The sequence below is a fragment of the Alnus glutinosa genome, chromosome 12, assembly GCF_958979055.1.
Source record: "Alnus glutinosa chromosome 12, dhAlnGlut1.1, whole genome shotgun sequence".
Lineage (NCBI taxonomy): Eukaryota > Viridiplantae > Streptophyta > Magnoliopsida > Fagales > Betulaceae > Alnus > Alnus glutinosa.
Window position 1 is genome coordinate 8,536,099 of NC_084897.1, and position 144,179 is coordinate 8,680,277.

At 36.2% G+C, this 144,179-nt stretch overlaps 3 protein-coding genes across 3 annotated transcripts; 2 read left to right on the forward strand and 1 right to left on the reverse strand.

Annotated features, from left to right (window-relative positions):
- Window positions 1-23,737: 23,737 nt before the first annotated feature.
- On the forward strand, window positions 23,738-32,710 carry LOC133883138 (protein NETWORKED 1D). Its single transcript, XM_062322359.1, has 5 exons — window positions 23,738-23,924; window positions 24,347-24,416; window positions 24,541-24,815; window positions 25,521-29,779; window positions 31,283-32,710. The coding sequence occupies exons 3-5, from the start codon at window positions 24,713-24,715 to the stop codon at window positions 32,492-32,494; spliced, it is 5,574 nt and encodes a 1,857-aa protein (XP_062178343.1). The 5' UTR covers window positions 23,738-23,924; window positions 24,347-24,416; window positions 24,541-24,712; the 3' UTR covers window positions 32,495-32,710.
- A 3,126-nt stretch (window positions 32,711-35,836) lies between these two features.
- Window positions 35,837-36,889, forward strand: LOC133852545 (LRR receptor-like serine/threonine-protein kinase FLS2). Its single transcript, XM_062289309.1, has 3 exons — window positions 35,837-35,980; window positions 36,142-36,508; window positions 36,639-36,889. The coding sequence occupies exons 1-3, from the start codon at window positions 35,837-35,839 to the stop codon at window positions 36,887-36,889; spliced, it is 762 nt and encodes a 253-aa protein (XP_062145293.1).
- Window positions 36,890-61,062: 24,173 nt separating this feature from the next.
- Window positions 61,063-67,712, reverse strand: LOC133852346 (sulfate transporter 3.1-like). The gene is made up of 12 exons (XM_062289089.1): window positions 67,263-67,712; window positions 66,956-67,163; window positions 66,303-66,474; window positions 65,855-65,920; window positions 64,941-65,054; window positions 63,796-63,912; window positions 62,962-63,088; window positions 62,560-62,846; window positions 62,289-62,479; window positions 61,975-62,060; window positions 61,789-61,865; window positions 61,063-61,680 (listed from the first exon to the last, which is right to left on the reverse strand). Exons 1-12 carry the CDS (start codon window positions 67,594-67,596, stop codon window positions 61,495-61,497), a joined length of 1,965 nt encoding a protein of 654 aa, XP_062145073.1. The 5' UTR covers window positions 67,597-67,712; the 3' UTR covers window positions 61,063-61,494.
- Between the last annotated feature and the right edge of the window lie 76,467 nt (window positions 67,713-144,179).

Below are 144,179 nucleotides of genomic sequence, written 5' to 3' on the forward strand. Positions count from 1 at the left end.
GAAGGCTCAACCCGACCATGCAGGAAGTCGTCATAGGAGAAGTAATCAAGTTGTTGGATGCAGGAGTCATCTACCCAATCTCTGACAGCAAATGGGTGAGCCCCATTCATGTCGTGCCCAAGCAAGCTGGAGTAACGGTCGTGCAGAACAAGGAAGGCGAGTTGGTCCCAACTCGAGTACAGTCTGGATGGAGAGTCTGCATCGACTACCGCAAGCTAATCACCGCCACCAGGAAAGATCACTTTCCTCTTCCGTTCATTGATCAAATGGTGGAGCGGTTGGCCGAGCATGAGTAATACTGTTTTTTGGATGGTTATTCTGGATATAACCAGGTCCCTGTGGACCCTGAAGACCAAGAGAAGACGACCTTCACTTGTCCGTTCGGGACGTTGGCCTACCGACGCATGCCCTTTGGCTTATGCAATGCACCCGCTACTTTTCAGTGGTGCATGATCAGCATCTTTTCTGACATGGTGGAGCGTTTCCTGGAGGTATTTATGGACGACTTCTCAATTTTTGGGTCATCTTTTGAGGAGTGTTTGCACCACCTCACATTAGTCTTGGTGAGGTGTAAAGAGAAGAACCTGGTACTCAATTGGGAGAAGTGCCACTTTATGGTACAGCAAGGAATTGTGCTCGGGCACATCATCTCTCGTCGGGGGATAGAGGTAGACAAGGCGAAGGTAGACCTGATATCCAACCTTCCGCCCCCACGGACGGTGAAAGAGGTTCGTTCTTTTCTGGGCCATGCAGGATTTTATCGGCGATTCATCCAGGACTTCAGCAAGATCGCCTGACCCTTGTGCAAACTGTTGGTGAAGGAGGCCCCTTTGATTTTTGACGAGGACTGCAAGAAGGCATTTGGGGCCTTGAAGGCAATTCTAACGTCCACACCCATCATTCGACCCCCGAGTTGGGGTACACCTTTCGAGATCATGTGTGACGCGTCCGATTATGCCGTTGGAGCTGTGTTGGGGCAGCGCATTGACAAACTTCCCCACGTCATTTATTATGCAAGTCGAACTCTAAACGACGCCCAGCTAAATTATTCAACCACTGAGAAGGAGCTGCTGGCAGTCGTATTTGCTCTGGATAAGTTTCTATCCTACCTACTAGGATCGAAAGTCATCATCTACTCGGATCATGCGGCATTGAAGTATCTTTTCTCCAAAAAGGATGCTAAATCTCGCCTCATCCGGTGGATTTTGCTCTTACAAGAGTTCGACATTGAGATTCGGGACAAGAAGGGTTCTGAAAACGTGGTGGCTGATCATCTCTCGAGGATTACCGTGGACTTCACGGAAGAAGCCGTCCCCATTTCTGAGACCTTCCCCGATGAGCAGTTGATGCATATTGCTCATGCTCACTCACCATGGTTTGCTGACATAGTGAACTATCTTGTCACCGGTCAAATGCCTTTGCATTGGGGGTGGCAAGATAAGTCCAAATTCATGTCCGTGGTGAAGAATTTTTTCTGGGACGATCCTTACTTGTTCAAGTATTGTCCCAATCAGATCATTAGGAGATGCATTCCCGAGCCTGACCAATCCAGTGTCATCTCCTTTTGTCATGATCATGCCTGTGGAGGCCACTTCAATGCAAAGAAGACTGCTGCAAAGATGTTGCAGTGCGGTTTTTATTGGCCTACCATCTTTCAAGACGCTCACACTTATTGTGTTTCATGCGAGCGCTGTCAGAAGCTAGGGAGTATTTCACACCGAAATATGATGCCCCTCAACCCCATTCTTGTTGTTGAGATCTTTGATGTATGGGGCATCGATTTCATGGGACCTTTCCCACTCTCCTTCGGCTATCTGTACATTCTGGTTGCAGTGGACTACGTGTCCAAATGGGTGGAGGCGGTTGCCTGCAAGACCAATGACCACAGAGTTGTGGTTCAGTTTTTAAAAGACACTATATTTGCTCGTTTTGGTACTCCTCGAGCAATTATTAGTGATGGTGGAAAGCATTTCTGCAACCGGGTCTTCGAGCAGTTGATGAAGAAATATTGCATCACGCACAAGGTTGCCACTCCCTATCACCCTCAGACGAGTGGACAAGTGGAGGTTTCAAACAGAGAGATCAAGAGGATTTTAGAGAAGACGGTGAACCCGTCAAGGAAAGATTGGTCTCTCTGGTTGAACAATGCATTATGGGCGTACCGGACAGCTTTCAAGACACCGATTGGCATGTCACCTTACCGTATCGTGTACGGGAAAGCATGCCACATGCCTGTGGAGTTGGAGCACAGAGCCTACTGGGCCATTAAGCAGCTGAATTTCGATCTCACAAAGGCTGGCTCACAGAGGAAGCTCCAACTCAATGAATTGGAAGAGCTGAGGAACGATGCTTATGATTGTGCTAGGATGTACAAAGCACGGATGAAGAAGGTTCACGACCAGAACATATTGAGGCGATTCTTTGAGCCCGATCAGAAAGTCCTTCTTTACAATTCACGTCTGCATCTGTTTCCAGGGAAGATCTGATCTCGATGGACAGGCCCTTTCATAGTTCGATCAGTGTTTTCTTATGGGGCTATTGAGATTGAGGATCAAAAAAATGGCAGCACTTTCAAGGTGAACGGGCAACGACTGAAGCCATTTTTGGAGTTACAGAGCTCGGAGGTTGAGACGACCCTTTTAGAGGATCCGAGTTACTCGGAGTGATTGTCGTCAGGATGGAAAGTCTGACTGAAGACTGAAAACTTAGCGCTTGTGGGAGGCAACCCTCATCATTTTTCCTTATCATTTTATTTTATTTCTTGTGTTTTAGTTGTGCTTTACAGGACAGTGTCTGCCGTTCAAGTTTGGGGGAGCGCCTCTCTTGCAGTGTGCCCAGCTTGCATCACCATTTCGATATTGTATCTCTAGCCACATTGGGGACAATGTGTCATTCTAGTTTGGGGGTGGGGTAGACATTTCTGTCTGTTTTCATTTTATGTTTGCTTTGTTAATACTTGTTAATATATATACCTTATTGTTAGTTGAGCATGGTTACATCTTACTATGGTTTGCATCTCATTGGTTTGTTTAACATGTTGAATTTTGCATATCATTAAAATCTGAGATCTTTTGACTCATCTTTGGATTAGAGAGACTTGACATGTTTAAATTGTTTATCACAAGCACATTAGCATTGTTTCTATGGGGTATGAGATTTGAATTAAAAATAATGTATCTTGAGATTTGTAGGATGACTTGTTGATGAAACCTAGGCTTATTGTTAAAAAAAAAAAAAAAAAAAAAAAAAAAAAAAAAAAAAAAAAATTTGCTTAGAATAATATCACCAATTTGACTTCTCATTGAGTAACCGGACCCCTTGCCTCATTAAGCATTGAGTGTTCGCGTAAAAAGATGAGAATTTCAGCTTGGATGTTTGTTTGGCTAGTTTGACTTCGTAACCTTTTTTACTTGAGTAATTAAGCCCTTAGGGATATTTTTACATCTAGTGCCCTAAAACCATCTGGTTTGGGAGTCACTGGCCCAACACTCGTTACATGGTTCAATTAGAAAGCTTAATGGAGTCAAGCATTGCACAGCCGACATAAAAATAATAAATAAAAAACGTAAGATAAGCCTTGGTTATTTAATGGAAGTCCTGCGAATTTTTGGATATATGTGCTTTGAGGAAAATCGAAACCCCATGACTCTATGTTATTCACACCTTACACTTTTGAACATGTGTTGTCTCAATTTTCCATCTATGAGTTGATCGATTTTTGATAACATGATAATATGATATTCATTTTTGTTAAATATACTCATGATGTGTGAACCATGTGTTTGAATGATGATTTTTGCTCAATTGATAATTCAGTACTTCAATGTTTGTGGGTATCATTTCTGGCAAACCCTCACAAGACTTCACTTGTCCACTAGGGAGTCCTAGGGGTTTAAAAGGCTTGTTGCATATGCTAAATGCAATCGTTTCTCCCACGAAAGAGGATTTATGTTTCATGCTTTGATTTTGTTTTCCATTTTGTTTTTGCTAAGGGACTAGCAAAATGTAAGTTTGGGGGTATTTGATGAGTGCCAAATATTGTGTATTTGGACCCCTTGATTTACATTAGTTAGACCTTTAGCCTTGTTATTTTTTGATGCTTTGGTTAGTTTTTGTGTTTTTATGTTTTGTAGGTCAACAAGTGAGGAATGGCAAAATTCATGTGGAATTGCTTGGAAAATTCGGAAGTTCTGAAGAACTCGATCGATCGAACTTAAATTCGATCGATCGAATTTTGCCCGAAGTCGATCGATCGAAATTTCCCAGAACTTACTTTTGCAGAAGCGCGCCAGAACACCCAATCAGGAGCTTCTCCATGACAAAAAGCAATTCTCCCTCTGATTTTCGCAGCAAAACACGCTGGTTTCGTGACCTTGGTTGTCTCTAGCAAGAGAGGAACCCTAGAGGGGGTTAGAGGAGTCATTTTACATGGGTTTCTAGCCCTAATTTCCTTCTATAAAAGCCATAGCCATGCCTCCTTGTTAGGGAGTTCAGAGAACAGTAGCTAGGTTTAATTTCGTTCATTTCATAGTGTATTTCAGTAGCTTTTGTTCTTAGACACTTTCTCTTTGTAAAGCTTTTCCTTTACTTCCATGTTTGTTCTTCATTTTCTTGTGGTGTCCATAGTCATGGAAGGCTAGTAACCTCAACTAAGGTTGAGGATAAAACTTTTCCATTGATGACACTCACACTCTTTTTATACTACTTGCACATTTAATGATATATCATATTTGTTGTTCAAGTTCCATTCATTTAAATGCTTTATCTTTTGCAATGAATGTGGTTGTTAGTAGATATAGGACATTTAATGTGTTTCAACCGATGGATACATTGTTTTATCGATTTGAATGATGATATTCATTGTGATTTGTTCATTGAATGGATACATTGGATGATTTGATTTCAAATGGGTACTCTTTGTGATTTATCTTTGAGTTGGATTCATTTAATGGTTCTAGAGTTTGTGGTTAAGACACTTGAATGACATCCAAAGCTTAATGTTCTTTGGGTGTTCAAGTGGAAACCAAGAGTGTGAGTTGTTGGATTTGGTTTGGTAGATTCCTTAGCCTTAGTTCCTTTTAATTTGCATATTTCATTTCATCTCTTTTGTTTAGTCTTTTGTTCTGAATCAATCCCCAAACCTTTGGAAGTAGGTTAAAATGAGGTTGATTAAACAAGACACCAATATTTGACCATTTCCCTGTGGATTTGACCTCGCACTTGCACACACTATATTGCAAACGATTCGTGCGCTTGCGAGTACTCATTAAAACACACATCATAACCCAATACGAACACATTCCAACCAAGTCACCTACTTGAAGGGGTCTTCAATGGAATCATTTACCTTAAGGCCAACCCCTAAGATAGACTTCAATTTTAGCACAGCAACAACACACAATGGCAACGGTTTGAGAGTAAGCAGATCAGCACAACAACTCCTAAAATATACTCTCTATGCTCTACGAAATTCAATATCGAATTCTTGCAAATTACATGCCTATGGGCTTCTATTTATAGGCTACAGAAAACCAAAACCGAGTCTGATACGATTTTCTTAGGCGGCATCCGGACAGACAACTATGCAACCAACTTTCCAAATTAGCTGAATATTCCTTCCTAAATAGGACCGCATCCGGACGGTGTTGCCCTAGCATCCAGACAGTTGCACTTCTGCTGCACGTAATTTTCATATTAAGGCCTAAGCGTCCGGACGGCTGAACATCTTCTGCACGACTTGCCTTATCAAGGATAGCGTCCAGACAGGAACACTACATCGTCTGGACGGTTGCAGCTGTCTTCCCATATCCGAGTTTTGGAAAGAAATCCTTTTACTTGTTGAACACTAAAAGGCGTCCGGACGTGTTGCTAAGACGTCTGAACGGATACAACCTTGAACAGTTCGAAGCTTCTGGACACAAATTGGAGTCCAAACGAAAAGTTCTCATCATCTGGATAGATGATGCTTGACAGATGAGTGTCCGGACGAAATACCACATCGTCCGAACGGATGCAAGGGAACTAAACTAACTGTTTTTGTTAGTATTTTGGCCTTATTCTATGTTTGGACAAAATCACTTATGTGTAATGATGCGGTAAACAAGGATTCCACTTTCAGAGTGATGTCAGAAGATTCTGCCTGCGAGTCAGAAGAATTTCAAGTTCCCTGTCAGCCGTCCGGACGATGTGTCATCCCGTCTAGACGCCCATCTGTCTACTGTTCCATCCGTTCGGACGACGTGTCATTCCGTCCGGACATCAGACAGACAAGCATCATATGTCCGGACGACGTGCTTCTTCCGTCCTGACACCTACATCGTATCGAGAAGCTTTTGTGCCAGCTTTCTCCGTCCGGACGTTTCAGCAGCACGTTCGGACGCCTATCAGTTCTCGAACGGTTCACTGATTCTTTCCAAGTTTCAAGAAAGGGAAGATCAATCAACCGTCCGGACGATGTAGTATCCCGTCAGGATGCGTATCTCCGTAAGGCAAGAATCGTAGTTTAAAATGGACCGTCCGGACGTCTGACAGCTGTGGTCCGGACGTTGGTGCATCGTATATGGTAACTGCCGATTCGACTTCAACCGTCCGGACGTCTCCCCCTCATGGTCCGGACGCACGCGCATCAGATATGGAAATTGCGTGTTGAAGTTTAGCCGTCCAGATGCTCCTGCCCCATGGTCCGGACAGGCGAAGCCTGTTATGGAAATTACTTACAGCGGACGTGCGTCGGTCCGGACGATTGAGCCATCCCATCCGGACGATGTTCTTATACAGGAAAGATTTCTTCGCAAAAATTTCGGAAAATCCTATCGCACAGTTGTCCGTCCGAACGGCCATGGTTCACCGTCCGGACGGCCCCCAGGCATATTTTGCCTGACGCCCATTCTGACCCCCAGCCTATAAATAAGGGCCCCTGGGCACTTAGAGCTGCAAGAATTCGGTGTGAATTCCATTAGAGCTCAGAGACGTGATATTTCCTTTGAAGCCGTTTTACAAGTGTGTTCTACTATAAATCGAAGTCTATCTTAGAGGTCGGCTCTAAGGTAAGGAGTTTCATTGAAGACCCCTTCAGATAGTTGAACCTGGTTGGGAAGCGTTCGTGTTGGGTTACACGTCAGAGATCAAGGTACGACCACTGCATCGGTACATGTGAGTGTTACTGTCTTGTATCTAGCTTTGTCTTCTGAATAGTGGAATTCCTGGGTTTGGCTGCCCCGGAGTGGTTTTTCTCTTAACTGAGTTTCCACTTCGTCAACAAAAATTTCTGTGTCATTTACTTTCCGCTGTGTTTTAATTTTTGTTGACACTTGTTGCACACACTTTACTTTTAGAAGTCATTTCGATTTTTCAGTTTTGAAATCCGCACAGAATCTTCTTGAAGTACAAAACAGAAGTGTATAATAGCATCCCTGTATAATAAGCATCATTACATAGAAGTGATTTTGTCTAACAAAAAGCAGCCAATCACAAACTAACATTTGGTACACAAAATAATCTTGATATGCAGGAAAAATAATAATAAGTATCCATGTAAGTTTTATGCACTTGCTGTTAGGGATCATGAGCTGATCCAATTAGACGCAACGGAATACCGATCCCAGAAAATTTTTCTTCAAGATAAACAAGGCTAGATAATTTAAACAAACATGTTTATAGTACTTACTTGAACATGTTTAATAATAAACTGTCACTCCTTGGCTGTATGGGCCAATTGACTTTGAAGCTTTCATGTTGAATGATGAAGAACTTATTCTTCGTGTTCTTGACTCAATCTCTAGATCTTCTCATCAATGACTGATGATAACCAAGAGAGTGGGCTCTCAACTTGCTCTTCAAAATTTTAAACTTTATTCTCGAGAGTTAGCTCAAGAATATTAGTTCTTAGTAAAAACTAAAGAACTGTAGCAAAATCGCTTACCTTTGAAGAGCTACATGCATATCTATTTATAGGCTCGGAATACTAGGAGACTGGGAGACGCAAGCAATGTGGGACAAGCTATAAAATGAAGTTCTAGATAGACTAGAACTCCAAGTGGTAGACAAATAGGACTAGGATTCATTCTAGCCTTCCATCACTTCAATGTGATGCATGGGTTAGGGATAAGCTCCCTGGCCCATGCGTCCCATACATGCTACTGGGCTTGGGCTTTATCCCAAAGCCCAATCTCCCTTTGCATCAAATGCACAATTTCTCTCTAGGCCATGTTTTTAATTAAATAAAAACAATCGCCCCATTAAATAAAAAGTCTGATCTGGTTAATTTAAATCAGCTTGATGAGAAACCTAAAGGGAAAAATACAATTAGCTTTAAATAGGTATGCAAGTATTTCACACGACCCTATTTAATCACAATTGATTCCAATAAACAAATGTGACTGCACTCTAATATGTATTTTCAAATTAATAAATGAATCCCCGTGACATACTTATGTGTTATATATTACCCCTCCATGGAATCATTCAGTAGTCGAACCATAATTAATACATTGTTACTTATTTCACTACCTCTTTTCATTGATACTCCTGATTTAATTACATGATATATCCTTTTTGTACGTTGTGAGTTTTTCATCTCACCTTGCACAAATTAAGTTTCAGTAAATTCCACTGAAACACTCGGGCCCGAGCTTTAGGATAATCAACCTCATTAAATCTACATCAAGGGAAATATTCATTATCGCTTTGTTCTTTCTGACAAAGGATTTGAATTCCTTCTTGAAGAAGATGTTCCCACAATGCTACATGCAATCACCCGACAAACAGAAGTGTTGACCACTGATTTGATCGCATTCTTGTACATCAAAGTGACCTACACTTCACATCTGAGTTCACAATCATCTCAAGATTTAGAGTAACTATTATTAGTTGTCGTGCATGTACATCATTCTTAATCACAGTGTAGAAAGAATGATGACTTATGTGGTCACCGTTCGGTGCATGGCAATACCTTGCACTTACACAAACATATGAACCCGAAGCCCTACCTGCTTCTCCTAATCAAGATAGATCGTTAAGGTTGACATGTTATAGTCTAGATGGATTTCCCAGTTCCATTTACAACTACAAACAATATTTTATAAATAACAAGGACCTTTGGCTATGATCTTCTGTGTGATAATCTCATTACTGACACCGTAGTCAAATACAATGTAACTTAGGGTCCTTACATCATATGAAATACTTAAAATATATGTACATGTAAAGCAATAATATATATATATATATATATATATATATGTGTGTGTGTGTGTGTGTGTGTGTGTGTGTGTGTGTGTGTGTGTGTGTGTGTGTGTGTGTGTGTGTGTGTGTGTGTGTGTGTGTGTGTGTGTGTGTGTCTAATGTTCAATATTATACAATTTTAGCAAAAGCAACTTAATGCAATTGAAGTTTTGGACACCAGTTCTAACACTTGCATCATAAGGCTCCTCCACAAAAACTTCTAGAGATTCCTCAACCTCGAAATCTAAGAAAAGACCTACAATTAGTTCTAAACTCAAATAAAGCAAGCTATAAACCTTAAATAAGTTCAAACATAGGTTCACTGCCCAATTGTCAAACGTTTGAACATAAGAGTTGAACATTCGATCTCAACATTGAACGTTCGTCCAGTGAAAGATCGAACGTTCGGTGCTAGACAGAATCCTATTTTCGAACCAAAAAGCCACAAAACACCATCTAGGCAAGTACTAATGTATTTAATATGATCTCTAATAGAATCCTAAGCCACAATAACACCTTTATGCAGAACTTGGTAGATCAAACCTCATCAAGCTATTAATCCATTGTTAAGCTAGTATTAAAGCCAAACCAACTAAAGATGTAAAACTAGGTGGAACTATTAACAAAATAGCAAGTAAGCAACATAATAACTCTACTAAAACAAACTAAGCCAATAAAGTTACCTCATTGGTATGAAGAGAGCTCATTCCTCCTTCAAATCATTGTCACACACTCACAAGGAACCAACTGAACAAAAGAGGGCCAAAACAGGCCCAAAGGTTTGGGGATAATGATGAGTTGCTTTTACATAGTTCTGCCAAGCATCGAATGTTCAATCTACTTTTGTCGAACGTTTGGTGTAATGTTTATCCAATAGTCTTAGGGTTTTGTCAAATGTTCGATTTATTGATCGAACCTTCAGTGTACTTCTTAACACAAAGCTTGATCGCCTAAACAATGTTATACGTCATAAGATTGAACGTTCGATACCTTCGGTCTCCCTAGTCGAACGTTTTGTACTGAATGTCCGGCTGAAACACAAAAACAGATTTTTCCTTTCTTAACAAACCCTAACATTAGCATTACCTTACTTAAGGCTTACTTAACCTAATTAATTAGTTGGGGTATTACAATAGCAAAGTATGTCACACACGATTCTCCATCTCTCCATGTCAAATATTTACTTGACCACGCTAGGAAATCCCCCCCGATATCCTAGGGGGAGAATCAGCCACATCATCAACAATTTGAGCAAGCCTAAAGCCCTGCCAAGGAGAGGCAGGAACAATGAACCTATATACGGAGAGGATGACCCTTCACTAGGGACGCATCTCTATTCCCTTACTTAGACTCTATCTTTTTACTTCATCTTCTATCCTCACTGACTTAAGCATCAAAACTGGTTATGTCAAGTCTCCAACGGACCTCTCTAAAAAATAGAAGCTAAGTTAAAATTAAAGATTTAAATTGATTGCAGTTTTGTTTGAAAACCTTGAAACGGTTTACCTAGAATTATTTCGGGAAATTAGATACATGGGGTTTAAGAAATAAAAGATAAGTTTAAATTATTTATTCAATTAAAAGCTATTGGGAATGAAAATTAGAGTGTCAACGGTCAAAAGTAAGGCTACGTTTGTTTCGTCGTAAAAAAATTTTAGCGTTTGGTACGTATGAAAATCACAAATATTTTTTATATTTTCATTCAACCATATTAACCTATAAAAATCAATTTTTATTCATAACATAAAAATATTAATATATATATATATATATATATATATATATATATATATATATATATATATATATATATCCCTAATAATTTGAGTTATGACAATGGTCTAGTGGAGGCCTATCGGTAGTCCGATAATGGTCCGATGGTAGTTCGGTGCTGGTCTAGCGGTGGCTTGGTATTGGCTTGGTGCTGGTTTGGTGGTGGTCCGACAGTACAGTAGCTTGGTGGTGGCTTAGTGGTGGTCCAACGGTTTAAGAATTAAAAAGTCAAACTCGAAAAATGATTTAAAAAATTTAGAAATGACAATCATTTTTTGAAACTAAAGAAGTATTTTTGGTCAAATTGAAAATATTTTCGGTTTAACTATTTTTTTTTTTTTGTTGCATCAAACATTGAAAAATACAAAAAAAAAAAAAAAAAAAAAAAAAAAAAAAAAAAAAACATTTTTCAGAAAATAAATTATGCCTAAGTTATGCCTAAAAGAGTTAGTTAAAAAATAAAGATCTAATCAGAGAGAGAACCATAATTCTTCAAATAAGGAAAGTTTAATTGGATATATAAAAAGGGGTAAAAGAAAAAGAAAAAAGAAGAAGAGAGATGCTGGTAGTTGGCAGCGCATAGTTCTATTCCTTTTTTTTAAAAAAAAAAAAATATATATATATATATATATATATATATATATATATATATATATATATATATATATATATATATATATATATATATATATATATATATACTTTTAATTGATTAGTGACTAATTTTTAAAAATTAGTTACTAATCAATTAAAAGGATATGTAAAGAACGGATTTTTTTTTTTCAAAAAAAGAAAGAATAGATGCGCTGCCCCAGTCCCAAGTAGAAGAGAGAAGATATATGCAACGTGTTTGTTTGGCTTGGGCCATCGGTAGGTTGGCTTTGATGAGGCCCATTCAGTTCTGTTTGTTTTTGTTTTGATTGGTGGGTCCAAGTAAATTTGAGAGCTCTTGAGGCCTGAGGCTTGAGGCTTGGGCTTTTTCAAGAAATCTTGAAAGTAGCACCCCATCTGCTGAGCAAAACCAGCCTAATTCTTTGCTCTTGGGGGCCAAAATCAGCAGAACTTGGCATTGTGGTTGTGGCCACCCTAAACATGACCAAAAAAACTATATCCACCACCCAAAAAGTAACAAGTAATTTGCACTGTTTATTTGACAGCCTCTATCCTCTACAGGTTCTTAGCATTAAAAGAAGTGAAAAAGATCAATTGTCCAAGAAAATAGTGAGTGATCATAATCATGAGCATTCTGCAGTTTGCTTGCAGGTTCTAGTTAAACCCGTTGAAACACAAGGGTAGACTTTTAGTTTAGGGTTCTTTAGCTTCTTTTTCTAGAAACTATCACCATCTAGGCATCTATATATTATTGAAAGAATTATTAAAATCTACCATTTAATAATTATGTCTTATTCAAGAGATGTATGAAAATGTTCATTAAAAACTAAGATAAAATGTTAAAAATCCATCCATATTCATCTTGTATAAAATAAGACTTACAAGACAATGAGCCTTGACAATATATATAGGTTGTAATTAATTATCAACCTGATCTAAGTAACTAATTAACCAAAGCTTTTCCTAAAACTAGGTAAGGTTTTGGAGTCAATATTCGCAGTCTTATTTTAATTTTTTGTTGAGAGAAATAAATTTTTCATTTTTTTTTTAATAAAAATCATATTATCAATATCTGCATTAACATGTTACATATAAATAATCTGTCTTGTGGGGCAATTATATGGGCATTTACATCTGTTAACTTCTAAAAAACAATGCATATATACGATGGGATAAGGATCCATAGCAATTACTTATTTAAATTGTTAGTAATTTGAACAGATAATATGAAAGACTATATGTGAGACTTATCTGTCCACATAAATTTTGGACCGTTCAGCTAATTATCCGAACTGATGAGTTCTATATAGAATTTTTCGTATTATCTATCCGTTACTAGCAATTCGGATGGACAATTAGTTTGATAAGATGGAGTGTTGAAGAAATGCACATGGGTTTGGATGTGTTAACTGGGGCGGTTGGGAGTGGGCCATTTCACACTTGCTCAAACTTTAACCTAACATCATCATGGCATGGTGGGATGTGAGGGTTTTGGAGCCTTTAATCCACATATATGAACAAAGGAACAATTAGATTTGTATCTCCCATCTTTGAGGGCCCACTGGCCAATGGCATTCTTGTGTCTTTTTATATTTGTAAGAGAAGAAAAGGATGAAGAGAATGAGATCCAAAGTAATGGGGGGGGTGGTGGGTGGGTAGCTTCTGAGGACAACTTTGTCTTTTGAGTCTCATTGAAGCTCCCTGGAAGCACATAATGCTTCTTCCTTTGCTTTTCTCCTTCATTTCATCACTGTTTTTCCATTTCTGGTTTCTTCTTTTTGCAGTTTTGCAGAGAAAACATGATGGTTTGTTAAAAAGGAATATCTCCATCTCACTATTGCTTTTATATATATATATATATATATATATATATATATATATATATATATATATATAAATATTTGGTACAACACAAAATCGTGATCAAACCGAAAATAGTTTGATTTACCAAAAAATCTTCTTTAATTTTTGTAAAATAATTTTTTTTAAAAAAAAAAAAATTTTAACCATTTTTCGAGTTTGAACTTCTACTTATGATTTTTTTTTTGTATGCATCAAACATTAAAAATAAATAAAATAAAAATATTTCAGCAAAAAGTATTTTTTTCATATGGACGTTACTTGGTTAGTGGTAACTTTGAAAAAAGCGGCCTGCATTTGAAGATAACATAATCATGATGGCCTCCTACGCATACATGCTTCTAATCCTTGTGTCCATAAAGTATCGAGCAACACCAATTATTGTGCTCATTCTTTTACAAATTATATACATATAAACAAATACTTCTTTATCATTTCCGAAGACAATAATAATCGAGAAATGTTACACTTCACACCTATTTATCACACAATTCATATTATATCAGTTGGTACGGCATGTTTTAAATGGTTTTCACTTTTATTTCTTAAGACACAACATGTCAGTTCAGTGTGATATGAGTGTGAAGAATAACATTATTCATAATAGTAAGCATTTCTTCAAATTTGATTAAAAAAAAAAAAAAAAAACCCAGTCTATTAAATTAATATATGTTTTTAGAGCATGTGAGATGCATGTAAGAATCATATGCTCGATTAAAAATGCATGTGAGAACTATATGCTAACTTCGAGCACATTTAATAGATTAAATTAAAGTAATTTTTCTCAAAATTAGAGGAAAAAAATTGTCAAAAATTCAATGGGCTCCTCTTGAGCTGAGTTGAAGCTTGGCCATATGCAGGATGTAGGTACTTTTGTAAAGTCACTCTCTCAAGCTTTTGTGCTCTATTATATGAATTGATGCCCCTGCCCCAGGTGGTCAGTGAAAATCATCCCTCACGTGAAGAACCTCTCTTTTGCTGCCTCTCCTGCTTGCCCTTGTAATGATGTCATCTTGTGAAAAATAAACAATTAAATGCAATTAAAAATATTATAATTAGGCTGACATTTCTATGGCATACAACCAATTGAGTTGTAGTACTATGCGTTGGTTTGGTTTAATCATACAATTTATTCCTCACGTGGTTTGGTAAATTGGAGGAGCTGGCTCATTTTCTAAAAACTCTCTATTATAGATTATGCCCAAAATAAAAAAAAAAAAAAAAAAAAAAAAAAAAAAATACAATATGAAATTTTCATATATGGGTGAACAGTACTGACAATTTTTATGAATGCATAATTATTTTATTATTTTTTCTCTTTCTTTCTTTAAGGGACAAAGATTTCACTCCTTCCTTTTTTCGTTTATCTTTTGCTCTCCAACGAAGAACCCACATTTTTTTAGTTTATCTTTCTCTCCATATCTTACCCTTAGAAAAATGGTCATTTAAAAAATAAGATAATTAAAAAAAATGACCATTTGAAAAAAAAAAAACATATATAAACATATTTTGAAATGTCTATATATTTATTAATACATTACCTACAAGTATATATTTTTAAAATATATTTATATATTCATCATTACATTAACTTAAAAGAACAATCCAAATATAAAATTTAGAAAGATAATTTGATTAGTTAAGAGTAAATTGAAAAAATAAATCCATGTGAAAGTTTGAAAAATTCCAAAAGCTCTATGTGTGCTTGATTTCTCTAAAAAATTATTACATTTTTCAAATTTTTATCATAGTTTTTGACATTTTGTTCCCAATTATTAAAATTCGCGTATAGAGAAATTAAAATCGTAAAAAACAAATGTGTGTGGTGTACTTGGTATTGCAGACATAACTTTTTTTTAAAATCAAATAGGAAAAAGTTAAATACCTTTTTTAACGGCATTGTCCAAATCACCAAACCACTTTGAATTTTTTTTTTTTTTTTTTTCTTTTCTTTTCTTTTCTTTTCTTTTTGAGGGTGGTGCATTACTATAAATTGGGAGAGGAAGGAGGACTAATTTGATCTGCGTAAAGTAATAATTTTAAGAAAAATGATTTAAATACAGTTTTTATACATTTTATTTTTAAATTTATTATTAGATTTATATAATTTATATTGGATCCCACAAATTCAATGGTAAATTTAAAATTTGGTTGTATAAAAATGTGTAGGGGATGTATTTGTATTATTTTTCTAATTTTAATATGTTTGTTTTGAAAATGAGACAACTAAAAAAAAAAAAAAGTAAACTAAAGGCGATAAATATTACTTTAAATTAAAGGGACAATAAATTTTTATTTATATAAAATAATCTGAATGGGATATACATAACAGTAGCTGACCTGGCACAGCTCCTACCGTGCAGCAATTCCATCTTGCAAGGAAAATGTTAAAGGTATTTACAAACTTTTACAAAGAGAACTTTACAAACGGACCTAGCATGTGAGGTGGCACTTTATTAATAAAAAAATTCATTTACACTCATTAAAAAAATAAAAAAATAAAGTATGTTTCTCTCCATTTCCCCTCTCCTCCTCTCTCCGGCACTCTCTCTCTCTCTCTCCCCCCCCCCCTCACCGGCCAACCGGAAACCCATGCTCGGCCGACGTGGGTTTGAGAAATCCGGCCAGATCCGAGCGTGGGTCTCGGCCAAATTTGAGATCCGGCCGGATCTACTGTCGGATACTCAAGCTCTGCCGGCGTGGGTTTGAGAGATCCAATCGGATTTGAAACCCACGCACCTTAAGATTTCCGACCAAGTGCCCATAACGCCGAAACCCAATATGCGTTGTTTCAATCTCGCCGGATATCGTATCGACCATGATGGAGATCGCCGATAGCGCCTCCGTCCCGGTGGTCTTCTTCGACGGGGTGGTCAAAGATCTGGCCGTATCTGTGGGTTTCGGACCATCTCTCTTCGTCACCGATGGTTGGGTTTCCCTTTGCCACATCACATTCTACGTCAGTTTGTAAATTTTTTTGTAAGCTTCCCTTTGTACCTGTAACAGCTCTTATCTTACAACTGTCCCATGGTTCTGTCCCTCAAATTTCTCCTCCACCCATCAAAATTAAAATTTGAATAATTTGAATGAAACGTGTCCTATTATGACTCCTATTGTACAACTATATATTAATGTAAAGTCATGAAAAAATGTGAAAGGGAAATAACATCAGATTCATTATTTTACTTCCTAAAAAAAAAAAAAAAAAAAAAAAAATCATTAATTTACACTATTATTTATGCTCATCAACTTTTTATCATTATGTTATTGATGGGTTAAGGGATTAGCTATCATTGCAACATTCAACGCTCGACTCCTATATAAGCTACACGATGCCCTGGAACACAAGATCTTTTGATCTCTTTTCCTACTACGGAACAACAAGAGCACTCTAAACTCAGTAACCGTCTACTTTTAAGGTTTGATAACTGACTTAAAGCATTGAAATTGTTTTCTGTCGGCCCATTCCACCAATGCAACTCTCAGGCCTCTTTGCTGAAGTTTTAATATCTGATAGCAATGATAATTTTTATTTTTATTTTTTTAAAAAAAAAGAAAAAGAAAAAGAAAAAAAAGAGGATTGTTTGTGGAGTATTTGGTCATGGGGCTAGGTGTCAAGTTGGGTGCCTGCTTAAACCCAAAAACTCTATGTTATATGAGAGTGATAGGAAAACTTCGGCCTTCAGTCTACTGGCTGGCATTTGTTTAGCTTGTAAGGAAGAAAGTCAGAGTGACTCTAAGCATCGCCATGTGACCCTATCTATCAAAACTTACAACTCACCTCAACTTCTGCTGTTTCAGCTGTTTCAGCTAATGGAGTTCAATCTGAGCTTATTTTTTTAAGATTTTCCACATTACAAAAGTTATTTTGATCGATAAACAAGTCTTTCATTTAGTTATCTAATAAAATAATAAATAGGTTTTGAAACATCTCTATTAATTCCAAAACGTTACAACAGATGGAGTACGTAAACAAAGTTTTCTTTGTTTTGACATATATATTTATATATCTCGGGCAGCCACAAGCACAGTTGATTGTTACATCATTTGTCATTTCCAGCAACACAAAAAGCACCAAACCTTTGTTTTTTCTTTCAACTAACCAATCAATGCTTCCACGCTTGCTGCCTAACCTGGAGGCTGCTGCTGATAAGACTAAACTACTCGTACTGATCGATTTATGTCATTTTTTCTGAAGATTCTTCAATAATTTAATTTCAAAATTAATGCTTAATTTCCTCCAGAAGAATCCAAATAATAACACTTGACACACATATTTATATATACATTATGAGTTGAAAAGATTGATGGTGTGCTTGCTCCCAGTTGTCGAACTTGGACATTTGTATAAAGTTGAACATGCATGATATAGATTCCGTGGTGGATATGATATGCATACATATATATATATATATATATATATATATATATATATATATATATATATATATATATATATATATATATATATATATATATATATATATATATATATATATATATATAAGGGTTTCTTTTTTATATTTTTTTAAATAGGATGAGTTCATATGGCATTCCTTCGTATAAATCATAAATTTATATAAGTTCAAAAAAAAAAAAATTATATTATGAATTTGAGAGTTTTATATAATTTATTTTTTTTGGTTATATGTAGTTTATTTTTTTAGTTGCACTAGCAAGTAGCAACCCATTATTGAGGCATATGCATCAATTATAACATTTTGCTTGGTGGGCACTTGCAATTTTGCATCCGCCCAACAAATGCTATCATTCAAGCATGTTGCTGCTCAATCTCTCTCTCTCTCTCTCTTTTTTTTTTTTTAAAGGAAGAACCTTCATTATAATTTGATATTTAAATGGTCAAACGCTGTAATTAGGAGTACAAAAACTTTTAAAAACAAAATACAGGACTAATTTCTAACTTAGAGAACAACTGTCATAGCAGATTGACACATAATAACATCTCTCTTTACAATGAATTTCACTATGAGGAGATAAGAGAGCAAGATCTAATCTAAAAACAACTATTACAGTTTAGATCTAAGATCTACCATAACAGGCTACAAGGGTTAACAACAAAACATAATTTAAAAAACTAAAAACACAAATTAAAACAAAACTGGCCGACAAAGAGTACTGAGAGTCGTTGTTAACAGCGCTTGTATACCACGTGCTCTCACCAAAGAACCCATCACCATCAGATGAACCACCAAATCTCCCAGGATCCACCGACTGCAAATTGGAGGAGATGAAGAGCCAACATACATCGGCGAGGGAGGAGCACTTGCTAGTGCGTGCACACCACGCTCCGGTGTACGAATAATCGGGAAAAACACTCCTGGTTGCAGCAGAGGCGGAGGACGACGATGAACACCTAGGAGGGGCGTGCAAGATGCATAGAATGACGGGAAATCATAGATCTAGCTTCAAAAAACAGCCTGAAAACCAAGCCTGACACCTTATCTAGATCAACCCAATAGTAGATTGAAGCTCACAAACTCCAAACTCAGACAGATTAGAGAAAATTACCTTCACCTCTTAGTTTCATAGAGAGCCTCTAAGAGGGAAGAAAACTAGTAGCCTACAGCTCAATGTCAAGCCGAAACAAAACAATGAATAGAAGTGAAGAACAAAACCAAAAAAGTAAAGCAGGGGATCGGGGGTAAGCCCCCTCCCCCTTCAACCAAAAACTTAAGAAAAATCCGACTGCTAAGGTTTTTTTTTTCAGAGAGACGCACAAGATGCTGATTAAGAATGTTGCTCAATCTCTTTTAATACAGGATGGAGTCAGGACTTTTTTCATACGACTGAAGCATGAATAAAGACACATATTCTTTGAAAGTTTTTATTAGGCTCCGTTTGTTTCAGCGTAAAATATTGTATGAATTTTTTTTCGTATTTTCCGGTGTTTCGTGTGTCGAAAAATAATAGTCAAAGCAAAAATATTTTCAATTTGACAAAAAAAAAAAATTCTTTAGTTTTGAAAAATGATTTCTATTTTTAAATTTTGTAAATCATTTTTCGAGTTTGACCTTCTCATACTTAAATCGTCGAACCACTGGTAGACCATCATTGGAGCATTCACTGGAACCCCATCGGGCCTTTGCCGAGACCTGGTCAAAACGTCGCTGTGACCCGGTCCAGACTTCGACGAGAACCAATCAGGACGTCATCGGGACCCATTCAGGATTTCACCAGGCCACCGTTGGGACCCAACCAGGACTTAATCGAGCCATCGTTGGGACCTGACCGGGACTTCACCAAGCCACCGCTGGGACTTCACTGGGCCACTGCCAGAAATTCACTAGGCCACTGCCAAGACCTGACCAATACTTCGCGAACCCACCAAGAATTCACCAAGCCACCGCTGAGACCCGGTCGGGACGTTGTTAAGACCTGGTTGGGACTTCACCAGAACGTCGTCGGGCCACTACCAAGAATTCACCTAGCCATCGCAAGGACCCGACTCGGGACTTCTCGAGGGCATTGTCGGGACTCGCCAGGAATTCACTAGGTCACCATCGAGACCTGATCGAGACACCAACAATACTTCTATGTTGTGAATAAAAATTTATTTTTATACGTTCATATGATTGTATGAAAAAATATTTGTGATTTTTCATATTTTTTCATACGTGTAAAATTCAAAAAAATGTTTTCAAGTTTTTCAGTGAAATAAAAACTTGAAAATATTTTTCGATGAAAAACATTTTACGTCGAAATAAATGAAGAAGAGTTAATATGTTTACCTTTTCATTACATATATGCATTGGATCATGATTCGCTAGATTTAGGATTAAGATCTTCTAAATTTCTTAAGTAACTATATTATGAAGATTTTAAAATATTAATTATTATATTTAAATAAATAATTTAAATTTTATCATCTCAACATTTACTCTTAGTATTGGAGACATGTTATTTAGTATATTTGAGTCATTCTTTCATCTTCCAATTTTAAAAATTAACTATTAAATATGTAAGATACACGCAAACCCACGTATGAATACTACATAGCCGATAGTTAATTTTTAAAATAAGTGGATAATCTTTTAGCTCTCGAATCACATCCCTCCTTGCTTTAAGTTGCAAAATTCCCTCTATAAAGGAAAATTATATCAATTTCACTATCCTCTTGGATGAAATCTTGAACTTTCCTCCATTTAAAAAAGAAGGGTTAAATAACCTATTGGTATCTGAGTTTTAAGCTTTTTTAAATTTATTACTTGAGTTTTCATTTGTTTCATAGGTGGACCTTAGTTTAGGGGTAAGAACCACTTTGGTACATTTGTTACATTTTCTGTTCAAATATTAACGGTTTGCCACGTGGCACTATATAAAAAAAATTAAAAATCTTTAAAAATCTCAGCCACCCCTCTTCTTCTTCCTTTTTTTAATTTTTTTTAATTTTATATATATATATATTTCTTTTAAAATTTTTATTACTTTATTATTTTTAATTTTTTTTTTATATAGTGCCACGTATCAACTTTAACGGTTGACACATGACGGACCGTTAATATTTGAACGAAAAATGTAACAGAAGTACCAAAGTAGTTTTTATCCCTAAACTCAGGTCCACTTATGAAATAAATGAAAATTCAAGTACTAAATTTAAAAAAGCTTAAAACTCAAGCACCAATAGGGTATTTAACCCAAAGAAGAAAGTAGTAATAACTGTAAAAATAACTATCATATCTCATGTTTATACTTATAAAAAAGATATAGTAGATGTTTTATTTGTTGAGTGCAAAATATTAGGGCTATCTCTTATCTTTATTTCTAAAAGCTCCATTTTAGACTACAATAGATCCCATATGATCATACAAAGGTATGTAAAATCAATCTGAGCAATGAGGAGAATTTTATTTCGATGAGCTCTTCAAAGCATAGCCGACTTTGTTATGAATCAAATTCAAGCATCTTTCAAAATCCAAATTACCCAAAGACCAATTTGATTTGCACATAAAAATCATTTACATCGAATCTTGTCAATTCGTCAGTTATGATTTACAATAGATCTTCACTATCAAAAGTATTATTTTCAAACTAATAATTAGTAGTTGATATTCAATTATGTGTCAAAATCTTCCTTTATTTTCTTTCTTTGGGTGGGGAGGAGTTAGTTTTACAGATTCAATAATATATTTTCAAAAAAATATCGATAGAGATGGATGAGAGATAATAGGAGATGTAATATTTTTTTTTGTTATTTTTTCCATCTAGTTGTGTAGTTAATATCCAAAATAAAATAAAAAAACAATAAAGAAAAGTTCAATAATGCCGTCAAGAAAACAAAGGGTATATATAGAAAAAGAGATCATGATCTCTTGCAATTCTTAATTTTATGATTTTTTATTTTAAATGAGAGGTCAAAATTTTGTCATATCATTCATTTTGAAAAAAAAAAAAAATAAAAAAATTATAAAATAGATTCAACAAACTAATTTTGGGGTGGTCGGTCGCCCCCTGTAAGACTTGAAGGATGTAGCCGATTACCCCTCGAGGCTTAAAAGGGGTGGTTGACACTCTCAAAGGCTTTTAAGGTGGTTCGGCTACCATTAAAAAGCCTTTAGAACTGATCGGTCACCTTTAAAAAATGTTAGGCTTTGTCATTATCCTTCAAAATTTATGGGAGGTAATAGACTATCAGTTTAAAAGTTTTAAGAATAGTTGAGCCAATCTTAAATACTTTAACGGAATGGTTGGTTACTACAAAAAAAAATTATTGAGAAGGTGATTGGCTACTCACATAAACCTCAAAGGGATGGTTAAGTCATTCCTCAGGGTTTATTAGAAAAGTGTAAATATCATTTCTCATTTGAAAAAAAAACCGACCACTCAAAAATAAATATCGAAGAAATGGTCTAATAACCTCCCAAAAATTTGTTAATTGAAATAAGTACTTTTCTTATTAAAGTATAACGGGAAGGATGATCCCCATTCAAAAAGAAATACACGTGGTCCTATTTGGAAAGAGAAATTTCTTTATCGCGTGAAGAATGATGGCCGCCCTTGTCCACCGCCCCTGACGACGCACCTACCTTTATCTAAAATTGACAACGACACCGTGTCATATCACTCAAGCACTAAGGATTCCAACCAACCCTTATTACTTAAATACCCCTACAATTTCATGGATTCATCGTCATGGTGGTGTACTGGTGTTATAAATAGACCTGGGAGGTCGATGATGAAATAAAAAATTATGATTAATATTTTAAATATATATATATATTTTTTACGATAAAATTAGTAAAAAATATTAAAATTTTTAATCTTACTCGGACGTATAAACATATTAATTCAAAGAAAATAAAAAACTAGTTAGAAGATTTCAGAAGCTAAATTTAATATGTGATATGAGACGTTACATGTTGAATTTGTTTTCAAAACAACAATTATATTTGAGTTTGATATGATGTCAAGCAATTGACAATTTTGTTCTAATCAGGAGTCAGGACCTCTAATAAAAAAAGAAAAGAGAGTCAAATCAAGGAATATATATATATAATATTGGTTAAATCCGACTTATCAGGATCAACAGGGGTATAAAAGGTCTAAATAAAAATATGATCACCTATTCACAAATACATTATTATGTTGATATAAGACACATTTAGTTTTAGCAAAAAAAAAAAAAATCTTATTTAGTTAATTCTTATAATCTGTCCATGTAAAATTATCAAAACTAAAATTGACCGGAAAGAAGTCAAGGGATTGGGATTGGTTAAGGGCAGTCCACAGTTTTGTTTATTATTACCCAACCATGCCTCTGTTTTTTAATAAACAGATGGACAATTAAGGATTGGTTTGGGTGAGTAATTTTTTTTTTTTTTAAAAAAAAGTTAAAATTATGAATATCGAAAGAATTTTTTTTTTTTTGAAATTATGTTTAGATGAGTTAAAAAGTTTCATACAAAATTAGAAAAAATTGAATAAAATTTAAGTAAAATTAAATTTTTTAAAATAATATTTAAAAAATAATTGTCAGCCAAACATGTCCAAAAGAAGCATAGTTTAGTCAAACATGGAGAAACAGATGATAAAACATTTTTGAAATCCTAGTAATTACGCTGCATTGTTGCACAATCAAGCGTTTTGTGAAATAATTAACAAAACCAAATTAAGGAAATAATTACTCCTATTAAAGAAAAAGCATTAATTACAAAATTAATTACTTTCCTTTGTGGGTGTTGTCTGCGCCCACTTTTTATTATATTTTGTTTTTTTTTTCCTTCTTTGACAGCCTCAAAGCCCCACAACTGTACCAAAGCACAAGGTAAAAGCAAAGCAAAACCAGAGAGAGAGAGGAGATTTGAGGCAGAGACAGAGACGGAGACAGAAAGATCCAACTAACATGGGTTGAGAGTGAAAAAAGAAAAGCAGCTGAAGGTGCTGTTGGGACAGCTGCTAATCCAAGCCAAACCCAGAATCAGATTATTACTGGTAACTTGGTAAGCCTTCTGATCTCTAAGTTATCAGTTTTACTTGGAAAATCCATGCCCATGTCGACCATTTTCATGTAACCATGTTTTTTTTTTTTTTTTGGCTCTTCTATGGTTGAATCTCTTGCCCGTTACTATATTTTTGAGTTTTGGCCACTGGTTTTTCGAAAGTTTCTAGTTTTCTTTTGCATTCATGGAAATGATGGAGTTGTATGATTCACGTTGTTGTTGTTTTTTTAATTGGTTTGTAATTTATCAAGTTGTTCTGAACAAAGTGCTGCCTTATGCATGGTCCTGTCCTTGGTTAATTGAACATATGTCTGAACTTGTAATTCTCTTAAGCATGTAAATATTTATTTTTTGTGATCATGTATTCATGATCTGATCCTTTTGTTTTCTTGGTTTGATGTATGGTGTGTCTCTTTGATCAGGTAGTTTGACGAATTCTAAAAGATAGCAGTTACTTGTATATGGTTTTTGGACTCGTGTCCAATTGATCAGGTACTTTTCATGCTGATTCTGATCTTTTCATCAAAGTTCTTGAGAACATGAACTCTTGTAGCAATTATTCTGATTCATCTGAAGCTGAATTTGTTGTATTTTATTTATTTATTTTGTTGCATAGGTACAAGGAGCAGCAAATACATAGCTATATCCTGCTAATAAGCATTGGTTGGGAACTTTAAATCCAAATATTTCTGGTCCTGGGTTCAGTTCCATTATTTGGTAGTTATTATCAGATTTACAATTGGACTTGAGAGCAGATTACGAAAGTGGTGGTCTTCTTGGCTGGAGTCATGGCAACACTGTCAAATGCTGATTCAAAACGCAAGTATTCTTGGTGGTGGGACAGCCATATAAGCCCAAAAAATTCAAAATGGCTTCAGGAGAATTTTACAGGTATTGCTTTCTTTGTCACAGGTTTTGTTTGGTTTTTTTTTTTTTTTTTTTTTTTTTTTTTTTTTTTTTTTTTTTTTTTCTCGGAGATATGAAAATTAAGTACTAGAACTCCTAAAATGCAGTTCCTATAGATCAGTTTCTAATATTTAATATTTTTGTCTTTATTGGTTCCCAGAAGTTGAAGAAAAGGAAAACCCTTAAATAATGTATATCAAGCATGTTACTTACTACCAAACCCTAAACAGATCTGCTATAATGTTTGCTTCCCTACATAAATGATCTGCTTTACGGTGTATAAAATCAATGTTAATTTCTTTGTTTCCTATAATGATGCTCTTCTTGCTCTGAAGTAAAGGTTTGCATCCTTAACTAGAAAAAATTCAATCAACTTTGTGTTCTGAGTCCTTGCAATTATTAGCTTCACCCTGTGATTTTCCTTTGGAAAGATAAATCCCAAGCCTGATGGCTGCCATATTGTACTGCTGAACCAAAGATTTAATTGACTAACTGACATTTCCAGGCCACATGTAATTGATGGAGCTGATGAAATAACTGTCATTGTGATCATACAAGAATTATGCAAACTAAACATCCTGATTTTGTTAAAAAGATATGGTCATGATCTTTTCGCATCACTGCTCTCTCTCTCTCTCTCTCTCTCTCTCTCTCTCTACTTGACCAAAGATTTCTTTTCTGCTTGAACAGACATGGATGCCAAAGTCAAACAAATGATCAAACTTATAGAAGAAGATGCAGACTCCTTTGCAAGGAGGGCAGAGATGTATTATAAGAAACGACCGGAGCTTATGAAATTGGTTGAGGAGTTTTACCGAGCATACCGTGCATTAGCTGAAAGATATGATCATGCAACTGGAGCGCTACGCCAAGCTCAGAGGACTATGGCAGAAGCGTTTCCAAACCAAGTTCCAATCATGCTGGTTGACGATTCACCTGCAGGTTCTTCTGCTAATGAGGCTGATCCCCAAACGCCTGAGATGCCTGCCCCCGTACGTGCAATTTTTGACCCTGACGATTTGCAAAAGGATGCTTTGGGACGGTCTTCATCACAGTTAAATGCTTTCAAGAGGAATGGAGGATTTACTGAAGAATCTGATACTGTAACAATTAGAAAGGGTTTAAAACAGCTTAATGACTTGTTTGGCTCTGGAGAAGCAGTGAGCCATACAAAGTTTGCTGAAGGAAAGGCAAGAAAAGGCCTCAATTTTCAAGATGCAGAGGAGAAAGAACAAAGCACGCAAAACAATGGGAGCCATGACATCAAGGCACGAGTACTTTCTGAGTCCGAGCGAGTGGGTAAAGCTGAAACAGAAATTTTAAACTTAAAGAAAACCCTTAATAACTTAGAAGCTGAAAAGGAAGCTGGCCTACTTCAGTATCAACAGAGTTTAGAGAGATTATCTAATCTTGAATCAGAAGTCTCTCGTGCACTAGAAGATTCCAAGGAACTTACTGAACGAGCCAGTAAAGCCGAAGCAGAAGTTCAAACTCTGAAGGAAGCCCTTGCCAAATTAGAGTTGGAAAGAGAAGCTAGTATTCTTCAATACCAGCAGTGTTTAGACAGAATATCTAATTTAGAGGACGGAATCTCTTGTGCCAAAAAGGATGCTGGAGAACTTAATGGGCGAGCTAGTAAAGCTGAAGTTGAAGCTGAAGCCATAAAGCAAGACCTTGTTAGAGTAGAAGCAGAAAAAGAAGCTGCACTTGCTCAGTACAAACAGTGTTTGGAGATGATATCGAACTTGCGGGACAAGCTACTGCATGCAGAGGAGAATGCCAGAATGATTTATGAAAGAGCTCATAAAGCTGAAAGTGAAGTTGAGACCCTGAAGCAAGCACTTGCCAAACTAATTGAAGAGAAGGAAGCTGCTGTCCTCCAGTACCAGCAATGTTTGGAGACGATCTCTAGTCTGGAGCATACAATCTCTTGTGCCCAGGAGGAGGTCCAAAGGTTAAATTGTGAGGTAGATGATGAGGTTACGAAGTTAAAGGGTGCTGAAGAAAGGTGTCTTCTGTTGGAAAAATCAAATCAGACTCTGCAGTCTGAGTTGGAGTCCTTGGTGAAGAAGATGGGGTCTCAAAGTGAAGAACTTACAGAGAAGCAGAAGGAATTGGGTAGACTTTGGACTTGCATTCAGGAAGAGCGGTTGCGATTCATGGAGGCTGAAACTGCCTTCCAAACTCTGCAGCATTTGCATTCTCAATCTCAGGAAGAACTGAGATCTCTGGCTGCAGATCTTCACAATAGGGCCCAAATTCTAAATGACATGGAAACTCATAATCAGGGTTTAGAGGTTGAAGTCCAGAGGGTCAAAGAGGAGAACAAGAGCCTGAATGAGCTCAATTTGTCTTCAGCTGTTTCAATAAAAAATTTTCAAGGTGAGATCTTAAGCTTGAGGGAGACCATTGGGAAACTTGAAGAGGAAGTTGAACTTCGAGTAGACCAAAGAAATGCTCTTCAGCAAGAAATATATTGCCTGAAAGAGGAACTTAATGAACTGAGCAAGAAACACTGGGCTATGCTGGAGCAGGTGGAGTCAGTAGGCTATGATCCTGAGAGCTTGGGGTCATCTGTGAAGGAATTGCAGGATGAGAACTCAAAATTAAAAGAGACTGGTGAGGTGGAGAGAAGTGAAAAAGTTGCTCTGCTGGAAAAGTTGGAAATCATGGAGAAACTTCTAGAGAAAAATGCTGTTTTGGAGAATTCCCTCTCAGATTTGAATGTTGAGTTAGAAGGGGCTAGAGGGAAAGTAAAAGCATTAGAAGAATCCTGTCAATCTCTTTTGGGAGAGAAATCCACTCTTGTTGCTGAGAAGGCTACCCTGATTTCTCAGTTACAGATTACAACCGAGAATTTGGAAAACTTCTCAGAGAGAAACAACTTTCTGGAGAATTCCCTTTTTGATGCAAATGCTGAACTTGAAGTATTGAGGGTGAAATTGAAGAGCTTAGAGGATTCATGCCGGTTGCTTGATAATGAGAAATCTTGCCTGATCACTGATCAAGAAAGCTTAGTTTCTCAGTTGGAAACTACCAAGCAAAAACTGGAAGCTATGGAGAAAAGATACACAGAATTAGAGTACAAGCACTCTGGTCTTGAGAACGAGAGAGAATCTGCACTTTGTAAGGTAGAAGAACTGCTGTCTTCCTTGGATGCTGCGAAGCAAGAACATGCCAGCTTTTCAAGGTTGAGTGAAACCCGGTTGGCTGACATGGGATTGCATATCCGTGTTCTAGAAGAAGAAGGGCAGTGCAGTAAGAAAGGATATGAAGAGGAGCTAGACAAAGCTGTCAGTGCTCAGATTGAGATCTTCATCTTGCAGAAATGTGTAAATGACCTAGAAGAAAAGATTATTTCTCACTTGATCGAGTTCCAAAATCTCTGGGAGGCATCCAAATTATCAGAGAAACTGATTTCTGAACTAGAGCGTGATAATCTTGAACAGCAGGTGGAAGTGAAATCCTTGTTTGAGCAAATGAAAAAACTGAGAATGGGGCTGTATCAGGTGTTGAAGACTCTTGAAATTGATGCACACCAAGGGTTTGAAGATAAGATCGACCAAGATGAAGCACTTTTAAACCACATACTGGGAAAACTTCAAGAGACGCTCAATTGTCTCTCTAGAAGTTGTGACGAAAATCAGCAGCTGCTAATTGAGAAATCAGTTCTTGTTACACTACTAGGGCAACTGAAAGCAGATGCGGTGAGTCTTGTGACAGAAAGGAACACCCTTGCTGGGGAGTTTAGGATTCAGTCTGAGCAGTTCTTAGTGTTGCAGACTGAGATTCAAAAGCTTTTGGAGATGAATGAAGAATTGAGGTCGAAAGTAATGGCGGGAAATCAGAGAGAGGAGTTGTTGACTACTGAAACAGAGAATCTGCGTGGGCAGTTGTTGGACTTGCAAAGAGCAAACCAGAACTTACAGGAAGAGAAATTCAAGGTGCTTGAAGAGAAAAGGTCCTCAGTTAAGGAAGCATTTGACTTGGTGGAAGAAAAACGTAAGCTAGAAGAAGCAAACTGGGTCTTGTTTGGTGAGACAATATCTCAGAATACCCTTTCTCTGATTTTTAACAATGTCGCCTTCGAAAAATTTGTGGAGTTGAAAGAACTCACTGAAGGTCTAAATAATCTTCATTATGTCAATAGCGACCTAGAAGAGAAGGTAAGATTAATGGAGGGGAGATTAGAAGATGAAAAAATTGAAAATTTAAATCTTATGGAGTCGTTGAATAAGTCAGAGAATGAGCTTGTATCAGTTAAGTCTATTAGTGATCAATTAAGATGTGAAATTGCAAATGGGAAGGATCTGTTGTCTCGGAAGGAAAATAAGCTTTTGGAAGCAGAACAGATGTTAAGTGCAATTATGAACGAGAAAATAGAGTTGCTTAAATTAGTGGAGGATCTGAAGAATAAGTATGATGAGGCTAAGGTGATACTCAAAGATCAAGAGAAGCAGATTCTGAAAATATCTGGAGATAATTATCATATGAGTAAGGAGACTGGATGCCTATCTGAAGTGAATCAGAAATTGGAGTCTGACCTGTGCAGATTACACAAAGAACTTGGGGAAGCGAAAACTAGGCAGGAAAGCTTGAGCTCTGAACTGCAAAAGGGAATAGGTGAGATTGAACTGTGGGAGACTCAGGCTGCCACATCTTTTGCTGAACTGCAAATCTCCACTGTCTTTGAGGTTCTGTTTGAAGGAAGGATTCATGAGTTAACTGAAGCATGTGAGAACCTTGAAGATAGAAGCAATTCCAAAGAGATGGAGATTGAATTTCTGAAAGAAAGAGTTAGCACCTTGGAAGGCGAGAAAGGAGGACTACAAGCTCAGTTGGCTGCATATACCCCAGCTGTTATCTCTGTTAAAAATTGTATTTCTTCTCTGGAGAAGCATACTCTTTTTCATTGTGGGCCTCTCACTATTGAAGATGAAAAAGCAAAGGTAATTTCCATCTATTCTGCACGACTGAAATTTCAGCTGTTCCGAAACCAAGATGACACGAATTGTTTCTTAAATGCTTCATTCCATTATTACCTTATCCTTGTGCTTACTGCATGCATTAATTCTTAAAGCTTCAATTGGACATGCTACTAGAGTCTCTCCATAGAAGTGTGACATATGTCCTTTGTGGTAGCTCATTCCATCTGTGGATCTTGATTTTCTCACCAGCATGATCTTTTATCTTCACATCTTTATTCAATGAGTTCCTTCAGATATTGGTAGAATTAACGTTTGAGCTGGTTGTTTATCACTAATATTCTTGAGTTTTTTTGGTGTTAGGCATCTGCTACTTTGTGCTCATTTTAACTCCCTAGCTTCTTTACAGCTCACTTTCTATGCAACTGAAATACACTCTTTTATGGCTTTTCCGTTCTCCGCACCACCCCCCCCCCCCCCCCCCCCCCAAAAAAAAACACTTCCTTGTGGTTTTGAGCCCCATCTAATGTTCATGACTTATTTTCAGTGGTCAAGCCATATTATGCTGACTGGGGGTAATTGCCCCCACTAAAATTTGTAAAGTTTTTGGGAGCATATATATATATATCAAGTATTTGAGAGATTTGAAATTGTTTTACTATTGCATCCACTGGAAAAAAAATTATTGGATCAATTATAAGACGTGTCTTTCTATTTAAAATAAATTTAGGGATTTTAACACTTTTTAGATTCTCATGGACAGATCAAGTAGTAAAGAGAGAGAGAAAAAAAAAAAGCTTTTAAAATGGTGGCCTTTATTTGTCTGGTTTTAAAACAAAACAGTACTCTTGTTGTCCCAAATCTCCCTCACATGCAGCCGCTGGAACAAGAGAAAGGAAGGTGGAGAGAGAGAACAAGAGGAGAGAAAAAGAAGAAGGAAAAAGCATAAAGAAAAGATAATGAAGGACAGAATGAGGAAGAGTGAAAAAGTGATATAGGAAACTTTAATTTTTATTTCTAAAATTATGGAGGCAAGTAAAAAAATTATTTAAATTGTGTTTAATTTATTGGATTGTTTGGGATTGCATGTATATGGCATTATTGATTTGCTTATTTATATAGATATTATAGTAGTCGTTAGGGTTTTCCTTTCATGACTTATTAAGTTTAATTACAATGAATTGTTTATTCTTAAGTAATTGAAATTGATTCTTTTAGGGCTTTTGATATTTAGTTTTCGAATAGTGAATTCTTAATATTTGGTTTTTGAATAAGTAATGATGTCTCATCACTTATATATAAAGAGATGTTTTTCATGGCATTGGTAATGGGCCGATCATGCAACATTTTCAAAATATGAACACTCATAGAGCGTAATAGTAATGAGCGCTATTGATTTGGTATGTATATTTTTTTGGAAAACAATATCAACCGTTGTATTTATTTATTTTCTTATTTATTTGAAGTTCGCATCCACTAAGGGGAAAATCTTAACTCCGCCAATGCTTATTTTTCACTTGTTTGCAGGATGCTAATGTGGTTACTCGCTTGCATGCTGAAAGCAATCAACAAACGGATGAAGATCAAATTGCGATGGGGCCGGATGGACTTTCAGACTTGCAGTATTTGCAAGGAAGAGTGAAAGCTATTGAAAAGGCAGCGGTGGAGATGGAAAGGCTCGTAATACTGGAACGCCTAAATGCTAATGCCAAACTAGACGCTGCAGTGAGAGAGATCGAAGAGTTGAAATCTCAAGGCAGCAGCTTGTGCCAAGAAAGTGTTAAAACAAACAAGAATGTTTCTCCACATCAGGTTGAAGAGGAACATGGGGATGGGCACAGTAATGATCTCAAGCTGGGGAAGCAGTCACGTGAAATCTCTGAAGCAAGGAATGAAGTCCTGACCAAGGACATCTTGCTTGATCAGATATCTGAGTGTTCGTCATATGGTATTAGCAGGAGAGAAACTGTGGAGGCTGATCAGATGCTTGAGTTATGGGAAACTGCTGACCGGGATGGCAGCATTGACCTGATGGTTGGCAAGGCTCAAAAAGTGGCTGCCACACAACCTGCCCACAATCAGATTGAACCAGTCAAGAAACACAATCGTTCATACCCCTCTATAGAATCATTGGTTGAGAAGGAGCTGAGTGTTGATAAATTAGAAATTTCTGAGAGATTTGCTGAGCCCCGCCAAGAAGGGAACAAGAGGAAGATTTTAGAAAGACTCGATTCTGATGCGCAAAAGTTGACAAACCTTCAAATCACCGTGGAAGATTTGAAGAGGAAGGTGGGGAATACTGAGAAGAGCAGAAAGGGCAAAGGTATGGAATGTGATACTGTCAAGGGGCAGCTGGATGAAGCTGGGGAGTCCATCGTGAAGTTGTTTGATGTAAATCGCAAATTGATGAAGACCATTGATAATGGTTCCCTTTCCTTTGATGGAGTTTCTGCAATAGACCCAGATGAGAGTGTGAATGCAAGAAGGAGGAGAATTTCTGAACAGGCACGAAGGGGATCTGAAAAAATTGGGCGGTTGCAATTGGAGGTGCAGAAAATACAGTTTCTGTTACTGAAACTTGACGATGAGAAAGAAATTCGTGGGAAGACAAGGATCACCGACCGAAAACCTAGAGTTCTCTTACGAGATTATCTCTATGGTGGTGGGTTAAGAACCAGCCAGAAGCGAAAGAAAGCGCCTTTTTGTGCATGTGTCCGACCTCCAACTAAGGGAGATTGAGGCAGTTACACATTTATTCGGCATATAATCAGGATAAAGTTATGAGACATTAGTTTCATTGTCTATAGGGTTCCTTTCATAGAGATGTTCTACACCTACATGTTTTATTTTTGTCTTATAGAGAAGATCTGGTCTTCTTTAGCTTAGAGATCCTGCTGTAAATTTCAGGCTATCTAATTTTACAGATACTGTGGTAATGGAGCATGATTTGCCTCACCTCCTATTTTTCTATCTTGCATACATAATTTGGGTGATAATGGAAGAAGTATTTTCTTGAAGGTATGATGAATGAGATCAGATCTTCAAATCTGAAAATATTCTTCTACACTCGGTCATGCCCTCAACATTTCCCCCAAAAGAGGGGCAAATAAAAATATACCTTGATGGTTTACATTTTATACTCTACTTTTCAATAGCAAAACGAACCATTACATGAAACCTGTTTATGGAGGTCGAACTTAAATCTAGGAGACAACGCAGAAGCAAGTATTACTGTATTAGTGTCGGATGTAAAGAATAGAGACCGGTTATTTTGATGGAGCTTTTTCTTTGCCATGATGGAGGTATTTGGCTAAGTTTCCTCCCCCACTGGATCAACTTGCGTAAAGGCTACGGCACAGTTCTCCATATCCCGGGTCATGATGACCAGACAAAGCAAAAAGACCACAGTCGATCATAATATTGTGTAGTAAACAACATACCGAGATTTCTGCTTATCACATATCCTTGTTAAGGATTCCCCAAATATCTTCCTAAGATTCCAACTATAAATTCTCTAATCTCCTCTCCTCTAGGTAAACTTCTAACATTTCCATTCAAACGCTCTCCAGCCTCACAGAGTTTGAAAAATCCAGTGCGCTTCAATTGCCTGGAAACCGTCATGCCCCCAGGCAACCCTGTAACAATATCAAGAAATCTCATTTCATGGTCAACAATTCCATGCAAAAGCATGCAGTAAACTTTCTGGGTCAGGCCACTCATATGAGGTCCATACAAACGGCAGGGTCATGATGATGTGTGTTGCATCTGTTGAAAGAATATAATTTTAAGGATCTCCAATGAAACAGAAAATAACAGAATAGAAAATAACACAATCACACGACCAGTGGCGGAGCTAGGAATCTGTCTTAGTAGGGGCGGAATTAAAATAATAAAATATAATGATAAATAATTTTTTTTATTCTTTCTATATACTATATTTTTATAATATATAAAAGTATGGTAATTACAATTCAAAATATAAATTATAAATAATATATATATCACAAAAAATGTATATCAAACTTCATAAATATATGTCAAATTGATATATCAGTTAACATGTAGACACTAATACAAAAAATAAAAATAAAAAACAAAATACAAAATTAACTTTAAAAAAAAAAGGAAAAATACATGTGGTTGTGGCCACGTTGACAAGTCACGTTGCAACTTGCAATGACTAAAATTCTGAAAAGTATCTATAAAAAAAAGAAAAAAAAAAGTAGAAGGCTTACGGTGCAAGAGATTGTCCAGAAAGAAGCGGAGATGCTGGAGGCCAAATAACAAGATTTGTGTTCTTAGCTTCCGATGGTTGGTTTTTCTATGTAGGAGTTCTAAAGTTTTTTCAAGATTGAGAGATAAATGTAATTTTTGTTTTTTGTTTTTTGTTTTTTGTTTTTTTTTTTTTTTTGTGTTTTTTTACAAAATTGTTCCGTTCCTCTTTTTGAGCATTTAGTGGTTGTTTTTTTTTTTTTTTTTGATAAATTCTTTTTTGACGGTTGGTTTTTCCATGTAATTTTTTTTTTCTTCTATTATGAGCAGGGGGTGGGCATCAGCATCAGCATTTTTTTTTTCTTCTTTTTAATGTAATTTTTTTTTTCTTTTAAAATATAAAAAAAAAAAAAAAAAAAAAAAAAAAAAAAAACCTTTAGACATTTAGGGGGGGCGAGAGCCCCTGCTCGCCCCCCTTTGTCTCCGCCGTTGCACACGACACACAAGATATCAAGATTTGAGTGGTTAGGCTTAACAAGCTTACATCCACTAGTAGAGATGATCCGGAGAAAATTCACTATCAAAAGAATGGAGTAAAAAGAGTAGTACAGAAAAAACCATTCAAACCCAAAGTTCCAAGACACCCAAATCTCACTCTCAAGCAAAAAAGAATTAATGACAATAGAGAAATTTCTCTAAATTTCCTTAGTGCCGTGCGGCACTCCTACACCGTGAAAATACAAGTGAGACTCGTTTTATCTTTGTTGTGAGTAAAGTCTCTCAATTTTTTCTGTCCCATGAAGTTGCTGCCTCTGTTTCTCCTAAAATGATCGAGTTGGCCAAGTCTTCTAATAAGTGATGGTCAAAATACTTCACCATGAAGCAAAGTGTCAAATACTTCTCCAATAAGTAAAGAAGAGGCAAAACGTGGCTAAAGAATGACCCACAAAACAACAACCAATAAAAGTGGGCCCACAGTAAGACTTCTGAAATACTAGTCATCCACGACAAATCTCCACCTTGACTTGAATTTCATCAAGTTGTATATGCAAATCTCTTCATGACGTCTCTTCCAACACCCCTAAGGGTAATTACAAGCTACAAACATCAATCAAGTCCAATCAATTCATAAACTTGAGAGCCAGAATTGGCTTAGTCAACATATTCGCTGGATTTTCCGTTGTACCAATTTTCTTCAATATGATATCACCTTGTACCAATGTGCTTGGTCCTCTCCTAATAAATTTGATTTTTGGTCAAATGTATTGCGCTCTGGCTATCATAAAGCACAATAGTCTCGTCCTGTTGCAAACCCAGATCACTGAATAAACCTCTCAGCCAAATTGCTTCTTTCACTGCTGCTGCCATATACTCTGCCTCTGTGGTGGACAAAACAATTGTTGACTGTAATGTTGCCTTCCAACTAATGGCACATTCGGAGAGAGTGAAAACAAAACCTGTCAGAGATCTTCTCTTATCTAGATCACCAGAATAATCTGAACTAACATACCCAATGGCACTGGAATTGATACCACAACCTCTGTCATATACTCAACCAACATTCATAGTTCCCCGTAAATACCAGAGTATCCATTTCATTGTCTGCCAGTGAAGCTTGCCTGGATTTGCCTTGTAGCGACTAGCAACATTGATTGCGTGTGAAATATTCGGACGAGTGAACACCATAGCATACATGATGCTCCCAAATGCACTAGAGTAAGGAACACGTGACATGAACTGCTCCTCCCCCTCATTCTGCGGTGCTAATGTTGTTGAAAGTCTGAAATGAGCGGCAAACGGAGTAGTCACTGGTTTAGAATTCTGCATACCAAAGCATTCAAGTACTTCATCAATGTACCTCCGGCTACAATGGGAAGACTGAACAAGCTTCAAGCTCTTTATCTTGAAAATAATAGACTAGAAGGTTCCATCCCATCTGATCTTTGTCAATTAAAGAGCTTGTCTGAGTTGTATTTAACAGATAATACGCTTTTTGGACCTATTCTTGCATGTGTAAATAACTTGACTTTTTTAAGAGCTCTTTTTACTTAGACTTCAATGAATTAAATTCTATGATTCCTTTGAGTTTGTGGAGCCTAACACATATCTTAAAGATCGACTTATCATCAAATTCTCTAAATGGCTCTCTCTCATTATTGATTGGAAATTTGAAGGTCTTGAGAGTATTAGATTTATCAAGAAATCTACTATCGGGTGATATCGCAACAACAATATTATGTGGCCTCAAAGATATGGCTAATCTATCCTTGGCAGGCAATCAATTAGAAGGTCCAATTCTTGAATCTTTTGGTGAATTGGTAAGCTTGGAATTTTTGAATCTTTCAAGTAACAGTTTATCTGGAGAGATTCCCAACTCCTTAAAAGCACTTTTGTACCTCAAATGTCTAAATGTCTCTTTCAATAGACTACGAGGAAAAATTACTGTAGGACGACCATTTGTACACTTATTTGCTGCATCATTTATGTCAAATGATGGAATTTGTGGTGCTCTCCAATTGCAAGTTACCCCATGTAAAGAAGGTGTTTCTGGACCAAAAAAGACCGCAACAACACATACTAAAGTATGTATTACCAATGATTGGGTTAAAAATGCTTGTAGTTATTCTTGTATTATGGATAAGACGTTGAAAAAGGAATGTGAAACTTCTAGTGGAGGCTAAATCACTACCACTAGCAACATGGAGAAGAATTTTCCAACAAGAACTTTTACAAGCAACAGAAGGGTTCAATGCAAACAACTTATTAGGTAAAGGGAGTTTTGAATCAGTATATCGAGGGACACTTTCAGATGGAATGATTGTTGCAATAAAAGTTTTCAACTTGGAAGTGGTAGGGGCTTTCAAGAGTTTTGATACAGAGTGTGGGGTACTATGCAATATTCATCATCGAAATCTTCTCTAAATCATCAACGCATGTAGTAACATGGACTTCAAAGCTTTTGTATTGGAATACATGCCGAATGGGAACCTTGAGAAGTGGTTGTATTCTCAAGATCGTTGTTTGAGCATCTTACAAAGACTAAATATGATGATTGATATCGTGTCAACACTGGAATACCTTCATTATACTTATTCTTCACCTATTGTTCATTGTGATTTGAACCCCATCAATATCTTATTAGATGAAGATATGGTCACACATGTTGCTGATTTTGGCATTGCCAAACTGTTAGGTGATGGGGATTCTATGATGCAAACAATAACTCTCACCACAATTGGGTATATGGAACCAGGTGATGTTTTTAGCCGACAACTAGAACTTGCATTTCTATCATTCTACTCATGCACACACAGATAACTCTAGCTTTTTGGTAGAATATCGATTTTAGCACTTTTATATCTTTAGATTTTATAATTATGTTCTCATTGTTATTTGTGATGTTACAAATAAAGTATGGATCGAAAGGAATTGTTTCTACAAGAGGCGATGTGTATAGTTATGGTATTTTATTGATGGAAACTTTCACGAGAAAGAAACCTACATATGACACGTTTGGTGGAGAAATTAACTTGAAGCGTTGGGTAGAGGAATCATTACCACTTTCAGTAACTAAAGTTATAGATGCCTTTTTGTTGAGAACCGAGAGAGATTATGCTTCTATGGAGAATTGTATGTCATCCATAATGGAATTGGCTTTGCAGTGTTGTGCTGAGTTACATGAACAGAGGATTAATGCAATGTAACGCCCACCTTTTACAAAAAGGTGGAAGTGAAAATTTCTAATTTTCACGTGACACTACGACATCATCAGAGTTGAGATTTGTCAGTGGAATATATTTTTTTTTTCTCAAAGACTTGAGAATATAATACAACAGAGTTGACTGAATTACCTTAATATATAAATAATATGATTTGGCGTTCTCACATAATAAATACACACAAAACATTAACATATGTGCCACATGCGGCACTAATAATACGTAACCATTGTTTTAACCTAGTAGAAACCAACATACAAAATATTACATATTTACAGAAATATTTAAAGGGCTCATTCATAAATAACAAGGTCGAAAGATCCTAATAGTCCTGACCTTCTTCCTGTCTTGCATAATCATATATGTGATTGTGGTTATCACTACAATCTCATACTGTAATCAAGTGAGTCAACTGCCTTCAATAATAAAATGAAATACTGATTTATTTAACAATACAGAATGCAATAATATGATGTAATGACAGATTCATATGCACAATCTTATTCATTTTCTTTATTATATTGGCATGGGCAGCGACGACTTTCCCATACTGTTGGTAGTGACAACTTTCCAACTTTTATTGTTTGGTGGCATAGGCAGCGACGACTTTTCCATGCTATTGGTAGCGACGACTTTCCCATACTGTTGGTAGTGACGACTTTCCAACTTATTATTAATCCGTTTATTAGTCATAACAGTAAAATATGCAAAGTTTCAAACAAATTGCATATAATTAAATAAAACAGAAATCATAATATTATGGAAACTAGTATCACTCTCAGTAAGTATTTTAGAAATACTTACAGTACTTGAGTACAGTTATCAGTTCATCATCTGCATTAAATACATAAATACCAGATATGATATATTTATCAGTTTCTTTTTCTAAACACAAAACACTTCATAAATATAAGTTTTAAGGAACTTATATTCATTACTTTAACCACATAAATTAAAAGTTAACTAGTCAACCCAATCATCATAAAAGCATATTCCTAAAACATAGGACATAGCTAAAACATTAAACAGGCAATATTATGGTAGGTAATGACTAAAATAGTGAACTTATTATTCACGGTTATTTTGAACTGGAACAGTGAGATACCAAAATAGTTTTAATTCAACATATGGTTTATTTTACCAAGAGTCAGTCAAGGATTACACAACTTCAACCATTAATAAAATAGTGGTTATAACACTTTTAAAAATATGCGGACGGCATAACGGCGTATAAATAATTATTAATAATTCATTTTATGTAACTTTATAAAATCTGGCAGAATCAAAGCATTAGCGTAACTAATGCTTAGAAATATTTTCTGAAAACTTTGGGCAGCGTAACAGCGCTTTCATAAAATATTTGATTTTCATTTGGGCATTATAACAACGCTTTTTTAAAAATATTCCTTTTTACTCGGGCATTATAATGACGTGTTTTATAAATTAAATACGCCACTTTGAAAATCCTGTTTAAAACAACATTAAACATTAGATAACTTATTAACTTAAAATAGTAAAAGCTATAAAATCATGAAATCAAAGCTTATCAAAAATACCTCAAGGTGGGATATTTTGTAAAAATACCCTTTCAACAAATCCGGCTGAGAGAGAAAGAATTTTCCTTTTGTTTTATCTTTTATTTATCCTTTTTCATCAGGCTAACCCGATAGAGAGAAGAAGAAGTTCTTCTTCTCTGTTTTGCTGAAACCAAACCGAGAGAGAGTTGAGAAGAAAATTCCTTCCTCTGTTGCAACCCATGGTTTGAGCTGAACAGAAGAGTGAATTAGGGAGGGAAAGAGAACTATTTTTTGGTCTGGATTTGAGAAAGAAGAAAGAAGAGCTGTTGTACATTCTTTTCTTTTCTAGCTACTACAAACTGAGAAAGAAGATAGAGCAAGAGATTTCTTCTTCTTTCTGCTGTAATTCCTCTAAGAATAGCATTAGCTTTCCATTCAGAGAAACACACAGAAGGAGAAGAGAGAGTTGCATAGGGATTCCTCAGAGAAGAAGAGAGGATGTGCGTAGAAACCGAACAAAGGACCCTTCTATTTATAGACTTCACGAACGGTTGAGATTTCTAAGAACTAAATTCAATCCAACGGCTAGGGATTAAATTTGGTTAGCCAGTAGATGAGTGTTGCGCTGGAACGGGTGAGTCATCAAATTAATGATGACATATAAAATTTCTCGAACAGAAGGTGCATGAATTTGCTGTTTGCTGAAGAATGGCGCTTGAGTGGCTGATGATGGCGATCGAGCGCTGGTTTCGGCAATTGAGTGCCCTCGCGTGAGATTCTTTCTCTATTGCATTCTACTGCTTATGGTTTATTAAACACATATAGTGAAATAGATCTATAAATATATCTCAAATGAATATTCATATAAAATACCAATGAATATTTATTCCATAAATATTTATATTATTTATTGAGACTCCTTTATAGAGAAATTTTTTTTTTTTTTTTTTAATTTATTTTTTAGCCATTGCTTTGTTATGGAAGATGATATAGTAGGATTTATACGTATTATAGTTAGTGATTGTAGTGACCTATAATTAGCCGCAAATCAGTATTCTACTCAGTTAAATTTGTAACACCCCGATCTCATATGGGGAAGATATGGAATCACCCACATAAAGTAATTGGTTTATAAAGATAATTATGAGTACTAAGTCTCACATTGCCTAGTTTACTAAGTGAAGTTGTAGGTACTAGTCATTTTGAGGTGATAGGAAACATGTGGTTAGCGTTTTGCTAGCCCAAAACTCCGAGCATCCCAAACGCGACTACAGGCGTGGAATCCAAGCCGCCAAAAGGAGAAACACCTCGTTAAGGTAACTAATACATGTGGATTGAGGAATCACTCCTTAAAGGGCACCACCCAAGGAAGGAAGATCCATGCCCTCTAAGGAAACAAATCACACGAACATGGGGCAGGAAATTCAATGCCGAAATCTGCAAAGAACAAACATGGGAATCAAGGGAATGGCATCGATTGAAGGAAAGAGTTCTGCCAAAGGAAGACCCTGTTAGTTTGTGATTGGCTGCATTCTGTTTGACAAAATCACTTTTATGTAATGTTGCTACATTATTAGGGATACTGTTTATTTCAGAGTCTTCATTTCAGAAATATGCTTCAAGAAATTCAAAGAAGATTCTGTGCAGATTCCAAGTCAGAAAAGTTGGATCCCAAGCTTTCGTCTGGACGACCTAGTCATGCGTCCGGACACCCATCAGTGTTTAGAAGATTCGAACTGTTCAAGTATGCATCCGTCCAGACGTTGCAGCAATGCGTCCGGACGCTCTTCGGATTACCATCTCAACATTTTCTAACATGCCTAACTTCTCTCAACTCTTCAAACTAGAAGGCCCTAACTACCTAGCATGGGTTGCTCAATTTCAACCCATACTCCATGGAAATGACCTCCAGGGCCTGATCAAAGGCACTGATCTCTATCCTCCTCAGTTTATCTCCAGTGAAGATAACACCCAAATCTTGAATCCTGCCTATGTTACATGGCAGAAGAGAGACCAACTTCTTCTAAGCTAGATCATCTACTCACTAAGTCCATCTCTAGTGTCTTCGATGTATGGTTTGAACACATCACACCTATCTTGGACCTCTCTTGCTACCAGGTATGCCTCTCAATCGAAGTCATGTATCTCCCACCTCAAGCGATAATTACAAAGCTTGCAATAGGGAGACAAAACATGCACTGTGTACATGAGTATAGCAAAACAATGGTTTGAACACATCGCACCTTGCTTGGACCTCTCTTGCTACTAGGTATGCCTCTCAATTGAAGTCACGTATCTCCCACCTCAAGCGACAGTTACAAAGCTTGCAACAGAGAGACAAAACGTGCACTGAGTACTTGAGTATAGCAAAACAATGGGTAGATCAACTATCTGCTGTTGGTAAGCTGGTTGAAGATGATGATCTTATCTCTTTTGTTGTAAGTGGTCTAAATCCACTATTCAACACCTTTGTTACATCCACTCGTTTCCTGCTCATGATTATGAAATGACATTTGTTGACTTTGAATCTGAGCAGCTCAATCATGAGATTTTGCTGCAGAATCAACAACACCCTGCACTCACACTTGAAACTGGCACCTTTGCCTTATACTCCAAGCAAGGCCAGTCTAACTTCAATTACTAGAACTCTACCAGAAACAGGTTCAATCCATGATTCTCTCTTGAACCCAACTCACATAATCAACATTTTGCTCACCGGAACAGCTTTGCCTACCCTGCCAGGAACAACTCTACACCACATCAGCCAGGTGCCTTGATGAATCCCAACCAAAACAACACAAACCAACAGGAAAACCCCAACCTGAATCCTGATCAAACTCCATGTCCTCCTTGCCAAATCTATGGCAAACACAACCATAGTGCCCTTGATTGCTACCACAGAATGGACTATGGCTATCAAGGTAGGCACCCTCCAAAACAGCTGGCAGCCATGGTAGCACAGATGAATGTAGACTTTAAAGCCAAAGAGTGGCTAGCTAATTCGAGAGCCAATGCTGATATCATAGCTGATCCTACCAACATCAGTGATCCTCAACCTTTTGAGGGTACTGACACTGTGGGAGTAGGCAATGGAACATGTTTGAATATCCAAAGCATTGGTTCCTCTCATGTCCATTCCACATTATTTAACAAACCACAATTTCTGCTCAATGATATTTTGCACTATGCTAATGCATCTGCTAACCTTCTCTCCATTAACAAATTCTGCCTTGATAAAAGGGTGCCCTGTAAAGTCAAGCAACCAAAATAGTTTCCTTCAAAACTTTTAGCTTAGAGCTTGCCATGTAAAGTTGCACGAAAGACCACTCCATCCATGTATTGGAAAAAAAAAATGTTGATTCATTTAATTAGAGATGAATCTAAACAGAAAGCATCCCAGATACGAAACACACACACACACACACACACACATATATATATAAGGGTTAAATACAATTCACCCCCCCAAAGTTGTCACCCGTTTTCAATTTGGCTACCAAGTTTTAAAAATTTGCAATGTGACCCCACAAAGTTTCTAGAATTTTCAATGTCGCCATTCAGTCTGCCTTATCCATCAAAATAGACGGAATTGTCACGTGACTTTTTTTTATGCAAATTTGTCTGTTTTACCTTCACTCCAAAACGTCGTCGTTTTCCATGTCTTCCTCGCCGGATCTTCATGCATAACCCATCTTCTTGTTTTCAACTGTGAATTTTGCACACTCAAAGCTTTTCCTGCAATACCCAGTTCATAGAATAGGGATCGCTCGTGGGGTTTTTCACTTTAGGTGAAGTCGGTGATTTGAAAATGAGATTAGGACTGAGCATGATCTAGCAAACCCTAACACTGGAGGCTCGAACGTACTAAACCACTTGATTGCCAAGGTGGGTCAATGCAACCACGGCCAGACGCCGTCACTCCACGTGGCGGCTAGATCAGACCCATCGTAGCCAATCTCAACCGACGAGGTTTTGAAACAAGTGGTTGAGGTTTTGGATTTGGTGCTTAGCAAAGTCGAAGACCTTGAAGCAACCGGCGTGGTTTGGTTTGTCGGCGTTGTCGTCAGCGTGATCTGGTTGACTCCGGCGTGGTCTTTGTTAGGGTCAGGGTTTAATTTCAGTTTCTTACACTTTATTTTTTTTTTTTCGTTTATTATTATTATTATTATTTGTTTTGTTTGTGAAGAAGATGGATCTGCTCGATCCGGGTTATGTGTATGTTGGAAATGAAATGGAATATTTTTTTGTTGAATATTTGTGTTTTGAGCAATTTTAATTTGACTCGTTGGCTTGAATTGGGTTTTCCCCAATTGATAATTTCTAATTTCTTACCTTGTATCCCCAAGGTGTTTGAAAGAATGTCGCTTTGATGGTGTTGCAGTGTTCTGGTTAAAAAAGAAATTGTGTTGGTCAAATATTTTCTTTATGAACTGGGTTTTTGTTGCGGAGTTGAATTCGTGGATAGGAATTGAAGTAGTGGTGGTGGAAAGCTTAATTATTCTAAGTGTTGTGGTCTCAGAGATGGAATGAAATTCTGGTTGTGATGTTGACGGTTCTGGTTTCAGAGTTTCCATAACCTTGAGGGTTTTGCTGAGGGTTGGGGTTCTTACCCAATTGATAATTTCTATCTTAAATCCCTCAAGTTTGGTGGTGTTCGGTGTTGTCAAAAAGAAATTGAGATGATAAAAGCCATTTTAGACCTGCGAGAGATTAGAGGATTTACTGCGATACCTGACTTGAACCCGGCTGAAGGTAGGGGATGATGGCTTTAAGGTCAATTCCGTAATTGACCAAGCCTAAATAAGGGTAAAATGGACAAATTTGCATAAAAAAAGTCATGTGCCACGCACATGATGCACATTCCACCTGGTTTGACGGAAAAGGCTAACGGAATGACGACATTGAAAATTTTGGAAACTTTGTGGGGGGACATTGCAAATTTTTAAACTTTGGTAGCCAAATTAAAAATGGGTGACAACTTTGGGGGGGTGAATTGTATTTAACCCTATATATTACTTCCTTCCTTCAAGATTGAATCTGGTACATTTCCACTTGGCAAGTTGCCAGTTAAAAAAGCTAACAGAAGCAACATCAAATGTTTAGTACTATGCATTAAAAATACTAGAATACAAAAGCAATTCAACAAATCCTGTTAGAAAAAAGGTTTTTGGGCACATATTTATGTTACCAGATTATAAAAAAGGTTTTCTAGTATTCTGTTACCAACCAGAATTGAAAAATGATGGCAGCAAGGAATTTGGGCACATAATTGTGTTAATCGGTTATTTAACATATGTCACAACTTGATTCCATCTTATAGGCTGGTGTGCACACAAGTGGACATCCATATGTTGTGTAATCATAATAAGTATGTGCATAAGTGCATGTGTCTACACATTAAATTTGTTCTCAATGATGTCTTCAGTTTCTGTAATTTGGCTTCTTAAGAAAAGTGGAATATTCATAGTTTGTAAAGCCACCTTGTTTCTTATTATATCGATTTTTGTAATAGATTTAGAACTTATTTCTACATCATCATTCAGACTATTTTTCTACACCTTTACTTTTATTTGAGGTCTTTCACACAAAATTGTAATATTGATATATTGCTTTTCTTCCTTCTATGAACTTTTACTATGTTTTGGCCAGTCTAATTGTTTAGTTGATGAAATCATTACCATTTTAAGCACCAATTTTTAGACTGCATAAGCGTTAATAAACATTTTGGGCTATTTGGTTCGTGTTTTAACTACATTTTTGCCAGTCTAATGTATCTTGAAACTCTTTTATTTCATATTATCAGTTTAGGAAAAATAACATCGTTGGAAACATCTTGTTGTCAATTTTCTTTTGTTCTTTGAAACCAATTTTCTAAAAGTACTCTGTGAAAACACAACCAAATAGGCTTTATTCAAGTAATGTAAATTAAATCTTGCTTGACTTTCATCATCTTTCCAAGATTTATCATTGAATGGACGCAACATATATGTGGCGTTAACAACACTCTTACATATCGAACAAGGATAACATTTTATAATTGAAAATAACATCAAAGTAATCTACCCTTATTGTTAGAAAAAATAATAGAATCCAAAAAATTGAAATGTTCTTAAGGTGCGTTACAACACCAATTTCTTTAAGAAATTATTTGCCCCCACTAGAAATGGTATGCAGAGGGTTTATAACAAATATTTATCTAGGATACAATGAAACCCATAAATTTTCTGTTCTTAGTTGCATTTTGTGCAAATGAAACTAAACCTAAATACTTTCAGATTTTCTATTCTAGCAAGAGACAAAGACTCAAATTTAAAGTACAAAAAGTGTTTGAGAGAAACAAAAGAATAGAGAATTTTTTTGTGTTTTTAAAAACTAGACTGCAGTAGACTATGTATAGTGTTAAAAATAGTAGTTATTTATATATCTTCACTAACAGTACTTAGTTTCAAAATTGGTATTATAAACTGCAAATCTCAAACACTTAATTGTGATCGTTAGATTAAATTATTATCAATGATAATTTAATTATAACTGTTATAATTTGATCTTACAGTTGACATTACTAATGGTCTAGTATATCTAACCACTCGATCTACCTTAGAAGAATTCTATAGTCCAAATCAAATCACCAGATCGAATGATCATGACCATAAAAAATGAACGGTCATGATTTGAATGACCATCCAAGTGCGTCATCAAGGTGCACCACTAGCGCTCTACAACCCACTGCCAAGCACACGTATGCAGTACTTCACACCGTACTAAAGTATACACACAAGTATTACTTTAAAGCAAATGCATGAAGTGAATTGGACCTTTTAAAGAATAATAATGCTAGAAGTCCCCCTCGTGTCCCTCTAAAAATGATGTCTTTTAAACTCACCATTTTATTTGTAACAGATCACTATTGAATTTTGATAAAATAATGATTTTAAAAACCACATCGTTTTTTGAGGGATACGAAGAGACTTCTAGAATTATTCCATTTTAAATGTCAATTTGACTTCCACTTTTAAAGAAAATGCTTCAAATAAGTTGGAACGTTTAAATGCCAATTTGGTGAGAGTATTATCGATGGAATTTAAAAATATGAATGCATAGTTTTTTGTGCGAATAAAATTTGATATTTAGCTGTCTTTTCTTTATGTTCTCCATTTTGATAGAGTATCATGCATGCTATGTAAGTATTGGGTTTATGCGCGATGAGTGAGTTTCTTTCTTTTGTACAGTTTGTGCAAGTTCTAAATGAGTTTCTTGGATTTTAAATGTCATTTTTTATATTCTTTTCAAACAATTTCCGGGGATCATATGAGTTGTTCCTTTGAGAGTTATTTCCTTCCGAAAATTTGACTATGTTTTTCATCTGTGTTGAATAAAGTGAGCTTGCAATGTCCCATAATACTTTGCATCGGGAAATTCCAATGATTCGACTATTTGGACGTGTCCCACAATATTCCAAATGAAGGTTCTTTCAAATACTTGACAGGTCAATCTTTCATAAGCCGATAACGATGCATTGTGTGCTGCAGCACGCGGTGCTTCAAATCCTTCCATGCAACAACTTAAAGTAAGTAACTGAAAAAATAGATTGACTTCTAATTTACCCCGTGTGTGTGCACAATGTGTAACAAATATTGTAAATGCGAAATTTAAATGGCACAAAATTTTGTTAATGAAGTGAAACTCAATGAAGAGAAAAACCACTCCGGGGCAGCCAAACCCAGGAAATCCACTGTCAGAAGACAAAGCTAGTACATACATAGTAACACTCACATACCTATATGCAGCGATCGTATCTAGCACTATGACATGTAAGTCAACGTGAACGCCTCCCAACCAAGTCTCTTACTTGAAAGGGTCTTCTATGGATTCCTTTACTTTAGGGCTTATCCCTAAGATAGACTTCAATGATGAGCACAACAACAATACAACGACAACCCTTAGAGAGCTAGTAGATCTTCACAATATCTACCTAAACACCTTCTCTAAGTACAGAAGAATTCAATACAGAATTCATACAAATTACATGCCTAGAGGCCTTTATTTATAGGTTAAGAAGATCTAAATCGAGTCTGTCTCTGATTTCTCTAGGGGGCGTTCGGGCGCAAGCTGAGGCCTTCATGAGGGAGAACTGTGCAACCGGCTTTCCATAAAGCATTGAAAATCTTTCCAGAATAAGGCCACGATCGGACGGAGTTGCTCTAGCGTTCGGACTGTTGCACCTCTGCTGTACGCAATTACCAAAATAAGGACTAGCGTCCAGACGGTGTTGCCTTGACGTCCGGACTGTTGCAATTCTTCTCCACGTCTTGCCTTATCAAGGACAGCGTCGAGATGGTGTTGCCATGTCATCCGGACGGATGCAGCTGTCTTCCCATATTTGTGTCTATGAAGGAAAACCTAATTCTCCTCAAACTCTAACTGACGGCTGGACAGTATTGCCATGTAGTCCGAACGGATGCACTGGAACGCTGGAAACTTCTCAAACTCTGAAGAGCGTACGGACGTGTTGCCATGATGTTCGGATGGATGGAACCTTGTACTATTCGAAGCTTCTCGACACTGATGGGAGTCCGGACGGTATTGCCAAGTTGTTCGGATGGATGTTGCTGACTGATGAGCGTCCGGACTCTAGATAGGGTCGTCCGGACAGAATCTTGGGATCCGACTTCTCTAAGTTGGAATCTACACAGAATCCTCTTAGAACTTCTAAAATAGCCTTCTTAATGCTTGTGACATTGAACTTGTCATAATAAGGCTCTTTCCATCTTTAGAGAAATAAACTCTGATAAACTGAAGACTTTTGAAAATACGGAATCCCTATGAGAGTAGCAACAATACATGATAGTGATTTTTGTCAACATAATGCAGCCAATCAAAAACTAACAAACTCCCCCTTTGGCCATTCTGGAACAAAAATCACTTGACCGGTTTTAAAAATACTTTCCCGGTCCAAAACAAAAAATACTCGCCATTTTTGTCTCAAAATGACAAAGGGTAAACAGAGTATAGAAAAACCACCAAATACTCCCCCTTGATGTCTCAACAGGATAAGGGTAAACAGAGTATAGAAAATCCATAGACAATAAGTTCCAAAATCCAAAAATAATAGGAAAATAGAGAAGAGTTTGTAAGTAGCCCAAAAATCGAAAGTTTGTAAAACAACTGATAGAGAGAGGAACAAAAATCCTCCAAGTACCAAATCCTGCTGATCCACTGAAAGCAATTGACGGAGAGAAATCCTTACAAGAAGCGGGATTTGTGCTACTTTGGCTTCTAGCTCTTGACGCCGGGTACCATAGACTGAAAAACCTTTAATTGTTTGAGTCTGCAAAGCCTGAATTGATCATCTGCAGATTGAAATTCTCTAGGCAACTGGTCTGCAAGATAAGAGAAGATTCACCACTGAACCTCTAAATGGTGCAGATCTGGAGGAATGATACTATGGAAGGCTCTGCATGAGCTGGGGGAACAAGCTCATCTAAACTTAGAGACCTTTGGAAATTTAAACATAAAACTTCAACAACAGTCAGTTTTCTAAAGGATCCATCTGTCAGATATTGTGCTGGGAGCTGCTGGACAAAATATTCCTGAAAAGATTTAACAGAAATCTATTCAAAATTAACACCACAAAGAAATATTAGTTCCTGTTAGTTCCAAAAAGAATGTGGTATTATGACAGCTTGCAATTTGGATGCGCAAGAATTACGAAAGCAAATATAGCAATCCAAATAGCACGAATATATCAATATCCACCTAACACATAGACAGAAAATGATTTTTATGCACAATATCTCAAGAAATTTTTTCAATCAATAAAATATTCCAATATTCTAAAAAGCTCAAGATCTTAAAAGAATAAAGAAGGACACATCAAATACCATGGAATGAGAAGAGATGTGCAGAGAATGCCAAAATCTCAGGGGAGAAATTCGCGAGACAAATACACAACATGACATGATAAATCAATAAAAATGCATTGGTGTGTGGATGGTAAAGAAAGCAAAGAGACGGATAAGAACCTGTAAGGATCGCGTCTGGATGTGTTATCAATGCGTCCGGACGGTCCACTTGCCAGACTAGCAATTGACAGGATCGCATGTGTCCAGGCTCTAAGCCAAGTTCGTCCGGACGCTTCACACTGAAAAGCTGAAAACGCATGTATAAATAACTGATAAGTCAGTCAAATAGCAAATAAAAAATATGCAAAGATATAATTGAGAGTTAAGTATTCAATTAGTACAAATTTCCCTACAAATAGAAATTTTAAATAGATTAATCAACTCATGCAATGCGTGTGTGTGTGAAAACTTTCTCAATAAGGTATGAAGTTTACTAACATGATTTCAAGCAATTAAATTTTCTAAACAAGAGAGAAAATTAATGATACATCAGTCAAAAGTGAAACCTTATGTTACTAGGGCCTAGCCACTCTCATCTGACACACTTCCCCTAAGCTGTAGTACTTTCCTTTTACTTAGTGAAAAATTAAAATGACTTCTAATATAAACAAGTGTGTGCAAAAATGTGTGCAACAAAATATCAAAATGCGGAATTAAAGGAGACAGATATTTTGTTGACGAAGTGGAAACTCAGTTAAGAAAAAAACCACTCCGGGGCAGCCAAACCCAGGATATCCACTATTCAGAAGACAAGATTAGTTACAAAGTAGTAGTACTCACATACCCCTGATGCAGTGGTCGTACCTTGCACTCTAACGTGTAACCCAACACAAATGCCTCCCAACCAGGTCTCCTACCTGAAGTGGTCTTCAATCAAAACCTTTACCTTAGGGCCAACCCTTAAGATAGACTTCAGATCAATGCAGCAACAGCACACACAGCAACGGCTTAAGAGAGACTAACTCAGCACAATGACTCTACAATATAACTCTCTAAGCACTAAGGAATTCATTACCGAATTCTTCCAGTTCTCAAGCCTAGGGACCTCAATTTATAGGTTGCAGATTCAAATGAGCGTCTGGCTTGAAAAACCTAGGCACTGTTCAGACGGTAGACATAAAACGTCCCCAACAGACAACTGTGCGATTAGCTTCCCAAAATTTCACTGAAATTCTTTCCTGTTTTGAGCCGCGTCCGGACGGTGTCGCCTTGTTGTTTGGACGATTGCACTTCAGCTGCACGCAATTTCCATATCAAGGCTTCGCTCGTCCGGACCAAGGGAATGGTCATCCAGACGGTTGATTAGATGCACGCAATTTCCATATAAGTAGCTCGCGCGTCTAGACCATGAAGGCTGTTGTCCGAACGTCTGAAATTTTGAATGCGCAACTTGCCTTATGGATGAGCGCGTCCGGACGGGAATCCACATCGTTCGGACGGTTGCAATGATTTTCCCATATCTGTGTTTTGGAAAGAAATCCCATAGCTGGTCGAACACTGAGTGTCGTCCGGACATGCTGTTGAAAAATCCAGACTAATGCAAGCTGGAACAGTTTGAAGCTTCTTGACACAGAGGAAGGTCTGGATGGAAAGATTTTGTCATCCGGACGGTATATCACGTCGTCCGGACGGCTTCAAGGGATCCAATTTTTCTGACTTGTAGATTGTGCAGAATCTTCTAGAAGACCTCTGAATAGCAGAATCCCTGTTTAAAAGCATCATTACATAGAAATGATTTTGTCCAACAGAATGAAGCCAATTACAAACTAACATTTAGTCCTTTAGTGACCGTCTATTTCCGCAATGATTTGGTTAATGACTGTTTCTATAGGTGTTAATTTGCGATTGACTGCATTTTATTGGACAAAATCACTTCTATGTAATGTTGCTTATTAATCAGGGATGCTGTTTATATTCAGAGTCTACATTTCAGTTATGTGCTTCAAGAAGATTCTGTGCAGATTTCAAGACAGAGAAGTTGAATCCTTTGCATCCCTTCGGACGCTCTTTTGTCAAGCAACATCCGTCTGGACTCCTATCTATGTCCAGAAGCTTCGAACTGTTCCAGGTTGCATCTGTTCGGACATCTCACCAACACGTTTGGACGCTATTCAGTGTTCAACAAGTAAAAGGATTTCGTTTCCAAACACAGATATGGGAAGACAGTTGCAACCGTCTGGACGACGTGGTTATTCAGTCCGGATGCTATCCTTGATAAGGCAAGACATGCAAAAGATGTGAAATCGTCCGGATGCCCTGTCCTTATTATGAAAATTACGTGTAGCAGAAGTGCAACCGTCCAGACGCTAGGGCAACACCGTCCGGACGTGGCCCTATTCAGGAAAGAATATCAGCGAATTTGGAAAGCCAGTTGCATAGTTGGCCGTCCGGACGCTCTCAGCTACCGTCCGAACACTGCTTAGAGAAAATCGTATCAGACTCGATTTAGGTCTTGTGTAGCCTATAAATAGAGGCCTCTAGGCATGTAATTTGTATGAATTCAGTGTTGAATTCTTCTATACTTAGAGAAGGTGTTTAGGCAGACATTGTGAAGATCTGCTAGCTCTCTAAGGGTTGCCGGTGTGAGGTTACTTTGCTCGTGTGAAGTCTATTTAGGGATGAGCCTAAATTAGAAGTCTCTTTATTTTTCAATTGGTATCAAAGCTTGGTACACTCTATTTAAATTTAATTCTTGAGTGTTATCCTTTGACTTCTATTTTATTTTACCATGTCTCAAAATCTTATGACCGTTCCTGCCTTTGATGGCACGAACTATGGCTATTGGAAAGCTCATATGCGGTTCTTTTTAAAATCCATTTGATTGTTGGAAAACTATTGAAACTGGTTGGACTGAGCCAGAGGATACAAATATTGCGCTTGTAACTGAAAAGAACGCACGACTTGCCAATGACAAAGCCCTCCATGCTTTATGTCAAGCTCTTTCACCGTCTGAATTTACTAAAATTTCAAATTGTGGAACTGCTCAAGAAGCATGGCAAATCTTAGAAACAACATATGAAGGCACCAAACTTGTTAAATCTGCTAAACTTCAAATGTTGATTTCTAGATTTGAAGAGATTAAGATGCTAGAAGATGAGACATTCTGAGAGTTTTATTCTAAGATGAGCGACCTAAGGAACTCAATGATGAGTCTTGGGAAGTCCGTCTCAGATGTAAAGCTCATCTGCAAAATTCTAAGATCTTTGCCTGTGTGTTTCAGAATCAGGGGACTACCATTGAAGAAAGCAGACTTAGAAGAGATGAAGATTGAAGAGTTGGTGGGATCTCTTCAAACCTATGAGCTTTCCCTGCCCCTAGTAAAGAAAATCAATGATGAGTCTTGGGAAGTCCGTCTCGGATATAAAGCTCATCTGTAAAATTCTAAGATCTTTGCCTGTGTGTTTCAGAATCAGGGGACTACCATTGAAGAAAGCAGACTTAGAAGAGATGAAGATTGAAGAGTTGGTGGGATCTCTTCAAACCTATGAGCTTTCCCTGCCCCTAGTAAAGAAGGGGAAGAGTATTGCCCTCAAGGCAACTAAAAAGAAAGCCAATGTCTCATCTGAAGAGGACTATAAGAAAGAAAAAGATGCAGTGGCAATGTTGGCCAAGAATTTCGGAAGATTGATGAAGAATGATAAATTCAAGAAGAAATTCTCTGAAAAACTGAAGAAAGCCCCCAAAGAGTCTAAACCTGAAGAAGCTGAGAAGAAAGACCCAAGAGGCCCCAAATGTTTTGAATGCTCAGGCTTTGGGCATATCTAGGCTGATTATGGGAATCTCAAGAAAGGAAAATGGAAGGCTTACAATGCGACTCTCAGTGATGAGTCCGAAAAAGAAGAAACTCCTGCTCAAGATCAGTTTCTAGCCTTTATGGCTCCACATGAAGAAGAGGAGGATTCTTACTACTCTGAGCACAGTGATGAAGATGGGGAAGAACTCAAAGAGGCCTATAAAATCTTCTATGTAGAGTTCGAGAAGTTGAGGGAAACTCGCAAGCAGCACATTCATGAGTTGAACAGTTTACAAACTGTGAAGAGTTCGTTGCTGCTCAAGATACAGGATCTGGAGGAGAAGCTACTGGAGACACAACTATAGTTAGAGAGGGTCACTGATGAGAAGCTGACCCATATGCTGTCAATCTAGAAGAACCCAACAGACAAGACCAAACTTGGGTATATAGCTCATTCCTCTGACATTCCCTCTACTTCTAGGACTATTTTTGTCAAGCCCACCGTTCCCGAACCTCCACTCACAGTCGTGGACAAAGGAAATGACATAATTGGTGGAGATATTCCGGTCACTCAGAAGCCCCCCACTATTAGAAGACCTCCTATATGTCACCACTATGGCCTAAGCGGGCACATTCGACCCCAGTGTTCTCTTCTCAAAGCTCAGAGATCAAAGGTCAAGAAAGAGGTGCCAAGACAAGCTAATTTCAGCACTAGGCCTCTGGCCCAACATCAGGTTCCACGGCATCAGGCTCCCAAGTATTAGGCTCCATGGCATCCGGTTCCAAGGCACTAGGCCCCACAGCGTCAAGCTCCTCAGTATCAGTGTCATCAACATAGATTTGTTCCTACCAATCAGAATGGCAAATGGTGTGAATTTTAATTGTACTCACAAGTGCACAAATCGTTTGCAATTAATGGATTGCAAGTGCGAGGTTGATCCCACAGGGAATTGTGTTTTTGAAAACAAAATTTATGACTAATTAATCGAATCCTAACCTAGTTCCAAAAAAAGTTTGATTTTGATAAATAAAAGAAAAACATTAATAAAATAAAACAAAAGAAAAATACTAAGGTTTTGGAATCCACACTCACCGAATCATAACAACATACTCCATGTTCATCAATATTAATCCGAAGTTCTCACAATTAAAATCTTAAGTATGTTTTACTATGCTTCAAACAGTTAATCAAAACATCCCATGTATCCATTCTTTACACAGATCACAAAAGATATCTAGTTTAAACCAAATCATCAAATGTATCCGTAGAATAAATCACAAAGGATATCCAATTGTTTTATAAATAAAAATCAAGCAATCAATTATGTGAAATTATCCCAAATCATCAAATGTATTATTGAATCACAAAAGATATCCAAGAATCATTCCACACATTGAAAAGAAGTAAAACAATTGAAATATTAAACCCAATAAAATCGGACAATAAAAACTTACATGGAAGTATTGTTGTTATTCATTGATGACGCTTCATCCTCAACCTTAGTTGAAAAATTAGCTACACATGACTATGAAAAATAAATCCTAAACTAAAGAAAAACTAAACTAAAAAGAGAAAAATATGAAGTTTGCCTTCTGGTCTCTTGCTTCCCCTCCTCTTGAGGCTTAGAGATCAATTTATAGGGAGAAAACAAACCCTAGAAGCCCTAGAATTTCTAGAAAAATCGAAGGTTAGTCTTCTAGTTTGAGTAGGAGACTAAAAACTCAATCTAAGGAAAATGATTCCAAATTCGTCTAGATTTGCGGTCTTTTATTGCGGGGCACTTTTGACATATGAGACGTCCGAACTAGGAAAATGCTATTTCACAATGATTTGTATTATTTTGAGTCAGCTTTCCAACACCACTAATTTCATCTTAATCCTATACTTGAGTGAAAATTTATGGCCAAAATACTATGATATGTGCAGAATCTAAATTCTAATCCAATTTTGACTCCAATTTAGTCATCTCCTTGACTTGGTTAAGCATAACCACATCATTTAGGTCTTCTCAAAGTGTGCTTTCTTCCAAGATTTGCATTTTTCACCTTAAAGTTGCCGTTTTCCTTTAGCAACCTACAAAACACAAATCTGACACAAAACATTAGATTAAGATACAACTAAGGAATTAACTAATGTAAATTAATGAGTTTAAATATACAATATTTGGCACTCATCAAATACTCTCAAACTTACATTTTGCTAGTCCCTTATCAAATCAAAATAAAAAATAAAATCAAAGTATGAAACATAAATCATCTTTTGTGAGATGATTGTATTTAACATATGCAACAAGCCTTTTAAATAAAACTCAATCTAAGAAGGAAAATGATTCCAAATTCGTCTAGATTTGCGGTCTTTTATTGTGGGGAACTTTTGTCATATCAGACTTCTGAACTAGGAAAATACAATTTCACAATGATTTGTAGTATTTTGAGTTAGCTTTCCAACGCTTCTGATTTCACATTAATCCAATACTTGAGTGGAAAGTTATGGTGAAAATACTATGACATGTGCAGAATCTAAATTCTAATCCGATTTTGACTTCAATTAGAGAAATTTCAATTTAGTCCTCTCCTTGACCTGGTTAAGTATAACCACATCATCTAGGTCTTCTCAAAGTGTACTTTCTTCCAAGCTTTGCATTTTTCACCTTAAAGCTGTTGTTTTCCTTTAGCAACCTACAAAACTCTAAAAACACAAATCTAACACAAAACATTAGATTAAGATACAACTAAAGAATTAACTAATGTAAATTAAGGGATTTAAATATACAATATTTGGCACTCATCAGCAAACCCAAGACCAACAAATCAAGGCAATTTATGAAGAAGCCACAGAAGATGGAGGATGATCAATTCTATAAGGAGCTGCCTATATGGATGCATAGAATGATTCAATATATGGATGGATCATCAAATGAAGTTCTGTCAACAACCACCACAAGGAAGGTAGGCATGGGTCAGAAAGGAGGCAGACATTCACCCCTTGAGGGGGAATGGACTCACTTAGTTGGTGAAGATACACATGCCTAGGATTTGGTTCCTAATTCTAAAGCATCAGGTTTGATTGCATTGCATTCTCTTTACATGTCATATCTTTTGTTTGCCTTGCAATTTAGGAACCATTGTTATTTGCCCCCTATTTCTCTTGTTGCTTTTGAGAAAATTTTGCAGGTATTATTTGAGGATGACAGAAAAAGCACGTCGGACGACAATTTTTCTGTATTGGTAATTTTGATCCCTTCTCTTTGAAGACAGGTTTGATCTTACCACATGCTAGAGTTATGTTTGTCTATTAACCTTTGTAGCATGTTTTTATAAAAAAAAAAAAAAAAAAAAAAAAAAAAAAAAAAAAAAAAAAAAAAATTGGGGTAGAAGACGTAGAAATTTTATTTTATTTTTCTTGGCATTTCAGATATTGCATGTGTTTTTGCCTGATATCTCAGTTCATTGTGCATTAATTGGCTATGCTTATATATGATTGAGAGTTTATGTTTATTATCTGCCAAGTTTTCATGTGCATCTTAATGCTAGATAGTTACTTTTCTCATACGATGATTTTGTGCACTATCCAAGGCTCCCCTAAGGTACATTTTTTTCTCTAACTTACTGCTTCTAAAAATTCTAATAAGAAAGATTTTTTTGTAAGATGGTCAAATTGACTGACTCACTAGTTGAACCTATAATCTAAAAATTCTATCATTCTCTCTAAATTGCAGCACGAAGTGATAAAAGCATTCAAAAAATTAGTAAATATGGATAAATAAAAAGAGCCACTATTTATTGTGCTATAATTCTGTTTTTGAACTTGTCCCTAAATAAATAGTTAGTGATCATATCATTGCGGAAATAAACGGTCACTAAAGGACTAAGTAAAAGAAAAGTGTTGCATCTTAGGGGGAGTGTATTAGATGAGGGTTGCTAGGCCCTAGTAAAATAAGGTTTGACTTTTTACTGTTATTTCATTAATTTTCTCTCTTGTTTAGAAAATTCAGTTGCTTTAAGTTATATCAGTGAACTTCATATCTTATTGAGAAAGTCTTCACACACACACACACACACACACATTGCATGAGTTGAGTAATCTATTTAATATTTCTATCGATAGGGAATTTTGTGCTAATTGAACTCTTAACTCTCAATTATATCTCTACATATTTTTGAAATGCTATCTGAGTGCTATATCAGTTGATTATACATGCATGTTCTGAAGCTTGCATCTTAGGGGGAGTGTATTAGATGAGGGTTGCTAGGCCCTAGTAAAATAAGGTTTGACTTTTTACTGTTATTTCATTAATTTTCTTTCTTGTTTAGAAAATTCAGTTGCTTTAAGTCATATCAGTGAACTTCATACCTTATTGAGAAAGTCTTTACACACATACACATTGCATGAGTTGAGTAATCTATTTAATATTTCTATCTATAGGGAATTTTGTGCTAATTGAACTCTTAACTCTCAATTATATCTCTACATATTTTTGAAATGCTATCTGAGTGCTATATCAGTTGATTATACATGCATGTTCTGAAGCTTACTTTAGGGAAAATAATTTTTTTGCAAATTTTCCTTTAGTTTCTGTTTTTAAGTGTGAAGCGTCCGAACGGTCTCCTCTTACGTCCGGACAGGTGTGGCTTAGACAACTGGATCGTCAGGTGACTCGTCTGGGCGCGCGCGGTTCTGTCGTATGCTTATGTGGCATCCCACGTCCGGATGGGTTAGTGATGCGTTCGAATGAGTACCCTACTTGTTTAAGTATCACGTTTCAACCCTAGCCGCCGCACCACACTTCACTGTTTACTCAATTTTTCTTGAGTTTTTGTCTTTTTGGTGCTTTATTCTCGTGGTTTCTCGCGAGTTCTTGGCTTATTTTGTCCTCTTGTGCACTTTTATCTCCTTTCCAAGTATTTTGCTTCATCTTGTGCATTATTTTCAGTTTTATTTAACTGTTACTCTTTTTAGTATTCTGAAATTTATTTTGAGATAAATGTTAAAGCATGTTCTCTGCTGTTGTGTTTGGAATAATTGCTCTATTATTTATTTGGATTGTGTTGGGATCTATTGCTTGTTTGTAATTTTTGGGAAGTTCATTTTACTGTCGTTGTAATGCCGAATTTTTTTTTTTTTTTGGACTAACAGAATCTAATATCATTAGTATTATTTTTGGCAAATATTTTTTTCGTTATTTTTTGCATAATCATGTCTGCCAGCAGCTTTCAGCACAGAATCTGATAGAGGATAGAGGAAGGCATTGCAGCTTCCAGAGCCAGAATAGCAAACGAGCCAGTCATTCCAGAGAGGAATGTCGTCAAGGCTGATGTGATGGTAGCACCCTTTGATGTCATCTATGAGATCATTCAGACATATAATTGGGGCTACCTCTACAATTGTGCCTGCATTGTGCTCACTAGGCTGGTCACAGAGTTCTACACTCATCTGGAGGTTATGCAGGATGAGGATAGCGGCATTGTCCTTCAGACTTCTATTGAGGGGCATGTGATTCAGATTGATCCACAGGTCATCAGCCGAATCATTGGTGTACCAGTACTTTAGATTTCTGCCAGTCCATTCAATGAGGTTGTGGAGGCTCCCTCTTTGGAGGATCTTAGGGTGTTCTTTCATGCTATTCCTCAAGGCGAAGAGCGAGCGACAAATATAAGAATTGGTGCTTTTTCTCCTCGCACCGCCTGCTCGTAAAGATTGCCCAGCATAATCTTTGGCCTACTGTTCGCAAGAGTGATCTGATCCAGATGAGGGCTCAGTTCTTGTATGCCATCATTATGAGATTGCCATTCTGCTTATGCAAGCATATTCTCAATATTATGCTGGAGGCCCGAGATGAGAATACTACAGGACTTCCTTTTGGCTCATTGATCTCGCAGATTACCATTGAGTCTGGTATAAATATCTCTGGAGAGCCAAAGATGAAGATACAGGATCCCCTCGGCAATCAGACACTGATGAGGTCAAATGCCCAGCTGAGGCATGAAGGCCAAGATGAAGCTCCTTAGCCTCCTCCTATACATGTTGAGATGCCTGCTATTGCGTCATCTTCACAGACTGCTCCTCCACCTCCCCAGTCTGATGCGGTTTTGACTTAGATTCTAGCTTCTCTAGAATCATTGCATGGAGGTATGAGTTCGATGTAGCGGGTGGTTCATTCTATTAACCTCCGTGTGGAGCAATGCCAGCTGGATATCCAGGAGTGTCTCTAGCACCATCATCCGGCCCGTGACGACGAGGATCATCCTACTCTTGCTGAGGAGGATTGATTTTGTTTGGTGTCTTGTTGTTTTTTATTTTGAGACATTATTTTTTGCTATTCTTGTTTTATTTGTAAAACTTTATAACTTTGGAATTTATTTACTCTGTTTACCCTTGTTCTAATGAGACATTAAGGAGGAGTAATTTTATTTGCTGGTTTTTCTCTTACTCTGTTTTACCCTTTGTCCATTTGAGACAAAAATGGGGAGTATTTTTTGATTTGGACCGAGATTGTATTATTAAACAGGTCAAGTGATTTTTGTCCTAAAATGGCCAAAGAGGGAGTTTGTTAGTTTGTGATTGGCTGCATTCTATTGGACAAAATCACTTCTATGTAATGTTGTTTATTAATCAAGGATGCTGTTTATATTCAGAATCTACATTTCAGTTATGTGCTTCAAGAAGATTCTGTGTGGATTTCAAAACAGAGAAGTTGAATCCTTTGCATCCGTTTGGACGTCCCTGTCAATCGTCCAGACTCTCTTCTATCAAGCAACATCTGTTCGGACGACGAGATATTTCTGTCCGGACTCCCATCTGTGTCTAGAAGCTTCGAACTATTCCAGGTTGCATCTGTTCAGACGTCTTTGCAACACGTCCGGACGCTATTCAGTGTTCGAAAAGTAAAAGGATTTCCTTTCCAAACACAGATTTGGGAAGACATCTGCAACCGTCCGGACGTCAGTCTACATTGTCTGGACGCTCAGTTCTTATTATGGAAATTACATGCAGCAGAAGTGCAACCGTTCGGACGCTAGGGCAACACCGTCCGGACGTGTCCCTATTCAGGAAAGAATATCAGCGAATTTGGAATGCCAGTTGCACAATTGACAGTCCGGACGCTCTCAGCTACGGTCCGGACGTCGGTTAGAGAAAATCATATCAGGCTCGATTTAGGTATTTTGTAGCCTATAAATAGAGGCCTTTAGGTATGTAATTTGTATGAATTCAGTGTTGAATTCTTCTGTACTTAGAGAAGGTGTTTATGTAGACATTATGAAGATCTGTTAGCTCTCTAAGGGTTACTGGTGTGTGGTTACTTTCCTTGTGTGAAGTCTATCTTAGGGAGGAGCCTTAAGGTAAATGAATCCATAGAAGACCCATTCAAGTAGGAGACTTGGTTGTGAGACGTTCACGTTGGGTTACGTGTCAAAGTGCAAGATACGATCGTTACATCGGGTATGTGAGTGTTACTGTCTTTGTACTAGCTTTGTCATCTAAGAGTGGATTTTCTGGGTTTGGCTACCCCGGAATGGTTTTTCTCTTCATTGAGTTTCCACTTCATTAACAAAATATCTGTCTTATTTAAATTCCGCACTTTTGATATTTTGTTACACGTTGCACACATACACGGTTAAATTAGAAGTCTTTTTATTTTTCAATAGAGATAAGTTTAAGAACAGATTTATAGCACAAAAGCAGTGAATCTTTTTATTTATCCATATTTTCTGAATTTTAAATTTTTTTTATTACTTGGTGCTGCAACCTAGAAAGAATGCCAGAATTTATGGATTTTATGTACAACTAGCATGTTGGTCAATTACATTCCAGAAATGGTAATATTATTATTATTGATATATTTTGGTAAACAAAAGACCACATCACCTATGTTCAGACAGCAACTTTTTGATGAGCCACCGCCCACTTTTCGACCGAAGATCGGCAGTGTCATCTTCAATGATAGTAATACCAAGTTTCGACCGAAGCACCAAGATTGTCGATCAAATCCTACATTGAAAACTCGAAAACACACCACAAGACCTAAAAGAAAAACCTCAAAACTCCCAGTCGTGAACAGCAGGAGACGAAAAACTCTCAACTCTAAGGGTTTCGTAGAGAGAAAAACCTTAGAGAGAGGCAACCCTTATGAAGGGATAGAGTGATGAGATTTTGAAAAAAAGTTATCACAAATTTTAAAAATAGTTAATTAAATAATGATTAATATGGATTTATGAAAACAAATAAACAATCAAAATATTTACTTTATATAAGGAATGAAAGTTAATTGACCGGTTTGTGAACACAAGCAGCTCAAGTTCGGTTAAGAAAATAAATGAAACGAACTTAGACATTCAGTACTCGACTAGACAACAAGTCTTCTTGCAGGTCATGAGTTTATTGTAAGAAAGGACCTTATAGAGTGTTTATCCTAGGCCAAAAGTCCTGCCAACTAGAAATATTTCATGCATGCTACATATACGTATATAGATTATACAAGTTACATATATAATGTTGGAAGGGGAAATTTACATCCAAGTGATCAATATCGAAGGTAATGAGACTGGATCGTCTCATATAATACATAATGCAAATGCAACACGTAGAGCCTAAATCAGTTAATTACGAATTAAATTAAGTAACTCCAGAGGTTCTACTTCATCAGTCGTAGGTAGCTCAGACGCTGTTCCATGGCTGTGCTTCATCTTTCCCGGGGTTGGGTTTGCACGTATGAAGCATGTAGGTGCACGCTCCGACAGCCTCTCCAACTGTCAAGTAGATCCAATTTTGGCCTATGCTTTCGTTCAACTGGGATTTGTTCAGCTTCTTCATCACCTCGCCTCCAGGGTTGGCCAAAACAAGCTAATTAAGTAAATGGACGTGAGAAATTGAAGCATTCCTCTATCAATATATATATATATATAAGAAAATAGCAAGAGAATGACATGTTTCACGTACGTACGTACGTACCTTGAGCCCTCTTCTATCAACACTCTTCCTTAGCTCTTCAAGCATGCCAATTCCGCTCGTATCAATGTTACCAACAGCTGTGAACGAAAGTAATTTGCATGTACGTTAGATCAGTTACAGCTTTGGAAATTAATTAATATTGCCATTTAAAAACGAAATACTTTCATAAATACATCGCTTACGTACCACTCATATCCAGTATAACATACTGTAAGCTGGTTTCCCCTGAACATTTTATTCTGTCTTCCTCTTCATCAATCCACCTTGCAATCCTACATACAATACTTAAAAAATCAATTAATTACCTGAGAAAACTAACTGTTGGCCAATAAGTTGATCGAGTTTTAGTTTGATCTTTTGATTAATTAGGTTTAAAAGTAAAAGTAAAAGTAACTAATTTAGATTTAAGAGTAATTAATTTAGGCAGTATTGATTCTATGTTAAGATCGAGTAGGCCTTATTTGTATTTGATTAGTAATTAGATTTAGTACGCAGTTTACCTCTCTCTTAAATAGCTTGAATTGGCGAAATAAATGGGAGCATCAATTCCAAGTATGAGAATTCCGGGTACATTGTTGGCATTTGGGTATTGTTCAGCGTTTCTGTAAATCATGGAATTGGGAATGTTTCCAAGAGCCAAGGTCCTTGGTCTGGCAATGAACACAAGTACCCTCAGCAAAGATATCGCAACCTGCATTAATTAATTAAATTAATTATTTGTGATCAGTTAAATCAGTAATTAAAGAGAGAGGATTTTGGGTTGATATATACCGCTAGGACTAGGCCGATTTCGACGCTGCCAAAAACGACGCCGAGGTATGCACTCATGCACACTATGAAGTCGAATTTGTCAACCTTCCAGAGATGGATGGCGGCTTCATAGTCAATGAGACCGAGCATGGCGGATATGATTATGGCTGCCAGCACCACAAGAGGAGTGTAATGGAACAAGGGTGTCAGGAATAACAACGTAAACATGACAGCAATTGCCATAACGATGTTTGATACTGCTGTCTTGCATCCTGCATTGTAATTTACTGCTGATCGCGAAAATGGCCCTGAAACAAATTATATGTCATTATATAGCGGAAATATATATATATATATATATATATATATATATGGGAGATTTGTCAATGTAGATTCATTATTCATATATATATATATATATACCTGTAGTAAGGTAGCAAGAGGAGAAAGAACCAGCAATGTTCATCATTCCAAAAGCAATCATTTCTTTGTTCCCATCAATATGGTAATTCTTGAACATGGCAAAGCTTCTCCCTACAGCTATCCCTTCCTGCGCAGAAACATCAACAATATCGATCCCTTCTTCATCAGCATTATATAATCAACCACAACAAACTTAATTAGAATAAAGTATTTCGTAACCAGTTATTAAAAAATCATATATAAATCTAACTTTTATGTACCATTTTACTAAATTTTTTGCCTTTTTCATTCTGTTTTGATCATTTTAGTAGGCATTTAAATTTTAGTCCCATGAGTTTTTTTATTTAAAGGAAAAATTACTAAATTGATCCTTGGCGTTTGTGCTTAATTACATCAAATCAAGGTATATATAAAAATTATCTTACGACTCATTGTGGTTAGCCTTTTGTATCAATTAATTATTACATCAAATTCGGTCTATTTTTCTATTGGAGTTCATGTAAATTTATAAAAAATTTATCTCATAAATTAAAAAATTAAAGAAAGGGGCTGCCTCTCACCAATGAGGACGGCCGCCCGCTTTTTTTTTTTTTCTTTTTTTTTTAAATTACTAGAATTATAGAATTATAATTTATTTTTTTTTTTTAAAAAATTGTAATTGGAATAGACGAAATTTGTATAAAACTGAATGGAATGATAAATTTAGTACAAAAAAAAAAAAAAAAAAAAAAAGAAGAAGAAGAAGAAGAAGAAGAAGGAATTCGAACTAATTAATTTTTTTTTTTATAAGTGAAATAATTAAATTGATTTAACTTTGATGAGAGGAATGCTTACAGCGAGAGCTATGACGCCAGTGATGATGCCGGTTTTAATAGCTATTGTGAGATAAGGAGAGACAAATACTAGATCTCCAAACGACGGTGGATTGAGTCCCTGCTTCAAGTGTCCTATCTGAACAAGTATAGAGTTGCACGCATCATATCAGACCTCTTCAGCATTCACACAACACACCAGAAAACAATTCCTCTACAAACAAAATTACAAAAAAACAGGGATGACTGGCCAATCAGAACTGGTCATCATGGGGATTGGGCAAAGCACGGGAATTAATGGGACCCACTCAGAATGTCCGAAAGCGATGTTATTGGCGGGGCCCATCGTTTGGTAGTTATAGACGACAATACCGCTAGAACAATTACTTGGATTGGGCACCTCTTTTAACAGACACCGACATAATTTTATTTATTTATTTATTTTTCAGTGGTTCAAATTGAGACACTATTAATTATCAATGCAATCCTTATTACGGTGATTAAGCTAAATTTTGCCTGATGGTTAATCTTCAAGCAATTTAATCCAAAATCTTATCTGTTTTAAAATCCTCAATTTTTCTAACCAAAGAGTTTAGGGCATGTTTGGCTAACATTTTATATATATATATATATATATATATATATATATATTTTATTATTTTTTAAAAACATGTTTCGGTTGTTTTTTTAGAATTCAAGTTATATTCTACTAAGATTTTTTCTAATTTTATCTCAAATTTTCTAAACAGTCAAATCATAATTTCAAAAAATAAATTTTCTTAATATTAATAATTTTAAATATTAAGAAAATATGATAAACAGGCCTTTCTATATTGAGCCAAACAAAAGCGGCCCCATTATAGTTCTTGTTGTTTTTCTTTCCTATTTTTATTGATGGGATAATCCATCGTTTCTTGCTTGCTGTAGGCGTCTTGTTCTCTTGTTTTAATTAATGCATTTCTAATCTTGTTTATTAAAAAAAAAAAACAACGAAGGCCTAATCACACTTGTTGTGGTCCAACCTGATGCTCTATTGGACTGTCTTGCAGCAGCATGTCAGCATTGCAGTGTGTGATTTAGCCACAGAGAGAGAGAGAGAGATAGTAGAAAGCATGTCTCGGGGAGAGAGAGAGAGAGAGAGTAGAAAGCATGTCTCGGGGTTCTCACCACTTGAACACCGTGTTTCTCAGCATGGGTGAGATAAACTAGAAGGCTTCCCAAGATGACTGATGTCAAAGGCGCCATCGCTGATATCCAAAAGAACCTTGGCCTTCTCTTGCTCTGCATGTTATGCATCACCAATTAATAAATTATTTTGTCTGAAATCTAATCGTAAAAACAATATCTGAATATTTTATAAGTATGTCTTTATATACGTTCACTCACGTGTTATCCATGTGACCTAAGCATTTCTAGTTGTACAGTCACGTATGAATAGAATCTAAGAGTGGGGGGATAAGGGATGGACAAAATGAAAAAAGGTATGGTTATTTTCCTGCTTTCGACATTTGACTCGAGGGATTTTCTCCGAAATGGGGCCGGGGAAATGATGCTTACTTATTTTTCCATCTGCCTTATAATATATATTACAAGTATTATTTTCATTGGTGATCAGCTGAAGCCAAGTACTCGATCATCTTTGAAATTAAGTTTGCATAACTTAATTTGGAGTGGGAGCAGGTTAATTAGGTTTGAATTAAGACTCTTCACACATAACAAGAACAAATTTAATATATATATATATATATAAAGGAAAGATGCATGGAAGTTGCTTCGGACCTATAATGATAATAAAAAGAAAGAAGAAAAGGTAGATGCTTATTGAGAGAATTCAGGACAGCAGCCCAAAAAGTGAAGCAATTTTTATTAGAAAATCTGCTAGTGACGGCCTCTTCCTGAATATACCATTTTCCCTTAATTTCATGTGTCGTGATTTATTTAGTTTATAGTGGTATATATTGGTAAGACTTTTCTGACATGACTAATTAATATAAAGAATAAGCATCTCAAAAGAAGAAAAAAAAAATTTAAAAAGAAGAAGGAAATTTTCGAACATGAAAATATGGGTTAGATTCACTTACGAAGTGTCTGGTGCTGATAAGAAAAAAAAGGAAACAACATCCCAGCACGCCACTTTCCCACCTCCACTGTGATATACACCAATCATTAGATTAGATAATAAGAGAAAACAAAATTCTTAGAGCAGAGAGTGAATCCATTTTAGTAGGTTAGGGTGTATATATATATATCTTAAATAAATAAAAAAAAAAAAAATACAAACAAATCGGAGAAATTAGCCAATTACACTAATGTGACCATATACCTATAATCATCTTCTTTTTCTGTTATTGTAAAATTTCAATTCCCGTTTGAAAATTTTCAACCATATTTACATATATATCAAGTGGGATAATTTTTTATTAGCGACAGACAGATATATATATATATATTGGTTAAAATAGATTGGAGTTATTTTTGTTAAATAAATGGTTAAACTAGGGCAAGATTAAGAAGAGGATAGTTACGTACCTCATGTGTTTGGCTAAAGACAGAACGCATCACTGACACAAGATCTGTCCCATGGGTGAAATGTTCAAGGCCAAGGATCCCTTTTAGCTGTTGCAGGCACACCACAGTGGCTGCTCCTGCCATGAACCCTACTATGGTTGCATGTGATAGAAAATCCACGATAAACCCTAGCCTGTAGTCAAGTATAACATGATTTTTAAGAAAATGAACAAATTCTCAACACAAAATATAATTAACTAAACTAAACTATAAAACTAACAACAGACAAATAATTCTAGGTGTTTATGGATCGTGGTTAAAAGAAAAAATATACATAAATCCGTGACCACATAAGAGAGAATCGGATTAAATTAATTATTCAGAGATCGAATAAGAAAAGAGAAGAATTCTAGTAGAGAGAGACTATGAACAAGTATAAAAATGTTTTAGTTAACTCTTTCTTGCCAATTTAAGTGCCTATTATATATATACTTAACAAAAAAGCTACGTGCCTTTTATGTATTATTGTTCTTTCTGATCATATATGATCTTTAACTTATTTGCTCATATATATTCTTACCAAACCAGAAAGATAGGTAAGAAAAAGAAGGAACTTTCTTATGCTATTATGAACGTTTTTTTTTTTTTTCTCTGATGAGTTGTTCAATGCTAACCTCAATAAGCCTAAACAAGCCTGAAAAACTCCGGCGAAGAATGTTGCTGTGAAAGCAAGGTGAAGATAGAGCTTAGGATTTTCATAAGCATTAACTTCTTTCCCCAACATTGAAGCCGTGAGAAGTGATGCAACAGCAACAGTCCCCACAGCCAAATCTCTGGAGCTGCCCATAATAGCATAAACCAATGGTGGAACGAAGCTCGAATCTGCATTATATTTAAACAATCACCAAAACCGATTTTAAAAAAAAAATTACTCGTAACTAATGCTTTCGTGTGGACACAAAGTTGTAAAAGCACTCTCACATAGGCCAAGAATTGGAGGCAAGTTGGCTAGCTTTGCATAACTAATCCCCTGAGGGATTGCCAAGCTAGCGATAGTGATCCCAGCAATAAGGTCAGATTTCAAGAAGTCTAACGTATAGCGAGGCGCCCATTCGAGGATTGGCAAAAAGTAGTTCAGGCCGAGAATCAGTTTTCTTGATGGTGGCTGGTTCTTGAACTGCCTTAGCGGGTCATCGGGGAAGAAAGTCTCTTTGAGAGCGTTCTTCAGTGACTTCACAAACGGTTGCGGGGGAGGAATTGCTACGCGGTGCGCGCACTCCACGCTTGAAGGGTACACAGGGTCGGCGTTTCCCATGCGCGCGTGTGCCAAAGTTTGAAGGTAGTTGTAGTAGTAGATCACTCAGAGAAATGTGGTGGTTGTAATGGAGGATTGATAGAGGGTGTGCAGCTTGATGATGGAAGTTGTGATAGACTGCTATGCCCTTTATACAAGTGGGGAATGGTGTGGGAATATTCTTTTAAATCTTGAGTGCGTTAACGGGTCCCATATGCAAGCCTATGTGTAACAGGACACATTACAAATTTTTTTAGCAGCACGCCTCGAGACTTTTCTGTTCATCTTTTCTCCCTGACAAAAAGCTAGCTAGGAGGAAAATCCTGGAAGCTAGCTCACCTGTTATATATTTTAGTCCAAGTATCGGAAATGTTAAAGATATATTTTTTTTTAAGTGCAACAGAGGGATTGAGGGATAGACAAAATTAAGGAACAAAAAAAGAAGAAGAAATTTCCTTTCCAAAACAGGGAGGAAAGGAATAGAAGTAAAAGTACAAGTGGAAATGCAGCTAGATGAGAATTTAGTTGCGGCCCAATTTGCCACATGGTGGACACAGAAGTTTGTATTTTGATTGACATAACTAGCTGACCAGCTAGTAGTGTGAGGAATGGTAGATAGAATACAGGAGATAGTAGACAAAATTCTCCAATCTTGCGTGATATCAGGATGATTAAGTGTCAATGTCACAATCAATGAATCACCTTCTAAAATAACAGAAGACAGATTCAAAGATAGAGCTATACGAGCTACCAATAAAGCTGCAGTAGCCTCACCGAAAATAGCTAAACATGGCGGACTAATAATAGTACAGCACTGAATAATAGAACCTGTAGAATCACGACAAATCGCAACTTAAGCCGAAAAAGATGGGCAAATAGCTGTATTGTAATTTAATCTTGTAAAAAGGCAGAATAGGAGCTTTCCAAACAGCTAGATGGGGAACAAGTTTATTGTTCTAGGCTAAATGATGGTTCTTAGCAATCCTGTTAATAATACGAGCAGAGATATCTAAAGCATTTGGAATCAAATCTTCATGGATAGCTTTATTTCTGACAAACCAAATTTGATCACAAGCAACAGAAGCAAAAATCTGAAACAGATGAGAACCTGAATTTGGAATCCCAATGGTACCCGGATGCATAATTATATACAACCAATTAGCCATAGAGTTAATACAAAGAGCAAGACTATCCAAATGCCAAAAAGAATTCCTCCAAACCACCTGAGCAATTGGACAAGTAAAAAATAAATGTAACAGAGAATCAGTAGGAAAAGAACAAAGAGAGCAAGAAATATCTAATGGAGAAGAGGGAATGGAAAAAGAAATACGACTCTTAGAAGGAATGATATTCCAAACCATTTTCCAAAGAAACAAACACAGCTGATGATTCAGTTTAAGTTTCCAAAGTGCTTTTCAGGTAGCATGAGGGAGAGGTGAAATGGTGGAATGACAATCTGAGGTGAGAAGGTGATGAGCAGATTTCGTAGTAAAAACACTCGATGAAGAAGGAGTCCAAAGAAGAGAATCAATACTATCACGAATTCGGATATTCAAAATTTCCAAGACAATAGCTGGATTAAATAGAAAATGAAGTGTATTCATATTCCAACTATGAGTTAAAGGACAAATGAGATCCGCTACTGACAAAGGGTAATGATTAGAAAAAGAAGGATCACGAGCAATAGGCTTGAAGTTGGATAAGGTTGGGATCCAAGGAGAAAACCAAACAGATAAGTGACTGAAAAAATGAGGAATAAAGCAAGCACCCAAAGTTAAGAGGGGAACAATAGCTTTAATACCATTCCAAATAAAAGGACCAAATGTCAGGGGACAAGTTAAAAGATTACCATACTTGACATACTTCCTGTTGAAGAGACAGACCCAAAGACTATCATGATCAAAGAAAAGCTTCCAACCCAGTTTCGTGATGAGAGATAAATTAATGTTCTTCATAAGCCGAAAACCCAAACTACCTTGATCCTTGGGTAAGCATAAAGAGCTTCAGGATTTAACAAATAAGTTACGGGATTCATCCCTAGGAAAACCCCACTAGAAATTTTTGAAAACCATATCCAATTTATGACAAAATTTATCAGATAGCAAAAAGAAGCTCATAGCATAGGATGGAATGGCAGAAGCAACAACCTTAACCAGGACTGTTCTGCCAGCTTGAGATAAAGTTTTATATCTCTAATCTTCAATTTTTCCCTGTACTTTATCTAGAATATCAAGAAAAGAAGCATGCTTAGAACGACCGAATAGTATAAGGAGCCCTAAATGTTTAGTAGAGGCTGGAGTAGCAACATAGGGGAGAATAGCCCGAATTCCAAAGATAGTGGAAGCATCTGTATTCTTACTAAACACAATGTTGGATTTTGAGATATTAACCGTCTGCCCAGATCAAGAACTATATTTATCCAAACATGTTTTAATAATACCAGCTTTATTAGAAGTAGCAGAAGTGAAGATAACCAAATCATCAGCAAAAAGCAAATGATTTAAAGGATCATAGGAACGAGATATCTTATAACCACGGAGACTTTGATGGAGCAATCTAGAGATAACTTCAGTTCCAATAATAAATAGAAAAGGAGATAAGGGATCACCTTGCCTCAATCCCCGAGAAGGTTTGAAATGTCCAAACGAGCTTCCATTGAGTAGACAGAAAATGAGGAAGTAGAAATACAGAGACGAATCCAATTAATCCACTTGCATGAAATTCGAGTTTTTGCATAATAGAAAACAGAAAATTTTATTCCATTTTATGGGGTCTTCTATATTGATATGACATCTTGTTTTAATAAAAAGAAAAATTATAGCTTGATTTCTCTCTCCTATTTTTATTAAAAAAAACGTGTCATATTAGCATAGAAGAACAAAATAAAATAAAATAAAATAAGTTCCAGCATTTCTCCTTCCCTACAGCCATTGTTGCATTACCTTGAAACGTGGTCTCATTGCATTGGATGTTTTTTAAGTAGCACCAAGCTTGACACGTGTCTCCTGAGTTTCCCACGGTTCATTTTCATCGAGATAAAATCATAAAATCATATCCAAACTACTTCTAGCATGAAAAGATTGAGGGTGCCAATGTATAAATACTTGGAAACCCACATTTTTTTTATCTTTTTTTTTTTTTTTTTTTTTTTTTTTTTTTTTTTTTTCATTTTGATGATGTACGTGGCATTGTCAATCAAACTTTAATAATAATAATAATAATAGTAATCGATAATAAATTAATAATTTCACATCAGCAAAATAAAATAAAAGTATGTTGCATGCATGGCATTACTACTCTATGCTAAAATGACTGATCTGGTTGATTAGCTAATAGGCTGATTGCGTTTTAGATTCAAGAGTAATGCTACCTCTATGTTCATTTTACGTATTGATGTGGTAGCATCACCTAAAACTACCACGTTAGCCAAATTAAAATGAAAAATTAAAATAAAATAAAAATAAAAAATTGCACTGTACCATATCGGAGAGATCTGGTAGTCAACCAACAAATCTCGCACGATCACTCTTGATAGCTTATTGGGGATGATCGTGGCTTTAGGTGCTCGTATCATCCTTGACAGATCAAGGGTTAGTTTTTGCTAAAGGTTTGGTGGAGGTAATCAATCACCCGTTCAGATGCAAGAGGGGTGGTCGGCCACTCATAGGAGTGGCTAGAGGTGATTGTCTAGCCACCATTAAGTAATATTACAGAAACTCTTTCATTTAGGCATTTTTTTAGGCTGACATGGCAGTCACACTACCACATCAGCATGCATGTAAGCTAACAGTATATAAATTTTAGAGTAATGTTTGTTGCACAACTCTAACAACTTTTTTTTTACGATCAACTATTTAATATTTAGAGTCCACATATATAAAAAAATAAATAAATAAATTTCAATGGTTGATAATAAAAAAAAGTAGTTAGAGTTATGCAAGAAACATTACTCTAAATTTTATTATGTAGGGCTAGCATTTATCTTAGATTCAAACCTAGCAATGCCTATAGGCCGCATGCAAAATTAGCTTTAAATTGTCTTTGTAGATCACTATGCTTATATAAATTTCAAATTGTCTTCGAATGGTAGTTCAATCGGCTGGAGATCACGCCTTATAAAACGAAGGTCATTAGTTTGAATTCCTCATTCCCCTTTTGTGTCGACATATATGTCAAAATATTTATATATTTCAAATTTCAAATCTTTTACTCGCAGCAGATTCTTCGGCGATTTCCCCACGTAATCACCACCCTACCTTATAAGATTTCCACCGAAAATATTTGGCATACCCCTCAATCCTTGAGATTTTAGATCTCACTAGCGCCCTACTAGCTGAAACGTAGCTTTGGAATTGTACTGCCAGATATAACATTTATCTACCACTATTTCTAGGGAAAAGTCAAATAAAAACATACACAAAATTAACGTCCATAAATGAATTATTTTTGGTAAGAGATAGACAATATTACTGTACAAGTAGGCATAAAATTGATGCTGACTCCTCAAAATTTGGTAACTAATTCAACTGCATTAACAACCACTTATGAATCTTGGCTAAACTAATTAATTAGGAGTATTCGTAAGTCGTTATACAAAGCTAGAGTGAGAGTCCCCTCTCAAGTCCTAGCTACTGCCTCTATTGATCGTACGTACTCTTGTGTCTTGTAATTAATGCTAATGTATAAATAGAAAAATAGAGACTGCTTAATTAATTTTTACCCACTTCCATGGCTTATAGATTATTGGTCGATCGAAAAGCCCGAAATCACTAGCTAGATCACATGATTAATTAGGACAGGAATTAAGCAATGGGAGTTTCATTCCCGGCCCAATCTCCTATCAATGGCCGGGCGCATTCGGTTAATTAGCTTTGCTTCCCTCCTTAAAGACATGCTACGACAGAATTACCTCTTTCGTTAACGATGGAACTGGCAATTCCGTCGTTCTTGAATTTGTTTCAAAGATTATATTGAGTGTTTTCATGTCTATTGTTATTTTTTGTTTTTAATGATTTGTCCACTTATGATTTGTAAATTATTTTTCATTGGAGTTTAGGGTATAATTTTTCTTGGCTCAAAGGTTGCTTTCAAGTAGGCAAGATTATTTTGATTTGAATGTCCACGAGAACATCAGTGAATCAGCACAGACCCATTTGATTTTGACACAAAAGATGTGTGACTCACCCTTTCTCTCACAAACCAAATCTTTGGGTCAAACTTGGAATACTTGCTTAAAGAATAAAAAACTGTTGCTTTTAACGGCCACGTTCGACTGCTTTGCTCAATTGCTCCAGTCGACTTGTAAAGCTTTCGCACTCGCAGTCACAGTTACAGGTGCTCTGTCCCGAAACGGAAACGGAAAGTTTGGACCCTATCTACTTATGAAACTTGTCAACATCTAACGTATTGAAGGTAGTAAGTCTTTATCGTTAATTGCGTCGGGAATGACGCGAATCAGCAAATGCCCTGAAAAATTAACTTCTATTTATTTATTTATTTATTATTTTTCTTTTTCAGAAAAAAAGAAAGTAGTCCCAGAGGTTTTATCATTTTAAAAATAGATAATTGTACGATTAGTCTCTAAAATTAGCCTAAATTACAAATCACTTCATATAGTATTAACACGAATTCAGAGATCCCAATGGTTGGATTAATTTACAAATCGATCTCTGGAGTCAAATTCCGTTAAATTTTTTGATAGATTTCGTTAAACGCCATGTCAGCGCTAATAAGATGGCGACACGTGTCCAGCTTAATAAAAAAAATATAAACATATTAAAAATAAATAAAGCTTATTTTAAAAAAAATTAAAATGAAAAAAAAAAAAAAAAGAAGCAAGGGGGTGGCTGCCGATTGGGGGTCAACCTGGCCACCCCGAACCACTGGGGGTGGCCGCGCGGCTATGTTGTTGATTGTGCGTAATTGCATCTTACTATGGTTTGCATATCATTGATTTGTTTAACATTCTGAATGTAGCATATCATTAGAAATTTGAATCTGTTGACTCATCTACTAGATTAGAGAGACCTTACTTGTTTTAATTGAAATTCACAAGCACTTTTGCATTAGTTCTGTGGGGTATGAAATTTGAATAGAGGAATGTGTATCATAAGATTTGTAGGATTATTTGTTGATGAAACCTTGGCTGTTTAATAAAAAAAAAATTATTTCACATTTTAATTTAAGTCTTGGTTGTTTTCATTTGATAAAATTCCTATGAATCTTGGGGTACACAAACTTTGAGAAAAATTGAAACCTCATGAGTCTATGTTAAATCTCACTTTGCATTTATTGGAGCATGTGTTGTCTCAAATTCCCAGCTATGAGTTAAATGATTTGTGATTTCTGATGTGATTGTGATGTTTACCTTGTCGAGCCTACTCATGATATAAGAAGCATATGTTTGTGTGGAAGTTTTTGGTTTGATAACAACATAATGCTTTAAAATGTTTGTGAGTATCATTTCTAGCAAACCCTCACGAGAGTTCACTCGTCCATTAGGGAATCCTAGTGGTTTAAAAAGCTTGTTGTATACGCTAAATGCAATCATCTCTCCCACGAAAGCGGATTTATGTTTCTTGCTTTGATTTTATTTTTCATTTTGTTTTGCTAAGAGACTAGCAAAATGTAAATTTGAGGGTATTTGATGAGTGCCAAATATTGTATATTTGGACCCCTTAATTTGCATTTGTTAAAGCTTTAACTTTGTTATTTTTTGATTTCTTGGTTAGTTTTGGTGTTTTAGTGTTTTGTAGGACTTTGAGATAAAATGTAGTATTTTTGTGGGACTTGTAAAGAAACAAGAGAAGAAGTCATTAGAGCCATCCAAAGCACGGGTGTTAGGGCTGACATGGTAACATCTTTGGAGAATCAGCACCTGGAAGGCACACAAGGGCTCAAGCACGATCTCGATCGAGTACATTGTCGATCGATTGACCAAAATAGTCGATCAAGTGACAATCAGGGCTGACGTGGCATGCGCGAATTCCAATGCTCTGACTACTGCTGACAATCCTATTAGGGTTTTTTAGGGGTAAAGACGTCATTTCGTAAAAGTTGGCCTAAACCCTAGCGTTCTTTTATCCTATTAGGATTTAGAGGGGAAGAAGTATCATTTTGTAAAAGTTAGGTTTAACCTAATCTTCTTCAATAAATACCACATGCTAGGCACTACTTAGAGCATCAATTTTTCTTCAAAGCATTTGTCTTAACTCTTGTATTTTCTTTTGTAAGTTGATATTTCGTTCATAATGGTTTTAATTTAAAGTTATTTAATTTTTCATTCTTCTTCTTTCTTCTCTTAGTCTTTTTAATTTATCAATTTTATTTAATTTTTTATTTTTTATTTTTATCGTTATTTAGTTTCCGTTATTCCTTCATTTCTCATTATTTTAATTTATCGCTTTCTTTTTATTTAAAGTTATTAAATTTATGTTCTTCTTTCTCTTATTCGTTTTTATCGCCTCATGTTTTCATTTCAAGAGTTTTTGGTGTTTTTAGTCATGAGAGGCTAAAATCCTCAACTAAGGTTAATGATGCAACCTCATCAATGATAACACCTATACTCTTGTCATGATATTCATAGATTCGATGTTCTTATGTAATATTCAAGTTCCATTTCAATTTATTAAATTATTTCTTTAGATTGATAATTTTTATTTGATGTTTGTTGTAATTCAACTGATGGATACATCAATTGATTTCTTTGAGATTGTGATATCCATTGTGATTTCCGGATATAATGGATGATTTCTTTTCTAAGGGATAATCATTGTTATTTGTTTGAGTTTGATTCATCAAATGTTTTCACGCTTTGTTATTTAAGAACTTGAATATTGTGCTCCTTGAATTGAATTTATGAATAAAATGTAATAGTAGGATGTTTGATTTGATTTAATGAATTTCGATACCTTAGTGTTTTTATTTTCTATTTTGCATTATTTACTCATTTTTTTTCTTTGTCCTTCAAAGAAATCCAAAATCTTGGCTCTATTTTAAACACTACAAAGAAATCACCATTTCTGGACGGTTTCAAACCGTCCATAAATGGTAAAAAAACCATCTGGAATAAAGTCCAGACGGTTTTTTGTGGACGGTTTAAAACCGTCTAGGATTTTTCGTCCAGAATCCGAATTCTTGACGGTTTCGGCAAAACCGTCTCGAATTCTAGACGGTTTTGCCCAAACCGTCTAGAATTAATTCTAGACGGTTTGGGCAAAACCGTCCAAAATTAATAATAATATTAATATTAATAATTTTTTTTTTTTTTAATTCTGGATGATCATCAATACTTTATTTATTTAATTTTTTTTTGGTCCTGCGGTCATAGTTTCTGGGTTCATCTTTTCGTCTTTAATTTTTAAGCCTCAGTATTTTTGTTCGGCAATATGCTCTGGGAAGCCTGTATTTCACACTGTCGTCGCCATCATAGTATCCCCCAACAAGGTCCACCTGCACCAGGAAAAAAAAAATCTAAATGGATCATCATCGGGAAAAAATAAACATAATAAATAAAGGAAAAAAAACAGTGTTTGAGCAACATATATGCATTGAGCAACAGAAGAGAAAAAAAAAATACAGTACAGATCGATCGTCGGTGAGATAAGAAAAACCAAAAAAATGCAAAACAGATTCAGAGAGAGCAACCTCTGGTGAAAAATTAAAAAAAAATGAAACAGGAGCTAGAGCACCTCTGGTCGTCGGTGGTCCTCGGTGGAAGTTGGTGGCCGGTCCTCAGCCTTCGCCGGATCTGTGTGAGAGAGAGAGAGTACTGTGAGGGAGAGAGCAAAACAGATCTAGAGAGAGAGAGAGAGAGAAAGTAAGACCACATACCTTCAAACGACGGTGATGGCTTTATGCGGCGGCCGGCGGTACCTTGGTGGCTAAAATGAGAGAGAGCGAGAGAGAGAGAGAGAGAGAGAGAGAGAGAGAACGTATAGCCATGGTCCATGGATGCAAAGAGAACACAGAGGGAGAGAGAAGGCGGAGGGAGAGAGATAAATTTTCAAAGTTCTCATTCAATGCGAATGAAGTACTCTGAATTCGCATTTAATGTGATATGAAATGAAGCGAATTCAGACGGTTTGGAAAACCAAACCGTCTGTAAACATATTTTTACAGAAATAAAATTTTAGACGGTTTTTACTCAACCGTCTAGAAATAATATGTACAGACGGTTTTGAAAAAAACCGTCTAGAAATAAAAATTTTCAGACGGTTTAATTCAAACCGTCTGGAATTTTATGGACGGTTTGATTAAACCGTCCATAATAAATTTTTTATTGACGGTTTCCAAAAAACTGTCTGCAAATTTTGTTTTCTAGACGGTTTTAGAAACCGTCTAGAAAAAAACCGTCTATAAATGCCATTTTTTTGGTAGTGAAAACAAAAGTAATTTAAATAGAAATTGATTTTCTTTTCTTTATACATACTTCCCTGTTGATACGATCTCGCACTTGCATGTATTATGCTACATATGACTCGTACACTTGCGAGTATCAAAATTTGCACATCAAGTTTTTGGCGCCATTTCCGAGGAGGTGTTGATTTGTAAGGAAAAAAATCAAGTTTTGTTTGCTTTAATTTTGCTTTTCTACTAAATTTTTTTTCCTTAATTTTTTTTTTATTATTTAATTTTCAAAAAAAAAAAAAAAGAAGAAGAAAGGTTTCTATTATGTTTTTATTTCAGGTTCTGCGGAATTTTGTGAAGTCGATCGAGCGACCATAACAGTTGAGCGAGCGCTTTAGTGATCGAGTGACCTTTGAAGTCGCTCGAGCACACCAACACCGGAGGCATTACCTAGAGAAGTTCAGTAGCAGAAATTTTTTGTCAAAAATTATTTTTGGTCTAGTCTTGTAAGTTTTAATGTTTACCTTTTTGGTAACTTTGTTTTGTTGTATGCATTCGTGTTAGTCTTCATTTTTCTCTTATTTATTTTGTTTGTGCTATTTTTCTTTTAATCTTCAAAAAAAAAAAATGATAATAGAAAAGAGAAGACTTTGTTAGTGTGGGTCTACAGAGCTATCTAAGGAGTAATATCAAGGCAAATTCTAGCTAGGAAGATCTTGGGATTTAAGTGGTCCGGGTGACTCCCCTTTATTTTCCTGGGAACTAACTTAGATTTCACCTTGGTGAATTAATTTTGTTTACCCTACTTGCAATTTCTTTTCTCTATCTTGTTTGTTTTTATTTTTTATTTTTCTTTATTTATTTATTTTTTTTCTATCTTGTTTGTTTTTATTTTTCTTTTCTATCTTGCTTGTCTTGTGGTTAAATATTGTTTGGAATTTTGTGCATGCTTGGTCGGAGATCCTAGAATTTAGAATTGTTACCCTCAAATCCTGATCTAGATATAGCATTTAGGAAAAAGCGCAGAACACCTGTTGAGCGGAGAACAACTTTTGAGATGGGAGACAACATGGCAGGAAATCCCAATGTGAATTTGGAGCATCCTGAGCAGCCAAGAGCAGAAAACGTGGACTAGACTAGATCACTCAGGGATTTATTCGCATCCGTTGTGACAAACTCTGCGTCATGTATAGTATTGCCACCCACCAATGCCACCCACTTCTATCTAAAACCGCATGTCATCCAATTCTTGCCCTCAGTCTATGACTTAGACCTTGAAAATCTTTATAGCCATGTGAAAAAGTTCAAAGATATCTGTGCTTCTTTCAAATTTCAAAACTTTTCTGAGGATTTTGTGCACCTTAGACTTTTTCCCTTCTCACTTCACGATAGAGCCAAGGCATGGCTGGATTCAAACATGCCTGGTTTCTATCACATCTTGGGATAACTTGTTAAACAAGTTTTACAACAAATTTTTTCCAATGTCCAAGGTGAACGAATGTAGAAAGGAAATAAGCTCTTTTACTCAAGAGGAGGATGATAAATTTTTTGAGAGTTGGGAAAAGTTTAAAAATATGTTGATCAAGTGCCCTCTACATGGATTTGAGAAATGGAGACTCGTGCAGTTCTTTTACCAAGGATTGACTCAATCCAGCTGCAGCATGATCGAGTCAATGCTTCTTTTATACTTGAAATCACCCACCTTCCAAATAGCATGGGAGAGTTTTCTTTTTCGCAAGTTTTTTCTTCACAACAGGTTCTTGATGGTTCTTAACAGTAAGTTTACTTGATGATTCTTTTATGCTCATGAGCATTCCTTTTATTTTTTGCTAATTTTTGTCCTTTTTTTTAATTTTTTTTTCTTCCAGTTAGGACAGTCCAACAAGTTCTAATTTCTTTGTTGTTGTCCTAAACAGAGCAATCTTTTTCCTAGTTTTTTTCTTCCAGTTTTTTTGTCCTAAACGAAACAATTTTTGTCCTAATTTTTTTTTTTCACCTTTTTCACGAAATAGTTTCGAAATAATGTACATGTGTTGTACCCATTTTTCGAAATATTTTTATCCACTGCCTCAGCGTCATCTGGGAAAGATGTAGTCCGACCATGTGCTTGGTTTCAACTTCTGTTTGTTTCTTAGAAAATATTTTGTATGATGGAAAAATTTTCATTTTGTTTCTCAATTGAAATTGCAGTAAAATTTGCATCATGTACTTGATTGTTCTTTTATGCTCATGAATATTTTTTTTTTTTTTTTTTTACAATGCGACATAAATGGGTGCTAAGCATCCGATCTCATGGTATATTAAGCCATTAGCTATTTTTCTAAACATTTAATTTATCAGAGTGATGGCCAAAGAATCAAATATAGAGGTACGTGGTTTGAATCAAATACAACTTCGTTTCGTGACTTGTATTTATTTATATATTTATAGCAAACTTTCCTTTCAAATATTTTGTACTTGATATTGAATGCCCTATTTTCATTGTAGATGTTACATTTTGGTGAAAGATGTGTATTGGACATTGTCTTGAATGAATGGGCCCCTCCTCATGGAAGCCAAAGCAAATCAAACACTCCGAATAGACAGAATACATGATTTGTTGAAGTACCAAAAATTGGTATGAAATTTGATTGTGATAATAGTGTATATGTGACGTCCCACATTCGTCTGGGAATGAGAATGTACTTATATGTATAAACGCACCCTTCTTGACACAACGTGTTTTAAAGCCATGATTAATGCCATAACCCTATTAGAACTTCACAGTTAAGTGTGCTTCTGTAATAGTAGTATCAAAATACCTTCTGGAAAGTCTGATTCGGGAGAGCCAAGAACTGAGAATATTGTGTCATTTGGGGTGGGTCGTTACAAATGGTATCAAAGCTATTTCTTAGCTTGAGACGGGGGGCATGCAGAAGATCATGAGGGTCGCTAGTGGGCATTCGTTGGGACCCCAAGAATGGGGTGATTCCATGAAAGTCGCCAGTAGGGACGCTGGGTCCCAAGAGAGGGTGATAACGTCCTACATCTCTTGGGTATGGGAATGAGTATGTACTTATATGTATATTCACACATTTCTTGACACAACTAGAGGTGAAAACCCAGAGCCAGTTCCCAGTTATTGGATAAAATCGGTAACTGGCTTCGGGGTAGCCAGTTATTAAAAATTGCCAACCGGCTACCTCGGTTGGTACCCGGTTATCCGGACTGGGTACCAAATCATTGTTTGGGTGGGCCACTGTGCAGGAAATCACGAATAAAGGTCTCGCGGAGGATCAATTGGTGCTCTTAAAGGGTGCGAGTGGTGCTTTTAGGCCAGGAGTTCTCACAGCTCTGATGGTTGTCAGTGGTGCTGGTAAAACGACTCTAATGAATGTACTGGCTGGTAGAAAATTTGTTGGATATATTGACCGAAAGATCACAATTTTTGGGTACCCAAAGAAATAAGAAACTATTGCTTGAGTTTCTGGATATGGTGAGCAAAACGACATCCACTCTCCTCATGTTACTGTCTATGAGTCGTTGCTCTATTCAGCATGGCTTCGTCTGTCTGCTGATGTTGATTTTGAGACAAGGAAGATTGGTGTCTAAAACTGATCTCTAAATGATAAAAGGTATCCATCGTATTTTTCGAAAGATCGAAGGTTGAAGACTGAAGAGTGAAAGCACTGTACGATTCATATTTGGCTATAAGTTAACCAGTCAGGAGTGCGGCAGTGCCAAATGAGAATGAGAATAAGATGTAAACCTAATTTTTGAGGTTAATTTAGTAATTTTCATATTTTAATTATTTAACTTTTAATATATATATACCCGGTTACCCAAATATAACCGGATATATATAAATGCTATATAACCTGTAAGTGATTCCAGGTAGTCGATTACCGGTTATTTTTAACCGGGTACCAAACTAGTTTTTTAGTTACTAGTTATCGGTTGGTACCCGACTAGCCGTTATCGGCCGGATTTACACCCCTAAACACAACACGTTTTAAAACCGTAATGACTATGAACCTATTAAAACTCCGCAGTTAAGCATGCTTTTACGAGAGTAGTACCATGATTGGTGACCTCCTGAGAAGTCTGGTTCGGGGGAGCAAAAAATGGATAATATTGCGTCGTTGCAAATGATATTAGAGTATGGACAACTTTATGATTAACTTAGAACAATTAAAAATAATTAAAGAGATTAAGCTTAGAATATGCTCTTGTATGACGACATATAGAAGAAGTTTTAAACAATGTTACAATTCCCTTAACCGTGGGAACCGGATCCTCTCCAATTTAAATGAATGGGAGAACACCAGGTTCCTTATATTTTAGAGGTATTTTTTTTCTTCAACTTTTATTTTGGGACAAAAATGCACCTCAAATTCAAAGACTCGGTTACTCTCCAATTGAAAATTCTTAACCGTGTAGGTTTTCATCAGCCTTACAATTAAAAAGTTGAAAGAAAAAAAAAAAAAAAAAAAAGGCATATAAAAGAGGAACAATCTTGGAAGTGGTAAGACATTAAAAAATGATGGGAGCGCGCATCAAACTCAAGAATAACTCAATGCCCAATTGCATGAACTTGAGCGAAGCTACTAGCTATATATAGTTGACATCTAGTGCTTGAGAATTGGATGAGAGAAAGTACATGGCAATAAGAAGAGTCCAATCATGGATTTTGATTTTCGTTTAGGGCTTTATTATATCTTCGTCCACTCAGTTTTCTCACAGAATCATGCAAAACCTTTTCACTGATCAAACATGGTAGAATAGTATTATGTGTCTTAATCAATAAATTATCCCTATCGTCATTTAACATTGTAGAATAGGACTTTCTAGACTTTTCATCTTCTCTCATCATCTAATTTGTTCCATCTTTAATTTAACCTTAATTAATACTCCGTTTATTTCGACGTAAAATGTTTTTCGTCGTAAAATATTTTTAACAAAATCGATATTTTTCAGAAAAAATAATTTTCATGAAAATAATTTTCAATGTTTGGCTCGTACCAAAAAATCACTAATGATGTAAAACAGAATGCAGCAACCGCCGCTAGAATCCGGTGACATTTGGCCGTCGTTGCCGGAATCTGGCCTAATTTGGCCGAAGTCTGGCAAAAATTTATAGATTCCGGCCAGTTTTGCCGGAATCCGACTGTACTGGTCAGATTTCGACCTGCCTGATGGTGCCCATTTGCCGAAATTTGGCATGTGCTGCCAGATTCCGACAATCAGATAGCAAAATTTAGGAATCTTCAACGATAGAGTCGGGCTACCAATAAACTCCAATGCCCGGCGATTGCGAATTCCAACAAACAAAAACAAAGTATTATTTTCGTTACTTATTAAAATCACATGGGGCACATCGTGAAATTTATAAAACTATAGGGGTATCTATTGGAAAAAAAAATTGTGGTTCTTAATTTTAAGGCTTTTTTTTTTTTTTTAAAAAAAAATGGGAAAATATATAGGGGTGGCTCAGCCACCTCCATTTGGCTTGGAGGTGGGTCAGCCACCCCCATTAGGCCTGGGGGTGGCCGATCGGCCTGTCTGGGGGTGACCAAACCACCCCCGTGGCCGGCCACCCCCATAATTTTTTTTTCCTTAAAATTAAGAACCATAATTTTTTTTTTTACAATAGATACCCCTGTAGTTTTATAAATTTCACGATATGCCCCATGTGGTTTTAATAAGTACCGAAAATAATACTTTGTATTTGTAATTATATCACAAATGGTACTTTGTACACAAACAATATTTGGTATGTTTGTTTTGAACCAAAAGTAACCTATATGTCTGTCGTGTATCAAAAATAATATGTTGAGAAGAATTGAACCCTTCATAAAATAAAAAAATGAAAAAATAAAAAAAATGCTATCAATCCTGTGTAACAATTGGAAACACAAAATAATCTGCGTGGCCAATTGATATAACCCAAAAAAATGACCAAATGTTTATTACTTAAACACAATTTTTTTTCCCAATGTATACCCCTGTGGTTTTATATATTTCATAATGTGCCCCCTGTAGTTTAAATAATTACCAGAAATGGTACCTTAGTTTTATAAATATATCACACATGGTACTTTGTACACAATTAATATATTTTTGTTTCCAAGGAATAGCTCAATCAGCTGGAGACCACGCCACATGAAATGGAGGTTACTAGTTTGAATCCCTCATCCTCTTTTTGTGCGGATATGTCAAAAAATAAAACAAAATAAAATCAATATATTTTGTACCATATATATATTATTTTAAAGATTTTTTTTTAAAAAATAAAATAAAAAAATAAAAAAAATTGTTGGGGTGGCCGAGCCACCCCTTTAGGCCACATGGGGCGGCCGGCCACCCCCATTTCACCTGGGGGTGGCCGAACCACCCCCGTGCCTAATGGGGGTGGCTCGGCCACCCCTAAGCCAAATGGGGGTGGTTTCGGCCACCCCCATTTTGGCCCTTCGGCCACCCCCAGGCCTAATGGGGGTGGCCGAGCCACCCCCAAGCCAAATGGGGGTGGTTTCGGCCACCCCCAAAAATGGCCTTGGGGGTGGCTAAGCCACCCCCTTGGCCAAAATGGGGGTGGCCAAAGGGGTGGCTGAGCCACCCCCGGAATATATATATATATATATAAAAGAAATCATTAAAATAATAATAAAAAAATAATAGTCACGTCAGCGCTGAAGTATATCACGGGGACAGGTGTCGCGCATGCACGCCGACACTTGTAGGATGACGTGGCTGGACGTTAGTTTTGGACGAGAAATTAGACGGAGGTACCATTTCCGTCTTTTCATATACCACCGGTATCAAATTTGATAAAAAGTAAAACTGAGGGGGCAAAAAATAAAGGTCGTAAAGCACATGGGGTAAATAGGTATTTAACCCTAAAATTTAAAATATAGTTTTATGAGCTCGAGAATTAATACCCGTGATGCGTGCGAGTGTTTTATTTAGATAATGGTCAACAAAATATCTGTATAGTATAATACCAAATAGCTCGATTTAAGGGATCACAGCGAGAGAACCGGGACAAAAAACACAGCCATTCGCTTTGCTGTAGTTACACTTTGAAAACATCTTTGATCAACTATTCTTAATTGGCGAAGTAGTTGTGTTGAAAATTTGAAATCTAATAATTTCGAGATCTACAACTTAGATAGATTGCGGACATGATACTAATTTCAGGTATAATTTATCTTTGAAAATCAGTTTGTGATGAAAGATAGAATGTCTAAGAGTTTATATACTATAAACATTTTAATCTGGCCAGTAGACATCTCCCTTCCAAAACTTGACTACAAAGCTACAACCTATTTGATTCCATATTGACGTACATGATAGTTGTTGACAATAATCCTACACGGCCTTGCCCACGTCGGGAACTACGAGCCTTTCAGCCCATATTAGCCCTGTGGAAGTATGGGCTTGATGCCCACCAGATATGAGCCAGCAAAGATGGATGTTCAAGAGCCCTAGGAAGGTGTTGTCTCGGGACTAACGCAGCGGATCAGGAGTCTACTATGCGCGATCCAAAATATTCCAGAATAGCTCCCCATCCCTTAAAATTTGAGATTGACATTAATCCCGAATTTGTGATCTTCATGAATCTCATCTTGAGACCATTAAGGGAAGAGTCCCAGTTTGGAAGGTGGGTGGTTCCGAGTTGAGGTAAGATTTTGACGGCACTTCAAGGTCTAGGGAGAATTAAGGAAACAAACCCTAAAGCAACAAAGGTATTTACGACTTAGCCTATAAATAGGCCTAAACCTTAGGTATGAAGGGATGACTGATTCTATTACGCTTGAATACACTATACACTCAGACACTGACTTAAGCATTGGCCGGAGGAATGCCTGCCAACCCCCGGCGTATTCTCTTGGCTTTGCAGGTTTTGCAGCGAATGTGGGACATGAAGAAAACCATGGAGTGAGTTGTCACACCATATCAAAAACTGTACCAACAGTTATCTTTAATATCAAATGATACAAACATCAATTAAAACTCACCATTTAATGTCGGCTTAAAACAAAAATGCTCAAAATCTTATATAGCGTGCATGATTATATAGAAGATGCTTAAATATTAAAGAAACCGACTTTAGTGTTAGCTAGTTACACTGTAGTCACGGGGATGAGACTCTATCCCATAGGACGGAGAGGGACAACTAATTAAGGATTTCCTCTTATCTGACCATGGTGTTTAATAAATTGACCAAACCATTTGGTGTTGAATATGAATGGGATCTTCTTTGAGACATGTTTTGTCTCTTACCATTCTCATAATGCATGAACGACATATAATATGTATGAATAATTGAAGCGGATAAAAAGCAACCAAATAATATAAAAGCTAGTAATCATCATTCGTCAACTACTATTAGTAAATAATTATGTTGCTAAAGCTTTGATCACTTTTTCAAACAAGCGGTTTCTTGATGATCTATCCTTGTCGAGAATTATGGTGCCAGTCCAAAATATTAGCTGGTTAATTATCTTATCACGTTAACTTGATTAAATAACAAAGCAAGCATGCTACTCGTCCTTTGTATCTATTCACCAGTATGAAAGTAAATAACTTGCAAGCTAGTCTAAACCAAGCTAGCTTTCTGGTCTTCCTGAAATTAAAAAATATAAGAAAATACAAACTTATTATCTTGTCGTTTTGGATTGGAAAGAATCTTTTCAGTCTTGTCTCACTACATATACTACAAATTTTTATGTTTCGGCTACATAGTAACTAGGGGAAACGGATCCACTCTAATTCAAGTGAAAAAGAACCCATCAACGTTTGGCCATTAAAGAAACAACCCAAGAAAAACACCCAAAAAAAATTAATCCACCCACACCATTCGGGTAACACATAAAATCCCCAATTCCAGTATGAAAATCAAATCCTAATCAAACAAGAGAAGCAATTTGATGGGTATAACAAAACTCCAAAGAAGAGCTTGAATCCTTACCTTAGTTGAGCCACACCACCTACTGGGCCCCAAAATCGCCACCATCTCTGACGTGCATGCACGTTGGGCTCTGTTGTAACGCATCCGGATTTAATTAATTAAAATAATAAACCTGGAGAATTACTGATAGTACATCCCAAATTAATGAACATGTAATTAACTGGGAAAACTACCCTAAACACTTATGAGAGTGAAATAACACGAATCATGTTTGGAGGGTAAAATGACCAAAAGAACCTTTTCCGTAAAAAGGTTTAGAGCCAAAAATTTGGTTGAAGAGAAGGAATACGACTCTTTTATAAATGGTAAGAGCAATGATGAGTTATGCTATTCTACCTATGTAATTTCGAGGATATGCTTTAGAAACAACAAAACACTGGCTAAATTTGGTTCCATCTAAAACCTTTTCCAATATACCTTCTGAATTGTGGATAGAGCGGAAGCCCAGTATAAGACACATCCAAATTTGGGGTTGCTCAGCACTTGTGCTGAAAGGAAAGACTGATAAGTTGGAATAAAAAATAGAAGTATGTTTGTTTGTTGGATATCCAAAAAGGGACAAGGGGTTATTTGTTTTATAGTCCTAAATGTTAGTTTATTGGCTGCATTATGTTGACAAAATCACTATATTGTAAGCGTGCTGCTATAAGAGGGATGCCATAATTATTCAAAGTCTTCAAAATAATCAAAGATTATTTTTTCAACACGGAAAGCCTTAATATGACAAGTTTCAGTGTCACCAGCTTAAAAAAGGCAATTTTTTGGTTGTCCAGAAGATTATGCGTGTGGTACAACTCAACAAAGGCAGTTTCCTTATTACCGTCCGCAATGCCCAGAGGAAGTGCCCAGATGCCCATCTGTGTTCGAAAAGTGTCCGAACACCTTAGCAGACACCAACCATAGGGAACACATGTTCGAACTACAGTCCGGACAGCCTAGTTGACACCTGAACCCAAGAGCACCTGTTTGATGCAAAGTCCAAATGAAGATGCGATGGTTGCGAATAGTGCAAAAGGCATGCAACCGTCTAGACGCTAGGGTAGGCTCGTCTGGATGCGATGACTAAAGATTAATGAAGAAACGCGTGAGACCGAGTGATTTGAAGTCAGTTGCTACTTGCCGTCCGGACGCCCACCTACATGGTCCAAACGCCGCCCAGAGAATTCCGAATCAGAGTTGTATTAACTTTTCTAAAACCTATATATAGAGGTCTCTAGGCATGTATTCTGTAGTGAATTTGGTATTGAATTCCATTTTGTTAAGAGAGGGTGTTTAGACAGAGATTATAAGATCAGCTAGCACTCTTAGAGTTTTATTTGTGTGATTTGATCAACTTATTGAAGTCTAGTTTAGGAAAGAGCCTTAAGCTAAAGGAATCCATTGAAGACCCCTTTAGACAAGAGGTCTAGTTCGGAAGCGTTCACGTATAGGTACATGTCAGAGTTAGAGGTACGATTAGTGCATCGGGTTATGTGAGTACTACTGTCTTGTAACTAGCTTTGTCTTCTGAATAGTGAATTTCTTGGGTTTGGCAGCCCAGAGTGGTTTTTCTCTTGATAAGAGTTTCCACTTCATCAACAAAATATTTGTCTCTTTTTAAATTCCGCAATATTTAATATTTTGTTGCACAATTGATCACACACACGTGTTAATTAGGAGTTTTTATATTTCAATTAGTATTAGAGTGGGTACACTCTTTTTGGATTAAATTCCTGGGCGTGATCCATGACTCTTTCTATCATGAATTTTTCTCAGTTATCTGAAGATAATTCTTATAATGAGCTCTTTGAGGATTTTCTGAAATTGAGTAAAAATTATGAGATTTTCAATAAAAAGTTAAAAAGGTTAAGCAAGAAAAAGAGTCTTTATAATTTAATTCTGAATCACATACTTTCATTGACTCTTTCAACATAATGAGAATAAGTAAGAATTAAACTTTCATTATTTCTAATAATTCTAATACTGAGGATTACATCAACAATTCTAATTCCTCGTAATTGCTTTAATATGCTCAATTGAGGTGTATTTGTAACGTCTCGATAAATAATTAACTCGTAATTATCTCCCAATATGCCTCCCCATCAATTTTCCTCAAGGAATAGGACTAATGGATCTTGAGCCCACATTAGAGAGCATACAACAGAAGAATTTTCTAGTACATCAAGATAACTATCAACACATCCACAATAATAACAATACCATAGCAACTAAGAAAGCTTCATAACATAGAGATAATCACCAAAAGTCTCGATCTCAGTTTAGTCACCATGTCAAACATAAATTATACAAACCAAGCCTAAACCTTCCAATATAAATTGAAACCTAATGGGGAGCCCTTGTAGTGCCCTGCACAAATTAAATATCAATAATTTTAAAATTTAAAATGAATAAGAATTAACCCATTACTCTTACCTTCTTAACAAAATATGTATTTGTTGTTTAATATTATTATGTTTCCTCATCTTCCTTGAAACATTCGAAGGAAACGTAGTATGAACATTCGAATAGCTCTCCCAAAACGTTCATAGAAACCCTAACGCGAATGTTCGAATAACCTTCCTCGAACATTCGATGGTTACCCTAGCTGACACAACCCTTATCCTTAGCCTCTTTGGAACGTTTGATGCTCTTGAACGAAGGATCGACGTGTCGTTTCTGCAAACATTCGATTTAAAGGATAAAATCATACTCACCCAATCTTATCCACTCCCCTTCCCCTATGAATACAACCAGTCCCCTACATTTTTCACGCACCATCCTTCCCTGCAGTCTATCCACCCCATTGAGAGAGAGAGAGAGAGAGAGAGAGAGTGAGGAATTTTGAGATTACTTCACCTCATTGAGGTAAGCCTTAGTCCTAAGCTCATTTTCATGATTACTATTACCATGTCCTTATAATTTGTCAAGTTTTTTTCAAGTTTTAGCATGCCATGATAGGTTTAGAAAGTTGTCCCTTTTAAAGAAATTGACTTTCAAAGAAGTTGCAAATTTATCTTAGATTTCATGATCCATCACGCATTGATATGTGTTCATATGTTTTTCTTAAGGTGTTTAAAATCATTATTTAAGTTTTGTACGCTTTGGGTTGAAGATCCAAGTCTTTCATGCATTCTGGTACTATTCGAACGTTCCACAACCTTTGGAAGAAAGTTCGATACCCATTGATCGAACGATCAATGCTGAAGGTCGAACGTTCGAAGGTGCCAAAAATCACTAATTTAGAGTTATAATAATAGTTTAAGGTATTATGTGTTTAGGTTAGATTTTTTGAGTGGTTATTTATAATGTTATGATGTATTTCGCAGTAGTGAGAATTCAAGATGTTTGAGTTTGTAGATAAGGAGACGAGGTAAGTGAATACTTACAAAACTGGTCTTACTTTAACATGCGATATGTCAGCAGACTAAGCATACTTTAGTTTCCTTAATGACATGTCATAACCCTGCTAAATTTCTATAATATCCTTACAACTGTTTTGAGATGAGTACACTGGTACATACGATAGGACGACCATGGCTTTCTATACGGGCTTAACTCTATAGTCATAATAGTTACTTTTATGTTATGATGGGCCATGGATCCAATGGGTGTTTTTGTGACTGGCGCACCATGCTTGAATGGGGGTCACGATCATGACTTTACTAGTAGCATGGGCCACTCGAGGTCGTTCTCAATTGGGCTACTATTATATGATGATATGCATACATATTCGGGGCTTCGGTATTATATTACAGGTCCCTCAAAACAACTACAACACTACCGGGAATGGTTTAATAGGTAGACCACACAGAAAATAACTATTATTTATATATATGTATAGCATATTTCCCCCGCATTAAAACACAAGGGTTTGTCACCGGAGTAATGCTCCACCAAACTTTTCAAACTAAACTGCTTTTATTAGGCACAATAACAGAGGCAATACACCTCAATTTGTGAAAACCCACGTTTATGATTGCAAAATTTTTTATGTCACTTAAGGCTTATTACATAATTAGTTTCGTAATGATTTATTTACTAAGTTATAGACTTACGTTGTTATTTTCCTTTCCTCTTTAAACACCTTGGTGTTTGCGGTTTAGCAAGTTACCAGTATTTAATAACATGATTTTTGCTAGGTTGAAGACACCAAGCAAATGACTCATAATAGCAGGTTTGGTTGTTTTGAGTTTGTTCTAAAAATAATATTAGAAAACTCTAAGTCTGTAATCGATGATACGTTTGTGAATGATTTAAATAAGTAGTCTCAAATCAAGATTTTTCTCTTTTCGCATTATTTTACTCTGATAAGTTGCTATGGGTAATTCCTCCAAACAATTACCAATTAATTGATTTTGAGGAACCGCCAGTAACTCTCCAAGTTAAGTAAACAAAATTAACTAATTTTGGGAACGTTAGAGTTCCACATTACAAAAGGATTACAATATATCTAATGATAACCCCAAAGAAATCCTAAAATCTTGTTATGAAGAAGATAATTGAAATCATATCATAATTCTGAACTTTTGTTGCGGATCTAGCTCCTCAAAGAGCAATTGATGAGTGCCAAATATTGTATATTTGGACCCCTTAATTCACATTTGTTAAACCTTTAACTTTGTTATTTTTTAATGTTTTTGGTTAGTTTTTATATTTTTTGTATTTTGCAAATCATTGAGAGAAAACGATAGTTTTAAAGGGAAAAATGCAAAGTTTGGAAGTCAAATCGGATTGGATTAAATTTCAGGTTTTACATAAGTTATAGTATTTTGATCATAACTTTCAGCTCAAGTATCGAATTAAAGTGAAATAAATGGCATTGAAAAGCTAATTCAAAATGATAAAAATCATTGTGAAATAGAATTTTCCTAATTCGAATGTTTGCTAAGTCATAAGTGTCCCGCAATATAAGAACGCAAATTTCCTTGTTCCTAACGGCTGTAGACACTCCAAACCCTAACATTCTTTTCTCTTATTAGGGTTTTTGAGGGGTAGATGTGCCATTTTGAAAATATGGCCCTAAACCCTAGCGTTCTTTTCCCCTATTAGGGTTTTGAGGGGTAGATGTGTCATTTTGTAAAAATTGGATTTAACCTAATTTTCTGCTATAAATATCCTATGCTATGCACCACTTAGAAAGATCACAACATTGTACATAGCAGCAGCTGGGTTCTTTGGCTTCTATTCTTTGTAAGTTTTTATTTTTATGTTTTTAATAAAATTTTAGTATTTTCTTTTTAGTGATGAGTAGCTAATTTTTCAACTAAGGTTGAGGATGAAACCTCACTTTTGAAGAGCAATAATATTTTCATGAGAGTTTATGCTATCCGATTTTATTGGGTTTAATATTTCCAATATTCTACTTCTTTTCAATTATTGAGATGATTTCTTGGATATCTATTGTGATTTCCGAATACATGTGATGATTTGAGATTAGTCTCTTTTAATTGATTGCTTGGATTTTTCATTTATCAAAACATTGAATATTCATTGTGTTTCGCTCCATGGATACATTTGATGATTCGGTTTAAAACGGATATCTTTTGTGATTTGTGCAATGAACAGATTCAATGAATGATTTAATGAATTTTTAAAGTATAATAGAATATACAAAAGATTTGTATGGTGAGAACTCCGGATATGTATTAACGAACATGAGAATATGTTGTTGTGATTTGGTGGGTGTGAATTCTAAAACCTTAGTACATTTTCTTTTGTGCTTTTTTATTTTATTTTATTTTTTCCAATTTTTATTTTTTTACAAAACCCCAAAATTCGGAACTAGGTTAAAATAGAAATTAATTTTTGCAACGCAATTCCCTGTGGATACGATCTCGCACTTGCACATACACTATATTGCAAACTATTCGTGCGCTTGCGAGTATTAAAATTTGCACATCAAATTTTTGGCTCCATTGTTGGGGAATTGTTTGTTTGTTTGATTTTATTTTTCTACTAGTTTAGGTAGATTTTTTTTCTTCCAATTTTTGTTTCTACTTTATTGTCTATCGAAAAAAAAAAGGACAAAAAAGAAAAAGAAAAGGAGTTTCTGTCATTGTTTTACAGCTTTGGTGAGATAATCCACAAAATTGGGCTTGAGCACACCAATGCAAAGGGCACTACCTCTGGCAGATCAGTAACTGAAACTTTGCCAAAAAAACAAATTATCTTTGGTCAATTTTGTGAGTTTTTAATTTTTGGTGTATTTGTTTGTGCTTCTGTGTTAATTTTTATTTTTATTTTTTATTTTTTATTTTTTTTGGTTATTTTAACTTGTAATAAAAATAAATAAATAAATAAATTGCTAGTGTGGTCTACGGCATTATCTAAGTGTCTATGCAAGTTCTGGCTAGGAAAGTCTTGGGATTTAAGTGTGTCTAGTGTGACCCCCCTCACTTTCTTGGGAACGAACCTGGACTCTTGAAGAATTCTGTCTACCCCACTTGCAATTTCTTTTAGCAAAAAAAAAAAAAAAGATTGCTAGTGTGGTCCTACGGCGCTATCCAAGTGTCTAGGCAAGTTCTAGCTAAAAAAGTTTTGGGATTTAAGTATGTCCGGTGTGACCCCCCTCACTTTCCTGGGAACGAACCTGGGCTCCTGGAGAATTCTGTCTACCCCACTTGCATTTTCATTTTGTAAGAAAAAAAAAAATTTATTGGTTCGTTTCTTTTGTGGGATGTTATGCTATAAGATGCGAGTGAAGCATGGATTTTTATTTTGATGTTTATAGTAATTTTTCTACACAACATGCTTTACCTAGTGGTAGGACACCTGCTTCAACCAACTACCCTTACAGTTTCTACCCACATGAACCATGTTTATATTCCTTTGATCTTTATCATAGTGCGAGTAACTGTCCATCCTATGGACAATTCTATAATTTTCTATACGACCAAATGAACATAAACTTCTCCAGCTCGGGATTCGATTCAAATTTCAATTTTTACAACCCGGACTGGAGCAACCATTCTGACTTCTCGTGGCAAGCTCAAGCCATGGGAAATTGTGCTCCCCAATTTCAGAAAATGCATCATTCTGAATATCTACAGTTCAATACTTCATCCCATAATTATTCAGCTTCATCTTCACAGTCCACACTGGAGGATTCTCTTAAGGCATTCATGCAGTTTACAAGCCAAACCATTATTGACGTGAAGAATGCTACCTTGGAAAACACTCGGGCGATTGCCCGGATAGAAGGACAACTCAAATATCTGGCTACTGAAGTCACTAGAATAGAGGAAGAAGAGCTTCAAGGTCAAGTGATGGTTGAAGGGCACTACATGATTGATGAGGATGATTCCAACAATCTTCATCATGAGCATATCCAAGCCACCACAACATTTGAGAGTGAGGAAATTGTGGATGGCAATGAAAAGGAAGAAAAAGAGGAGCACCTGGAGCACACAACACCCTTGCCAAATCCAAATATGTCCAATGACAAGGAAGTGAGTACTGAAGTTCATTCCTTCATCACAATCCCTCTTGAGACATTTCATGAGCCCCAAGCTTCAGTTCTTCAATGTCTCTAAAAGCCATCTTCTGCTAAAAGCGTCAAGGATCGATGCACATAAGGTCAAAAATCTAGTAACCATCGTCCTACGAAGATCCTTCGAAGCAAGCAAGTTGGCCACCTAAGAAGGCGACACATTCTTCCAGAGGGGTATCAAATTTCAAAGAAGAAATGGTGGAAGGGATTGGTTGGACATCCACTTGATCGGGGAAGGTGTTGTAAATTTTCATTTCCCTTTTACTTTCTGTACATTCGATTTCTTTCATTTTTCATTTTATTTCTTGCTATTTTATTTCTAACAACAATTAACCTTTTGATATTGGTTTCTGTGAGAAATTTTGTTGTTAGTTTGTGACAGGTGTGCTCGTATTTAAGTTTGGCGGACGCCCTAGCCTTTTTCACACTTTGATGTTTCCGTACTCCTGGTAATGTCTTTCTATACTACACATTGTGAACAATGTGTGATTCAAGTTTGGGGGTATGGAAAAACACTCTGTCAGTTTGTTTATTTATTTTTAGTTGTCTTTTTGTTCTTAAAACTTTGAAAAAAAATATTAAATTGTTGTTGTTAAGTTTGAGTTAAACCGTAACTGTGGTTTGCATTTCATTAGCTTGCTTAAAGTGTTGAACATTTTATCATATCATTAGGAATCTAAGTCTTTTGACTTATTTTTGGGCTAGTAAGACTTCACTTGTTTGAGTTAAATTTTCACGAGCACATTAGTATGCAATCTGTGGGTTATGAATTTGTTCTTAATCATTGTGTATTTTGAGAATTGTTGGATGATCTATTGGATAAATAATCTTGGCTTGCAAGATTTATTTACATACATACATATATATATATATAAAAGAAGATAAAGAAAAAGAAAAAGAAAAAGAATAAGATCATTTTGAGTTTTTCACTGAGTAACCGGGGCTCTTGCCTCACTAAGCATTGAGTGTTCGCGTCAAAATGTGAGAATTTCAATTTGGTTGATTGTATGGCTAGTTTGGCTTCGTAGCCTTTTTTACTTGAGTAATTAAGCTCTTAGGGATGTTTCTACATCTAGTGCCCTAAAACCATCTAGTTTAGGAGTCACTGGCTCAACACTCGTTACATGGGTCAATTAGAAAGCTCAAGGGAGTTGAGTATTGCACAGCCTACCAAAAAAAAAAAGAAAAAAAAGAAAAAAAAAACTATAAATAAAATTAAATAATTTATATATCTTGCCTTGGTTGTTTCATTTGATAGGGATTCCAATGATTTTTGAGGTACTTATCTTGAGATTAAAATTAAACATCATGATTGTATGTTAATTTCAATCTACACTTTTGAGAACAGGTGATGTCTTAATTGTCCATTTATGAGTGATTCAATGTTGGATCCCCTGTTGATGTTGATGATGGTGTTCATCTTTTTAAACATGCAAATGACGTATGAACCATGGTTTGTGTGAAAATTCTTTCTTATTGACAACATAGTGTTTCAATGTTTATGGGTATCATTTCTAGCAAACCTTCACAAGACTTCACTCGTCCTCTAGGGAGTCCTAGGGTTTAAAAGGATTGTTGCATACGCTAAATGCAATCGTCTCTCCCACGAAAGCGGATTTATGTTTCTTACTTTGATTTTATTTTTCATTTTGTTTTGCTAATGGACTAGCAAAATGTAAGTTTGGGGGTATTTGATGAGTGCCAAATATTGTATATTTGGACCCCTTAATTCACATTTGTTAAACCTTTAACTTTGTTATTTTTTAATATTTTTGGTTAATTTTTATATTTTTTTTATATTTTGCAGATCATGGAGAGAAAACGGTAGTTTTAAAGGGAAAAATGCAAAGTTTGGAAGTCAAAATCGGATTGGATTAAATTTTAGGTTCTGCATAAGTCATAGTATTTTGATCATAACTTTCAGCTCAAGTATCGGATTAAAGTGAAATAAGTGGCTTTGGAAAGCTAATTCAAAATGATACAAATAATTATGAAATAGAATTTTCCTAATTCGAATGTCTGCTACGTCATAAGTGTCCCGCAATATAAGAACGCAAATTTCCTTGTTCCTAACAGCTGTAGACACTTCAAACCCTAACATTCTTTTCTTTTATTAGGGTTTTTGAGGGGTAAAGGTGCCATTTTGAAAATATGGCCCTAAACCCTAGCGTTCTTTTCTCCTATTAGGGTTTTGAGGAGTAGATGTGTCATTTTGTAAAAATTGGGTTTAACCTAATTTTCTGCTATGAATACCCCATGCTATGCACCACTTAGAAAGATCCCAACATTGTACATAGCAACAGCTGGGTTCTTTGGCTTCTATTCTTTGTAAGTTTCTATTTTTATGTTTTTAATAAAATTTTAGTATTTTCTTTTTAGTGATGAGTAGCTAATTTTTCAACTAAGGTTGAGGATGAAACCTCACCTTTGAAGAGCAATAATATTTTCATGAAGTTTATGATATCCAATTTTATTGGGTTTAATATTTTCAATATTCTACTTCTTTTCAATTATTGAGATGATTTCTTGGATATCTATTGTGATTTCCGGATACATGTGATAATTTGAGATTAGTCTCATTTAATTGATTGTTTTGATTTTTTATTTATCAAAACATTAGATATTCATTGTGTTTCGTTCTACGGATACATTTGATGATTCGGTTTTAAACGGATATCTTTTGTGATTTGTGCAGAGAACGGATTCAATGAATGATTTAATGAATTTTTTAAGTATAATAGAATATACAAAAGATTTGTACGGTGAGAACTTCGGATATGTATTAATGAACATTAGAATATGTTGTTGTGATTTGGTGGGTGTGGATTCTAAAACCTTAGTACATTTTCTTTTGTGTTATTTTATTTTATTTTCCTATTTTTTTTTTTACAAAACCCCAAAATTTGGAACTAGGTTAAAATAGAATTAGTTTAAATAGAAATTAATTTTTGCAACGCAATTCCCTATGGATACGATCTCGCACTTGCACATACACTATATTGCAAACGATTCGTGCGCTTGGGAGTATTAAAATTTGCACATCAACAATCTAGAGAGCTTGTCCAAAGCTGGCCTCCTGCTTGGATCCCCATCCATCCTTAAAAAATTAACAGCTATAAAGCACAAATATTTTATAGGTGGAAAAGACAAAGTGTAAGTGCACGACTTAGTGAGAATGATACACACTGATTATATGTTATTATGTTCATGAACCCACTTTGTATAAAAAGGCCGTTTAATCAACATACAATAATATGCAATATTGTTCCATCAGTTTATAAATCATTCGAATGTAGTATAAATATAAGACATATCATGATAATCAAGTGAGCATTTTATAGTGTACTCCATATAGTCTACCCAAGCTCTTAATTAATACCTTCTTCATAGGGTTGGCGCTATCTCGAGGGACCTGTAGTACAACATCCGTAACTGAATATGTGGTGTTTAGCTTAATTGTTATTCAAATTGCTAAGTAATATTTTGTGATTAAATTGGGATTTTCTTTGAATTGTTGAAGTTTGTGGTCAATTCGTATTTTTCAAATTACAATTGCAATGATATGAACTTTTTCGCTATTGAAACCAACAAGATAAATGGTTTATTTATTTATTTTTTTATGCACTAAATGGCACGTCCAACCTCAGGTCATAGCCTACAAAAGGAAATATAAGTTAGCACGAAAACTTGTGGGGTATGCTGGCAAGAGATGCTTCCGACACTTAAGTATGTAAAGGGCATTAAGGAAAGGGTTGGGTATTAGAATAGGAGTAATGATTGAAAAACACCAATTGTATATTCTGTATACACCCATTACTCACATGGGGTGGGGTCATTTAGTGGTAGGTCCCACCCCATGTGAGTAATTGATGTGTAAAGAGTGTGTAATTGGTGTTTTTCTAACATATCCCCTAGAATAGAAAGTGTATTGAGAGAGAGGGATGAGTCGATCTACCTAGCTAGAATGACAATCAAATCCTTACATACGCGGAGGAATTTTTCCCTTGCATGGCTCAGGCCACGTGTTGCTCAACCATTGGGCAGGACCTTGTCCAGCCGTTGCGTTTGGTCAGTGTCCTTTAGTGAGGTACGTCCTTGATAGGGTAGTGACACCATGTCCCTACCTCCGACGCTTGTTATTGCCTTTTGACTACAGTATTACCTTATTCATCGACGGGAATATAAGGAAAGTATGCTAACGTGGCAGGAGGGGTGATCCTGTACTACGTGCCCTTCTTCGCTTCTTAGTATAGAGGGTTGGCCGAGCTATTGGGCCCAAGCGGTTAGCATTTTTGGGCTTTTAAGTGTTTGGTTTTAATGGGCCTCTTAAGCCTAAGCCCAGTGGAGTGGATATTGGTACATCGGTTTTTAATGGGACATCGACGGGATGATGTCTTTATCTGTATTATTAGTTGACTTTGATGAAATAATTTGGGGCATTTCGACGACAGTATGAGTGAGTACTCCATCTACAATAGGCAAGAAGAGCATGAAAACCATCGTTTGTGTGTGGGTGGCCACGGATAATGCATCTGCATTGACCAACGGTCATATCCAAAACATTATTAATTATACCCGAATACGTACTCTCGAAGTCCTGTTGTTGTTGGGACATTTCCACTGTTTGGACAACCCATTAACGCTATAATTGAGTTAGCTGGACATCTGAAACATGAACCCCCATTCATATGTGGGATCACTGTCATTGCATCACAAGCTGACTATTGAGTTGAAGATAGGACATGGAGTTGTACGTTTGGGAAAGATTATTGCAATTGTTTGTTTCCACCAGGTATATGGAAGAAAAGGAGAGACTTAACCACAAAAAGATTACCAATGAAATGGAGCTTGAAAGGGAACGATGAAATAAAGGGAGATATTGAAGGTGGTGGTGTGACCACATATGAACTTTGAGGTGGAGGGAGTCCAGCCCCAAATATTGTGGGAGTGTTTGGTGCCAATGCCATAGTTAGGCTCGGTTTGTTTCAGAGTAAAATATTTTCCGTCGGAAAATGTTTTCAAGAATATTATTTTTTAATCAAATGATTTCTGCTGAAAATATTTTTCGGTGTTTGATGCATACAAAAAATCATAAATATTAAATGATAAAATCACTTTTTATTTACAACATAAAAATATTAATATAAAATAATTGAATTGAAAAATAATTAACATAATAATTTGAGTTCCTGCAGTTGTGCGGCGGAGGCTTGTCGGTGTCCCAGTAATGGTTTGACAGTAGTCCGATAGTGATTTATTGGTGGTCCGACGCTACATGAGGGTGGCCCAAGGAAGACATGGAGTCATAAGATTGAAATGCCAAAGGTTGAGAAGGTCAAAGGATCTGTCCCTCAAAAAATTTGGGAAGTATTGGAGTAGCAAAAGTTCAATCACAATTAACCACAATTTCTCCTTTATTGAGACACATGAAGGCAACGTACAATCAAATGTAGTTTTTGAGCTCCAATACCGTGTGATCTTATCAGATCACATAATTTATGACACAGATAGAATAAGAAAGATAGGCAGAAAATTAAGGTGATTCGACTTGTGACCTACGTCTACACGTCAAAACTTTTTATTGATTATATATTTCTTTCTTTATTATTTGATTGTATAGATCAACTCTATTTATATAGTTTTACAAAGGAACAAAACTTATACTTCACATAATCTTATAGGCAGACAAAAGTTAGAAGGCATTTAGAATTGAATCAACATGAATATCGTAAAAGAGAGAAGAATCTTCAAAAAGAAATATATGGACGTGCACATGGCAAGGCATGACAAACTGAAAGGAACGACCACTTGTTCTAATACTTCCCACTCTCCAGCAATCCTTTTCCCCATCATGTAAAGTATCGTCAACTACTATCCATCCTCTCCGCCCTTTTCTTGCCTGCTAGAAATATACTTTCCCTCTTGTCCTTCTGTGGACACCTTTTCCAACTGCTTTTCTTGAAACCTTTTTTCACATCCTTGCCTGTTCAGCTTCATTCAACTTCATGTGTGTCAGACTCTGGATAACCCACCATTCCTGATAATAAATAAAGCATCACATTCAAAACCATTGAAATTAAGAGCAGGGAAACTTCACCTATATATATATAAAGATCGAGATAGCACTATAACAATACAAACCAGAACCATTACAAATTCAAAACGCACGGCCAATCAAAAATGGAGGCCTAAAAGCACTATCACCATGGATCTTTGCCATTGTCAAGGGAGAGATCTAACAATGGATACAAATCAATGAGATCGAAAGCTACTAGTCGAGCTGGTGGTAGCGCCTGGTGAGCCATGCCCTAAAGGAAAACTTTGCTTGCTCTCTCAAAAGTACTAAGTATTTTTTATTCAGTCCTAAACTTTCAGAATTTACAACATGGGGTATTGATCTTTCAACCCCTTTCAATCAACCCCTACCATTTAATTATTTCATTAACTTCAGCGACTATCATGTAAAATATCTGTTTTACCCCATAAAATTTCTCAAAAATACAATTATGCACTTATTTTTTTTTTAAAAAAAAAGTAAATAAATGAAAAGGACGACTCAAGGCCATGTTTCTCCTCTCTTTTTTTCACCTTTTTATTTATTTAATTTTTTATTTTGTAAAGGGTTATTTTGGTCATTTTTTTTTTCTTTATTAGGATTTAACTGAAGATCCCAATAGAGAGGGTAATTGAAAGATTATAACTCCATAGTGCAAATATTTTTTAAAAGCTTACGAGCACATTGAAAAATGCTTACCGGTTAAGTAATGTTTAGTAGACTGTAATAAGACTGTCATACAACTAGCATGACGTAACAATGAAAATCAACTATTTGTATTTTTGCTTTTTATAACTACTGATTTAAGTATTGATTTTCCCTATCAGATTCTCAAGTTAATTATACGATAGTTATACAATAGTCTACTAAATAGCATTAATTTTAGTAGTTTAAGGAGTAAGCTAGTGAAGTTAGGGCTTGAGAATATGATGAGTCGGACACTAGTGTGGTCCAATGAAAATATACCAGTGGATCTCCATAGACGCATCAATTCTACCACCACCCATCCCGACTTTAGATTTAAGATTATATTGGCCCTATCACTTCTCATAAAGTATCATGATGGGCAAGATACCAAATGTGTGTCAATGTCCATAGTGTAATTAACCATGCATCTTTATGGCCAGCCATTCCATTTGCAAATTAATCTGCAAATTAACTTAATTTTTACATGATCAGTGAAGTCGCCCTTCAAGTACAGGATGTTTATAATTATATATACCGTACGTACGTTGTTTTTGAAATGAAAGACGTAGCTAATTTATAAATCCATTCTCTTCTGCTCTTTTACAAGTTCGATCGTTGCTAATTAAGAATATGCCACCTCGATCTAGTGCCCTCCTATAGGCCGATCGATGGAGCCTCCTTATCAAAATATGTAAGATTTAAAAGCTTCCTAAAATCCCCGGCTCCTAAAAGAAGGAAAATGAAAAAGGTCAAGGAATCTTGGGATGATAATGAATGAGAAAGGACGATAAAAGGGAGCAAAAAGAAGGAGGTGGACATTGAGGGGTGGTTGAAAGGAGAATTTGGTTGGTTATTATGATTGAAGAAAGAGAGCTTATTAATGGATCGATCTGTAAATATAAAGAGCACGTATTCAATACATACATATATATATATATATATATATATATATATATATATATATATATATATATATATATATATATATATATATATTCTCTTTGGCTTAGTACTCTAAAACTGAGTTATTAATTGCATGTGTAGCCCATGCTACTGAGACAATAAGTATTGGAGAAAATAATATGTAAGATTAAAGACCTTCCTAAAAGCCCCGGTCCTAAAAGAAGGAAAATGAAAATGCCAAGGAATCTTGGGAAGATAATGGATGAGGGAGGAAAAGCGGAGCAGAAAGAAGAAGACGGACATGGATGGCGGTTGAAAGGGACATTTGCTTGGTTATTATAATTGGAGAGAGATCGAGCAGCTTCGATCTTAATGGATTTATTTTTTTATTTTTTATTTTTTATTTTTATTTGTTATATATATGCATTATTAATTAATGGATTTATAATGTACATATATATGAAGAGCACTCTTGTAATATAATTACATAATAATCTTAATTATCAATTTGCATATATACATCATGCATGCATGATGACTAAACTAGTACTATTATTGCAATACATTTGTACCTCCTTGTATGTTTAACTACATATGCTAGCTATATATACCCGTATTTCTATATTATCCTATCACTAAGCTAGACTATAACCTGAGCTATGCACAGCTGTTTTTTCATTGTATAATAATATATTAGTATATAACATGTTATTATATATTCGATTTTCAAAAAAAAAAAAAAAAAAAAAGAAGCACATGTGTGTACAAAATAATAGATAATTTACAAATTAAATAAGAAAATATTGAGTTATATATTCTCTCAAAATATTACATATAATTTACCAAGTTTGTAAGCATGATGTTTTTGAACCTAAAAAAAAAGATAAACTAATTAACAGTAGTTTAATTTAAACGTTAATAACACTTAACCTATTAATATTAGGATCGGTACTACAGAAATCTTATTTGACTTAAATTCCTAATGTACTTTGATTTATATATTATATATGCATTATAGGGATACATTAAAAAGACACTTGCTAGCATTTTAGACTTCTACCCTAAACAGAAAATTCAAGCTATTAATTAACTTGGTTTTTTTTAACCACACCACGTACACTATCCTACGTCCATGACCTATAAAATTGAAGGGGCTATATCTTTATCATTCACTTGATATAAATAAGTTAATGCACTCATAAAAGGGTTTATGTAAATAAAAATAAATTAAAAAAAAAAAAATAGTGAGTCAAATATAGTAATAATTTAAATTAGAGAAACTACACTAGTACTTCAATATGAGGATATATGTTAGGTTGGCTTGGAAGAAAAAGTGTGTCGCCTGAAGGTTGAACTATAATAATAGGCTCAAGTTTTCTTTTACGAGCCTTCTTGCTGCATGTTAAATTTGTTACTTTAATGGGCTCAACTTCATCGGCCTCGACCCATTATAATCCAACATATATTTAAAAACATAAGAAAGTGAACCACAAATTGGGTCCGAACTTCAAACCCAAAATCAATCAGGCACGGCTGCAGTTGCCAGTAGCCAGTAGGGGTGCGAATTTGGCCGGGCTTGTATAAGATAGTAAAGATACTACAGTCTACAAATCCCAACTACTAAATCACGAGTCTGTCGGTTAAATCATCCATGCATTAGGATTTAGGATCCTAAAGTTTTTAAAATTTCAATTCTATTTTTAGAATCAATTATATATTATATATGTTAATTCATTTAAAATATTGGTGGGAATAAATAAGCCTATGGCCCGAAGTCTGAGACCCAATTTACGTAAAGGTTCACTCACGCAAAAAGCTAAGGAAAAAATATAAAAAAACTCCCTCAACTAACAGCTAATTTTAAAATAGCTCAATAAATTTCAAGCCTGCTAAAGTGACCCATCAAACTAACACTGTGTTCTAAAAATACAACTTTTTTATTATATTCCTATAAATTCCGTATTCTCTTAAAAAGAAAATTAAAAAATTAATAAAATAATAAACTAAATTAAACTATTTTAAAAAAAAATGATGTACACATGGCTGGCTAAAATTACAAGGAATAAAAAATAATTCAAAACACTTAATGGATTCTGTTAGTGTCAACGTCAACACCTATAAATTGATAACATGTATCACTCTTACTAAAAAAACATATACATTAATTTATTAAACAAAAGTAAACAAAAAATTAAAAAAAAAAAATGATAAAGGTGGCCATTGAGCCACCCCCTGATCGGGCTGGGGGTGGCATAGGGGTGGCCACCCCCCTCCACATTTTTTTTAGTTTTATAAATGTATATTTTTAACATATTTATATTTTTTTATTAAGATTGACATGTGTCGTCATTTTATTAGCGCTGACGTGTCACCTAACGGAATCCATCAATGTTTTCACGAAATTTGATTACAGGGATTAATTATTATTTTTTTGTCAAACCGAGGGACTTTTGAGTTCACTTTGATACGACAATGAGTGATTTGAAATTATGCCAACCACAAGGATTGATTTTGCATTTATCCATAATTTTAATATTTTAATATTCTTTTATTAATAGTGACACATGTCATCATTTTTTTTTATGCTGATGTGGGTACTAACGAAATCCGTCAGGGACTAAATTGTTATTTTAGCCTACCTTAAAGACCTATGAATTATTTTTTATATTATAGAGAGCGTTTTGTAATTTAGGCAAACTAAAAGGACTGATTTTGCATTTATTCAAAAAAAAATTTGTATTAATCCACCCCTTGGTTTTTTTTTTTTTTTTTTTTTTTTTTTTTTTTTTTTTAGTTTTTAAATTTAGTTTTTAAGAGGATAAAGTTATTATTTGAATCTAATAAAACATGGCATTTCTGAAACAACGGTGGTAGTTTGATGGGTCACTTTAGCATAATTGAAAATTCATGAGGCTATTTTAAAATCAGTTGTTAGTTGAGGAGGGTTTTTTTTTTTTTTTTTTTTCTTTTTTTTTCATATTTTTCCAAAAAATTTTTAAAAAAAAAATCTAAGAGTTTTATGCCTACGTACAACTATTGCACAGCTACAAGCCCCACCACGTGACAGATAATTAGATAGCCATTAAGGACCATCTTCATGGAGCCTTACATAAAAAGGGTCACCATCTCCAAAACAACTATGCCTCTTATAGCCCAAAACTTTCTTTACTCTCTCTCTCTCTCTCTCTCTCTCTCTCTCTCTCTCTCTAAATCCATTATTGACTTAACTATCGAAAGCTTCCCGCCAACCCCCTTAGGACCGATGTCACTCCAGCAATCTATCTCTGTTTTTGTAAGAACTCATCGTTTGGTCTAACAGTTCAAAAATATGCATCATCAGTTGGCACCGTCTATCTAATTGATATTCTTCATTTCTCTATACGTGCTGCTAGGATTGACTTGATGGGTCCTTTTTCTCCAGATCTATATCTGCACTCCCCCAAACCATGTATGCAACCTGGGATGGAAATGTACTACTTAATTCTCATTGGACCACACTTATGGCCCAAGGGAATAGAGGATTACTAGAATGGAAGCATACACTCCCATCAGCCCAGTAAACAACAAGACCATACTCAGCCCCAAAGAACCAGCTAGCTCTCCAAAGCCCAGCGTGAAGCACGAGTACACACCTCCAAAAGGAACCCCTCACATGGCAAACATATCCCAAAGTTTTAGTGCCCACCCCACAAAGGAAAGAAACCCGTCGAAGGAAAGATTCGTTAAGTCCCCAAGAAAGGAAAAAATAAAGATCTCCAGCACGATCCAAGGCCAAATCCGTTGGCTGAGGGACAACTATTGATGTGAGTTTAAAAGAGTACTCGCAAGCGCACGAATCGTTTGCAATATAGCGTTATGCAAGTGCGAGGTCGAATCTACAGGGAAATGGTCAAAAGTTAGTGTTTTGCTTAATCAACCTCATTCTAACCTAGTTCCAAGAGTTTGAGGGTTAAACATGCACCAAAAATGCTAAGTTAAAGAGGAAGAAATGAAATATGTAAAAAGGGACTAAGGCTAAGGAATTCACCAAACCAAATCCAACAACTCACACTCTTGGTTTCCACTTGAACACCCAAAGAACATTAAGTTTAGGGTGTCATTCAAGTTTCTTAACCATAAACCTTAGAACCATTAAATGAATCAAACTCAAAGATAAATCACAAAGAGTACCCATTTGAAATCAAATCATCCATTGTATCCATTCAAATAATAAATCACAATGGATATCATCTTTCAAACCGATAAAACAATGTATCCATCGGTTGAAACATATCAAATGTCCTATTTCTACCACCAACCACATTCATTACAAAAGATAAAGCATTAAATGAATGGAACTTGAACAACATAATGATATAACATTAAATGTGCAAGTAGTACTACAAGAGTGTGAGTAAAGTGCATCGAGCTGGTGCATAAAGAACATACGTCAGCTTGATAAGTATTTGTTGCAGTTATTGGCTTGTTCAGAGCAATGGCTTCAACCGTACGCATGATATCCTTGAGTTGCCCCTTGATATCTTCATTGTCCTTCACCTCATAGATTCCTTCCTTTTTGGTGGTAGTAGAACATTTACTTCGATGACTTGAAAAATCCCACCGTTGTGAATTATGGGACAGTTCATCCAGAGTCTTGTAAGCTTCTTCTCCTGTAAGATTCAAGAACCCGCCACCATTCATGGACTCGATCATGTAACGCTCCGATTGAGTTAACCCATTGTAGAAAAATTGAATGAGCCTCCAAGTCTCAAAACCATGGGGCGGACATTTCATAGTTAGCTCTTTAAATCTCTCCCAGCTGTCACAGAATTTCTCGTCCTCCTCCTAACTGAAACTGCTGATTTCTCGACGAAGTTCATTAATCCTCGAGATTGGGAAGAATTTGTTGTAGAACTTGGTCAGTAAAATTTCCCAGGAGGTGATGGATCCAAGCATGTTGGAATGTAACCATGCTTTCGCCTTACCGCTTAGGGAAAAAGGAAATAGCCTTAGACGCACTGACTTACCTGAGAAATTTTGAAACTTGAAAGTATTGCACCTCTCCAAAAATTCCTTCACATGCACATAAGGATCTTCATTCTCTAAACCATTGAAAGTAGGAAGGATTTGAATTACATTCGGCTTCAAATCAAAATGAGTAGCATTAGTAGTAGGCAACACTATGCAGGATGGAGTGTCGGTAGTGATGGGTGCAAATAATTCTCTGAGGCTTCTGGGTGGATCCACATTCCGAAGCGGTTCTCCCATCTTAATAGACTTTTCCGACTCAGACTCGGAATTTTTCAACAAGCTTAGATTCTCTCAAGCTGTTCTTTCGATCTCAGGATCAAAATTGATAAGTTCTGGATTTAAAGATCTCCGCCCAAGCATAAACAAAATGCCAAAAAATCTAAAATAAACTAAAATTTAACTAAAAACAAATGCGAGTAGGGGAAACAGAATTCTCCAAGGACCCAGGGTCGTTCCCAGGAAAGTGAGGGGGTTCAAACTAACACTCTTAAATCCCAAGACTTTCCTAGCCAGAACTTGCCTAGACACTTGGATAGTGCCGTAATCACTAGCAAATTTTTTATTTTTTATTTTTAATTTAATTATCACAAGATAACATAAACAAAAATAACTAATGAAAATAAACTAACACACCAAAAATTAAAAACAAAAACTTATGACTTGACCAAAAATAAATTTGGTAAAATTCTATAGCTACTGAACTTATTGATGAAGCCTATGAGCAGTGGCGTGTCCGGATAGTGCTATGGCAGAAAGCTGAGTGGAAGCTGCAAAATAGGCCAAAAACAAAAAAATTCGATCTCTTTTTTTTTTTTTTTTTCAAAATTAGTTAGCACAAGGAATAAAACAAAATTAAAATTTTTAAAAATAGGAATAACAAAACCAAATTGCAAATAAAAGAAAAAAATCCTGATTATAACTAGTAGAAGGATAAAATCAATTAAGAAATAAATTATTTGCAAAAATCAAACAAATCCCCAGCAACGGAGCCAAAAACTTGATGTGCAAATTTTAATACTCGCAAGCGCACGAATCGTTTGCACTATAGTGTATGTGCAAGTGCGAGATCATATCCACAGGGAATTGCGTTTTTGCAAACAAAATTTAAATCCAAATTAATTTAATCCTAACCTAGTTCCAAAAATTAAGAAATTGTTTTTGTAAATATAAATCAAAAGCATAAATAAAATTAACTAGAGTGAACGTAATCAAATAAAAAGAGCACTAAGGTATCGAAATCCTCACTCACAAACTCATAGCAACATATTCTCATGATCAATAATATTTCCCAAAGTTCTCACAATAAAATCTTAAGTATGTTTTACTTTTGCTTCAAATAATTAATCAAAACCATCCCATGTATCCATTCTTTACACAAATCACAAAAGAAATCCAATTTAGATTAAATCATCAAGTGTATCCGTAAATCACATCAAGATATCCAATTTAAATCAAAACATCAATTGAATCCGTAGAATAAATCTCAAGGGATATACAATTTTTTTTAAAACAAAGAAAACCAAGTACAATCAATTCTATGGAACTATCCTAAATCATCAAATGTATCCTTGAATCACAAAAGATATCCAAGAATCATTCCACAAAATTGAATTGAAGTAAAACAATTAAAAATCAAACTCATTAAAATTGGAAAATATTACATCACATGAGAATATTGTTGCTAATCATAAGTGAGGCTTCATCTTCAACCTTAGTTGAGGATTTAGCCTCTCATGGCTAAAAATAACATATTAACTTAAATTGAAAACATTAAAAATTAAAAGAACTTACAAGAAAAATTGTTGTAAGAAGACACCAAAATTTTGCTCTAGCCTCACACTCCTTTTTCTTGAGGTTTAGAGGTCTATTTATAGGTAGAAAACAAACCCTAAAAGCCCTATAATTTCTATTAAAATCGGAGGTTAGTCTCCTAGTTTGAGTAGGAAACTCAAAACTCAATCCAAGTAGGAAAAGGACTCCAAATCCGTCCAGATCTGCGGTTTTTTATTGAGGGGCACCTTTGGCATAGCAGACGTCCGACTTAGGAAAATCCTATTTCACAATGATTTGTATAAAATTGAGATAGATTTCCAATGCCGCTTGATTTATTTCAATCGGATATTTGAACTGAAAGTTATGGCCAAAATACTATTACATATGCAGAATTTAAAATTTAGTCCAATCCGATTTTCACTCCAATTAGAGAAATTCCGATTTAGTCCTCTCCTTGATTTGGTTGAACATAACCACATCATGTAGGTCTTCTCAAAGTGTGCTTTATTTCACCTTAAAGCTATTGTTTCCTCTTAATGACCTGCAAAATACTAAAATACCAAAACTAACCAAAAACATTAGAAAATAACAAGGCTAAAGGTTTAGTAAATGCAAATTAAGGGGTCCACATATGCAATATTTGGCACTCATCATTAGCAATCTGTCAGGGTATGGTGCCTTAGGTACAAAAGACCTAGGAGGAATCTCAATAGTGAGAGTGGCTGTAGATGGCTCCGCATCTTTCTCCTCTGTGCTCCCGCTTCCTTGTCCTTCTTGTGCAGTATGGTTCTCTTCAGGAAGAACCACTTGGTTATCCACTTGTCTCCCTGACCTAAGTGTGACAACGGCTTGCACATGCTCCTGCTCATGTACTGCATGTGATGAACTTCCCTCATGAAACTACAACTTTGGATTCGACACAGGCTGACTAGGGAGCTTTCCCTTCTCTCTCTCCCTAAGGTGACTAGCAATTTGCCCAATCTGGGTCTCCATCTTGGCAATAGCTTGAGTGTTCACCATGGTAGCATTCTTCACATCATTGATGGATTGCCCTTAAAAAAGCTGTATGAAGGCCTTGAGGGTGTCTTCCAGAGTGGACTGTGGAGAAGAGGCAAGGGCTTGAGTAGGGGCTTGATATGATAGTGCTGGCTGGGTAGGACGACTTTGATGGTGAACCGGTTGATGAAATCCAGGGCGGTATTGAGTTTGGTGAGGAACCCCCCCTTGAGTCATCGGTTGGTTCTGCTTCCACGAAAAGTTAGGGTGATTGCGCCACCCAGGATTGTAAGTCTCAGAAAAGGGTCCATTGGATTGCTTCCTAAAGTCGTTGAAAGCGTTCACTTGCTCCATTGGTGACTCAACAAAAGCTGACAAGGATGGGCAAGTCTGTGCTAAGTGCATGGGACTAGCACAGATGGAACAGCAATCAACGTGGAATGGGTTGGCAGCGCTGATAGACTTGCTTACGACTAGAGCTTCGACCTTCTTTGTGAAAGCATCTATCTTCATCTTCAACTCAACATCTTCTTTCACCTCATAGATGGCTCCCTTCTTTTGGATGCGAGCAGCTTTATCTCGATAGCTTGAAAAATCCCACTGCTGGGAATTGTCGGACAACTGATCTAAGGTCCTATACGCCTCCTCTCCCGTCAAACTCAGAAATGCGCCTCCATTCATTGACTCAATCATGCTACGGTTGGATTGAGTCAATCCTTGGTAGAAAAATTGCACGAGTCTCCACTTCTCGTATCAATGTGAAGGGCACTTAATCAACATATCTTGAAATCTCTCCCAACTCTCAGAAAATTTCTCATCTTCTTCTTGAGTAAATGAGCTTATTTCCTTCCTACACTCATTGACTTTGGACATGGGGAAGAATTTGTTGTAGAACTTGTTCAGCAAGTTCTCCCAAGAAGTGATGGAACCCGGCATGTTTGAATCCAACCATGCCTTGGCTCTATCATGGAGTGAGAAAGGAAATAGCCTAAGATGCACAGACTCTTCAGAAAATTTTGAAATTTGAAGGTGGCACAGATGTCTTTGAATTTCTTCACATGGCTATAAGGATTTTCGAGGTCCAAGCCATGGAATGTGGGTAGGAGTTGGATGACATGGGACTTAAGGTCAAAGTGAGTGGCATTGGTTGCGGGTAACACTATACATGAAGGAGAATTTGTTGCAAGGGGTGCAAACAATTCCCTAAGTGTCCTAGTATGATCAACGTTTTCTCCTCGATTCCTCTCATTCTCACCCGCATGCATGTTATCTCCCATCTCAACAGAATTTCTAAGCCTTCTCCTAAGAGTTTTTTCAATCTCGGGATCTAAAGATGTCAAGTCTAGATTCAAAGATCTTCTACCAAGCATACACCAACGTTCAAACAATTATTTAACCAAAAAGACAAACAAAATAAATAAAGAGAAGAAATTGCAAATGGGGAACAAAATTCTCCAAGGTACAATCTAGGTTAGTTCCCAGGTAGGTGAAGGGGGTCACACCGGACACACTTAAATCTCAAGACCTTTCCTTGCCAGAATTCACCTTGACATTGCCCTTAGATAGCTAAGTAGACCCACACTAGCATTTTTTTTTTTAAGATTAAAAGAAAAATAGCACAAACAAATTAAGAAAAATAAAGACTAACACAAATGCATATAATGACACAAAGGTAGCAACAAGGGCAAAAATTAAAACTTACAAGATTGGACCAAAAAATGTTTTGGCAAAAATTTCTGCTACTGAACTTATCCAAGAGCTGCCTCATGTGTTGAAGTCGATCGATCGGATATACTGGTCGATCGATCGATTGTCGATCGATCGATCGAATCCTTGGTCGATCGATTGAATCTTTGAAACTTTGCAGGACCAGGAACAGAAACAGAAACATAACAGAAATTCTCTTCTTCTTCTTTTTTAACACAAATCAAAAACTAATAGACAGTAATATGAAGCGTAAAACGTACATCAAATTTTTAATTAAACTAAAATAAACTTAAAGAAATCAGACAAACAGTAAAATAATGTAAAACAGAAACAAAATATAAACAAAATAGACTAGAGAAAAGAAATATTTACCTGGTTTCGAGCAGCTACTGTGTGTAGAAAATTCGCTCGATCGAAGTTTAGTTCGATCGATCGACTTTCGATCGATCGATTTATGAGTCGATCGATCGACTTTACAGGGCACTCAGGAAGCTATAGCAACTGCAGAAACAAATCTCAGAGAAACAAAAGAGAAACTTAGAACACAAAACAGAAGCTAAACAACAGAAAAATGAAACAAAAATCTATCTAATTAGTAGAAAAACAAAATCAATCAAACAAAAACCAATTTTTGAACCGATTTCCCCGGCAACGGAGTCAAAAACTTGATGTGAATTTAAAAGAGTACTCGCAAGCGCATGAATCGTTTGCAATATAGCGTTATGCAAGTGCGAGGTCGAATCCACAGGGAAATGGTCAAAAGTTAGTGTTTTGCTTAATCAACATCATTCTAACCTAGTTCCAAGAGTTTGAGGGTTAAACATGCACCAAAAATGCTAAGTTACAGAGGAAGAAATGAAATATGTAAAAAGGGACTAAGGCTAAGGAATTCACCAAACCAAATCCAACAACTCACACTCTTGGTTTCCACTTGAACACCCAAAGAACATTAAGCTTAGGGTGTCATTCAAGTTTCTTAACCATAAACCTTAGAACCATTAAATGAATCCAACTCAAAGATAAATCACAAAGAGTACCCATTTGAAATCAAATCATCCATTCTATCCATTCAAAGAATAAATCACAATGGATATCATCTTTCAAACCGATAAAACAATGTATCCATTTGTTGAAACACATCAAACGTCCTATTTCTACCACCAACCACATTCATTGCAAAAGATAAAGCATTAAATGAATGGAACTTGAACAACATAATGATATAACATTAAATGTGCAAGTAGTACTACAAGAGTGTGAGTGTCATCAATTGAGAGGTTTCATCCTCAACCTTAGTTGAGAGTTCTAGCCTCCCATGACTAGGAACACCACAAAAACTTGAAGAACAACCATGAAAATAGAAGAAAAGCTTTACAAAGACAAATGTCTAAAGAAAAGAGCTACTGAAATAAACTACAAAATGCACGAAATTAAACCTAGCTACTGTTCTTTGAAATTCCTCCTCAACAAGGAGGCATGGCTATGGCTTTATAGAAGGAAATTAGGGTTAGAAACCCATGTAAAATGACTCATCTACCCTTTCTAGGGTTCCTCTCTTGCTAGAGACAACCAAGGTCACGAAACCAGCGTGTTCTTCTGCGAAAATCAGAAGGAGAAATGCTTTTTTTCATGGAGAAGCCCTTGATTGGGTGTTCTGGTGCGTGTCTGCAAAAGTCAGTTCTGGAAAATTTCGATCGATCGACTTTTCAGGACTTCCGAATTTCCAAGCATTTCCTCATGAAATTTGCCATTCCTCTCTTATTGACCTACAAAACACAAAAACACAAAAACTATTCAAAACATCAGAAAACAACAAGGCCAAAGGTCTAACTAATGCAAATCAAGTGGTCCAAATACACAATATTTGGCACTCATCAGCTATTGCCTTAATGAGAAGCACAACCAAAACAACACCTAGCCTACATAAGGTCAATAGGAGGCTAGACCCAAGTATGCTCTCATACCCTAATCTCCATCTATTTTCTCATTCTCACCTTTATACTTTAACTAACTTAAACATCAAAGTTGGTGTTGCCACCCCCTTGGCATTGCACCATTCTGACCTTTGGTTGTCTTGTAGGGATCCTAGATCGAGGACTAGGCATGGATAGTCACTGTTAATTTTCGGCTTTAACAGTATGCACTCGTGCTTTGACCTCATACTACTCGGGCTTTACATATGTTTTGTCCTAAAAATTACGCACATCATGTTCTTAGAGCTTGAAAAATGTCAACATTAGCAGAAGTAACACAGGCACATACAAATCAAATTCAAAGGAACGGTGCGTGAGGATTGGAAAAAGACAAGGAAATGTTTTATTAAAACTTGACACACAAAATATTGTTACAAAAATCATGAATTAGGAGCATGGAAGGTCCCTTCTAAGAAGCCAAAGAGCACTCTGCCCAAAGGCCCCTTCTTAGAAGTAGAAGGGCACTTTGCCTGAAAATCTCTTCTTAGAAGCCAAAGGTCACTCCGCCCAAAGGTTCACTCCCAAAACTGAAGGGCCCTCTACCCAAAAGCATGTGGTCCTTGGCCCTGGGCATAAGACTTGCAGACTTGGAAGCCGTCCCCGCATCCATGTAGCCAGCATTAGTATTTTGCCCCCAGCACCCGCCACAACTCAACCTTCAAAATCCCAATAGATCTACCCTAACGGTACATGTATATCTCACTGCTACACAAGTCCTGGCGGCACAAAGCCCATTAGCACAAACAAGTTAATTCTCATTGGCCTACTATAATGCCCCTAGAAATTAGCTAATTGGTAATTAACTTCATGGTTTGCCTCTTAGTCCCATTCCACAAGGAATAAGACCCAGGGATCTCTACTCCTCAAAAAGAGAATACTACATAGCGGAAACATAAAATATTCTATCAATTACAACTAGAGCTTCTACCAAGAGTCATCACATTAACTGAATTTGTTATACAAATCATTGATATAAAAGATCCAAACTAAATCCTTAATGCAAAATCGAGCCTTAAATGCTAATCCTACAATATCACCCAAAAGTACCAATTACCATGAATGGCCTTCAAATCCTACAATCATTCCTTAAGCATAACTAGATCGATATCACTACACCAAACGACCGCATCTGATTCGAGGTCCATCTCGAATCTAACATCTAAAGGTCGTCCAACTATAAAAAAAATACATGTTTTATACGTGGAAAAGATACAAGCGTAAGTCCATGACTTAGTGAGTAATAATACATATGATGACAAGTTAACATATAGTGAACTCAGTTATTTATAAATCACATGCAACAATGCAAAGTTACAATTTTTCATCTGACAATGCCATCATGGATGCACTACAAATATAATATATGTTGTAATAAGATAATCATGTCATAGTTCAACACTATATGGTCTACCCAAGATATTAACCCTTTCTCGACAAGGTTGACGCTGTCCTGAGGAACTAGTAGTATAATACCGGTGTCTCGCATATTGTACGCTACCATCTATCATTAGCAACCTGACTGAGTCCGATCTTTGATGGCCCACACCATTAATGACGTCCATCTATAGTGACCACCACTCAAGAATGGTTGTGCCGGTCACAAAAACCATTAGATCCAAAGCCAAACACAAAAATAAACCTTTGACCATAGGGTTAACCTGTATAGTAAGCCCATGACCGTTATCCTGCACGTACTGGTATTCCATGTCATACGATACAATTTAATCTTCACAGTCTTTTACATGTATGCTTTTATAAACTCATCATTTTCATTATCTTTCATTAATCACTCATTTTCACAAAATAGAGTTCACATTAATCAAAAGTATATTTCAATTGAGTTGTAAACATGCAGGTTTGGTGCACAAAATAATCATGTTGTGTGGGACATATAATAACAAGTATGCGTTTGACTTTTTTACCCATTTGTATAGTAAAGCTCCACTGTAAAGTCCTCTTGAAGCTACACAACCTCGAAATCTACAAAAGACCCATCATACCTATTCCCAAGCTAAACAAGCCATAAACTCTAAACAATATTAAAATTTGCTTTCTATCCATTGGTCGAAAATTCAGATAAAAGGGTCGAACATTCGGCCTCGACATCTAACGTTCGCCTAGTGAAGGTTCGAACATTCGGTGATGGGGTTGAATCCAATTTTTGAACCTAAAAGACACAAAACCACGTCTAAGCAAGTCCTAAGTTCTTAACATGATCCTTAATAGAGTCATAAGCCTCAATAGCACCTTCATGCAGAACTTGGTACGTTAAACACTAATCTAGTATTAAAACCAAAAAACTAACTAGATATACAAAACCATAAGCTAGGTTATGAAAACTAACTAAAAAGCATAACAACAACTTAAGAAACAAGTTAGGTTAGGAGTGTTACCTCCTTGAAGATCAAGAACCAAGAGAGGTCTTTCTATCTCTCCAAAACACTCTCTCATAGTCACTCTAGAATCACACTGAAGGAAGGGCCAGAAATGAGGTGAAAGGGGCAAGGATGGGGGGTATTTATTGGCCTTGGGTGTCTAAAAATAAGGATGAGCTGTTTTTACACATAACTACAGAACATCAAACGTTCGGTCACTTTTGTCGAACGTTCAATGTACTGTTTTATTCAACGGTTTGGGTCAATTGAACATTCGGTGGTCCCTGGTCTAAAGTCTGGTAGTCCCTAGTTGAAAGTTTGGTGGTCCCTGTTCGAATGTTCGATCACTTTCTTACACAAAGCTATTGCCTGAAGAGTGACATATGTCAGATCCTAGAACATTCGTGTCGTAAACTTTGAATGTTCGGTGTACTGTGATATCAAATGTTCAACCAAGACAAAAAATCAAGGGAATGAAGGACTACTAGAATGGAATCCCACGATCCTACCTTCAACTTAATTCCAATTGGCCCTAGACAAGTAGCCCAACGGAATGGGGGACTACTGGAATGAAAGTGTACTACTTAATTCCCATTGGACCATAGTTATGGCCAAGGGAATGAGGGACTACTAGAATGGAAGCATACACTCCCATCGGCCTAGTGAGCAACCAAACCATACTCAGTCCCAAAGGGCCAGCTAGCTCTTCAAAGCCCAATGTGAAGCACACGTACACACCTTCAAAAGGAAACCCTCAAATGGTAAGCATATCCCAGTAGTAAAAATAGCTCCCACCCCTACAAAGGAAAGAAACCTGCCGAAGGAAAGACCCATTGAGTCCCCAAGAAAGGCAAAAATAAAGATCTCCAGCATGATCCAAGGCCAGATTCATTGGCTGAGGGAGGATGATTACCTTAAACAGACACACAATTAAAATAACACCTAGCCTATATAATGCCAGTAGGAGGCTAGACCCAAGTATGCTCCTCATGCCCTAATCTCCATCTATTTTATCATTCTCACCTTTATACTTTAACTGACTTAAGCATCGGAGGTGGTCCCGCCATCTCCTCCCCCTTGTCGGCGTACCACGTACCACTCTAACCTTTGGTTGTCTTGCATGGATCCTAGATCGAGGACCAAGCGTGGGTAGTCACTGTTAATTTCAACATTGACACAACCCATACTCTTGGTTCTTCCTCCTTCCTCCAGATTTGCGTTCACCAACCGATCTGCAGTCATCTATGGAAGATTTACATTTATCCACACTAGATCTACTTCCCATAAGTTAGATCTCTAAGCTACGTTCAACTTCTCCACCACATGCTTAAAAGGAATGATTTCTTGAGCTTAGAATCCCGGTTAGGAGAAATGAACGATACTAAAAGCTATGTATGATAAGTGATAACCAAGTATAATGAATATTTGTCTTTCTTTATGCAAATTGAGAGTGTCAGATAATCCTATGATAAAGTGAAGCTAGTTCTTTTGATAAATCAGGTTCTATTGTTCTTTGCTTTAAAAATTATTTTATTGCAGTCATAATATAATTTTAGAGAAATGATACACATATGATATTTGAGAATTACATATTTCTCTCCATGAATCTTATAGGATCATTGCTTTGATATTTATAACTACTATACAACCATACAACTTCTACTACAATTATGAATGGTTACAACTATTCACTTTCTATCTCACTATGCATCTTTAACGTTTTGTATTCAATATATTGTGAGAACTCTTCAACTATCTAGTTATTATTATCTTCAACTATGAATGATTTTTCATCGTCTTTCATTGAGATTCTTGTTTTTACTATTGTGAGTTGGATCTTTAACACAACCCCCGCACACGCAATGGTGAGGGACGAACATTGTGTTTGGAGCAAAAGAAACAAGAGGTTGATATTTAACATGCCTCCAAATAGTAGGAAAACAATCACCATGATTCCTGGTGTAGTCTACAAAGCAGAACAACAGTCCATTGGTGGCGATAGGGTGGTGCTAGAATCTGACAGATGTTTGGAGCCTGTTGAAATGCACTTGCATTGGGTTGGCCTCTGGAAGGCAAGAAAGACCTAAAGAAAGGCACTACAAAGGTCCAGGAATTTAATTAGTCTCCAAGGGAAAAATACTTACAAAGTTTGATAGAAACAAACTCTGTAAGGGAGAAAGTACGACATCAATTTGTTGAGATTGCAAAGTCTAAACAAAAAAAAGGATAGAAAATACAATGTTAGAGATTTGAGGAATCCAATTAAATTTGTGCCATGTAGAAATTGGTGTTGAGATGTGGTGTTCCATTGGCTGGAACCAGACTCAGGTGAGGCACTCTTTACGAATGCATTGGCAAAGGAGCCCAAGAGATCCAGAGAAGTAAAAAGGTGCTCCAAACACATTTCATGCATTAATGAATAGGCATATAAATCCTCAGAAGACATGGGTTTAGAATATAGGAGATTGTCATCAATATAACCAAGGAGACAATGAGCTTTGAGGTAGGGAAGAAATTGAACAGGCCACACTAAATAGTTGTTGCGAGTTAATTTCTGTTGAAAATAGTGTTGCATATTTGGGAGAGAGACAAGGGAAAGAGTAAAGTCTGGCCTCATTACACTCGAGGTATGGGATAGTAGGAAGAATGTCCTAAAATTTTGCAAAACCAAGACTTGAAACAGAAATAGGTTCAGAGATCTCTTTTATTTCAAGATGGAAACGACTAACAAAGTTTGAATAGAAAAAACTATGTTCAACGAGACATCAAGTTGTTGATCTCACAGAACCTAGATATAGAATAGGACAGAGAAGACAATTGTAGATACCTAAGGTATCCATTCATTAACAAAGCGGAGTTCAGCAAAGGGCTTGAAAGTATAGACCTTATCATTCATTGTTCCAAGAAGGAACATTATTCCAAATGTTGGAATGTAGTAGTTGAGCTCAGGACATCTAACATCCTGAGAAGGTAAAAAAAGAAAAGAAAAAGCAAACTATACATAGATCATTTTTAGGACTGAAGGAGACGGAGGGCTACTCGGAAGCAAACTTAGGAGTAGTGATTTCCTTCTTTTTCTTGTAAGAAGGGTCTAGGCCATGATACATGATGTCTTTGGTGTAATACCTCGAACATAATTATATTTAAGAAAGCCTTAATCAAGATTTATGAGAGTTTAGGATTGAATGAAGAGGTAAATTCTGATTTTTTATCCTAGCCAAACATTTGACTAGGGTTACCGAATGTTGAATATCAAAGTATGCTAAAAGTTTGAATCCTCAGTCAACGAACATACGACGACCTGACATATGTCACTGTTCAGGCATCAATTTTGTGACAGAAGGTACACCGAACATTCGACTAGGGACCACCTAACGTTCTATTTCACCTAAGACCGTTGGGTAATTCAATACACTGAACGTTTGACAAAAGTGACAGAAAAGTTCGATGTTCTACATTATTGTGTCATAACGAACTCATTCTTATCCTTAGTGGGCCCAAGTCTATAAATACCCACCCCTACGCCCTTTCAGCTCACTTTCACCGTCTTTGGCTTAGACTACCCCTAGTGTGTGTGTGTGTGTGTGTGTGTGTGTGTGTGTGTGTGTGGTCTCTTGGCGAAGGAATGAGCCCTTTTCATCCTAAGAAGGTAACCTCCACAACCTAGTTCATTTTTAGTGTAGTTATTATGCTACTTGCTTACTGTTTAGGCCATATCATTAGCTACTTATGTATCTTTGCTTAATTTTCAACCTTAATGTTAGTTTAGCATTGGATTAGTGTTTTGATGATGTTTAACGTACTAAATTCTGCGTGGAGGTGTTATTGAGGTTTAGGACTCTGTTAGGGATCATCTTAATACCTTAGAACTTGCTTAGAAATGGTATGATGGCTTTTAGGTTTGGAAATGGGATTCTACCCCTGCACTGAACGTTTGACCAATCACTAGACAAATAGTAACACCCCCGCCTTTTACACAAAAAGGTGTAAGAAAATTTTTTGAACTTCCATGTACCGTTACGTCATCGACTGAAATGACATCCTCATCAGAGATGGGGGCTAGCAACATAATATATCTTCTTCTTTTTTAAGACTTGGGAACCATAACACATCAAAGCTAACTAAAATACCTCTTAATTATAAATATGCTAAATACTTGTAATTGTATCAAATCAAGTGCCACAAGCGGCTCATAAACATACATAAAAAGCCTATTAATTACTCACATTAATCTAAGCGTTTTAATAACATCTATAAACATATTTAATTACAATATAACTAGCTATTTGGATGCTAGCTTAGTCCATTTCTTCATCTTTAAAACCTGCACTAATAAGTATGCGACTGCAGATTCTTCCACAATCTTATATTGTGATCAAGTGAGTCAACTATTTTCAATAATATAGTGCTTACTTATTTATTTAGAAGAAAGTACACGATGCAATGATAATATGACAGTTTTATATGCAATGTCTTAATTAATGTTTGTTTTAACTCCTCTCGTTATGGATCCTATGGTCCAAATTAACACATTGCTTGGGAGCCTACGGTCCTTGTGAGCTTACAAAGGTCCCCAAGAGCAGACTATACAGTGTCATCTCACAAAGTTTTATTTATCTGTTGTTGGAAGCCTACGGTCCCAGCTGACCGAGAGCCTAAGGTCTCAGTCGCTTATTATTATCTTTTGCTGGAAGCCTAAAGTCCCAGCTGACCGAAAACCTACGGTTTCAGTCGCTTATTAATCAGTTTAATTAAAACAGTAAAATATATAAATTCCACATGCCCAATCAATTAAATAAATAAGTATCCACAATATTATGGAAACTCAGTATCACTCAATAAGTATTTTAGAAATACTTATTGTACTTTGGTGCAGTTTCCTGTTCATCATTACAGTATAATTTAGTACAAGTAATTGTGTATTAGCACAAAATTGTTAAGAACCTATTTTAATACTTTTACATTTCTGACTTCTAAACCACTTAACTTAATTTCTAATGTTGCTTAGATATTATAACGGCATATAAAATTAGTCAATTATAATATCACGTAGTACATGTGGGCATTATTACAACATTTATAAACTAACGTCCAAAAATACGCTTTAATTAAAACAAGTTTTATAACCGTATTAGCATTAAAAAAACTTATATATTTTCCTATAAAATAAACATAATTCCTCCTTTAATATAAACAATGGGTTTTATATTTTAAAAAAATTGGATAACACAATGGCCTGTAAATAATCCCTATTTTAATCTTATAAAATATGGGCAGAGTAACGGCATTAATGTTACTAATAAAAATACTTTTAGAATTTTGGGCAGTGTAACAGGGTTTTTATAAAATATCTTCTTTTTGTTCGGGCATTATAACGATGTATTTATTAATTAAATACTCTGCTTTAAAATACCCTGTTTAAAACGCAATCAAACATTAAAATACTTTCATAACTTATAATAATTAAAAGCTTATAAACATATAACATAAACTTACCCAAAATATCAAAATAGGATATTTTAAAACACTTCATAGTTCGGTTGAGAAAGGATCGGTTGAGAGAGAGTTCAGTTCCTATTTCTTTTATTCTTTTCTTTCTTTTTATTTCTTTTCTTTTTGTTCTTTCTTTTCCTTTAAAAGAAATGCTCTAAAAAAAAAAAAAGAGTGAAACTTACGAGAAAGATATTGGTCTTTCTAGAAAGTCATTCTTTCTCTTTCCTTTTCTTTTCCATTTGACCACCAAATGCACAAAAGGAAAAGATTGGTTCTCTTTTGCTTTCTTTTATTTTTTTCTCTTTTCTTTCAATGATCGAATACACAAGGGAGTGGAAGAGAGAGGGTTGTTGTAAAGAAAGAGAATTTGAGAGAGGGAGCTTGCTTTTCTGTTTTCCAAAGAGATGTTGGCCGTGAGAAAGGACAGAGGCACTTTTTTTTTTTTTTCTACTTCAAGTCAAGGTAGAGAGAAGAGAAGAGTTCTTTCTTCTTTTTCTTTAGATTGACCGAAACAAAGAAAGGGTTCTTACTTCTTTAAGAAGACTATAGGCTACTGGAAGCTAAGAGAAACAAAGGGAGCAAGAAAGTTTCTGCAAGAGGGAAAATAGAGAAGAGAATGAGAGAGTTTCAGCTTGAGAGCTTTTCTTCATGTTTTTTTTAAGTTGCTGGACCGAGAGAACACCAGAGAAAGGAGGAGAGTTGCTTGAACTGAAGGGGGTGCCTTCCTCCTTTTATACCAGCTTGAACGATGGAGATCACTTGTGCTGAATCTAATCAATGGTTGAGGATTCTAGACGTGGGCGTTGAGCTGTTGTGATGAGTCATGAGGAAAAATCATGACTTTGATAAAAATCAAAGAAGGAACAGCTTTGGCCAGTTGGGTCTCATAGGTTAAATGATCAAAGGTTGGAGTTGTAGTAGGTGTTCAGTGAAACACGGCTTGGGCAACACGTTTGGTGAGCTATCTCGGTAGTGTAGGCAGTAGATAGGATAAAATATCAGAGAGAGGGAAGAGAGGAGAGAACCACACGTGGAAGGGGGTCTTCACCTGGGCATACATGACTCATTAAAGTAATCTTAGCAATCATGCTAGGTGTGACTCATCTCATCTCAAAGGAATAATCATCATTGAGTTTGATAATCTCTTCTATCCTCTTATGTAATTAGGAGTTAATTTCTAACTATTATGCAAGATTCCATTCAGTTTTGCTTACTTTGTCATCATAATTGTAACGCCCCCAAACCGCTAAGGGTTAGGTTCATCCATTTTCATACACCAAACTGCAAAGATTCGTAAGGTCTGCCAACAACCTAGCTAATATGCTGAATTTAATAACAAAAATAATAAAGATTTTAAAACTCAGAGCTTTAATAAATGCGGAAACAGTTATTTCGAAATGAACAATTATGTTTGATTCAATAATTGAAAATCTAAAGAAAAATTAAATTTATTGTGCAAGTGCACTTATTAAGGTAACTGAGATGCAATGTCCTAATGCTAGCCTAGATCCCATCCCGGCCGCCTAGGTCTCTCTGCTCATAACCTGAAAACAAAACAAAATAAGGGGTGAGCGAAAAATGCTCAGTAAGGTAACCCTCAACCATAAAACGGTTGAGTTAACTTCATTTTCTTTAAAACAATTATTAAAATACACTTGAAATCTAAATTTCTAGAATACAAATAATAAAAAATTCAGCATTTTACTTAACACATAAAATTACTGGTTGATAAATAAATTCCTCATATGTAGGGCCCATGTACACTATTACGCCCTGTGTACTAGGGTTGCGCGGTCTACTGCGACCTCAGGCAGGTAAACTGTGGCCACAGGCCCTGCCATGTCAGCTAATTAATTGAAGTGCACTTAGCATGACATAGGGATGGATCCGCTTTCTCTAAGTCCTTGAGCGGTTGCGCTTCCATCCATGCAACGGTACCGAGCTTAAACTCTGTAAATCTCTATGAATATCTCTGGGGCCAAAATAATAATATTCTCCACACACGTGCCTCATTTGTAAAAAAAATCTCATTCTCATAAATTATTCTTATTCCTTTGATAACTCTGGAGGCAACGTGTGGAGAGTGTTTTTGCTCTCCTTTTCTCATTAATTTCAAAAAGCTGTAATTTCCCGTCTCGGGAACTAACTAAGCAATTTACTAATAATTAGAAAATTCTTTATAACCAAAGCTTCTCTTAAAACTGTGATTTCGGTTTATACCGACAACTTTTATTTCAAAACTATTTTTAAAACAGTCATTCATGCATTAATATAATTTGAAATACGGAACAAGAACAATTAATTTCAAATATGCTAATAAAAGGATAAAGTAATATGACATAAAACAATTTGAGAAGGGGTGGAGGATCCCTTACCTCGGTACTGCTACTCAACGACTGATTTGAAATATCAGACACCTGAATCGATAAGACTTTACTATGTCAGCCTTAGGCTAGTATACACATCTTAAATGGAATCGGACCTAAAGCATCCCGGCTTTCCGATCTCTACCTATAACAAAATGGTATCAGAGCCATTGCCCAGCCTGAGATGGTGGGAGCGTGCACAAGCCCAATGAGGGACGCCAGCGGGGACGCTGGGTCCAAAGAGGGGGTGATTGTGACGTCCCACATCGCCTGGGAATGAGAATGTGCTTATATGTATAAATGCATTATTTATGACACAACGCGTTTTAAAGCCGTGATGGCCATGAACCTATCAGAACTCCGCAGTTAAGCGTGCTTCTGCGAGAGCAATCCCAGGATGGGTGACCTCCTGGGAAGTCTAGTTTGGTGAGCCAAAAGCGGACAATATTGTGTCATTGGGGGTGGGTCGTTACAATAATAGTTAGGTGATAAATTTTAAGGGACTGGGTTCGTTTAATGAAGGGCAAATATTACTGGGTAGTGATAATTTTAATAAAAATTAGAGGCCCCTTAATTAATAATGCTGGATGTGAATTTTCGTCCAAATCAAGGGTAGTATGTTTCACGGGTGTTTTCCCATCCTTAACGAAGTCCGAAAATCATGAAATTCATAGTGTAGATAGAGGACTTCGAGTATAGTTTTCTAGTTTTTTAATCGACTAAAATGGAGTTCGTTTTATCCTATTTCCGCCATTTCAAAGTTTAAGGTCCGTTAAACTTTTCTAGTGGAATTAGAACTATAAACGTGCTTCCAATGTTGATGAATATTTAATCTTATAAATATTCATATATTCTTTTATATTATTATTAACTTTTAAATCATAATTTAAGACGTCATATTTTATGTCTTAAAATCTGGAACACTACACGAACGTTCGATGTAGAGGCCAAACGTTCGAACCCTTCTATCTGAATATTCAACCCTCAAGGCAATAAGCCCATTTTGAGCTTTAGGGTTAACATTTGGGTTTAGAACTAATACTAGGTCTTTTCTCAGATTTTGACATGCCACTGGTGGATTTTGTACAAGCACCGTATGAATCGAGTAAAAACTCACATGAATATTTGTTACTATTTTTCTCGCTTAACATGATTATTTTGTGTACCAAAACATACATGTTTACAACCCACGTGAAATATATTTTTGATTACTGTGAAATCTATTTTGTGAAAATGATGAGTTTATGAAAAGCATGCATGTAAAAGACGATGAATATTAAATTGCATTGTATGACATGGTACACCGGTACGTGCGGGATAACAACCATAGGCTTACTTTTATACAAGTTATTCTATATGGTTAGAGGTTCATTGTTATGCTTGACATTGGATCCAATGGTTCTTGTGATCGATGCAACCATGTTTCAGTAGTAGTCACTATAGACAGACGTAATTAGTGTCGTGGGCTACTCGATGTCAGACTCGATCAGGCTGCTAATGATGGACAGTAGCGTACAATATCTATGTTGTATTACATGTATCTCGAAACAGCGTCAACCCTGCCGAAAAGGAGTTAATATCCTTGGTAGACCATATAGAATTGAACTATGACATGACTTACTTGTTATAACATGTATTATATCTATATTGCGTTCATGATAATGTTACCAAATGTAGAATTATAATTGCACATTCCTGCATGTGATTTTTATCTTAACTTTTGAGTTCACCTCATGATAACATGTGCATCATGTGTATTATTGATCATTAAGTAGTGGACTTACGCTTGTATCTTTCTACCTATGACACCTGTGTTGTTTTATAATTAGATTTTTAGATGCCAACACCGGAATGCAGGATGATTTATCCGGAGGATGTGATTCGAGTGATTTTTGAGGAATTGGATCTACTTTAGCTTAAGTTCATGTGGGATGAGAACGAGGAAACCGGGGATAGCATGATCGAGACTAGGCCTTAACTCTTTTGATGTTATTCATAAATATTACTATTGAGATGTAATATTTTAGTATTTTGGAGACTAGTCTTTTGTTAGTTTTTGTGTTGGTTGCATTCTATTGGACAAAATCACTTCTATGTAATGTTGCTGCTTTTCACAGGGATGCTGTTTTATTCAAAGTCTATACTTCAGTTATGAGCTTCAAGAAGACTCTGTGAAGATTTCAAATCAGTCAGTTCAGTTCCCTTACATCCGTCCGGACGACGTGGTTTTCCATCCGGACGCTCATCACTCAACAACATATGTCCGGACGATGAGAACTTTTCGTCCAGACGCCCATCAGTGCCTAGAAGCTTCAAAAAGTTCAAGGTTGCATCTGTCTGGAAGTAATGGCAAATCGTCCGAACGCTCTTCAGAGTTCGAGAAGATCCCAGTGTTCCAGTGAATTCGTCCGGACGCCATTCAGTGTTTGACAAGCATTAGGGTTTCTGCCTCAAGACACAGTTATGGGAAGACGGCTGAACCCGTCCGGACGATGTGTGATCCCGTCCGAATGATGTCCTCCATAAGGCAAGTCGTGCATACAAAGTTCAACCGTCCGGACGTTAGTCTTCATGGTCCGGAAGATCAAGCATCATATATCTAAATTGCGTGCACCAGTTCAACCATCCGGACATTAGCCTTTAGGGTGCGGACGCTCAAAGCCTTATTATGGTAATTACGTGCAGCCGAAGTGCAACCATCCGGACGCTAGGGCAAAACCGTCCGGACGCGGCCTCGTTATGAAAGCTTTCAGCACTATTTTGGAAAGGCAGTTGCAGCTTACCGTCTGGACGCTCGGTCAAGCCGTCCGAACACCCTCCGATATTTTGGTCATAACTTTTTACTCAAATATTGGATTGGGACGAAATTGGCGTCGTTGGAAAGCTAACAAAAAATGCTGTAAATTAATTTTCTGGAAGGCCATTAGAATCGTCCAAACGGTCCCCTTACAGACGGAAACATCAAGCGTCTGGACGGCCCTACAGAATTTTCCAGAATTGCTTTTCAGACACGGAAACAATAGCCCGTCCGGACGGCCAAGGCTACCGTCCAGACATGCATACCAGAGACTCCATTTTTCACTCGATTTAGGGCTTCTAAAGCCTATAAATAAGGGGTTCTAGGCATGCATTCGATACAGAATTCGATGGTGAATTCCTTATAGTTTAGAGAGGGTGTTTAGAGAGATATTGAAGATCTGCTAGCTCTTTAGCTTTTGCCGGTGTGTGATTTGATCAGCTGTGAAGTCTATCTTAGGGGTTGGCCCTAAGATAAATGATTCTATTGAAGAGCCCTTCAAGTAGGAGACCTGGTTGGGAGGCGTTCGTGTTGGGTTACACGTCAGAGTTCAAGGTACGACCACTGCATCAGGGGTATGTGAGTGCTACTACTTTGTTACTAGCTTTGTCTTCTGAATAGTGGATATCCTGGGTTTGGCTACCCCGGAGTGGTTTTTCTCTTAATTGAGTTTCCACTTCGTCAACAAAATATTTGTCTCCTTTAATTCCGAATTTAATATTTTGTTTCACACTGTTCACACACACTGTTAATTAGAAGTCCAATAATTTCAATTGGTATCAGAGCAGGTACACTCTGTTAAGGATTTATTTCCTAAGTGTGATCCTCATCTATTGTTGTGACGTCCCACATCGCCTGGGAATGAGGATGTGCTTATATGTATAAATGCACCATTTATGACACAACGCGTTTTAAAGCCGTGATGGCGATGAACCTATCAGAACTCCGCAGTTAAGCGTGCTTCTACGAGAGCAATCCCAGGATGGGTGACCTCCTAGGAAGTCTGGTTTGGGGAGCCAAAAAGCAGAAAATATTGTGTCATTGGGGGTGGGTCGTTACAGTTGTGACTTCTATTTTTTTTATTACACATTTTATCATGAATTCTTCTCAATTATCTAATGAGGATTTCTGATATTAAGCTCTTTAAGGTTTTTAATAAATTGAAGAATGCTCAACATTCTAAAGTTTCTCATAAAGAGTTCAAAAAGGTGAAGCAAGAAAAAGAGTCTTTGATTGTTCAATTGTCTGAATCACATGTTTCGATTGACTCCTTGAAATCTGAGAATACCATGTTGCTGAATACTATTAATGAACTAGAGATTAAATTGGAAAGATACTCAAGTGATAATTTGAAAAGCATGCCGTGTATTTGTTAGTTTGTAATTGGCCACATTCTGTTGGACAAAATCACTTCGTTGTAAAGATGCTTTTTAACAGGGATTCCACTATTCAGAGTACTTCAAGAAGATTCTGCGCAAATTACAAGTCAGAAAATTCGATTCCTCGTCAGCCGTCCGAACGACATGTCATCCCGTCCGGACGCCCAGCCATCCAAAGCTTCAGCCATCCGGAAGACGTGTCATATCGTCCGGACGCTCATCAGACTAAAGCATCATCCGTCCGAACGATGTGGATTCCCGTCCAGACCTTCCTCTGCGTCAAGAAGCTTCGAACTGCTCCAGCTTGCATCCGTCCGGACGTTTCAGCAGCCCGTCCGGACGACTCTCAGTGTTCGACCAAGCTTTAGATTTTCTTTCCAAAAGCAAATATGGGAAGATTGCTGCAACCGTCCGGACGACGTGGATTCCCATCCGGACGCGCTACTCCTTAAGGTAAGTTCGCAATTCAAATTCAACCGTGCGGACGCCAGCCTACCATGGTCTAGACACGCGTATGACAGATATGGAAATTGCGTGCAGCAGATCACCCATCCGAACGGCCATCCTCCTGGTCTGGACGTACGAAGCCTTTATAAGGAAATTACTTGCAGCGGACGTGCGACCGTCCGGACGACAGTGCCTCACCGTTCGGACCCGGCTCTCAAACAGGAAAGATCTTCAGCGAAATTTTCAGAATTTCGGTCGCACAGTTGTCCGTCAGGACAGCCTATGACCACCGTCCGGACGGCGCCCAGCTTTATCAAGCCAGACGCTCATTTGAGCCCTTAGCCTATAAATAAAGGCCCCTGTGCTTGAGAATTACAAGAATTCAGTATTGAATTCCACTATTGCTTAATGAGTTATTTTATGGGGCTATTGAGCTGAATTGTTCTCTCTAAAGCTGTTGCTGTGTGTGCTGTTGCTGCGCTTAAACTGAAGTCTATCTTAGGGGTCGGCCCTAAGGTAAAGGATTTCATTGAAGACCCCTTTCAGGTAGGAGACCTGGTTGGGAGGCGTTCGTCTTAGGCTACACGTTAGAGTGCAAGGTACGACCACTGCATCAGGGGTATGTGAGTGCTACTATCTTGTAACTAGTCTTATCTTCTGAATAGTAGATATCCTGGGTTTGGCTACCTCGGAGTGGTTTTTCTCATCTTGAGTTTCCACTTCGTTAACAAAAATTCTTGTGTTATTTATTTTCCGCATTGTTAATTTTTGTTAACACTTTGTGCACACACTTGCTTTATTTTAGAAGTCAATTTCATTTTTCAGTCTTCATTCAGATATTTTGAACAAGCCTAGTTTGATTGCTAATTTAAGTACTTCCGGTCTTATTCTTCCAAGAATAAGGCTGAAAGACGAGCCATGAAGTTAACTACCAGTTAGTTAATTTCATTATAGCTTTACGTTTGGTGCCATAATGTCGAACGCCTAGGAAGTCTGTTGCTTTTTGAACAAGGTCACCTAGCGGGAGTGGAGTAGAAGGATCAAGCCTATAGACTTCAGATTGGGCAGCAACACTTAGATCAGACATTTCGTTCAGGGGTGAGGAGTTTGTGAATGTTTGATGTAAGTGTGAACGAGACTTGAATACAACACTTGAAAGAGACTAAGTACTATACGTTGTGAAGAAGGGTGAGGAGTTTGTGAATGTTTGATGTAAACATGAAGGAGGGTTGAATACAACACTTAAAAGAGACTAAGTACTATACGTTGTGAAGAGGGGTAAGGAGTTTGTGAATGTTTGATGTAAACATGAAAACTAGAAGGGGCTTTGATTTGTGAAACTAAAGGGTAGCCATAAAAGAAACAAGGCAATAGAAAGCCACGTGGAAGATTTGGTAAGAAAAAGATTTGATATAGAAGAACCTTGTTGAAGCCCAAAGAGGAATTGATGATTTGATGGTTAAAAGGAAATCAAAAGGCATTAATCCAAAACATGCATTGAAAAGAATAAGTGGTTATTCTACTGATGATTAGGATAGTAAAGAATAAGTTGTTATAAATGACCAAAAATTATAGAGGAAGAATTTGACTATGTGGACCTGTCAATGGTTGATGGACAAGAGATGGGCAAAAGATGAAATCAAACATTTCTCATAATTTTGTAGAATAAATAGAGCTTCTTTTATTTATAATAATTTTACTTATAGATGTTTACTATAAAATATGCATCTAGATATGAAAAAATCATATTAACATAACTATTATTTAATGTTAATATTAAATTAAATATTATTTAATTAAAATTTAATTCTTTTTTTTAAAAAAAATTGTCTCACTTAAACTTGTCGCCTTAGACATCAAAATCTGTCCAACTTGTCAAGTCCATGATACTTAACCTTGCTATGGCTTCCATGGCCACCTAGTTCAAAGCAGTATTTATCCGAGCCCTATCACACACCCTTGTTTTCAATTTTTTGGTCCATTAGAAGAAAAAAAATGGGAAAAATATAAAAAAGTCCCCTGAACTAACAACTAATTTTAAAATAACCCTATGAATTTTAAACTAACAACTAATTTTAAAATCGGTTGTTAGTTCAGGAGACTTTTTTATATTTTTCCAATATATATATATATGGCTGAAAGGATAAAAACCTAATGACGATTGTTGTTGGAATGGACCAGTATTCTTACCACCAAAGAAGATAATATATATATATATATATATATATATGCCCTTACTGTAAGTGCATTTTGTTAACAGGTGAACGCTGTTTGGTGAACTTACGGGCTTCTATAGAAGGAGAAATGATAGAGAGGGGACACTTGACTGTCCCCTCTCCCCCTCCTTTCATTAAAAAAATAGATTTTAATAAAATAAAAAAAGGTAATAAAAGAGTATACTTTTTGATTAAATCTATTTTTTTTTTTTTTTTTATGAAAAGAGGGGGAGAAGGGACAGTTAAGTGTCCCCTCTCTATCATTTCTCCTTTAGAAGAGCAATATATGATTCCTGATAAAGCCCAAATCAATGTCGAACTCTATATGTATGGTCACCTCTCTTTTTTCGGTCATGGCTAGCCTGAATCAATGCCCATTGGTCTAAGTTTTTGCATTACAACTGTTTATATATATATAGACACACACACATGAGGTTGTCATTGATCTTTTATACCATCTATTCTAATTATGGAAAAAGACTTGGGAATGAATGAAAATGAGTTGCTGGAAGTAGAGGTGTACATGAGGACGGATGCGGATGCAGATGCGGTTATTTGTAATACCACAAGCGCATCTACAAAATGCGGATATCACTTTTAAATATCTGCATTCATGCATGTTTTAACTAACTGTATATGCGCAGTTATTACGGTTATTATCTGTCATCCGTATATTTAGTAATGGACTTTTTGGGCCTTATTTTGGTCTATATATGGCCTATTTAAATGATTTTGAATATATTTTTGGCCAGGTTTTAATGTTTTGGGCTTGTTTTAATTATTTTTTTAAGCCCTAATCTTTTGAAATATATTGATTTACATTTATTTTGCATTTTTACCCAAGTGTTACACAAGAAAGCAACACAGCCAACCAAACCAATATAAATATAACCTATACCTAATGCAATACAACGTCATTTTGATGAATTTATTATACATACATACATATATATATATATATATCTGTTTTTGTGTGTGTGTGTGTGTGTGTGTGAATGTGGTTATTAACAGCATTCGCATATGTAACACCCCGTATTTTAAGATATTTAATAAAATATTTTATAATATGATTTAAGACCTAATAATAATGAAAAAGAATAAATATGAATATTTATAAAAATAAATATTCATTTAGAAGCCTTTATAGTTTTAATTTGATAAAAATTCAAACGAACCTTAAACTTTGGAATAACGAAAATAGGGTCCGTTTTCATCGATTCAAAAGCCAGAACACTCATCTCGAAGTTCTCTAACTACCCTCCGAATTTCATAATTTTTGGACTCCATTTAGTACCTAAAAATATCTGCTAAAAACTATACCTCTGAATAGGACGAAAATTCAATTATGTTGTTGATGGGCCATTTTAATTCTCCAAGAATCCAGCCCCTGCAACCCAGTCCAGCCCACGTTGAAGATACCCAGCCTTCACCTTAATACCCAGAACCGGCCAGCAAACTAAGCTAGAAACTTAGTTGAAACTCAATGTTAGTTTGTTAAAGATTGAAGATATTTTAATGCCTACGTTCATTCCCCCTCCAGCGCACCAACTTGCTGAGCAAGTTTACACTTCAGCCATTGGATCATTTCTGCCCCAAGTGATCCGGACCCTTCCTGTTACTATATATTGAGTTGCAGCCCTTCGTTTTTACGCACACTACCATCTCTTCTTTCTTTATGATTCTTTGCATATATCTCTCGGTTTCTCTCTTTTCCTCTATAGCTTTCTTCTTCTCTTCTTCTGAACGGTGGCAGAAACTCTGGGCAAATTCATCCCTGCAGTTTCTCCTTCCTTAAACAGAAAAGAAAAGGAAAGAGGAATAGAAAACCCAATAGAAGCTCTCCGTCTCTCTTGTTTGATATCTCTGCAACTTTCTTCAAACCTCTTCTTCCCTTTGATAGTGCAGAAAATCAGAGAAGTGCACTCTATTCCCTCAACTCTTCATCACACTGAACCTAAAGAGAACTCAGGAAAATCACTTTCTTCCCTTCCCTTTGTGTATTACGGACAGGCAGAAAAACAGAGCATAAAACTCTGATTTTCCTCCCTATTATCTCTCGGTGGATGCCCATAATCAAGAGTCCAAACTCAGAAAAATTACCCAATCTCTCCCCTCTTCTCTTGGTCCAGCAAGGATCCTCTCCTTTTTGTAGTAAGCCTCTCTAACTCTCTCTTTTTTCTACTGTGTGTGTGTGTGCACGTCGGGGAAGAAGAAAAGAACAGGGGAAAGCAAGAGTAGAAATGAAAAGAAAAACAAAAAAGAAGAAGGGGTACACGTGTGTGTAGTTGGTTGGTAGAAAAGTAGAAAGAAAAAGAAAAAGGAGACTCAAGGACCCACTTTCTCTCTCTCTCGTGAGTTCTTCCTATTTCTCTTGTTTTGATTACAATTCAATACACATGTGTCCCTCTTGGTCAATTGTTCGGTCAACAAGCAAAAGGAAATGAAAACAAAAGAGAAGAAAGATAAAAGAATAGATAAGACAAAGTTGTGTGTGTTTGACGATGATGTGTATGGGTTTTTGTTTAAAAGGATATATATATATATATATAACAACTAGAATAAAGTAAAATAATAAGAAATTTGGACATATGGTACTTTTAATATCTCAGTATTTTGAGATATTTGGTAAGTTTTTAATTAAATGCTTTGATTTATTTTATGTAATTTTTAAGTTATTAACTTTATTTTAATACTTTGTGATTTTACTATACTTATTATTTTAAGTATCTAATGTTTTAAATTGTGTTTTAACAGGGTATTCCAAATGGCATATTTAAACAATAAATCACGTCATTGTGATACCCGAGTAAAAAGTAATATTTTACAAAAGTGTTATTGTGTCGCCAAAAATTCTAAAAGTATTTTTAGGCATTAGTGTTACTAATGCCATTATTCTGCCCGGATTTTAGAAGAATAAAATAATGTTATTATTCTATTCACTTGTTTTGAAACATAAAGTTCATTATTTATATTTGGTAAGTTATTATGTTTGTTTGATACAAAAATAAATATATATGCTTTTTAATGTTAAAGCTTTTATAATACCATTTTAACTAAAATGAGTGATTTGGTTATTATTTATAAATACCGTAATAATGCCCACACGAAATACGTGGTAATATAATTAATCTATCTTATGCCGTTATAATATTTAAGCAACATTAGAAATTGGGATAAGTGATTTATTAGTCGAAAGTGATAAGAGTGTCAAAATAAGTTCTTAGTATTTTATACTAATATATTATCAAATGTATATAACTGTGCAGTCATTATTCCTGTGGATCTCTCTTTGTAGCAGAAAACTGTGAGTATTTCTTACTCACTGAGAGTGATGCTGAATTTCCATAATGTTGTGGTTTCTGTTTTATTTAATTGTTTGCGCATGTGGATTTTGCATATTTTGTTATTTTAATTAATGAATTTAATTATAACAAAGTTGGGAGTGACGTCTGCCAACGGATCAGGGAGTGACGTCTGCCTGAGCCAAATATATTAATAAACAACAGAGTAGGGAGTTACGTCTGCCTACGGAACAGGGAGTAACGTCTGCCTGTGCCAAAAAGATAATAAATTGTTAGAGGAGTGACGTCTCCTTAGAGCTCGCTAAACGGGAGTTACGTCTCCTATCATTCGTTAAACGGGAGTAACGTCTCCTATAATACGCTAGACAGGAATTACGTTTCCTAGACTTTATTAAATGGAATTACGCTTCCTTGAATCTATGTGTTAGAGTTACGTCTCTAAAGATTGAACGCAAGAAGCTCATGATTTATTTTATAATAAGACTGTGCATATAAAACTGTCATTTTATTATGTCATTGCATTGTGATATTTATTTCTAATAAATCAGCAATTATATTATTATTGAAAACAGTGGACTCACTAGGTATTTTTGTATTATTATTTCTCTCTATATTATATATTAATACAGGATATGAGGATGAAGAATATCAGGACTATCCAGATGCTTAGATGGATATGAGTAGCAGTCTTTTTTTTAGGCTAGGTTACCTCGTGTTGTAGTCTCTTGGATGTGATGGACTACCCTGCTTAGTTTATCCTTTTATGTACATATGTCAAACTCTTTTTTATGTTCCTGATGCTATAATATTTTGGTATTACTGATACTTTATTAAGTGCCGCTTGTGGCACATATGTTATTATTTTGGATGTAATTATTATATCAGAACAAAAGGTTATTATTTTTATATATTGAGGTTATTAGTCAGCTCTGATGTGTCATTGTTAAAGAAAAATTATATTCCGCTGCTAATTTATAACTCTGATGAGTTAGTAATGTCACGTGAAAATCGGAAAAATTTCACTTACGCTTTTTATAAAAGGCGGGGCGTTACAGCATACCTTAAAACCGTTAATTGATATCCCCATCCACATATGTAGATAACAGATAATGGATGAGAGAGCTCATTATACCTGCTCTTATAGGTCTTTTTTTCTCATCCTCACGTTGATTATGATACTAGATAATTATAGGAACTCGAAGGTTTATGTTAGTTAAAAAATTAGAAAATAAAGAAAAGAAAAGGATAGATCAATCGATTGCTTTGAGCTTATCAAACCTCCAATTGATCACTTTAAGTACTTTCCTTGATAAAGTGCCATATGGCTTCTACATCCTTTTATAGAGAGGATTTCATCTTATATTAGGAACATAATTATTACAGAATCAATTACTAATGAGAAGATTGCAATCATGCAATTCTAACATAATAATTCCTAATAAGATACATTGAAATAATATGCCATTATTATGATTATGAGAGAATATTATGGAAATATTAAGAAAATATTATGGGAATATAGGAGAATATTATGGACTTTAGGGTTAAGATTTTGGTTTAAAACTAATGCTAGGTCTTTTCTCAGATTTTGAGGCGCCACAGGTGGATTTTGTGAAAGCACCCTACGAATCAAGTGAGTAAAAATTCATATAGATACTTGTTATTATTTTTCCCGCATAACATGATTATTTTGTGTACCAAAGCATGCATGTTTACAACTAACACGAAATATATTTTTGATCACTATGAACTCTATTTTGTGTAAATGAGTGATTAATGAGAAGATAATGAAGCAAAAGAGCTTGATGGGATGTGTCGGCGGGAGATAACTCCAATTCCTAAGTTAGTTATCGATCAAGGATGAATAATGACAAGAGTAAGAGAAATTGGTCAAACTTAGAGAATTTTGACGAAAGTTCTTTTACCTTAGCTGAATGTGGTTGATCGAGGCATTGAATGAAGCATTTAAGAGCAGATCCTTGTATGATGCAAGGTGAAATAGTGGGCTCGCAATAGCTAACAACAATAGAATCACAACTCTTCTCAAATCAATATTCTATTAAGGAATCTAGGTAAAAGGTATAGAAAATCACTCATTGAAGGTTCATATTGATAAATTTATAAGAATACATAAGCTGGAGGCTAAAGCCATCTTAATAGGCTTATATAAAACCTAAATTCGTAAACCTAAAGAATAATAATAATAATAAAAAAAAAAAAGAACAAAGTAAAAAATTTCACAGTACACATTGGAATTACAACAATTTTGTTAAATAAAGAATTGTAGTCCTCTGGATAATCTTTCTAACGCCACCAAGTTTGTCTCTATCCGATATCAGAATTAGAAGATATGATTTTTTTTAGTAAAACGGGTCTAACCAAAAACTAATAACACTGGCCCATATCATTTTCACCGGGTTTAAGAGAATTTGTCCTTGAATTCAGATGACTCTTGCCCCAGTCCTTTGGATGCCCAATAAATACATTACATCTCTTTCTCTTCAAAAGCAAAACAATGTAACATTCCACAAGAAATAATATTCCACTAATCACCACAAGACTGCGATGATCAACTTGAAAAAATTTCGCACTAAATTCAAACAACTCTAGCTTCACACGATTGTCATACATTTTCTCTCGTTCATGCGCCATTAATATCTCCCAAAAGGGATCAATGATCTCTTCACTTTTAACCATAAAATTCTTCTCCGCATAAAAATCATAAAAAAAAAACATTAACATTAAAAGAATTTGATCAAATATTTTCTACCCAAAGGAAATCAACTTCATTAACATCCAAATCAAAGACTTCACTTTTAGAACTTTCATCAAGCACATGATGTATAGAACTCTTATCAACAAAAATTTCAATATTATCTGAGAGTTTTACCTTTTCCAACGGTTCCTCTTTCTCAGGATAAATGTCGTAGATTAGTGGAGAGACTCAATCTACTACACATTCTTTCTCTTGATCATATCACAAAGAACCTCACACAATATCTTCATCATTAATATCGATATCATAGGTTGGTGGAGAATCCCAATCTACGGATCCTTGTGAAGGATCTTTAACATCATCATGAACATCTCCATGTTTGAACTCCTTATCAATGAACTCGTCTTCTTGGAACTCTTCATCAACAAATTCATCTTCCTCCTCCATATAAGATGGAAGGATTTGAAGCTCGCAAATAATGGTCAAGGTGGCCCATCATGGACTCTGCGTGTCAAACCGTACCTTCTTTCTTTGAGATCATGCCTCACTAAAGTTAACCACATCATCCTCATCCACAAAACATGGAGTTGGTTGACGGCGCCGACCATTAGCAACATCCATGGCGTCAAGTTGGTCGGATAAGGTTCTTATTTGCTACATCAGTTGCCTAGATCGGGCAACAAACTGCTCCTCCACGTGCTGCAAACGAACCGCCAATTGTTCATCACGTGTTGTTTCTTTGCGCTCATGCACAACATCCAAACTTGCATATCTGTTTCCTCCATCGCGTTTTCTTCATGCCATGGTGGGAAAGTTGCTGGGCTCTAATACTAATTGGTGTAGGATGGCGTAATGGGTTCGAAATAGCAAACAACAATAGAATCACAACTCTTCTCAAACCAAGATTCTATCAAAGAATCTAGGCAAAATGGATAGAAAATCACTCATTGAGTATTTCATATTGATAAACTTATAAAAAAATACATAAGCTCAAGACGAAAGTCATCTTAATAGACTTTATATAGAGCCTAAATTTGAAACCCCAAAAAAAAAAAAAAAAAAAAACGAAATAAAAACACTTTGCAGTACAAATAACAAAACGACAACTTTTTCCTAGTAGACGTTGGAATTACAAAATTTTCATGAAATAAAAAATTGTAGCCCTCTGAATAAACTTTCTTAACATCACCAAGTTTGTCTCAATCCAATGTCAAAATCAAAAGATATGATTTTTTAAGTAAAATGGGTCTAACAAAAAACTAATAAAACTGGCTTGCATCATCGTACCCCCAAATCTGGGGATTAGGGGTACGGTGACAGTGTGTCTAATTGCTAAATGTCAGAAGGCAAGCGGATCATGTACCCTTTGATGTGACTTTCCCCTAGCATTTAATTTAAAATAATATTAAGAAAAATATAAAAAAAGCTCCCTCAACTAACAGCCGATTTTAAAATAACCTCATGATTTTTCAAGTGTGCTAAAATGGACCCATCAAACTACCAAGGTATGCCAAAAATGCCACTTTTTTTCGATAATACCCTTATTCTCTTAAAAAATAAAATTAAAAATTAAAATAAATAAATAAATAAAACTTCCTTTTTTGGGGGATAAATGCAAAATCAATCCCTGTAATTGGCCTAAATTAAAATTCACTCTTTGCGGTATAAAAATAATTCAAAGGTCATTAGGGTAGGCAAAAATAACAATTTAGTCTCTGCGGTAAAAAACACTTGACAGATTTTGTTAGTGTCTATGTAAAACACTAATAAAATGATGACATGTGTCACTTTTAGTAAAACAAAAAAGGAAAAAATGCAAAATTAGTTCCTATGTTTTACTTGATTCACAATGAACTCTACGTGGAATCAAAACGAACTCAGAGGTTCGACGTGGTATACCAAAAATACAAATAACTCCCTCTAGTCAAAACACTTGAAGGATTTCGTTAGTGTGCTACATTAGTGCCAATAAAATTACGACATATGTCATTGTTAATATATATATATATATATATATAACTAAAAAGTTAAAGAAATTAAAAACTTAAAAAAAATAAAAATTTATTAAATAAAAAAGACAAAGAAAAACCCAAAGGGTGGCTCTACAGCCACCCCTTGGTTGGGGATGGCCTGCGAGCCACCCCCAACCCATGGGGGTGGCCTTCCCCATTTAAATGGTATAGAGAAAGAATAAGGGAAACTATTGTGGAGTGCATTTAAATAGAGAAGCAAAATTTGGTTTAATTCCCTAAATTGGGGGAAAGTTTAAGGAAAGCTACTGCTATTGCTCTAACTCATCTTTATTATATAAATTATAGCAAAAAGTTAACCTAGATTACAATATCTCTATATTGTTTTACAATAACATTACAATTACACAGTCAGAATGCTAAGCACCTTCAATATACAACACTTGCAAAGACCAAAATAAATCTCCCAGTGATAGTTAGATCCATCACTAGACCTGCATCACCTGCCCCATCTATGATGCCAACTACTCTGTAAAACAAGGATGTTCAGAGGTGGAAAATAAACACATAAGTTCACGACATAGTAAGTAAAATCGCCAGCAATAAATACTAGATAGCCTATGTAGTGAGCTCATTTTTAATGACACTTATGGAATAATCAACATTTTACAGCACGGAGTTGCAATTTAGGTCTATTAGCAATGACAATAATAAAGTGAAAATAACTATTGACTTCTAATTTAACCAAATGTGTGTATTTGTGTGCAACAAAATATCTTAAATGCGAAATTTAAATAAGACAAGATATTTGTTACGAAGTGGAAACTCAGTGAAGAGGAAAACCACTCCGGGGCAGCCAAACCTAGGAACTCCACTATCTAAAAACAAAGATAGTTACAAAACACTCGTACTCACATACCCTTATGTAGTAGTCATACCTTTTAACTCTGACACGAAGCCTATCGTGAACGCTTCCCAACCAGATCTCCTACCTAAAGGGGTTTTTGATGGATTCCTTTACCTTAGGGCCGACCCCTAAGATAGGCTTCACACGAACTATTGAGCACACACCGGTAACGGCTTGAGAGCTAGCGGATCTTCGATTCTCCCTAAACACCCTCTCAAAGCTAAGAGAATTCAACACCGAATTATGTACAATTGACAAGCCTAGGGCCCTCTATTTATAGGCTTACAGAAAACTTAAAACTGCTGAGATTCGGACTCTGGCTGTCAAGCTTCCAGACGGAAGTTAGCCACGTCCGGATGGTCTTCTGCGATTCCCTTTCAGAAACAGCACAATTCTATCCTTATCAAGTCCATGTCGGACGGCTTGGCTGAGTGTCCGGACGGTCTTCGTTATAGCTTCTTTCAGCATTTGAACGGAACACTGGAGTATTTTGAAATGTTGGACAGCGTCTGGAGGTGTTGCCATGTCGTTCGGACGACTTGCAGAGACTTCCCTAACAGTGTCGACTTCTGAAATCCAACTCCGTGTTGAATATTGATTGACCTAGCATCCGGACGGTGTTTCTTTGTCGTCCAGACGTCTTCAATGTACAGCGTCTGGAGGTGTTGCCATGTCGTTCGGACGACTTGCAGAGACTTCCCTAACAGTGTCGACTTCTAAAATCCAACTCTGTGTTGAATATTGATTGACCTAGCATCCGGACGGTGTTTCTTTGTCGTCCGGACGTCTTCAACGTAATCTGCTAGACACTGCAGGGCGTCCGGACGCCTTCAAAGGCTCGTCTAGACGGTTGCACAGGAACCGGTTGATTTGGCTTAGAATTTGCAAGGACTCTTCATGGACATCTTCTAGAAGCTCGTGATCAGTCACATGCTTTGATTTGAACACTGTCTGAATACATGAAGATTCTGAATTGAGAACCGACCATCCTGATAATTCGCAACCATTACATAATGTGTTTTTTGTTATCCAGAATGTAGCCAATATAAAATACTAACAAACTCCTCATTTGGTCATTTTGGGACAAAAACACTTGACCAGTTTGGAAATACATTCCCGGTCTAAATACCAAACAATAAACCAAAAAATACTCCCCCTTTTTGTCACACAATAACAAAGGGTAAACAGAGTATTAATAAAAACATAAGTGTTTAAGAAATACATAAAATGTCATCACAAATTAAAATTGTTCTAAAAAGAAAAACAATAATAAGTAATAAAAAATCAGTCCTCATCATCAGGCTTGGGGTGATGATACTGCAGGCACTCCCTGATGTCAATCTGATACTATTCAATACACTATCCTATAAGATTAACTTCACGCTGGAGAGCTCCCATGGATGACATAAGCTGAGTAAATGCAGTTTCTATATCAAATGAAGGAGGCACAGCATGTGATGATGATGCAGCTACTGGTGGGGGAATTGGTGGAGGTTGAGGAACACCGCCTTGAGCCTCATGCCGCAACTGCACATTAGACTTCATGAGAGTTTGAATGCCAAGAGGATCTGGAATCTGTGATTTGGGCTTAGAGTCTGAAATATCTGTCACAACCTGAAGACAGATTTTAGTGATCAAACACCCAAAAGATAGACTCGTGTTCTTCTCGTCTCGAACCTCAAGCATAGTGTGCAAGATGTTCTTGCACAAGCAAAAAGGAGTATGCATCACAATGGCATAGAGAAAGGTGGCCTTCTTGAGAGTAAGCTCACTCCGACGAGCTTGAGGCCAAAGGATTATCACAATAACCTTTGCTAAAAATAGGTGCATAAGAGCAAAAGCACCGATGTTGATCTGGGAGTGGGACTTGTCCTCTCTCTGTGGTCTCGTGCCAAAGAAATCATGCAGTAAGTCAATGTTGGGAGTCTCATCACCAAGAGGGAAAGGAACTCCTGAGACTGGTAGAACAGCGACCCCGATCACAAAACTGATAAGCTGGGGATCAATCAGAATTGTCTGTCCTCTGACCATAGTCTACATGATCAGTCCTTTGTCATCATCCTGGATGATGATCATGTTGCCATAGAATTCCCGCACCAGTTTGGGAAAGGCCAAGCAGGCACAGTTGTACAGGTACTCCCATTGGTTCTCCAGAAGCATCTAAGCAATGGGGAGTAGAACTGGATCCCTCAGATCTGGGCGGAGAAGATTCCGCTCCGATAGGACCTACCGCGATTGCATGCGGTGCAGCCTGTCAGCAACTAACTCTTCAGTTCTTTGCCCGACTCGGGGATGAGAGTCATCTGAAGACATTTTCTGGGCTAAAATAAAATTACAGAGAAATCCATGAAAACATTAATTCCTGTTAGTTCAAAAAAAAAATGGTCATTATGACGGCTGTAAAATGGACTATCCCAAAAATTACAACTACATAAAACTCAACCCAAACAATATCAAGATACCACAAATTTAGAAAATATGCAAAATCTCATCCTAATCAATAAAGAATATGAGCAATGAATAATATTAAACTTAATATATGATAACCCCAAAACAAAACTATTTTAAGTATAAAAACTTAAAATAATACAGTAAAAGGGTAGAGAAACATACATGGATTGAAGATAAATTGTAAAGAGGACAAGCGCACGTGAGAAACACACATAAAAAAAAAAAATTAAAAAAAAAATTAAAAAATTAATAATAAAAAATTAAAAAATTAAAAAAAAAAAAAAAAAAAAAAACAAGGAAAAAACGCACAAGACTACAAAAGAAGCAAAAAAAAAATGAAATGAGGAGGCTGCAGTGCGGGGTGTAATGCCCAGCCTTTTACAAAAAGGAGTAAGTGAAAATTTCAAATTTCCACATGACATTATGACATCATCAGAGTTAGGATTTGGCAGCAGAACATAATATATCCAACAGTCTTGGATTAAATAACACGACAGAGCTTTTAACTGAAATACTTCTAGACATTTATAAAGAAAATACTTAGAACAAATACATGGAAACGAGTGTCAATAGTGACACAAAAGAATATATGGAAATCATTAGCAATCTTGTCAACATAAAATGTTATAAACACAGAAGACTACAAACAAAATACAAACTATATATCCTTAGCTTTTAAACCTCTTGAGCTCTAATCTTCATTTATTAAACCTGCACAAATATACATATATATAGAAACAAAAACATAAAATACTAAAGTGAGTCCGTTGTTTCCAATAATATAATGAATGCTGATTTATTTAATAAATGAAACATATTGCAATGGCTATATAATCACATGTATACGCAATATATGAACCATGATAGCTAATCATAGTCATATATCAAATATAAACGTAACCATAAAGCAATAATATGATAGTTTTAAATGCAGAGTTTTAGGTATTTCCCTTTTTCCACTCCTCTGTTGGCCTAGGCAAGGTTAACGTCTTATTTGAAGCCTAGGCTTCCTCCCTTTAACTTTTAATTATTTTCTTTAGGAACCTAGGCTCCTGGAAACCTCAGTGTCCCTAGTGACTTAGGTACACCAGTTTTTGTATTTATTATTCTCTTTTCGGGTACTTCCTCATTCACTGAGAACCTAGGAACTCATGTGAAGCCTCATGTACCCATTGTGGATCTAGATCCGGCAGCTTGTTATTTGACAGATTATTAAAAATAATAAAACATGCAAAGTCACATGCGCAATCAGGTAAATAAAACAATAAACATATATTATAGGAAAAGTCAACCAGCTTCGTCCTCAGTAAGTATAGAGATACTTACAGCCTTTTGGTGCAGTTTCTCAGCTTATCATCTGCAATGAATATATATTCACACAACAACACACACACACACATAGCCGTGAATTCCACCCCCTTGAAGACACCCAAAACAGGAACCATTACAAGATCTAAATCTGCCAAAAGCAAGGGAGAACACAAGCAAAACACACAGGTTAGTCCAAAATCATCAACCTAACCCAATCAAATTCATATTATTCATGGCTAACACCCATATGGCCAAGAATCATCACATTACAGAGGATACCCAGAATACATCTCAAACTAACAATGACTCCTCCCTTTAGAAAATACCCAAATCTTCACACCAAATACCAATCGGTCCATATGACCTCTACTCAATCACACCCACACTCAATTGAACAAAGACATAAGCAATCAACCAAGAACAAATGGCCACAATCAAACAAGAACAAGGGATTCGGCTAAACCACTTCACACCCAAAACAGAGAAGAGAAATTATGAATAAACCTAATCGATTGAACCTACAAAATACCCATTGATCAATTTAAATCAATAATTCACAATAGAATCTTAAGAAATTACCTTGAAGATTTACTCAGAATCTACAAGAAATTCCCCATCAGAATCGCGCCTCTGGCCCATCGCCGACGCCCAGTACCACCCACCGGAGGATCGGGTCTCCAATCAACCCGCTGCTCCGCCGGTGACAATCACCAGAAGTCCAACAAGGATCGGCTTCTCCCGGCTTCTTCACTGGGCTTCACGATCGGCGCTTCTCCTTTCTCTCTGTGTCTCTCTCGAATTCTCTCTCTCTCTCTCTCTTGGGTCTCTTGGTGTCTCTCTCTCTTGTCCTCTGTGATTCAACGAGAATGAAGAAAAGAAAGAAGACCAAAAGAAGAGAGAAGAGAAGAAGAAAAAGTAAGGAAATAAGAGGAAGAATCGGGTCTCACTCCTCTCTATCTCCCTCACTTCCTAGCTCTCCCTTCTCCCCACGATCATTTCTTACTTAGACACTCGGATGGAAAAGGTAAGAGAAAGAGCTAGAGGAAGAAAAGAGAAAAGAGAAAAAAGGAGGAAGAAAGAAGAACGAATAAGGAAGAAAGAGCAAATAGAGAAGAAGAAAGAAACTCAATAATATACACAGAGTGGTGTGAATGTGTTGAAGGAGAACTAGGTTTAATTTATAGAAGTTACTAAACTATGGTTAGTTTTTACCTCAGTTAAAATTAACATGAGTTAAAAGTAAAATATCGGATTAACCCATGGTTAAATTTTACCTTAGTTAAACTAACCTTAGTTAACCTTAAAAATATCTAGTTAACTCATGGTTAACTTTTATCTAGTTAAATTAACTAGAGTTACTTTTAATAAAATCTAATCATTATTAATCATAAATATTTTTATATAAAATCTTTTTCATTAATAACTCATTGGGGTGTAATTTTAAACCCGTTTTGAGTCCAGTTCGTTTCATAAGTAATGTTAATTTTTGAATAACATTATTAAACCAATAATATTATTATACCAAATAATATTAGGCCAAAATAATATCATGTACAATAAATATTTCAAAATAATATTATATATCAATAATATTATTCCACAAAATATTTTCATATAATATTAGGAATATTATTATTCCAAATAATTCACCAAATGTTTAGGTTTGTCTATTATCAAATAAGAACAGGTGGCACATAAATATGTAATTATCATAATAACGTTGATCGAGCGACTTTACAGTCAATCGAGCGATTATCAATCGACAGGTCGATCGAGTGACAGGTATTGTCGATCGAGCGATGGTAAAGCAATAAGTCGATCGATCGGTAGAAGTGGTTGATCAAGCGATTGATCACCACAGGTCTTAAATTCTATTTAAGGCTCCCTGTCTTAAAATCTGGGGTATTACACGGGGGGAATGAGATATAACCCTACAGGGTTCACCGTTTGGACTGAACTTAAGTGACGTCCGGACGTAGTGCCACGTAAGAGATCGCACAAACA

What these genes read in the sequence shown, in the direction of transcription:
- LOC133852346 (XM_062289089.1), bottom strand. Translation starts at nt 67,596, where the DNA reads ATGGGAAACGCCGACCCTGTGTACCCTTCAAGCGTGGAGTGCGCGCAC. An exon ending in AGAAACACGGTGTTCAAGTG is followed by an intron (nt 63,913 to 64,940) that starts GTGAGAACCCCG and finishes ATACTTGTTCAG; the next exon opens with ATAGGACACTTGAAGCAGGG. An exon ending in TCAAGCTATTTAAGAGAGAG is followed by an intron (nt 62,061 to 62,288) that starts GTAAACTGCGTA and finishes TATTGTATGTAG; the next exon opens with GATTGCAAGGTGGATTGATG.
- LOC133883138 (XM_062322359.1), top strand. Translation starts at nt 24,713, where the DNA reads ATGGCAACACTGTCAAATGCTGATTCAAAACGCAAGTATTCTTGGTGG. An exon ending in GCTTCAGGAGAATTTTACAG is followed by an intron (nt 24,816 to 25,520) that starts GTATTGCTTTCT and finishes CTGCTTGAACAG; the next exon opens with ACATGGATGCCAAAGTCAAA. An exon ending in TTGAAGATGAAAAAGCAAAG is followed by an intron (nt 29,780 to 31,282) that starts GTAATTTCCATC and finishes ACTTGTTTGCAG; the next exon opens with GATGCTAATGTGGTTACTCG.
- LOC133852545 (XM_062289309.1), top strand. Translation starts at nt 35,837, where the DNA reads ATGGGAAGACTGAACAAGCTTCAAGCTCTTTATCTTGAAAATAATAGA. An exon ending in TTGGACCTATTCTTGCATGT is followed by an intron (nt 35,981 to 36,141) that starts GTAAATAACTTG and finishes GGAAATTTGAAG; the next exon opens with GTCTTGAGAGTATTAGATTT. An exon ending in AGTTACCCCATGTAAAGAAG is followed by an intron (nt 36,509 to 36,638) that starts GTGTTTCTGGAC and finishes TGAAACTTCTAG; the next exon opens with TGGAGGCTAAATCACTACCA.